General features: G+C 49.0%; 2 protein-coding genes across 4 annotated transcripts in view; one reads left to right on the plus strand and one right to left on the minus strand.

Annotated features, from left to right (window-relative positions):
* Nucleotides 1-24,518: 24,518 nt before the first annotated feature.
* On the plus strand, nt 24,519-72,168 carry LOC140403931 (complement C1q tumor necrosis factor-related protein 1-like). 3 transcript variants are annotated; one of them, XM_072492195.1, is made up of 3 exons: nt 24,519-24,623; nt 58,610-58,877; nt 70,882-72,168. In XM_072492195.1, exons 2-3 carry the CDS (start codon nt 58,616-58,618, stop codon nt 71,427-71,429), a joined length of 810 nt encoding a protein of 269 aa, XP_072348296.1. In that variant the 5' UTR covers nt 24,519-24,623; nt 58,610-58,615; the 3' UTR covers nt 71,430-72,168. The 3 variants fall into 3 exon arrangements, with proteins under 3 accessions (XP_072348296.1, XP_072348295.1, XP_072348297.1); XM_072492194.1 differs by lacking the exon at nt 24,519-24,623 and adding an exon at nt 39,860-40,590; XM_072492196.1 differs by lacking the exon at nt 24,519-24,623 and adding an exon at nt 57,402-57,536.
* A 26,110-nt stretch (nt 72,169-98,278) lies between these two features.
* LOC140403932 (somatostatin receptor type 5-like) overlaps nt 98,279-143,598 on the minus strand; it is a 99,942-nt gene continuing 54,622 nt past the window's right edge. The window contains exon 2 of the mRNA XM_072492198.1: nt 98,279-99,850. Coding sequence (XP_072348299.1) covers nt 98,625-99,812 — 1,188 coding nt within the window. The 5' untranslated portion in view covers nt 99,813-99,850 and the 3' untranslated portion in view covers nt 98,279-98,624. The remainder of the gene's footprint in view (nt 99,851-143,598) is intronic.

Raw genomic sequence — 143,598 nt, forward strand, 5'->3', positions numbered from 1 at the left:
ACGTGCTTCGAGGTCCAGCTGTTCAAGGGGCTCGTCTGCATGCAAACCTCCAGCAAAAGCAAATCCTCCCCCCCTCCCTTTCCCCACCTGCCCCCAGGTTTCTCCAGGGATTGCTCAGGATGCGGAGAACTCAGCTTGGACGGCACGGCCGCACAGTGGTTAGCACAGCTGCTTCACACCATCTCGCTAAATTGCCCCTTGGCTTCCTAAAAGGGTTAAGTGGGGGTTACGGGGATAGGGTAGAGACGTGGGCTTGAGTAGGGTGCTCTTTGTAAGGGGCCGGTGCAGACTCGATGGGCCGAATGGCCTCCTTCTGCACTGTAAATTCTCTAAAAGAAACACGGGCCGCCCAAAGGTGCAGGGCGGCTGGCGGAGGGAGCTTGTGACGATGCAAGGCCAAGTTCCCCCCCCTCTCACCGCTCAACCACCCCCCCCCCCCCACAACATCCCCTCTTCCCCCCTCCCCCCGCCGCCCTCGCTTTTCATTGAGCGCTTTTCCAAATGCAGTACTCCAACAAACTAAAAAGAAAACTCCACTCAAACCGCAAGAAGGACAGCTGTCTGCCAACTCAAAACATTTGTAACCCGAGTGAAATAGTGCAAAAGGCTGACATCTGGTAGACATTTGAGAGCTGGAATTCGCTCGCGTTTCGTACTTGCTTCAGTATTTTCCAGTGACAAATGTAACTCTTCTGTGCAAATGCCTCTGCAGCGTAACAGCTTCACAGACCAAGGTGGTCGAAGACAGGGGATAGTGCTGCTCAGAACAAAGAACAAACAAAGAACAAAGAAAAGTACAGCACAGGAACAGGCCCTTCGGCCCTCCAAGCCTGTGCCGACCAGGCTGCCCGACTAAACTACAATCTTCTACACTTCCTGGGTCCGTATCCCTCTATTCCCATCCTATTCATGTATTTGTCAAGATGCCCCTTAAATGTCACTATTGTCCCTGCTTCCACCACCTCCTCCGGGAGCGAGTTCCAGGCACCTACTACCCTCTGCGTAAAAAACTTGCCTCGTACATCCACTCTAAACCTTGCCCCTCTCACCTTAAACCTATGCCCCCTAGTAATTGACTCCTCTACCCTGGGGAAAAGCCACTGACTATCCACTCTGTCTATGCCCCTCATAATTTTGTATACCTTTATCAGGTCTCCCCTCAACCTCCTTCGTTCCAGTGAGAACAAACCGAGTTTATTCAACCGCTCCTCATAGCTAATGCCCTCCATACCAGGCAACATTCTGGTAAATCTCTTCTGCACCCTCTCTAAAGCCTCCACATCCTTCTGGTAGTGTGGCGACCAGAATTGAACACTACACTCCAAGTGTGGCCTAACTAAGATTCTATACAGCTGCAACATGACTTGCCAATTCTTATACTCAATGCCCCGGCCAATGAAGGCAAGCATGCCGTATGCCTTCTTGACTACCTTCTCCACCTGTGTTGCCCCTTTCAGTGACCTGTGGACCTGTACTCCTAGATCTCTTTGACTTTCAATACTCTTGAGGGTTCTACCATTCACTGTATATTCCCTACCTGCATTAGACAAATTTAATATTTAATGCTCATTTAACCCCCTTTTAACAACAACAAGCTACATTTATCTGACGCCTTTGAGACAAAACAGCATCCGAGAACTCTTTACTGGAGCACAAAGAAGCCAACATTGACGCGGAGCCACATGAGGAGATATTAGGCCAGTTGGCCAAGAGGTCAAAGAGGTAGATTTTTGGAGGGCCTCAGAGGAGGAAAGTGTTGTAAGAGTTGTTTGAAATAAGCGGTCTGGAGGCTCGTGTTGTTAAACATTAAGGAGGGATTCGTCCCCTCCCAACAAAGGATGTGTTGGGGGGGGAGGGGGTCAGAGCGATTCCCGCTGTGGAGCGGGTTTATACGCGAGATCATGCGCTCCTCGCCTCATCACCTGTGCACGCACGGGATCCGTGTCCACTCTTGCGTGGGGTGGGTAGGCAGTCGGGCTGGATTTAAAAGGCAGCCGGCCAAGGCCTTGTCCAAAGGGATCAGCAGGGTAAGGCCGCAACCCCGTGGCTCCCTACTTCAGCGGCCGATGGGCGGCACGGGGGGCAAGGCGGTTAGCACAGCGCCAGGGACCCGGGTTTGATTCCGACCTCGAGTGACTTTCTGTATGGAGTTTGCACGTTCTCCCAGTGTCTGTGTGGGTTTCGTCCGGGTGCTCCGGTTTCCTCCCACAGTCCAAAGATGTGCGGGTTAGGTGGATTGGCCACGCTAAATTGTCCCTTCGTGTCCAAAAAGGTTAGGTGGGTGGAGGGGGAGATGCCTGAGCTCCAGTCCACCACATAGTTTGAACAGCAGGCTGCTGAGCTGGCAGGGGAGGGCCCTGACCGTGCCTGTGCCTCCCCCCACCCCCCCCCACCCCCAACCCTCCTCCAAGCATCTAGTGAGGAAGCAGGCATATTTCAGATTGATGGGCCCAAGTTTGAGGCAACTTAGGCAACCACTCATTCCCTCCCCTCACCATTGTGGGTGGCAGCAGGAAGAGGGTGACTCCACCTGAACTCAGTCCCAGCCCACAGGAGACCTCGGAGGAGGAGGAGAATGACACCTCACCTGTACGGCCATGGCAGCGTTAACTGACACCCTCCACCTGCCCAGAGACACACTCCTCGGTGGGTCACAGATCTGGTTTAGGCTCAGGCTCACACTCTGGTTGTCGCCGCACAGACCACTTGTCGCAGGAGGAAGCAGTGACAGCCAGGAGACTGGCTCCTCCGATTTTGAGGCTATGTCCGGAGAATACGTCTGGTTCTACGATGGAAAAAGTGCTGATCCTCCGACCGGTGAGGGGCTGGAAACCGCGCCACGTAAAACGCACGGCCTTCATGAAATAAACGGCCGGAGAATTGCCGGGTCCGTGGCCGCACTTGCGTATGTCGATGACCTGCAGCGGTCACTACATACAACGCGGCACCGGCCGCACGCAGACTCGACCTGCCAGACGGTTCCCCCCTGGACACCCCCCCCCCCCTCCACCCCCGGGCCACCCCCCACCAGTCCCCCCCAGCCCTCGTCGAAGCCTCCCTGGCCAGCGGAATGGCTCCCCCCCCCCAAATTGTGGCGGTGCTGAACCCAGACCGCTGCCACCACGCCGGATTGCTGTAAACTGAGAGCACACGTGTCCCGCGCCGTCGGGAACTCGGCCCATCGGGGGCGGAGCATCGGGGGCGGGCCTTCAGGTAACGTCCTGAGGCATGTCCCAACGGTGTGCAGTGTGCTCCTCGATGATGCCGTTTTGGAGGGGCGCGGAGCATCCGAAAAGAAGCACCGCCCCCGATTCAGTCGTAAAAATTATGAAATCGCCGTCGGGGAGCAGAGACTACCGCCCAAGGTCTCTGGCACTCAGAGGAACCATAGAAAAAAAACATCCGGAGTCACCATCCCATGTCACACATACAGCCTCCGGAGATTTACACAGTTTCCAGGCGCTTGGCAGGCCACAGCTGGATGGCCTCAGCCAATGGTTTCTCACCATTGTGCCTTCAGGGCCTGCTCCAAGGTTTAGAGCATCCCTCAGCACGTCGCCCTGGACCTTGGAATGTGCCGGGGTACAACACTCGATCGTCGACAGGCAGACTAGCAGGTGTCGGGCAGGCCAAATTAGCATCTTTCACCGAGTTGATGGTCTTCTCATCGTTGACGTTCACCTCAGTACGCGTCCCTCAGAATGACTCCTGGGACACCGATCCCTACATCCAGGACCTGCTCTGGATTAATCTGGACAAAAACAATTCATCTCTTTTCCGGACCTGCTTTGCAAAAGGCACATTCCCAGGAGCTGATGTCCTGTCCCCCGCTGCAACCACCTCAAGGCGCGATGAGCCAAGGGGGTGAGACTCCGGGCATGCAGGAAGGATCCGACCTGGACGGCCCTTCTCACCACCAGCCTGGCAACTTATCGGTGCTTGTTTGGAAGTTCTGGCGATGAGGCATTCCGCTAAGTGACATTGACAGTCTGCTCAGGGAACCATCGAAGAGAATCCACCATCTCCGTTTCCACCAGGACCTCAAGGATGTTACGTGCATGCCACGGCCCGATAGATGTGTAGTCAAAGGTACTTTCTTGCATAAAGTTCTCCATGAGGGTCAGGTGGTACAGCCTAGTCCAGCCGAATGGCCAGCCCCATCCTTCGCACCCTCAGGGACAGGCCGGAGGTTAGCATCCGGAGTCGGTACTTAAAGAGAAACCCCAGGCGGACGAGTCCAGAACACGAGGGCAAAAACTTAAAATCGGAGCCCTGTCAAGGAAGTACTTCCTCACACAAGGGTTAGTGGAAATTGAGACATCTCTTCCATTACTCGCCGGCTGGTTCAACGATAAAGCCAGCTAAAAATGCTAAGGCACGGCCTGGTGGTTGAGGCTCCCTGGTTTTATGCACACAAGGCCCAAGGGCCCATTTCGAGAAGGCTTCAGGCCTCTGCCTCTGGGCCCCCGATGGTGGGGCACCTCCCACTTCTGGGACCACAAGGGGGCGGGAGTCGACCATCTGCCACGTGACTTGGGCCAAACTGTTAGGAAGCTGGACTGAAATGGAAAGGCTGTCTGTGCGGAGTCTGCACGTTCTCCCCGTGTCTGCGTGGGTTTCCTCCGGGAGCTCCGGTTTCCTCCCACAGTTCAGAGATGTGCAGGTTAGGTGGATTGGCCGTGCTAAATTGCCCTCAGTGTCCAAAAGGGTTATGTAGGGTAACTGAGTTACGGGGATAGGGTGGAGGTGTGGGCTTAAGTAGGGTGCTCTTTCCAAGGGCCGGTGCAGACTCCATGGGCCGAATGGCCTCCTTCTGCACTGTAAAATCTATGATTCTATGATAAAGAATTGGATGAGAAAGAAACTGGTAGGGATTTAGCTGCACTGAGGGCGTGTGGGAAGCAGATTAGCCTAATAGCAGGGCGAAACACATACTCTGTTAAGCAAAATGGAGAGGAGCAGCCTAGCAACCGAGAGCGCAGCCACACCGGGGTTGCAAAGCAAAGCTCTCTCGGAAAAAGCAAGGTATTGTGCAGAAAAGAAAGCACACAAAGTCTTTCTGGGTCAGTCCTCACTATTTCTATTTCTAAAGGAAGGGTCCCCAAAACAAAGCTACAGGTCCGGTGTGGTAATTATTTGCTGAATTTGAGCTCATAGTGTTAAAACCCATGGGATGTTGTTTTGGGGAATGTATATTCTTGGAGTTTAGGAAAGTAGATAGATTTAGATGGGTGGGGGGGGGGGGGGGTTACTAATTTAAGTATGCTATCTGGCTCACCATTATTGTCGTCAATTTGAAATGTTACTTTACTGTTACCTTTCTTTTTGTGAGTTTTAAAGTTTTTAAGAATAAATTTAGAGTACCCAATTCATTTTTTCCAATTTAGGGGCAATTTAGCGTGGGGCCAATTCACCTACCCCTGCACATCTTTGGTTTGTGGGGACGGACCCACGCAAACACTGGGACAATGTGCAAACTCCACACGGACAGTGACCCGGAGCTGGGATCGAACCTGGGACCTCAGCGCCGTGAGGCAGCAGTGCTAACCACAGCGCCACCGTGCTGCCCCTGTGTGTTTTAAAGTTTAATAAATGTTTTTGTTATTTGAATAATTTGCAACAAGACTGATCCCTTTCCTCACCGGGTGTCATCCCTTTTTTTTCCCAAATCGGCAAAAATAATTTGTTAAGGACCAGCATTCCGAGTTTCCATCCCGGGATTTGGGATGCCTTCGGAGAAGGCGCGCCGGCTTTGGCAGTGAAAGACGCCAACGTAGAGCTGTTGATTCAGCAACAGTCGGTTGGAATGTGAGTTTATATAACTCCTCAAGTAGTTCTCTCTGAGGAGCTAAATTCTGCAGTCCCGCACTTGCATCTGGGGATAACATCAGCCAGGAACGAATTGGCTCCCCTATTGAGGAATCCAGCTGTACAAACCTGTGTTAGTTTCATTATAGACATGTCAAATGACAAGATAAGCCATACATTATTCTTGAGGTATACAGAGCGTTGTTAAATAGTCAAATGCGGCAGTCAATCTTCACACTGTGGCACTCACATGAACGAGATGAATGGACCATAGGTAGCTCATGTACTTAATGCCATGGCTCATTGATGCCGTTCCCTCCTTCTGGATCAGAGGGCCCCGCCTTCAGGTTTCGCCCTCTAGTTCAAATAGACTCATCCAGGCCCACTCTGAGGGAGTGCTGCACTACTGAAGGGAATGCACAAATTTGAGCTCATCCAAAAGTTTGCCCTCCGCACCCGAACACATCAAGTCCCATTCACCCATCACCCCCAGACTCACTGCGCGAGCGGAACGGTAGCACAGCGGTTAGCACATTTGCTTCACAGCGCCAGGGTTCCAGGTTCGATTCTCGACTTGGGTGACTGTGCGGAGTCTGCACGTTCTCCCCGTGTCTGCGTGGGTTCCCTCCGGGTGCTCCGGTTTCCTCCCACAAGTCCCGAAAGACGTGCTTGTTAGGTGAATTGGACATTCTGAATTCTCCCTCCGTGTACCCGAACAGGCGCTGGAATGTGGCGACTAGGGGATTTTCACAGTAACTTCATTGCAGTATTAATGTAAGCCTGCTTGTGACAATAAAAAAGATTATTATTATTAATGGCCGATGTTTTCTCTTTATTCTTTAATGGGGTATGCACCTTGTTGGCTGGGCTAGCATTTGTTGCCCATCTCTAATTGCCCTTGAACTGTGCGGCTTGGGGGACTGTTTCAGAGGGCAGTTAAAGGTCAACCTGATTGCTGTGGGCCCGTAAGGTTGCCAACGTGATTACGTGTATTCCTGGAGATTCCATCACATGATTTACTTCAGCCATTAGTCGGCCAACAAATCCATCCTTGTGACTCGAGGCCTTCCTATGAAAATTGGAAAACAAAATGACTCATTACCCAATTGGATGTTGCTTGACTGTCTACCAATTGGCCTTCTTTTGGCCCTATTTTCAATATTTTTATAAATGGTCAAGGGAAATGTTAATTTATTTAAAAAAAAAAAAATTTGGAGTACCCAATCATTTTTTTTCCAACTAAGGGGCAATTTAGCATCCCCAATCTGCCCATCTTTAGGTTGTGGGGATGAAACCCACGCAGACACGAGGAGAATGTGCAAACTCTACACGGACAGCGACCCGGGGCCGGGATCGAACCTGGGTCCTCAGCGCCGTGAGGCAGCAGCGCTAACCACTGCCCCACCGTGCCGCCCGGATTTCTTTTTGAAAATGCTACTTTTTAATGTCCCGATGGATTTTTATCCAGCGTTGTGCACACAAAAGTGTCCTGGAGATTGATCTTCAATTCCTGGAGGTTCCAGGCCATCGTGTAGGTCGGACCAGGTAAGGACTGCCGATTGGGGCGGGTTTAGCACAGAGATAAATCACTGGCTTTGAAAGCAGACCAAGGCAGGCCAGCAGCACGGTTCAATTCCCGTACCAGCCTCCCCGAACAGGTGCCGGAATGTGGCGACTAGTGGCTTTTCACAGTAACTTCATTTGAAGCCTACTTGTGACAATAAGCGATTTTCATTTCATTTCATTTTCTTCCCTAAAGGACATTAGTGAACCAGATGGGTTTTTCCAACAATCAAATAATAATCTCATGATCACCATTACTGAGACTAACTTTTCAATTTGGAAATGATAATGATAATGGCTTATTGTCACAAGTAGGCTTCAATGAAGTTACGGGGAAAAGCCCCTAGTCGCCACATTCCGGCGCCTGTTCGGGGAGGCTGGTACGGGATGGTGGGATTCGAACCCATGTCCCCAGAGAATTCACCTGGATCCACTGGTCCAGTCATATGACCACTACGCCATCATTACCCCTCATCTTGTCGGCTCTCGTCTGTCAACATCCCCATTTTTAAATGTTCATCCTTGTTTCCAGATCCCTCCATGGTTTCGTTCCTCCCTATATCTCTAACTTGCTCAGCCCAACAACTATTCCAGTTCTCGGTGACCTGAAATCCGGGCTTCTTACGCATTCCCAGTTTTAATCACTGGCGGCTATGCTTGTTTGTACTGGGATTTCAAAGAGTGAAGGATGACTTGATTGAAGTGTATAAGATCCTGGACGGAAATAACAGCAAAATACTGCAGAGGCTGGAAATCTGAAATAAAATCAGGGAGTGCTGGAAAAACTCAGCAGGTCTGGCAGCGCCTATGGAGAGAGAGAGAGAGAGAGACGTAGAGTTAATGTTTCAAGTCTGCATAACCCATCTACAGAACCCCAATTTCCTGAACGGCCTCAACAAGGTAGGTGTCAAAAGGTTGTTTCCTCTTATGGGTTAGTTTAGAACTAAGGGGCATTGTTTTAAAATTAGGGGCCGCCTTTTTAGTGAGGTGATATGTCTGTGAATAAGATTGCGTGCAGTTAGTAATGCGACCTCCAACCAGCTGGTGGCGTCAGGCCTTGGTCACGTGATGTGGCAGACTCAGCAGTTGGTAGTAAGCCGTACACAAGGACAGTCGCACATCGGGGAGTTCCAGAGCAACCTAGTCTGTATAGCATTCTGCATGTTATCCTTCCATGTGTTAACTAATAAATCATCATTCTCAGTAAGTCATCAGCAGTTGTGTGTGAATCATTGCAAAGACAAGACAACAGAACACAACATTTACGATGGAGACGGGGGGGGAATTTTTTAACCTCAGAGGGCTGTGCGACTTTGGAGCTCTTTACCTCAGACGTTCTCCGAAACGGGGGCTGGAAACGTCGAATGGCTTTCAACAGACTTTGGCCGGGATTTTCCTGGCACCCCCGCCCACCCCACTGCCGGGGAGCCCACCACGGGGGCTGCCTTCAGCAGGACAGGAATAGGAATATCCCGCTGCCAGGAAGGGCCGAAGACCCCTGCCCTCTGACCCTGTGAGATTTATATCGCAATCGATATAACACACCTGCTGTATGTTTTTAAGTATGTGCCATGGGGCACTCCTCTCCCCCCCTTCCCCACCTGGGTGCGCTTATTTTGCAGCACCGTGTCTTACAAATGCACGGAGGTGGAAAAGGTGGTTACCACAGCAACGCTCGCTAGGCATGTCTCTCGTTCACCTCTTTGCCAATTTTGCAGACGTTTTTTTAAAATTTTTTTTTTAAAGCTCCAATTAAGGGGCAATTTACGTTGACCAATCCACCCACCCTACACATCTTTTTGAGTTGTGGGGGTGAGACCCACACAGACACGGGGAGAATATGCAAATTCGACACGGACAGTGACCCGGGGCCTTGGATCGTACCCGGGTCCTCGGCGCCATGAGGCAGCAATGCCAGCCACCGTACCGCCCGTGAAAGTTTTACCGAGCTTAGAACAAAGGGAGGAAATAGAGTCTTCAGAGTTAATATCAGAGCATTAATAGCAGCCATTTCAATATTTGGATCCTCGATTAGGTTCCTCTCACTCAGTCCCAGGTATCCACTATTTCATGTATATTGACATCTTTATTATCCAGTCAGGCGTGGATAATGGGTGGCCGCCAGTTAAAGGAGAGTTAACAGTCTGTGTGGAGTTTGCACTTTCTACCCGTGTGTGCGTGGGTTTCCTCCGGGTGCTCCGGATTCCTCCCACAATCCAAAGATGTGCAGGTTAGGTGGATTGGCCGTGATAAATTGCCCCTTAATGTCCAATAGGTTAGATTGGGTTACGGGGATAGGGTGGAGGAGTGGGCTCAAGTAGGGTGCTCTTTCCAAGGGCCGGGGCAGGCTCAATGGGCCGAATGGCCTCCTTCGGCGCTGTAAATTCTATGAAATACTCAGTTACGAAAGAACAGTATTCCTTTTACTACACGTAGCCCCAAAAAGGGGCGAGCTTGGAGGATCACGTGACTGGATGTGGCCCAATCGCGCAGGTGCGTGCTAACCCCAGCCAATGGCGTGTTTGCGCGGGACCCTGGGAGCAGTGGCCTGGGCAGTGCAGACCCGTGAGCCAAAGAGACTAGGCCCACCCTGTGTGTTCAGATCTTGTGTAATTATCAACCTTTGCCTGTCATTAATAAACTCCTTTATTACTATTGGCAACCTCCAGAGAGTTTCTCGAGCCACTACACTAATCTTCAACAGTACATTCAAACACATACAATAAACTAATACATTATTCAGGTAGGGGTTCCGGATTACTTTGTTTCTAGTTGGTGAAGTGAGAATTCCTCTTCAGGGAAGATCAAAAATTCCTGTTATGAGAGCGCTCCGGGTTGGTCGAGTGCCGGATAGCTCCAAGTTTGTTGTATTGACCATCCAAACCAATCCCTAAAAATTTAATTCCTGGGATGTGGGCGTCACTGGCAAGGCCAGAGTTTATTGCCCATCCCTAATTGCCCTTGAAAAGGTGCTGCTGAGCCGCCTCATCGAATACAACCGAGGGAGTTGTGAGGCCATGTCCGAGGGGCAGTTAAAGAGTTAACCACATCGCTGTGGGTCTGGAGTCACATGTAGGCCAGACCGGGGTATGGACGGCCAATTTCCTTCCCTCAAGGGGATTTAGCGAGCACAGGCGGGTCCGAGGCAAATGGATAAGGGGAAGCTAGTTTTATTGCAAAGTAATATGGACAATTCTCTTCAGATCCCAGCTGAGGTGTCGGTTCCAAGTCTGGTTGACTTGTGCAGCAAAGTCTATTGCTCTGTCCATGGGCTCCTCCTCAGCAGGTGAGGCTCACGGGGAGACTAATTTCTCCAACCCTGTAGGTCTCATGCGGGTTATAACAGCGAATAGTGAATCAGATGGGCTTTTTAAACTACAACCCAGTAGTCCTCACGGTCACCATTACTAGGACGAGCTTTTCATTCCAGGCTTAGTTAATTAACTAAATTCAAATTCCCCAGATGCGAGGGTGGGATTTGAACTCTTGCCTCTGGATCATTAGTCCCCAAACTCTGGATTGTTAGCCCAGTAACTCTGCTACCGTACCACCTTGGTTAGATTTTAGCCTGCGATATCACTTCCTTGTATCCATTGTTTGATGTATATAAACCGTCTGAAACCCTTGACGTGATTCCAATTCATAATGGCCCCCAAGGTTTCCTAAATATAAACCACTTGATTCTCAGAGTCAGGCTCCAGCTCTTCCTGCTAACTATATTTAAACCAGCCAAACCCCTCAGTTAGATTGTATTTTGAAGTGATTCCCTGAGGTCCATTACTCCAGATATAATACTTCCGACTTCCTTTAGGTTACAGGTTTGTGATCGCTCCCAGATACTGTCTCTCCCTCACACTGGTGTGAATTCATCTTTCGATTCGCTCTTTTGTGGGATTTGATCCAGCCAATTCATTACCCATCCCTAATTTTCCTTGAGAGGTGGGCTTTCTTGCACTACTGCGATCCATCTGGTGTAAGTACACACACACACACGCGTGCACAGGAACACGCGTGTGCACAGGAACAGTGACGGAATGATGATATATTCCCGAGTCAGGATGTGGTGTGGCTTGGAGGGGAACTCGCAAGTGGTGGCAATCCCATGTTTTTCATAGAATCCCTACACTGCAGAAGGAGGCCATTTGGCCCATCGAGTCTGCAACGACCCTCTGAAAGAACACTCTACCTAGGTCTACACCCACCGCCCACCCTACCTTATCCCTGCAACCTAACCTGCACACTCCTGGACACTAAGGGAGAACTTAGCATGGCCAATCTTCCCAACCTGCACATCTTGGACTGTGGGAGGAAACCGGAACACCCAGAGGAAACCCTCGCAGACACAGGGAGAATGTGTAAACTCCACCCAGAATCGAACCTGGGTCACTCACACTGTGAAATGATCATAGAATCCCTATAGTGCAGAAGGAGGCCCATAGAGTCTTTTTTTTAAAATAAACATTGAGGTATTTTTTGGTATTATAACAACAACACAATAAACAATGTACATGAAACTACATAGTGCAAAAGCCGTCTCCCTCCCTTACAGGTCCCACCTTTATTAACCCCCTACTCTAAGCTAAACTAACCCCCCACCTCCCCACCCCTTCTGCTGACGATTAATTTTCCGCGAAGAAGTCGACAAACAGTTGCCATCTCCGGGCGAACCCGAACAGTGACCCTCTCAAGGCGAACTTGATTTTCTCCAAACAGAGAAAGCTAGCCATGTCCGATAGCCAGGTCTCCCACATCGGGGGCTTTGAGTCCCTCCAACCCAATAGTATCCGTCTTCGGGCTACCGGGGAAGCAAAGGCCAGAACGTCTGCCTCTTTCTCCTCCTGGATTCCTGGGTCTTCCTACACCCCGGAAATCGCCACCTCTGGACTCATCGCCACCCTGGTTTTTAACACCGTGGACATGACATCTATAAACCCCTGTACATCTTTGGACACGAAGGGGCAATTTAGCACGGCCAATCCACTTAACCAGCACATCTTTGGGCGAAAGCGGAGCACCCGGAGGAAACCCACGCAGACACGGGGAGAACATGTAAACTCCACACAGTCACCCAAGGTTGGAATTAAACCCATGTCCCTGGTGCTGTGAGGCAGCAGTGCTAACCACCGTGCCACCCTTGTCCTTTTAGGTGGTCAGGGTTGTGGGCTTCGAAGATGCTGTCGAAAGAGCCATGCAGTGCATCTTGTCGATGGTACACACGGCTGCCGCTGTGCGTGGTGGTGGAGGAATTAAATGTTTAAGGTGGTGGATGGGGTCCCAACCAAGTGGGCCTGCTTTGTCCTGGATAGTGTTGAGCTTCTTGAGTGTTGTTGGAGCTGTACTCATCCAGGCAAGTGGGGAGTATTCCATCACACTCCTGACTTGTGCCTTGTAGACGGTGGACAAGGTTTGGGAAGTCATAGAACAATACAGCGCAGTACAGGCCCTTCGGCCCACGATGTTGCACCGAAACAAAAGCCATCTAACCTACACTATGCCATTATCTAAGTCAGGAGGAGAGTTACTCACGGCAGGATTCCCAGCCTCTGCTCCTCGCTTATACTCTTGGCGAGGTGATGTGAAACAGAAGAGACCAGCAATTGAACAGATCAACCACCTCCATCCTTGGGTGGCACAGCGCCAAGGACCCAGGTTCGATCCCGGCTCTGGGTCACTGTCCGTGTGGAGTTTCCACATTCTCCCCGTGTCTGCGTGGATCTCACCCCCACAACCCAAAGATGGGTAGGCTAGGCTAAATTGCTCCTCAATTGGGAAAAAAAAAAAGAATTGGGTACTTTAATTTTTTTTTTTAAACCACCGCCTTCCTTTGCATCACCCTCTCCTCGGAGTTGTGTTGAAAGATATTAAATTCCAAGGTAGAATTAAGCATGGTGAGGACGAAACTGGACACCCTGAAAACAGCATTGGCAATGGGTGATGAATCCACTCCCATCAACTGTCCCACCTCAGCCAAACACCATATTCACTGACACGTTTCTCACTCATACAGTTGGCACAGTGGTTAGCAATGCTGCCTCAACAACATCAGGCAATTCTGCCCTTGGGCGACTGTATGTGTCTGCGTGGGTTTCCTCGGGTGCTCCGGTTTCCTCCCATTGTCCATAGATGTGCAGGTTAGGTGAGTTGGCCATGCTAAATTGCCCCTTAGCGTCCAAAGATTGGGTGGGGTTACAGGGATAGTGCGGGGGATTGGGCCTAGGGATGCTGTTCAGAGGGTCAGCATGGGCCAAATGGTCTCCTTCTGCACTGCAGAGATTCTGGGCAATGTGGTGCACATGTGGAGGCAACAGGTGCTAATTAAAGGGGTCCCTGCATGCCCTAATCGCTATGGTGGAGATGGCACTGGCTATCATTGGGACCATCATTGCTAGGGTCACGACCTGCAGTGGAGCTGATACCATTGGAGCAATGACTGCGTCCGCAAATCCCTCTTCCCCTTCTCCCCACACTCTCCACCGATTTACTCGTTGCAGATTACGGAGGTAGGCACCTTGCCTTCCTGCCCACCACGCACCACGACCTTATCCTTGTGCCTTTCTACTCTCGGATATTCAAGGGGTGGAACTTGACCAATCAGTGGGAAAAGCAGCGAGAGGAGAGCGATGAGGAAGACGCAGGTCCGCTGATATCACGGTTGCAGCCACCAGCTCGGACACGGGCACCGAGCGTACCTCAGAGGAGCACTCCGAGGCAAATGAAACACGGGTATGGGTGGGCTCTGGGCAGGACAGAGGACATTAAGGACAGCATGGGTGCGAGCTCACTTGAGGTTGAGCGACACACGGCGCAAAGAGCTCAGATGCGGGCTTCAAAAGGAGCAGCCATTGTGTGGTGTTCTTTATGTTGCTAAATTCAGGATGGTTGGCGTAGTGCTCACAAAGACCACAAAATAGCTTGAATTTGAACAAAGTTTATAAATTTATTAACACTACTAATTTGGAATTGACACGTACTCCGAAAGAATACACAGTTGGTTAGTAACATATAAACTACACTCATCTGCAAATAATCTCTGTACTATTATAATCTATGATCTGCTCTTACTCACACCATCTTTACTTCTGTCTGTTTCTAGCTAACTCCTGCACTACTCTCTCCCCACAAGGCTTAGCATCAATGCCTTATATACTTGTAACTGTAGCTCCCTCTAGTGGCTATTCTAGACATTTCATTAATCCTTGCAATTCTTACATTGATGATAATACTGTGGTGAACCACTGTAATGGGAGATGTAAGGTAGGTCCTGCACTCAGGTTCGCCGGTAGCTCCTGCCGGCTGGCTCCGCCCACGGAGAACTGTATAAATATGCATGACCTCCAGTGCCCTGCCATTTCGCCAGCTGCAGCAGGATGCCACGCATCTGACTGTAATAAAGCCACAGTTGTACCCAACTTTAGTCTTTGTGCAATTGATCGTGCATCAATTTATTACAGTCAGATTTTCCACAGAATGAATATCCGAATTAAGGCCGATCGCCTGCAGCTGAATCCGCACTCGCCCGACGCCAGGAAATACTTTACTCACTGGCTAGCATGTTTTGAGGCCTACATCAATGCGGCGGACCCCGCGCCAACGGAGGCTCAGAAGATAAACGTCCTGTACTCCAGACTGAGCTCCAGCGTGTTCCCGTTGATCCAAGACGCCACGAATTACACAAAAGCAATGGAACTCCATAAGGAACACTACGCGCAGAAGGCGAACACCCTCTTCGCCAGGCATGTACTCGCCACCCGCTCGCAACTACCTGGTGAGTCCATCGAAGACTTCTGGCGGGTCCGGGACTGTGACTGCCAGGCCGTCACGGCCGCCGAACACGCGAATCTCCTCATGCGCGATGCCTTCGTGACGGGGATTGCATCAGACCGCATCTGAAAACGATAACTGGAAGGGGCCACGCTCGAACTGGCGGAGGCGAAACCTTGGCGCTCTCCATGACGGTCGCATCCCGTAACGTACAATCGGACCTCTCCCGCCGTGCTGCCCACCCTTCTACCCCTTCCAACCCCTCCTGGACCCCGCCGACGACCTCCTCAGCCGGAGCACCGAAAGCCTCGTTCATGGTGCAGGACCTACCTTACATCTCCCATTACAGTGGTTCACAGTTCAAGATACGGTAAGGCGCTGCTCCCTCGCGGTCCACCCTGCCAATCTAAGGATCTCCCTCGCCTCCGAATCCCACTCCGACCCGATCCGAGGCTTTTGTACAGTCACCCTCACGGTCCAGGGCGTAGAATTTAGCAACTTCCGCCTCTATGTCCTTCCTAATCTCTGCGCGGCACTCCTGTTGGGCCTGGACTTCCAGTGCAAACTCCAGAGCCTCACCCTCAAATTCGGCGGGCCCTTACCCCCCCTTACCGCTCGATGCCCCCTCCCTTTTTGCCAAACTAACTGCAGATTGCAAGCCCGTTGCCACTAGGAGTAGACGGTACAGCACCCAGGACAAGACCTTCATCAGGTCCGAAGTCCAGCGGCTGCTTAAGGAGGGTATTACCGAGGCTAGCAACAGCCCCTGGACAGCCCAAGTGGTAGTGGTCAAAACTGGGGAGAAACACAGGATGGCCGTGGATTACAGCCAGACCATCAATCGGTACACTCAGCTCGACGCGTACCCCCTCCCACGCATATCTGATATGGTCAATCAGATTGCGCAGTACCGGGTCTTCTCAACAATTGACCTGAAATCCGCCTACCACCAGCTCCCCATCCGGAAGTCGGACCGGCCATACACTGCCTTCGAGGTGGTCGCCTCTACCACTTCCTTAGGGTCCCTTCCGGTGTCACAAATGGGGTCTCGGTCTTCCAAGGAGAGATGGACCGAATGGTCGACCAGTACGGTTTGCGGGCCTTTCCGTACTTAGATAATCTCACCATCTGCGGCCATGACCAGCAGGACCACAATGCCAACTTCGATAAATTCTTCCGCACTGCCACTCTTCTCAACCTGACCTACAACAAAGATCGTGTTCAGCACGACCCGGTTAGCCATTCTCGGCTATATAGTCCAAAATGGATAGCTCGGGCCTGAACCCGACCGCATGCGTCCTCTCATGGAACTTCCCCTCCCCCACTGCCCTAAGGCCCTCAAATGCTGCCTGGGGTTCTTTTCCTACTACGCTCAATGGGTCCCAAACTATACGGACAAGGCCCGCCCACTCAATCAGTCCACCCAATTTCCCCTCACGGCCGAGGCACAACACGCTTTTGCCCGCACCGGAGCAGGCATCGCCAAGGCCGGGATGCGCGCAGTGGATGAGTCGCTGCCTTTCCAAGTAGAAAGCGACGCTTCAGACGTCGCCCTTGCCGCCACTCTAAACCAGGCAGGCAGACCCGTGGCATTCTTTTCCCGCAACCTTCATGCCTCTGAAATTCAACACTCATCCATCGAAAAGGAGGCCCAAACTATCGTTGAAGCTGTGCAGCATTGGAGGCAATACTAGGCCGGTAAGAGATTCTCTCCTTACGGACCAACAGTCGGTAGCCTTCATGTTCAATAACACACAGCGGGGCAAGATCAAAAATGATAAAATTTGCGGTGGAGAATCAAGTTCTCCACCTATAATTACGAGATCTTGTATCGCCCCAGTAAACTCAACGAGCCCCCAGACGCCCTCTCCCAAGGTACATATGCCAGCGCACAAGTGGACCTACTCCGGGCCCTACACGACAGCCTTTGTCACCCGGGGGTCACTCGATTGTACCATCTGGTCAAAACTCGCAATCTGCCCTACTCCATTTAGGAAGTAAGGACAGTCACCAGGGACTGCCAGGTCTGTGCGGAGTGCAAGCCGCACTTCTACCGGCCAGACCATGCGCGCCTGGTGAAGGCTTCCCGCCCCTTTGAACGCCTCAGCGTGGATTACAAAGGGCCCCTCCCCTCCCCCGACCATAACACGTACATTCTCAATGTGGTTGATGAGTACTCCAGATTCCCCTTCGCCATCCCATGCCCCGCTATGACGTCTGCCACCATCATCAAGGCCCTCAGCACCATTTTCGCTCTGTTCGGTTTCCCCGCCTACATCCACAGTGACAGGGAATCCTCATTCATGAGCGATGATCTGCGTCAGTTCCTGCTCAGCAAGGGTATAGCCTCCAGCAGGACGACCAGCTACAACCCCTGGGGAAACGGGCAAGTAGAACGGGAGAATGGGACGGTTTGGAGGGCCGTCCAGCTGGCCCTACGGTTCAGGAACCTCCCAGCCTCTGGCTGGCAGGAGGTCCTCCCTGACGCTCTACACTCCATCCAGTCACTATTGTGCACCGCCACTAATAATAGACCCCATGAACATGTTTTTACCTTCCCCAGGAAGTCGACATTGAGCATGTCGCTCCCGACTTGGCTCGCTACTCCAGGACCAGTCCTTCTCCGTAGGCACATCCGACCCCACAAGGCGGACCCCTTAGTGGACAGGGTTCACCTGCTCCACGCCAACCCTCAATATGCCTACGTTGAGTTCCCCGACGGCCGCCATGATACTGTTTCACTCAGGGACCTGGCACCATAAGGTGCCACCCCAATACACCCCCCCACTAATGCGTCCCCCCCCCCCACCTCCCGCGTCCCCCCCCCACCTCCCACAGTGCCGCCAATATTGACCCCACTAGACCACCCCCGCCCCCTCCCCTTTCCAGCACAAGAGGACGAAGAGGCTTCGGCACGCTTCCGGAGTTCCCCGATGACTGGCCAGCATGAGCACTGCCACCACCGCCATCGGTGCCACCTCCACCACCGCCAGCACCGACTTCGCCGACACCGTTACGCCGCTCGCAACGAAGCACCAAAGCACCGGACCGGCTGAACCTTTGACGGACTCCGGACCGTCAACATGGACTTTTCTTTCCCTACCACTGTACATAATTGCACTAATTGTATATAGTTTCACGTCACCCCCGCCGGACTCATTCTTAACAGGGGGTGAATGTGGTGAACCACTGTAATAGGAGATGTAAGGTAGGACCTGCACTACAGGTTCGCCGGTAGCTCCTGCCGGCTGGCTCCGCCCAGGGAGAACTGTATAAATATGCATGACCTCCAGTGCCCTGCCATTTCACCAGCTGCAGCAGGAGGCCTCGCATCTGACTGTAATAAAGCCACAGTTGTACCCAACTTTAGTCTTTGTGCAATTGATCGTGCATCAAATACCACAGCCCCCAGCCGAACTCCAATGAGCAGGCACGATGAGATGCTTGATGCGATGGGAAATCCTGCGGTCAGTATCAGAGAGGGGTTCCGCAGAAACATGGCACAGGACTTGGCACAGAACCCGGAGCCGGCTGTCTGCCACATTGCTGCCCCAGGCGAATCGACGCAAGTACACAATTCTCCCCCGACGATTTTGTGTCCAAAGTAACATTGGAAGGCGGGTCAATTTGCCGTCAATTAGATGACTGAATTCTCTGGTTTTGATCACGAGCTCTCTGTGAAGGATGGTTAATTTTGAATACGGCGACAAAGGAACATCGGATTTAGGAGTAGGAATAGGGCGTTCAACCTTTCGAGCCTGCACCATCGTTCAGTGACACCTGGCAGTGGTCTCAACTCCAGTTCCCTGCCTGCTCCCCGCTCTACTCCCCCCCCACCCCCACCGCCGCCAAGACAGAGGTAACGTTTTCAAGATGGAGATAAATTGAGCTCTGGGAACGACAAAGGCTATGGATATGGGGGGACAGGATGGATGATCAGCCATGATCGTATTGAATGATGCAGCAGTGTCAAGGGCTGAATGGCCTCTCCCTGCTCCTATTTTCTATGTTTCCATGGCCCTCTAAGCATTTAGCTTAACCAGTAACTTTCCATGTGGAACGTCATCATAATGCTTTTTGGAAGATCAAGATGAGGTGGATCACGGGGTCAGTAGCTTGACTCGTCCTGTTTGAATTGCAAAGGACAATGGGCAATGTCTTTTCGAGATACTGCCCAGTCTCAGCATGAGGGCTGGTGCCAGCAAAATGTCAACATCATCCCAGCTGGCTAGCCAAACACTGTGTCTCAGATGTACCGTTGAGATTGTGTACAACAAAATAGGGAGGATGGGAAGTGTCCTCCACAGGGAGCACCCTGTGGTACAGTTCATGGGGCTATTTTAGGGGTGGGTTTCGTGGAGTAACAAAGTCCTTGAGTTTAGATATCCAGTTTTCTTCTTGGGTGCACTAATAGTGCGAGGTTAAATTTCTTCACTCAAGAGGGTGGAGGGGGGGGGGGGGTGTTGGCGGTGCAGCAAGGTGGCGCAGTGGTTTGTGTCATGTGAGAGTACCTTTAAGACACGGATTTTAAGCAATGTACCTTTAAGAAAACAGTGATGTCAGAGAGTGGGTGGGGCTGAGCTCAGGTCAGCCATTTTGCAGTTGGAAAAAGCAGTTTGTATGTGTCTGTGTGTGTCCAGAGTACTGCAGGGAGAAAGCAAGGTGCTGGAGCTGAAGTCAACCAAGCTAATATATCTCTGCCATTCTACAGAAAAAATATATATCCTTTAACCTGATGTGATACTGTTCAAAGGTGTTAAGTCTCTTGGAAGTTTGAAGGAACATTTTAAGGAATTATTTACTGTTGCAATATTTTCTGAGTTATCTTTGAAGTAAGGGGTGTTAAGAGATCCAATGTTTATTTAAGATGTTAAGTTGAGTTCATGGAATAAACAGTGTTTTGTGTTTAAAAACCCATGTGTCCATAATTGTAATTCCACACCTAGGGAGAAAGCCTGTGCTCGAAAAAGCAAACAATCCATTAAAGGGAGAGGTAGGTTGAACTCCATGATACATTTTGGGGTTCTGAAAACACCTCACCCATAACATGGGTAATGATATAGCTGGATCGCAGGTGGGAGTGATGCCTACTGTGGTTGATAAGCCAGTGGAGAATCAGTCAACTGAAGTGCTGAAGGACGAATATCCTGGGATTTTTCCGGATTGTGTAGTAACAAGGTCGCAAAGTCACAGGTTAAGACAAGAGGGGAAATCAAAGAGTGAAGATGAAGTTGAAGTGCAATTATCAGAAACGATTTTTGATCAGATGGTTGAAAAAGAACAAGAACAGGTGGAGGATGAGGCGGATATTTTTAGTTCAGGAAAATTGGCGGAGTTACAACGGAAAGATGTAGAAATAAAACAGATATATCAGAAAGAATTTGCGGAAGAGGAATATGAGTGTATACCAGAGTGGTATTACCGTAAAAATGATGTCTTGATGAGAAAATGGAGACCTGTACATATGCAGGTGGATGAAAAGTGGGCAGAGGTTCATCAAGTAATATTGCCGGTAGGGTATAGAAAGGAGGTGTTGCGAGTTGCACATGAGGTACTAGTGGGGGGTCATTTGGGAATAAGGAAAACTCAAGCTAAAATCCAGAAACATTTTTATTGGCCTGGACTACGTAAAGATGTAGTTACATTTTGTCAATCGTGTCACACATGTCAAATGATAGGGAAACCTCAAGCAGTGATAAAGCCAGCACCTTTAATACCAATTCCAGCATTTGAGGAACCTTTTACAAGGGTCCTAATCGATTGGGTAGGACCGCTTCCTAAAACAAAAAGTGGGAATCAATATCTTTTGACTGTAATGGATGTGTCTACTAGGTTTCCAGAGGCCATTCCAGTACATAATATTACAGCTAAAAGGATTGTGGAGGAGTTACTTAAATTCTTTACTAGATATGGACTACCCACAGAAATTCAATCGGATCAAGGAACAAATTTTACTTCAAAGTTATTCAAAGAAGTTATGGGTAGCTGAGGAATAAAATAATTTAAATCAACTGCGTACCATCCAGAATCGCAGGGAGCGTTAGAGAGGTGACATCAGACATTAAAGACAATGTTGAGGGCGTATTGTCAAGATTATCCAGAGGATTGGGATAAAGGAATCGTATTGTTTGCAATTAGGGATGCACCGAATGAGTCTACCAAATTTAGTCCTTTTGAACTAATTTTTGGTCATGAAGTAAGAGGACCAATTAAATTGATGAAGGAAAAATTGGTGGGTGAGAAATCGGAAATTACACTATTGGATTATGTGTCAAATTTTAGGGAATGATTAAATAGAGCAGGTGAATTGGTTAGACAACATTTGAAAGTTGCACAAAATGTGATGAAACGGGTAGCGGACAAGAAGTTTGTAGTTTTGCCAGTGGAGATAAAGTTTTAGTGTTGTTACCAGTGGTAGGGGAGTCTTTAAAAGCTAGGTTTTGTGGACCGTATCAGATTGAAAGGAAATTAAGTGAGGTGAATTATGTGGTAAAAACACCAGATAGAAGGAAGACTCACCGAGTGTGTCATGTGAATATGCTGAAAAGGTACTTTGAAAGGGAAGGAGAGAAAAAGGAGGTTTTAATGATTATAACTCAATGTGACAAACCAAATCCAGATGACTGTGAATTTGACATACCTCAAATTAAATTGGAAAATGAGGATGTTCTTAAAAATTGGGATGAATTGTTAAGTTACGTTCCAGTGGAAAAACAAACTGACCTGAAAGAGTTATTGATATCACATGGGCAAGTTTGTAGAGATAAATTGAGAAGTACTAAAATGGCTACACATGATGTAGACGTGGGAAATGCTGTTCCTATCAAACAACATCCCCATAGACTTAATCCTTTAAAATTGGCACAGGTTAACAGAGAGATTGAGAGTATGCTGAAGAATGGCATAATTGAAGTGGGTTGCAGCCAATGGAGCTCACCTATAGTGATGGTACCTAAACCAGATGGTACCCAATGGTTGTGTGTGGATTATAGAAAGGTGAATGCAGTTACAAGAACGGACTCTTATCCTATCCCACCACTGAAGGATTGCATGGAGAAAGTGGGACAATCTGCTTTTATTTCCAACTTCCAGACATGGAAAGAACATTTAAAACATCGTATGGCGTTCTTCAATCGACTTCAGAAGGCGGGTTTGGTGATGAACCTAGCCGAAAGTGAATTTGGAGAAGCCCGAATCACTTTCCTTGCAGAGTTTCCATTATCCTAAAGACGAAGGGAAATAATGTGATCTCCTAGCATGAATGAATTTGACCAAACAGTTGTGCAAAAGTTTTGTGGCGTGATTACTCCACTGATGGAATTGCCGAAGAAACGTAAAAAAATTAAATGGATAGTGGATTTTGAACAGGCATTTGACTGCCTGAAAGCTGTGATCACCAATGTTCCTGTATTGGAGAATTGCAAGGAGCTCTGTGGTCAGATTGAACTAAAGTATCTGATTCTAAAGAGAAATACCGAGGAGTAGAGGAAGGATGGATCGTGCAGAGACTTTGTTCAAAGCGACTGTCAATCGAGAAGGATTTGGTTGGAGGAAGAAGAGCAAAGAAAAATGGACTATATTATTACATCTGTTTGCGTGTGTTTTTTTTTTAAAAAAAATTATTTTTACTACGTACATTTCTTAGTGGATGGTGCAAACGTGTAAAACGAAACCATCTTGAAGTTGATGGTTTTTTTTTCTTTGGGGGGGGGGGGAGGAGGTGTTATGTGAGAGTACCTTTAAGACATGGATGTTTAAGCAATGTACCTTTAAGAAAACGGTGATGTCAGAGAGTGGGTGGGGCTGAGCTCAGGTCAGCCATTTTGCAGTTGAGTTTTGCAGTTGGAAAAAGCAGTTTGTGTGTGTCCGTGTGTAACCAGAGAGCTGCAGGAAGAAAACAAGGTGCTGGAGCTGAAGTCAACCAAGCTAATATATCTCTGCCATTTTACAGAAAATATATATATCCTTTAACCTGATGTGATACTGTTTAAAGGTGTTAAGTCTCTTGGAAGGTTGAAGGAACATTTTAAGGCATTATTTACTGTTGCAATATTTTCTGAGTTATCTTTGAAGTAAGGGGTGTTAAGAGATCCAATGTTTATTTAAGATGTTAAGTTGAGTTCATGGAATAAACAGTGTTTTGTGTTTAAAAACCCACGTCTCCATAATTGAAATACCACGCCTAGGGAACAAGCCGTGTGCTAGGATGGCAACAAATCCATTAAAGGGAGAGGTAGGTTGAACTCCATGATACATTTTGGGGTTTTGAAAACGCCTCGCCCATAACATTAGTGATTTTAGTTTTGATGGGCAGCATGGTCGGCACAGGCTTGGAGGGCCGAAGTGCCTGTTCCAGTGCTGTACTTTTCTTTGTTCTTTGTTCTTTATTAGCACTGCTGCCTCACGGCAGTGAGGTCCCAGGTTCGATCCCGGTTCTGGGTCACTGTCAGTGGAATTTGCACAGTCTCCCCGTGTTTGCGTGGGTTTCACCCCCGCAACCCAAAGATGTGCAGGGTAGGTGGATCGACCGCGCTAAATTGTCCCTTATTTGGAAAAATGAATTGGGTACTCTAAATGCGTTTTTTTTTTTAAAAGGGAGGGTGGTGAACCTGTGGAACTCTCTCCCACAGAAGGTTGTGGAGGCCAAGTCACTGAATATATCTACGAAGGAAATAGGTGGATTTTTAGGCTTGAATGGTGTCCGGGGGGGGGGGTATGGGATTGAGATCGAGGGTCAGACATGATCACATTAAATGACGGTGCAAGGCTTGAAGGGTCAAATGGTCTACTTCTGCTCCTAGTTTCTGCGTTTCGATGTTTCCAGGCCTTATATTCTCCTGTTGATTGAACGTTGTGCCTTCGGCTATGTAGGCACGAAGCTTTGGAAATCCGTCGCTTAACTATCCAGCCTCCCCACCCTATCGCCTTCTTTAAGATACTCGTCAAACCTCTTTGACCAATTTGGTTACCTGCACTTGGGTGGCTTGGCAGCAAATTTTGACAATGCTGCTGTGAAATCCGTGGGGACGCCTCACAACACGAAAGGCGCTATCTAAATGAAAATTGTTGTTCTGATTCGAATTATTAGTAAGGGGATCAGGGGTTATGGGGAGAAGGCAGGAAACTGGGGATGAGAAGCATATCAGCCATGATTGAGCTGACTCGATGGGCCGAATGGCTGAATTCTGCTCCTCTGTCTTATGGTCGTAACATGTTGAGCATTGGAATAACACCCAACCTCTTTTCCCTAGGTACAGACTAACTTAACCATCTGTAGTAATTAAGCAGCAACGATTAGTTGCTCCCGCCCTCCAGGAGTTAATGACTGATTGGCTGGAGACAAATTGTTACCATATTATTTAAGCAGCCTGCGTTCTCTCCTCTCCGTGTACTCAACAGAGTGCTCCTAATGATCGTAGTTTCCTTCCTCTTATGTGATTAAAACCACATGTGGCTACACGTATGCTAAAGCTGCCTTACTGCATCAAAAGGTAAGAACCTGCGTTTCTTTGTTTCAATCATCTGCTTCTTTTCGGTGTTCGGAGAGGTTCTGAATGATGAAGCCCTACAGCGAACGTTTCGCTGGCTCTTGGCGTCTTCCATCTGCTGACATTGGAGAATGGGAGCATCAGAAACAGAACTTTCTACCGAGTTTCTCCAGCTCAGTGCTTCTCCAACAACAGACCACAAATACTTTAACCGCTTAACTGCTGCCGATTACTACCGTCCCTGACCAGGCCCCAACAGTTGCTAGGATACCGGACAGAAACCCCAATACTTTATTTAATTTGTAAAACCATGAGGAAAGGATACTTCGCTCCACGCACAAAAGATGATATGGTGTATTAAAACAAACTTTCTTACTAGCACAGTATTACTAACTTTAACATCTATACAATCACCAGTTAAACAATGACAACAAAACACTCATTCCCAACTGCTTATCTTTTATCTACACTCAAGCAAAACTCATCTCGGGTCACAATTCATTTTTAAATGCAACCCAGGAATACTTGCTGTGAAGAGATGTCTTGGATAAACCGCTTTGAGGGAAAGAGAGTTACTTCAGGAATCAGCTTGCAGATTCTTGCCTGCGTCAAGCTACTGTTTAACCTGCCGGCCGGCAGCAGGATTGTCCGTTCCCGCCACCTTCCAATGGGATTTCCCATTGTGGCCACCCCACGCCACCGGGAAACCCGCGGTGTGGGTGCACTGCCGACACAACGGAGAACCCCGCCGGCGGAGAATCCAGCCCACTGTTTATTAAATCAGATTTTATGGGATGATGTTTGGGAAGGAGAATGAGTGAAAGTTGGCAATAGTAAAAAAGCAATAAGGAGTGATTCCATCTGCCAAAGTTCGCCTTGGCCGCTTTGCATAGCATCATCAATAGGGTTTCAAATGACCTGAATTCATAACCAAGATATACACAGATGCCTTTCCGACCCCAGTACATGTGACAACTCGAGAATGTCCACTGTACTGGCTTCCCACTTACTGGTCAGTAACAGATGGACATGATTTTAAAATGGACATTAGTGGGTGTTGTTCAGAGCTCAGCTGCAGGTGAATCATCTCAGAAAGTTACATTTAAGAATTACTCAATGTTTTTTTAAATAATGTTTCGCAGTGTGTGCGCGTCTGTGGCAAGGCCTGCATTTATTGTCCATCTCTAATTGCCCTTGAAAATGTCCTAGAATTTCCATACTTTCCAAGAAAGTGGTCCCAGTTGTTGTATATTTTATATCTCGGACCCAGGCGGAAATGACACTAGTGCGCAAGAACTTAATGTACACAGTTTTATACAATGCTTTGAAATGTCAATTCAATGCTTCAGTTCAGACTTCTAGTAGCTTCTGCATTGTCTATTTACTTTTCTCTGAGTCAGCACCCAAGCTTCACCACTCAAGCACAGTGAGCATCAATAGTAAACAGACTCGCATGATCAATTGCAGAACAATTGAATGGAACAGTACACTAGTTAGAAGAAAATTAGGAAATGGGGATACAAATGGATGAGGGATGTTGGCTGGGTGTTGTATTTTCTCTCCAAGATGTTTTAGGGCATCTATACCATTGGTTTCCATGTCATGAGGTATATATTTTTGAAAACGCGACGCTATTTTAAAATGGCGTCATGCCTGGAGGTTGAACCCATTCCCTGTTGCTCTCTCAGTAGCAGTAAAATCACTTTTCTCCCTCCTGGAGAAGGCATTCTGCTATCGAATGTCCAAACTTCATTGTTGCTTGGGCGTCTCTGTGTTGTAAACTATCTGTGTGGAATTGGGAAGGGCAACATCAGTTCCATGTGCGGGGTGCTCCGCATCCCTGCACAGGAGGATAATCGAACTGCAATCATTGTCGTCATGGAGGAAAATGTGGCGGCTGGTTCGGGCAGAGAAAGATCCCACAAACAGTAATGCGATGAATATCCAGATAATGTATTGTGACGGTGCTGGCTGAGGGACGGGTGTCAGCCAGAGAATCATTAAACACTAAAGGCAAAATACCTCGATCCTGAAAATCTGAAATAGAAACAGAAAATGCTGGAAAAACCCAGCATGTCTGGCAGCGTCGGTGCATAGAGAAACAGAGTTAACGTTTCGAGTCCATATGAGTCTTCTACTGAACCGTTAAAAACATCCTTGCCTGGAGATCAATTACAGCCCAATTGGTTTGGCCAATGCGTCCTAAGGTTAACCTCTTCTCCGAAAGACAGCAGCTCCTCAATACCGCATTTTTAACCTAAAAATACGTGTTCAAGTCCCAGAACGGGTCTTGAACACGCAAACTTCCACCTCCGCAGAAAAAGAAATGTACACCACTGTACGCAAATATTTTTCCAAAATTTATTTCTGGGACATGGGCGTCATTGGTTGGGCCTGCATCTATGGCCCATCCCTAATTGCTCCTGAACTGAGTGGCTCGCTCAGCCATTTCAGAGGGGCATGTAAGAGTCAACCATATTGCTGTGGGTCTGGAGTCACATGTAGGCCAGACCAGGTAAGGACAGCAGATTTCCCTCTCTAAAGGGCATTAGTGAACCAGCTGGGTTTTTTCGTCATCATTTGACTTCTAATTCCAGGGTTTTATAATCAAATTGGCTTTTCACTACCTGCTGTTGTGGGATTCGAACTCACACAGAATTACCCTGGGTCTTTGGATTACTAATCCAGTGACAGTACCATTATGCCACTGCCTCAGCCTAAGCTTTCTAAATTTTTCCAATTAAGGGGCAATTTGGTGTGGCCAATCCACCTACCCTGCACAATTTTTGGGTAGTGGGTGTGAGACCCACGCAGCCATGGGGAGAATGTGCAAACGCCACACGGACAGTGACCTGGGGCAAGAATCGAACCTGGGTCCTCAGCACCGTGAGGCAGCAGTGCTAACCACTGCCCGACCGTGCCACCCTGACCTGTATACTCATAAAATGGTGATATTCGCAACGTAGGTCAGGTTTATTTGAATCTCGCAGACGGTAGGCCTGAGAATGGGGAGGTAGCAACCATTAAGCTTTAAGTTACTTGTGAAATGAAAATCGCTTATTGTCACAAGTAGGCTTCAAATGAAGTTACTGTGAAAAGCCCCTAGTCGCCACAATCCGGCGCCTGTTCGGGGTGGCTGATGCGGGAATTGAACCGGGCTGCTGGCCTGCCTTGGTCTGCTTTCAAAGCCAGCGATTTAGCCCTGTGCTAAACCTTGTGGCGGAATGTTCTAGCCACCCCACCCCAGCGACATGTTTTCCGGCAACGGAGACAGCCAGCTATTGGCCAACAGCGGGATCTTCTTGTCCTGTCATGTCTATGGGGGTTTTGCATGGCTCACACACCCTCCGCTGCCGGGGAATGTTCCCCGAGGGCGGGGCAGGTAGGAGATGTTTCCATCAACGGACCTCAAGAACTTGCCAACAGAAATGGCTGGAAAATCCCACCTTGTATGTCCCCTGGGCGAGGTGGGAAACACGGAAACATCTCCAATCTTCCAGGCCCTGTCCTGAACTGGGTAAAAGCTGTGCTCTCGCTCTCCAAGGCCCCGGTTAGACCACACCTGGGTTTACTGAGAGCAATTCTGGGCAGCACACCTCAGGAGGGATAAACACACCTTGCAGTGTAGATTTACCGGAATGACACCTGGACTCCATGGATTTAACCATGAGGAGATATTAAACAAACTGGGATTGTATTCACTGAAACACAGGTTAAGGAGGTAATTTGATTGAATTTTACAAGATATTAAGGGCAAGTGTTAGGATAGAAGCTATTTCCATAGGTTGAAGACACTAGGACAGTGATGGGCAGCCGAGGCTGGTGATTGGCCGCATGAGGGTCCCTCGTTCACCCCAGGGGGCCGTAAGATATGCTTAATCATTCATATATCAATAGAACTGTCATCAACTTCAAATGGTAAAAACAAAAGAAATGTTACACAGTTAACGTTGCGAGCAATCAGCACGCTCCTCGCCTCACTCGCCCTCGCTTTACGTGCGAATCACTTCAGTTATACTGATCGGAAAAAAACTACGCAAACGGAAATCAGCGGAATGTGGCGACCCCGCGCGTGGGCAACGGTCAATGAAATATCTCGGAGGCCGCACTCTGAACCCAGATGGGCTGCATGTGGCCCCTGGGCCGTAGGTGTGCCCACCACTGGTCTAGGAAATGAGAGCATGGCCTAAAGATTAGAGCCACGTCTGCCAGGAGTGACATTACAGGGAACACTTCTTCAGGTGAAGGGTGATTGGATGGGATTGGATTGGATTTGTTTATTGTCACGTGTACCGAGGTACAGTGAAAAGCATTTTTCTGCGAGCAGCTCAACAGATCATTAAGTACATGAGAAGAAAAGGGAATAAAAGAAAATACATAATAGGGCAACACAACATATACAATGTAACATATACAATGATATACACACATAAGCACTGGCATCGGATGAAGCATCCAGGGTGTAGTGTTAATGAAGTCAGTCCATAAGAGGGTAATTTAGGAGTCTGGTAACAGTGGGGAAGAAGCTGTTTTTGAGTCTGTTCGTGCATGTTCTCAGACTTCTGTATCTCCTGCCCAATGGCAATTGATGCAAAATTCTTCGTCAATTTTAACACTGAGATTGATAGATTTTTGTTAATCAAACAGAGGAGTATGGGTTGGAGGCAGGTAGATGGAGATTAGTTGCGATCTCATTGAAGGGCAGGACAGGTTCAAGGGCCTCCTTAGGTTCTCACGTAAATCCCAGGGGAGGCAGGAGCCAGTTACACCTTTGTCCTTAGGTTGCACCTTTGTGAATGGCCACTTTGTTGCCTTCTTTTGCATCGTTGCGTAATCTAGGGAGTGTGAAAAAAGAATGTACAATGCCTGCCATGTTCGATCTATGTCCAATTGACTGGGGTGGGAGAATGGGCGGATAGCAGTGGCAATAGCAGTAGCAATGGAGTGGCTGGGGACAGCGTGGCCGACTGGTCTAAGGCGCTGGATTAAAGCTTTCGCTCTGTGGGTTCGAATCCCACCGGTGCCAGAGGTGGTTTGAGTTTTGGGGACAGGGATCTAGGTTCAATTCCAATCTCGAGTGACTGTCTGTGTGGAGTTTGCATGTCCGCACCCCCCCACCACCACCCCCAACCACCCGCACCCCCCCCCCCAACCACCCCCCCCCCCCAACCCCCCCCCCCCCCCCAACCCCCCCTCCCCCCCCCCAACCACCCCTCCCCCCCCCAACCACCACCCCTTGTCTGCGTGGGTTTCCTCCGGGTGCTCCGGTTTCCTCCCACAGACCAAGGATGTGCAGGTTAGGTGGATTAGGTGATAGGTTGACACTTGGTGCCCAGGATGTAGGGGTTAGGTGGGGTTACGGGGATAGGGCAGTGGATTTGGCCTAGGTAAGGGGTTCTTTCGGAGGGTTGGCGCAGACTCAATGGGGCAAATGGCCTCCTTCTGCGCTGTAGAGATTGTATGGGGGCGATTCTGTGAGCCCCGCGCCGGGACGGAGAATCGCCACGACGCCCCGACGTCGGTGGACGATCTCTGAGGTGTGGAGAATCGGCGCCATTTGCGCTGGCACGGTGACGGCCTCTTGAATCGGCGGGGCCGCCGATTCTCCGGCTCGGATGGGCCGAGCGACCGTGCCAATACGACGACGGCATTCACCCCTGGTCGCTGCCGGCGGGAACTCTGCGCGAACGCTCGGGGGACAGCCAGTTGCGGGGGAGGGTGGGGGAGGGGGGCCCCTTCACCAGGGGGGGGCCTCCGATGGGGTCTAGCCCGCGATCGGGGCCCACCGATCGGCGGGCCGGCCTCTCCCCCCTCCCCTCCCGGGCCTACTTTCTGGCACAGCCGGCCCCTGAACACCGACACCGTGTTGAGTCGGGGCCGGCGCGCTAAAGAAGCGCCCCGCGCATGCACAGGTTGGCGCGCCTTTGGCGCCGCGATAGGAGGTTGGAGCGGCATGAACCGCTCCAGCGCTGTGCTGGCCCCCTGTGGGGGCCAGAATCGGTCGTACCCGGGCCCGGTTCGCGCCGTCCTGAATCGCGACGGCGTTCAAGACGGCGCAAACACTTGGGCTCCATATTGGAGAATCGCCCCCTAGGGCTGAGGCACATACAAAATTCCAGAATACCCATCCCACTCCAGGTGGGGCACCATTGCCCGGGGCCAATATTTATGAAGTCGCAGAGCTGTTCGTCGGTTTCTTCTTTGCTGCCAAAGTTATTGGGTTATCCAGTGCTTTTTATATCTTCCTACTGTACACACATGTGCTTGATTTTCTGCCCATTGACTGTGAATTTAGCTGACTACTTTCTAACACGCTTTCCCTTTGTTAATCCCCACAATGAAACTTTGAAACTCATGCTTCTTGACAGATAGCTGGTGTAGCGGTGGACGCTTTCACTTTGGGTGAATACAGCATCTGACTTGTGAGCAGGATTAAATAAATAACTGGGCGAAGTTGAGAGGTTGCACATGGATGCTCGTGGCTATCCCGTGGGTAGCTGCAACTTAATCCAGAAACATATAATATTGCTTGTGTTTGTAGCGCCTCTCCCCATCATCTCAAATTGTAAATCCTCATCCTATGTTTGATCCTTACCCTCCCTCCCTATCGCTGTAACCTCCTCCAGACCCACAACCCTCTATGCTCCTCCAATTCTCGCCTCCTACGCATTCCCAGTTTCCTGCACCAGTGACTGCACTAGTGACTGTGCCTTCTGCCATCACAGCCCTAATGGAATTCTTTCCCGAAGCCTCTCGGAATTTTCGCCTCCTCCTCCCAAAGAGGTAAAGCCTACCCCTGTGACTAAGCCATTGCGTCAAATATTCTGATGTCCCTCCTTTTGCTTGATGTCAATTGGTTTGCCTTTCAGATAGAATTATAGAACGATTATAATATAGAAAGAGACCATTCAACCAATTGTGTCCATGCTGGGCCCTTGCAAGCAACTCAGTTCCCCAATGTCCCTATCGCCCTGTAAATCTTTACTGAAGCACAATGGCAGCAGTGTACACAGTCGACAAGATGCACGGCAGAAACTCACCAAGCTTCCTTAGGCAGCGCCTTCCAAACCCACGACCACTCCCATCTAGAAGGACAGAAGCGACGGCAGAAATATGGGAATGTTCCGCTCCGATGGTAACTAGAAAGCAAGTCCGGGCTTCTTTAACTCCAGGTTTATTGCGTTCAATAACCACTTCTCCAACACAAATTAGTGCCACCTGCATCCCCTTTATATATCGGTGCAGTCTATTAAACAATAAGTGCCATTTATTAGACAATTAAAACACCAGTTCCAACTTAAGTGCTCGGGAACACTAACTCTTTCCTAACAGGGAACACCACCACCTGGAAATTCCCTTTCAAGTCATCCTGATTTGGAAATATATCGGCCTTCACTGTCACTGGGTCAAAATCCTGGAACTCCCTCCCTAACAGCACAATGAAACTTTGAAACTCATGCTTCTTGACAGATAGCTGGTGTAGCGGTGGACGCTTTCACTTTGGGTGAATACAGCATCTGACTTGTGAGCAGACCACATGGACTGCAGCCGTTTGAGAAGGCAGCTCACCACAAACCTTTCAATGGGCAATTCGAGATGGGTGATGAACGCTGGCCTCGCCCTTGATGCCCACTTCCCGCAAACAAATTGAAAATAATGCTCCTGGAAAGGGCCTTGGAATGTCTTACCATAGAATCCCTACAGTGCAAAGGGAGGTCATTTAGCCCATTGAGTCAGCACCGTCCTTTGGAAAGAAAACAGGCCCCATCACGGTAAGCCAACCAACCTTTTGACACTAAGGGGCAATTTTAGCATGGCCAATCCACCTAACCTGCACATCTTTGGACTGTGGGAGGAAACCGGAGCACCCGGGGGAAACTGAACAGACTCCGCACAGATTCTGCACAGTCACCCAAGGCTGGAATCGAACCCGGTCCCTGGTGCTGTGAGGCAGCAATGCTAACCACTGTGCCGCACAATTTTGGGCGGCACAATTTTGAGGCACAATTTTGGGCAGCACGGTAGCACAATGGTTAGCACAGTCGCTTCACAGCTCCAGGGTCCCGGGTTCAGTTCCGGCTTGGGTCGCTGCCTGTGTGGAGTCTGCACCGTTCTCCCCGTGTCGCGTGGGTTTCCTCCGGGTGCTCCGGTTTCCTCCCACAGTCCAAAGATGTGCAGGTTAGGTGGATTGGCCATGCTAAAATTGCCCTTAGGTTAGGTGGGGTTACTGGGTTACGGGGATGGGGTGGAGGTGTGGGCTTAAGTGGGTGCTCTTTCCAAGAGCCGGTGCAGACTCGATGGGCTCTTTCTACACTGCAAATTCTATGAATGTAAATGCAAGTGACAAGTGTTGTTGCATGTTAGTTCATCAAAATAAATAAAAACACTTCACATGATTCATTATTTGCTGAAGTACGGTAGTTATTGCTGTTGAATCGGAAAAAGTGGCAGTGATTCAACATTAGTAACAGGAACAGCAGTGCTTTGAACATATTACCGGCAGAGGGATGAATGTTGGCCGAGATATCGGGAACACTCCCTGCTCCTCCTTACATAGTAGTGTCATAACTGAAGGCTTTAATAGACTAGAACTGTTCCCCAGCAGCTTCGGTACAGAATGAGGGCTGCTGGGACGGCACCAGTTCTTATACCCCGCCTGTCAGGGCGGAGCTACATACAAAACAGCCAATGGTAAACTCCTAGGTTTAACCAATGGTCTTCAGCCTCTCGAGCACTGCAATACCTGATAATACCACATATAGTGTAAGAGATTTTTATTGTCAGACATAGTTGTGACCCTGTTTTAATATCTCATATCAGGAATTACATTTCTCACAATGATGTACTCCCAGACTGAGACTGCGACCGACCAATAAACACTTTCCATTGAAAGTATCCTCCATGGGTTATGCATACTGATTAGAAACAGAGTTAAGACACAACAACGCAATAAGAAGTGCATGAATAACAACAGTTTGCATTTATATAGCATCTTTCTAAAACATCCCAAGGTGCTCGCCAGGAGTGTTCGCAAACCAAAATTCAACATCCAGTCATATGGGCGATATTACTGAAAACCTGGTCAAAGAGGTGGGCTTTATGGAGCGATTTAGAAGATTCAGCTTGGTATGGCAACTGCTCAGCCTTGGACTGCAAGAAACTGCAGAGTGTGGTGAACTCAGCCCAACGCATCACATAAGCTTGCCACCTCCCATTGATTCTGTCTACACCTCCCGCTGCCTCGGGAAGGCAGACAGCATTGTCAGAGACCCCTCCCACCCAGGCTTTACCCTCTTCCAGACCCTTCCATCAGGCAGAAAGTACAGAAGTCTGAAGACCTGCACATCCAGACATAGGATCAGCTTTTTCCCCACAGCTACTAGACTCCTCAACGACTCTCCCTTGGACTGATCTGTTCCCTGTCAGACATTATTCACGTCTGCCATTGGTGGAGGGAAGGTTGTGGGAAATGTGCGAAGGGGCCAGACTTGAAGGAGTGCAGAGAGGGTCGTAAGACGTTATTGAGGTAATGTGGAACATCCGTTGAATATAGCGTTGACCTGGATATAATAGAGCAACAGCATTGACATGGTGATTGTGTAACATCATTCACTTCTCTCAATGGGATTAATGGATGTCAATATGCTATCCACCTAACCTGCACACCATTAGACTGTGGGAGGGAACCGGAGCACCCTGAGGAAACTCACGCAGACACGGGGAGAACGTGCAGACTCCGCACAGACTGTCACCCGAGGTCGAAATCAAACCCGGGTCCCTGCCGCTGTGAGGTAGCAGTGCTGACCTAAGCAAATTACCCCCTTTTGTCTCTGTGGGTCCTGAACCTTCGTTATCGTGGACTGGGCATCGCTGGTGAGGGCACTGCCCAGTGCAACACCCAGCCATGGAGAACGGACCCAGCACCCAGCTATAATTTCCCATTTGAACTGATTCAGGTGAGAGAGTGGCTGTTGATACTCCAAGGCAGGAATCCAGTTCCTGATCACTATCCAGTAATTAATAACATATATTGCAGGAGTAGTAATATAACATGTTGTGTTATATTACTATTACTTGAAGTAATATATGTTACTCATTTGTTAATGCCGAGAATTTTTAATACTTTTACTAGCTATCAAATTAAACAAGATAGAATTAGATTAAACTATGAATATTATACTTGCACTCTGAGCTAACCCTACATTTCTGTTCTCTAGTCACAACACACCCGAGGAGAGCGGGAAAACAGATTGAGCTTGTATTTATACCCCCTGTTAGTGTTGCCCTCTAGTGATCATCTGACTGTACTGACTACACATTAATCCTTTATGTATATACAGAGACAGAGATCACTGCAAAGTGCATATTTACTTGGCCTACATGTGATTCCAGATACACAGCAATGTGGCTTACTCTTAAATGCCCTATGATATGTTTTTTAAATTCATTTCTGCACTGTAAATTCTATGATTTCTATGATTTTTTTACGGGATGTGGGTTTCGCTGGTTAGGCCAGCATTCATTGCCCTAGTTGCCCTTTAGAAGGTGGTGGTGAGCCGCCGTCTTGAGCCGCTGTGGTCCATGTGGTGTAGGTACACCCACAGTGCTGTTAGGGAGGGAGTTCCTGGATTTTGACCCAGCGACAGTGAAGGAACGGCTGACATATTTCCAAGTCGCGGGCGGAGGCGGTGGTGGTGGTTGGGGGGGGGGGGGGGGGTGGTGGGGAGCGACTTGGACCCTGCAAGCCCTTCAGTCCCAGGGCGATTAGGGATGGGCAATCAATGCTGGCCCACATCCCACGAAAGAACTGGGGAAAATCTGGAGGGGTCCACCCCTCGCTATGATCCACAGCGGGGAAACTTGCAAAAGAATTCCGACAGCCAAGGAGTCTGATGCAACATGAATTGAAATGAAATTAAAATGGAAATGGCTTATTGTCACAAGTAGGCTTCAAATGAAGTTACTGTGAAAAGCCCCTAGTCGCCACATTCCGGCGCCTGTTCGGGGAGGCTGATGTGGGAATTGAACCGTGCTGCTGGCCTGCCTTGGTCTGCTATCAAAGCCAGTGATTTATCGCAGCCTGTTATGCCCTGGCACAGAAAGAGAGACGCCGACATTGGCAGTCCAAATGAATATGTGGTGCTGGAGCAGCTGTGGAGTGCTCTGCCCTAAAGGTGAAGCTGATGTGCCTTCGGGTTTCTCCATTCCTGACTCAATGGTGGTGGTCGGTCGCCTTGTACAGCCTGCGAAAGTCTCCAAGTGGCCAATCGAAGCTGGAGGCATTAAGGGGTGGCTGAGTCGAAGCGCGCGGACTGCTCTTTGTTCTGTTCTCCAGCGTGGCCCTTGTTCGAAAGCCAGGCCAGCTTTTTACACTCAATTTGTACATATCCTGTTACAGCTCCAAGTGTTAAGAAAATGCAAGTGCAGCATTTTCCAGTCGCGGAAAAATCATTTTGTCAACTCCCTTCTCATTTTAAAGCTGTGTTGACACTCTGCCTGGCTACAGTCGCAGGTTTTTTTAAAAAATGCATCGTAATCCTTCTTTATTAAAGATGTCATTTTGAAACTGTTTAAAGCGGGGAGTCTCGCTGACTTTCTGCCCAGAGCCACAACGTTGAACAATAACCTTTGGGGGAGAGGGGGGGTGGGTTAAGATGTGTCAGGCTCCTTCTGTGCGAGGAGCCTCAGCGGGTAGCACGGTGGGGCTTCGAGAGATTTTCAACTCCCGGGACTGATTTCTATCTTTCAAACCCCGAGCCCTGCTCGAATTCATCACTGCCTGCTTGGTGGGTGGGATTTGGGAAGCACAGCGCCACTATTGAATGAGAATAGCCCCCAGGAAGAGAGTGAGGAGTGACAGGGAGGTAGAGTTTATTTGCAATTTCGGCGAGTGAGGGTGGGGTGAATGAAATGAAAATCGCCTATCGTCACAAGTAGGCTTCAAATGAAGTTACTGTGAAAAGCCCCTAGTCGCCACATTCCGGCGCCTGTTCGGGGAGGCTGGTACGGGAATTGAACCGTGCTGCTGGCCTGCCTTGGTCTGCTTTAAAATCCAGCTAGTTAGCCCAGTGTGCTAAACCAGCCCCTAAACCGGTGGGGGGGGGGGGGGGGAGGGGATTGGCGGGGCGCGGGGGAGCGGCGAGTGGTGGTGGCGTAGAGGACAGTTTCCTTCTGGGGCCCAGAGGAGATCTACAGTATTGCTTTGGCTGTAAGGTACAGGAAGGTGCTATATAAACGCAAGTCCTTCCTTCTTTGACTGTGTCAGGGCATGCCCTCCCCCCGCCCCCCCCCCCCCCCTCCCCCATCCCCCACCGCCTGCAGAATCTAAGACTCCCATTAAACATGGAAAATTTAATTGGTACCCAATAGCTAATAGCCATTTGCACCCTGGGGGTTACCATTGGCCAGAAACTGAACTGGACTGACCCATATAAATACTGTGGCTGCAAGTCAGGTCAGAGGTTAGGAATCTTACGAGTAACTCACGTCCTGACCCCCCAAAGCCTGCCCGCCATCCACAAGGCACAAGTCAGGAGTGCGATGGAATACTCCCCACTTGCCTGGGATGAGCGCAGCTCCAACAACACTCAAGAAGCTCGACACCATCCAGGACAAAGCAGCCCCGCTTGACTGGCACCCCATCCCCCACCTTAAACATTCACTCCCTTGCCAGGGCAGCGACAGCTGTGTGACCATCTATGAGATGCATTTCAGCAACTCACCAAGGCGCCTTAGACACCAACTTTCAAACCCATGACCACTACCCTCTAGAAGGACAAGGGCAAGAAGCAGACACATGGGAACACCACCGTCCCCCTCTTTCTTTGCAAAATATACACTTTATTCTTAAAATACCTGAAAGAACTGACAGACATTCCAAAATGGCCGTCACGCAAAGTGCAATAATATTCAAGTTCTCCACGTACATGCTGAGGTGCTTCAATACAGTCAAGGAGACATTACCCAGAATTTCAAAATGGCCGTTCTAAATGGTACAATGGTATTTAAGTTGTCCACATGGATCAAGTTGCCTCCTGAGGTGCTTCAATACAATTGGGATACATGTAATATTCACTGTACACATTCAATGGCAGTCACACAGGCCAAAGTGGGCCCTGTACAATTCCTCTCCCCTCAGCTCACTTTGGCCGAAAGGTCTTCGACAGGGACCTTCCCGTCTCTGCGGCAACTTCCCCATTCAACAGGATCCACCATCTCTTCTTCATGAAGGGCCTCTAGGACATTACGTACAGACCACTGCCGAATGGACTTGTGAATTTTTCTGCGAGGGACAGGTGGTGGTGCACGGTCCAACTACTTGTGATGTTCCGCGGCAGCGTGGCCAGACCCATCCTTCACAACACCGGGATAGAACAGTAGGAACTCAGTACATAGTGACACTCAGTGTACTGAGGATCTACGCACAGCTTGATGCAGCCACAATGGTGGCCATCAGGATTAGAGTGATTTGGGGCACGCCTTTTCCCCCCTTTATCGAGAGGTATGCCCCTTCGAACGCAGTCCATTCTCAACCACCAGATGAAGAGGAAAAGAGTGATTGTCACAGAACAGGAGTGTGGAATGGGCCAGGCCTGCGCCACGTACAGCAACATTGAGACTGCCTCGCACCTGATGATCAGGTTCTTACCTGCAAAGAGAGAGATCGTCGCTCCCACATAACCAGATTTTGGTTCATTACACCTATTTGCTTCTTCCAGTTTCTAACGCATCCTGGTACCTCCGAATCATAGCCCCAGCACCTTCAGGCCGCCAGACCTGATGGTGAAGAGGACAAATGACCAGTCAGACCAGTTTGCAAAGAACATGGCCACCACCTCGAAGTTCCCCTCCAAGCTACTCCCCACCCTGACTTGGAACTTTGTCGGCCGTTCCTTCACTGTCGCTGGGTCAAAATCCTGGAACCCCTTTCCCTAACAGCACTATGGGTGTACCTACACCTATCTTTTCAGGATTGTGTGTGTGCCTACGCCACACGGATTGCAGCGGCTCAAGAAGGCCGCTCACCACCATCTTCTCAGGGGCAATTAGGGATGGACGATAAATACTGGTGTGGGCAGCGACGCCCACAACTCATGAGCAACTAAAAAACATCACTCCTTGGGCGATGCTGGGTTACTGGGTACAGAGTCTGGTGATAAGCTCAAGACATCATCTCTCACTCAAAGTGCAGAGCCTGCGCGTTGACCACTGTGCTGTTGAGATTCCGAAAGATTATCATCAATCAACTTTGCCGAAAGTAATTTTTTGAGCTCGTCAGCCCGAACTCTCTAATTACAGAGTTCAAAAAGGCTGTGGGTTTGAGATTCAGACTTGAGGTGCAGTGCCGTACTTAGGGAATGCTGCACTGTCAGAGTCACCATTTCTTTTTGGATGAGATGATAGGCTGAGGCCCCAACCTGTCCTCGCATGGTGTCATTTGATGTTGTGCAAGGGAGTTCTGCTCAATGTCCTTCAACTGAAACAGTCGAACTGGCCACGTCCATGTGGGAAAACCAGTTGAGTTATTTGTCTACGACGCAACAGTGACTAGAATCGCAGATCCCCTAAAGTACAGAAGGAGGCCATTCGGCCTATCGAGTCTGCACCGGCCCTCCGAAAGAGCACCAAACTCGGGCCCAATCCCCGCAACCCCAACTAACCTTTGGACACTAAGGGCAATTTTTAAGCAACGGCCAATCCACCCGATCCTGCACATCTTTGGACTGTGGGAGGAAACTGGAGCACCCGGAGGAAACCCACGCAGACACGGGGAGGACGTGCTAACTCCACACGGACAGTCACCCAAGCCGGGAATCGAACCCGGTCCCTTGGCACCATGAGGCAACAGCGCTAACAAAGAACAAAGAAAAGTACAGCTCCGAAACAGACCTTTCGGCCCTCCAAGCCTGCGCCAATCATGCTGCCCGTCTAAACTAAAATCTTCTACACTTCCGGGCTCCCTATCCCTCTATACCCATTCAGGGTGCCCCCCGACTACCATCAGAAGTTGTCTGCGAAGTGCTTTGAGGCTCCTTGAGAAGTTACACCAATGAAAATTCTTCAGTTTTACTTCCATTTCATTTTGCGGCCTAAAACCTCAGGGGAGTTGATTGCTGGATTCAGCCTTCGTAGGACTATTGTTGTATCGTTTCCGAGCTCCATTTCCCCTCCTCCACACATACACACACACCCACACACACGTACAGCTGGTTCACATCTTGTTGGAATAAAATGCAGCTGGAATAAGTTTACTTTGAGCTTGAAGATTTTATCATTTTCTCTCTCCAAACAGACTCGTAATGTGGCCCGTAAAGAGCGAACTCTGTTATTCCCTACTCCCCACCCCCCTCAGGTCAAAGAAAGCCACTTAGCCAAAAAAAATATAAAACCAATTAGACTGAACAAGCTCACTATTTTCAGCTGAGTCTATGGGTTTTCTCTCTCTCTCTCTCTCTCTCTGTCTCTGCATAGTTAACCAGAGCGGATTCCATTGCTTGCAAAAGACACTTCCAGTGGAGGGACCCTGGGATAGAGGGGTGAGGGATAGAGCCAGAAGGGACAGAAAGAGGGAGGGAGACACAGACAGAAAGAAAACGAGAGAGAGAGAGAGAGAAATAGAGAGAGAGAAAGACAGAGAGGAAGAGAGGGAGTGAAGAAAAGGCATCCAAATATCTCAACGTAGATAGGGATCTGGAACCAGCTGGCAAGTTGCAGGATAGCAAATGGTTGCAAATTCATGAAGTGTTCCTTTGTCTTGCAACTATCTTCGGACCGAATATAACAACTTGAGGGACTGAGGAGAAAGAGCCAAGCAAAAGAATAAAGCGTTTTTTGTTTTTCAAAAAAAAAAAACCATCAGGAGCTTGAAAAGAAAAAAAGAGAGAAATAATCCCATTTTTTTGAAAAATTTGATTTATTTTTTTCCCCCGCTCGTGTTTGAAGGGGGACTAAGTTTGAAGAGCGTCGGCCGGTGAGTGTGTTCGTTTACTTGTCTATCTCGTGTTGTCTGCTCAGCAGCTGATCTGCGCGTCATGTCTTGCCCACACGACCGACCTTCCACTTTGGCCGGGGGGGCGGGGGGGGGGGGGGCTTGGTGCTCCTCCGGTCGGCTGAGGGGGGTGGGGGGAAGGGGCTGGGCGGTCTTCAGAGGCCACCGGGGAGGTGTGGGCGTCGGGGTGAAGAGGGAGGAAAACGCGGCGGAACTTGGCGTAGGTAACCCGCAGTAAAACAGTGATCCCCCTGTCGCAGTTACTTCCTGCAGGAGCTGCAACCGGTGGTGCACCGATGGATGAGAGTTTTTGACTGAATGTTTCCCAATCGTGGGCCAGCATAGGCTTTAAGTTCCCAATCGGCGCATCAGGACTTCACACGGGTAGAAGAGCATCTATCCTCACACAATTTCGGAATCTGTCGTTATCTTGCACCCACACGATACTTACGGAGTGGGAACGATTGTATTCACTGTGTCCCTTGCGGAATACGAGCTACCCGCTAAGGGGGCAGGGGAAGGTCAATTAATATTGCATATAAGGTTGGCTAGTTCGGGACCTGGTTGGGTAACTTAAACCTTGAAAATAAACCTTTGTTTCTTTTGTTACAATTCGGTGTGGACTCCCCATGTCTTCGTAAAATAATCTTTCTTTTATTCCTACGTGAGGGGGCAGCAGGGTGGCGCAGTGGTTAGCTCTGTTGCCTCATGGCACCGAGGAGCCGTAGGGTGTTCTTTCCAAGGGTCGGTGCAGACTCGATAGGCCGGGTGGCCTCCTTCTGCACTGTAGGGATTCAAAGACTTATGAGCTTTAGTGTCACAAGTAGGCTTACAGTAACACTGCAATTAAGTTACTCTGAAAAGCCCCTAGTCGCCACATTCCGGCGCCTGTTCGGGTACACAGAGGGAGAATTCAGAATGTCCAATTCACCTCACAATCACATCTTTTGGGACTTGTGGGAGGAAACCGGAGCACCCGGAGGAAACCCACGCAGACACAGGAGGAACGTTAGACTCCGCACAGGCAGTGGCCCAAGCCGGGAATCGAACCCGGGATCCTGGCGCTGTGAAGCAACAGTGCCAACCACTGTGCTACTGTGCCGCCCATTTGCAGCCCGTAGCCAGATACGCGTAAGCTATCAGGCCTGGTCAAATATTCCTGTGACTCCATTACCACGGTAATGGTAAAATCAGAAAGCAAAGTGGGTAACAGGCCGATCTTCCCCTCCCTAAATCCCCTCCACACTCTTCCCTCCATGACAGCAAGTTTCCAGAGTGTTGGGTGAAGATAATGGGGGGAAAGCAATCACCCTGGGTGTCTGTGACTTTCAAGCTTGGCGCCCATTTCCCAGGGCATCCTGGGCAAAAGGTGCGAACATTGGCAGTAGTGTGAACAGTACCAGCCTCCCCGAACAGGCGCCAGAATGTGGCGACTAAGGGCTTTTCACAGTAACTTCATTTGAAGCCAACTTGTGACAATAAGCGATTTTCATCTCAACACAAGATTTAGGAGCAAGGCTGGACCATTCAGCCCATTCAATCTGCTCCACTATTCAGTATGATCATGGCTGACCTTGAGCTTCAACTCCATTTCCTGCCTGCTCTCCGAATGCCTTAATTCACTCGGAGACCAAAGATTTGTCTATCCCAGCCTAGGCAGGTTTACCTGGGCAGTACTGGCGAAATATTAGGACAAGACCCCAGGACTAATTCTGGGTCGTATTCAGCCCAGACTCTTCTGGTGAGTGTAGTGTTTGAGAGCCCTCACATTGTTCCACTAATTGATCACTGTGATTGATCAGCACTTGTTGAACAACCCTGAGTGCGCTATTAACTACGCTATCAACCCATTTAAGGGAAATAGTTGAGCTCAAATCATCCACACGCTGTTTGCAAACAATAACCGTGGGCTGGATTCTCCCTCCCCGAGGCTGGTGTGAACGGAGAATCCGCGGGAGGTTCACAACAGGATAATCGGTGCAAGCCCCTCACTGATTCCGGTACCGGTGAAGGACTAGTGCTGCGTGAAACACCCACGGATCATGCTGGAGAATCGGCGGTTCCCGGGCCGCGCACGTGCAGGGCTGACGACCTGCACCGGTCGCGACGGAAAACATGGCGCCGGCCTTGCTCCGACCCCAACCCGCCAACCCCGACCCCGATCCCACAGCCCACTCTCTGGCCACCTACCCCCCCCCCCCCCCCCCATCACTCCCCCACAGCCCTAGCAGAAGCCCTCCCCTCCCCCCGTCCAACAGCATGGATCCCAGACAAGTATGGTGGCGCTGGACACTGTCCGCAGCCGGCACGCCAGACCCGCCAACGGCACTGCAATGGTGCGTGCCGCGCGTCCCGATGAGGCCGGTTTGGAGGGGGCGGAGCATGGCGGACCGGCGTCAAACCGTCACCTGACCCGATTCTGGCGTTGGAATCCATTCTCCGCCCGATCGCCGTTCCCAATTTCGGCGTCAGGCTACTGAGAATTTGTTCAAACTTTGTGGCTTCAATGAATTGCCCAGGAGCTTGGTGAACCGATAGTTCTGCATTCTTTTCTCCGTAACAACACCTCAGCCAATCGGAGTTGACTTCCCGATCAATCAGCACTTTTTCTCCTCTCGTAATAGTTAAGATCATTTGTCATTCTTGTGTTTTGTCCTGATGAGTGACAGATAAAAAGCTTCAGCAACATTTTTCTCTTTTGAGTAACATCCAACTCTATTAGTATTGCAGCTTAATTCATAGTAGTTCAAAGGATCCCAACAGTGCAGAAAGAGGCCATTCGGCCCATCAAGTCTGCATCGACACTCTGCGGCGAGCACTCGACCCAGGCCCACTCCCCTGCCCTATCCCTGTAACCCGTAACCCCACCTAACATCCACATGTTTGGACACTAAGGGGCAATTTATCATGGCCAATCCAGCTAACCTGAGCATCTTTGGACTGTGGGAGGAAACCGGAGCACCCGGAGGAATCCCACGCAGACCCGGGGAGAACGTGCAGACTCCGCACAGACACTTGCTCAAGGCTGGAATTGAACCCGGGTCCCTGGCGCTGTGAGGCAGCAGAGCTAACCCCTGCGCCGGCACGCCACCCAGGATAGAGGTTGAGCTATGGATTTTCAATCGTCCAACAATTCTTTCACTTTGCATTAAAAAATCCTGAGGCATTTCACCGGCGGATTATCAAAAGATGGATGCTGATCTGAACGAGAATATATCAGGAAGAGCGAACCTCCAAAGATTAATCGAGAAGAAAGTTTTTAGGAGGATTAAAAGGAGGACGGAGGGGAATTAAAGTGGACCCAAGTGATTCAATGCACAGTCACCAATAATACGGTGAAAGGGAGGAGAGGAACTCACAAGGTGCCAGAATCAGAGAGCAACAGAGAATGGAGGAGGTCATGTAGGTTTGTAGGAAGTTTCAGAGATCGGGAGCGGGTGACAAGATGACAGGATTCAGACACAAGGAGCAGAAGGTTAAATTGGCGACACTGGACAGCCAGGGGTCAAAGGGTGGCACGGTAGCGCAGTGGTTAGCACTGTTGCTTCACAGCGCCAGGGCCCCAGGTTCGATTCCCCACTGGGTCACTGTCTGTGCGGAGTCTGCACGTTCTCCCCGTGTCTGCGTGGGTTTCCTCCGGGTGCTCCGGTTTCCTCCCACAAGTCCCGAAAGACGTGCTTGGTAGGTGAATTGCCCATTCTGAATTCTCCCTCTGTGTACCCGAACAAGCGTCGGAATGTGGGGACCAGGAGATTTTCACAGTAACTTCATTGCAGTGCTAATGTAAGCCTACTTGTGACAATAAAGATTATTATTACTAAAGTCGACCAACGGGAGCGGGGGTGGGGGTTGGGGGGGTGAGGGCGGTGAACAATACTTTGCGCCAAATTTCGGACAATTTGAAGGTGAAGGAGAGTGGGAAACCGGCCAGGGAACCATTTGAGTGTCCAACTGACAAAGTACTTTAGAATATCCCAATGATGCCGTGAGGCGCTACATAATGCAATTTCCGTTTTGCTTTCGACAAAACTTTGGGGGGGAAATAACTCTGTGGCCAGATTCAATCACAAGTAATCTGTTGAGCGAGATAATGTTTGGATGCAAAGAATGTTGTCTGCACCAATGCCCTGCAGGAATTCTTTCCAATCTCTCAGTATCTTCCTGTTTATGAGTTCTTTGTTCCTTTGATCTCCACACGTAGATGGAAGTGATTTTGGGCGGACAATTAAGTTGGATGAAGGGAGGCAGGTTTGCTTTGAGTGCTTCCAGCTAATGATGTGAGGGAATTTAGTGTCTCGGACAAGAGTGGCCTAGGCTTCAGACAAAGGAAGGTTCAGACTTGGAGATAGGTTTAACACATTTATTGAACAGTTAACAATTCTCCTACTTGAGTTTGACTCTCCTGCTGATCTTGCTATAGTAACTCAATCTAACTAACCAGTCTGCTCTAATCCATGCGGTGGGTGTGATGCTTCCTGATCTGCCCCTGTCTCTCTGAGTGTCGCCTATGGAAAGAGAAAGAGCATGTGTGCCCTGTCCTTTTATATGGGTAGCCCCCTTGTGGTAGTGTCACCTCTGGGTGTGTCTTGACTGCCCATTGGTCGTGTCCTATCTTACTGACCTATTGGTTGAATGTCTGTGAGTCATGATGTCTCTGGTGCTCCCTCTAGTGTTTACCTAGTTGCAGTGTACCTACATTAACCCCTTGTGTATTTACAGTGATGCAAATCACCACAAACTCCATGTTAGTGGGGGCTGAGGTCAGGCGATCTTTGGTGTTTGGGGGGAGCCAGAGCTACTGGAGGGTAAGGACCCCGATGTCGTGGCCTATGCCTCTCTGATTGCCCGGTGACGTATCCTGGCGAATTGGAGGTCGGAAACGGTGCCATGGGGTGGCCGCATGGCAGGGGACTTGTACTACTTTCTCCGGCTGGAGAAGGTTAAGTTTGCATTGAGGGGGTCAGGGTTTTGAGGTGCTGTTGAGGCCGATCATGACCTTATTTGAGGAGCTGTTCAGTGTGGGGAGGTGGGGGGGGGGGGGGGGGGGGGGGGAATTAAAAGGGGAAAAACTGTACAAACTGTTGACTATGTTTTGATGGATGGTGTATTCTGTTAATACTGTGTGTGTTTGGAAAACAATGGGCGGGACTCCGTCGGTTGACTCCAGAATCGGGAAACGCAATTGGGTGGAGAATTGGTGTCGACGCCAAAATCGTGGCGGGCACCGGTTTCACGCCAAATCGCAATTCCCCGGTGCCTCGACAGTGGCGTCGGTGCGTTCCACTCCACATGGACAGTAAACGCCGTTGGCATATCAATAGCGGGCCCGACACAGCATTCTCCTGGGCCTCCGTGATTCTCCGCCTCCACTTGGGCGAATTCCCGGCGGCGCTGTTTACTTGTGCTTTTAGAAATCGTATCACTGACACCGGGGCTGCTGAGGGAGGGGGGGGGGGGCACGGAAAGTGTCCAGCATCACCATAGTTTGCTGACAGTCGTGCCGCTGGTCGGGGGAGGAGGGGTTCTGCCAGGGCCGGGGGGAGTAGCGGGGCCAAGAGGTGGGCTGTGGGGTCGGGGTGGACGGGTATGGAACACCATTGCCGCGGACGGCAAGGCAGCCATGCAGCTGCGCACACTGCTAACAGCCCACGGTGAACTTAGGGCCATGGGTCATATGGGTGTGTGTGTCCCCTCCCCACCCCCCCCAGGGCAACCCCCCCCACCCCCGAGGTTCTTCTGGCCCCAGCCGACCAATCAGCGGGATGGGCGCCCTCCAGCGCAACCAGTGCCATCTTGTTGGCTGGGATGAGCATTCGTGGGGAGTGTAATGTGTATGTGCGGCTGCAGCTTGTCAGCCTCCCGAGTGTCAATCGCGAACCCTGCACCGTTTCTCATTGGAATCGATTGTGTTCCGCGTGGCGCCGGTGCTAGCCCCTCCACAGTCGCTGAGTCGCTCCTCGGGGGGCCATTTTGTTTGGCTACCCCGATCTTCCCCCCCCCTCTTATTTTCGACCCAACCCCAAACCCGGGGTGCCAGGCTGGCACTGCCAAGGTGCTTGGGTGCCAGAAGGAGTGTTGCCCTGTCCCTGACCACCCAGGGGTCTCTAATACCCTGCGAGACCCCCCCCCACCCCCACCCTGGTGCCATGTTTGTGGAAGCCAGTACTAAACGGCGCCCTGGCAAGGTCTCCCAGGAGCAGCCATTAGGTCCCAGGCACTGGGAGAATCCCGTGGACACATATGTAAATGAGCCCATACCTCATTTAAAGATACAGATTTGGATCATGCCGAGTGAGGGAGTGACCCAGATAACGACTGTCATGTTATGTACTCTGGGATAACACAGGCTGCAACTGGATGCAGCTTGAACCAAAAGATACTCCAGACCTTGAAGTTAGTTCAATCTGATTTATTGAACCAGTAGCACAGTTAGCACAGTTCTCTGTGAGTTCGACTCTCTGCTAACCTAAGTGTGGTTACTCTGTCTGACTGAACCAGACTAGCTCTTAGCCATGTGCTGGAGGTGTGATACTGTACACACACCCTGACTCACTCTGTAGATGTTCATCAGTGGAAAGAGGCGGAGTGTGAGTGCCCCGTGCCTTTTATAGTGCGATAATACCCCTGAGTGTCCTGCCTGCTCATTGGTCATGTCCTGTTCTCTGTGTTCATTAGCTGCCTGTCTGTGCCTATCTGTATATCATTATCTGCATGTCTGCATATCATGACAACGGCGTCTCACGTGGTTTCGTTAAACCTCACAAGGCATTGCTGACACCAAGTTGCTAAATCCCGCCCTGTGACTCTATCCCTGGGCCTTTACACTCTGGAATTTCCTCCCTGAACCTCTTCACTTCTAGACCATGGGCAGGATTCTCCGCTGGCGGGATTCTCTCATTTGCCGGCAGCCCGGGGGTTTCCCGACAGCGTGGGGCTGCCCCACAATGGGAAACCCCATTGACCGGCCGGCGTCACGGAGAATCCCGCCGGCGGGTCGAGGCAGAAAGATGTGCGGTGGGGCGGAGAAACCAGCCCCATGATTTCCTCCGTCAAGAAACACCCCTTAAAATATACCTCTTTGACCAACCTTGTGACCCTCTGACCGATTAACTTCTTATCAGTATGAACACGTTGTAAATTGTTATATTTCTTTGAATGGGGGGAAATCTTTAAAAGGAATGTAGGATGTTATCATATGCCTTTACGAGATATCAGTATGACATTGCTAATAATAATCTTTATTATTGTCACAAGTAGGCTTACATTAACACTGCAATGAAGTTACTGAGAAAAGCCCCTAGTCACCATATTCCGGTGCCTGTTCGGGTACACAGAGGGAGAATTCAGAATGTCCAATTCACCTAAGAAGCACATTTTTCGGGACTTGTGGGAGGATACCGGAGCACGCGGAGGAAACCCTCGCAGACACGGGGAGAACGTACAGACTCCGCACAGACAGTGACCCAAGCCGGGAATCGAGCCCAGGACCCTGGCGCTGTGAAGCAACGGTGCTAACCACTCTGCTACCCTGCCACCCGTGCTAGAAAGGAAGCGTGTCCTGCAATCCAGTTTTAGTTTCACTTTTGCTTGCAACAGAGCAGACACAGACAGCTCTACTGATGAACTGTTTTCAAGCTTTCTGTCCATGTACACCTGCTCGCATAAATTAGTACTGAAGCCACAGCGCGATTTCATCTCTTATGAGTGATTAATGCCTTTAGATTTTAATCACAGGTGGCACAGTGATCAGCACTGCCTCACTGCTCCAGGGTCCCAGGTTCGATTCCCGACTTGGGTGACTGTCTGTGCGGAGTCTGCACGTTCTCCCCGTGTCTGCGTGGGTTTCCTCCGGGTGCTCCGGTCCTCCAACAGTCCAAAGATGTGCAGGTTAGGTGGATTGGCCGCACTAAATTGCTTATTCGTGTCCAAACAACGTTTTGTGGACAGACCAGGGTAGGGTTAGGTAGAAGCAAGTTACTGTGGATGCTGGAATCAGAAACAGAAGAAAAAAATCTGGAAAATCTCAGCAGGTCTGGCAGCATCTGTAGGGGAGAGAAAAGAGCTAACGGTTCGAGTCCGGTGACCCTTTGTAAAAGCTAACAGACAGAGAAAGTGGAAAATATTTATACTGTGGAGTGAGAATGAAAGATGAGTCATAGCCACAGAAACCCAGGGAAACTGGGTGCTAATGGCCACAGAAACCAAGGGGAAAGAGTGCTAATGGCAGTCCCCAGGGAGAACAAAAGGTGTGAAAGGCCAAACAGCAGAGAAACTAACATATAGAGAAACAGATAGTTGACAGTAACTTTGTAATTTAGGAAACAGATAGTTGACAGTAACTTTGTAATTTAGGAAACAGATAGTCGACAGTAACTTTGTAATTTAGGAAACAGATAGTTGACAGTAACTTTGTAATTTAGGAAACAGATAGTTGACAGTAACTTTGTAATTTAAAAAAAAAAAAGTATTTATAAAAAAAAAAAAGACAAATTTTAATTTTAATTAATTGACGCAATGTCAGTTAGAGGGGTGCTGTGCTCTGACTGTGAGATGTGGCAGGTCCGGGAGGCTTCCAGCGTCCCGGATGGCTTCATCTGCAGAAAGTGCACCCAACTGCAGCTCCTCACAGACCGCATGGTTCGGTTGGAGCAGCAATTGGATGCACTTAGGAGCATGCAGGTGGCGGAAAGCGTCATAGATCGCAGTTATGTAAGTGTGGTCACACCCAAGGTGCAGGCAGAGAAATGGGTGACCACCAGAAAGGGCAGGCAGTCAGTGCAGGAATCCCCTGTGGTTGTCCCCCTCTCGAACAGATATACCCCTTTGGATACTGTCGGGGGGGATAGCCTATCAGGGGAAAACAGCAGCAGCCAGAGCAGTGGCACCACGGCTGGCTCTGATGTTCAGAAGGGAGGGTCAAAGCGCAGAAGAGTAATAGTGATAGGGGACTCTATAGTCAGGGGCACAGATAGGCGCTTCTGTGGACGTGAAAGAGACTCCAGGATGGTATGTTGCCTCCCTGGTGCCAGGGTCCAGGATGTCTCCGAACGGGTAGAGGGAATCCTGAAGGGGGAGGGCAAACAGGCAGAGGTCGTTGTACATATTGGTACTAACGACATAGGCAGGAAGGGGCATGAGGTCCTGCAGCAGGAGTTCAGGGAGCTAGGCAGAAAGTTAAAAGACAGGACCTCGAGGGTTGTAATCTCGGGATTACTCCCTGTGCCACGTGCCAGTGAGGCTAGAAATAGGAAGATAGAGCAGACAAACACGTGGCTAAACAGCTGGTGTAGGAGGGAGGGTTTCTGTTATCTGGACCACTGGGAGCTCTTCCGGGGCAGGTGTGACCTGTATAAGATGGACGGGTTGCATCTAAACCGGAGAGGCATAAATATCCTGGCCGCGAGATTTGCTAGTGTCACACGGGAGGGTTTAAACTAGTATGGCAGGGGGGTGGGCACGGGAGCAATAGGTCAGAAGGTGAGAGCGTTGAGGGAGAACTAGGGAATAGGGACAGTGTGGCTCTGAGGCAGAGCAGACGGGGAGAAGTTGCTGAACACAGCGGGTTTGGTGGCCTGAAGTGCATATGTTTTAATGCAAGGAGCATTACGGGTAAGGCAGATGAACTTAGAGTTTGGATTACTACTTGGAACTATGATGTTGTTGCCATTACAGAGACCTGGTTGAGGGAAGGGCAGGATTGGCAGCTAAACGTTCCAGGATTTAGATGTTTCAGGCGGGATAGAGGGGGATGTAAAATGGGAGGCGGAGTTGCGTTACTTGTTCAGGAGAGTATCACAGCTGTACAGCGAGAGGACACCTCAGAGGGCAGTGAGGCTATATGGGTAGAGATCAGGAACAAGAAGGGTGCAGTCACAATGTTGGGGGTATACTACAGGCCTCCCAACAGCCAGCGGGAGATAGAGGAGCAGATAGGTAGACAGATTTTGGAAAAGAGTAAAAACAACAGGGTTGTGGTGATGGGAGACTTCAACTTCCCCAATATTGACTGGGACTCACTTAGTGCCAGGGGCTTAGACGGGGCAGAGTTTGTAAGGAGCATCCAGGAGGGCTTCTTAAAACAATATGTAAACAGTCCAACTAGGGAAGGGGCGGTACTGGACCTGGTATTGGGGAATGAGCCCGGCCAGGTGGTAGATGTTTCAGTAGGGGAGCATTTCGGTAACAGTGACCACAATTCAGTAAGTTTTAAAGTACTGGTGGACAAGGATAAGAGTGGTCCGAGGATGAATGTGCTAAATTGGGGGAAGGCTAATTATAACAATATTAGGCGGGACCTGAAGAACATAGATTGGGGGCGGATGTTTGAGGGCAAATCAACATCTGACATGTGGGAGGCTTTCAAGTGTCAGTTGAAAGGAATACAGGACAGGCATGTTCCTGTGAGGAAGAAAGATAAATACGGCAATTTTCGGGAACCTTGGATGACGAATGATATTGTAGGCCTCGTCAAAAAGAAAAAGGAGGCATTTGTCAGGGCTAAAAGGCTGGGAACAGACGAAGCCTGTGTGGCATATAAGGAAAGTAGGAAGGAACTTCAGCAAGGAGTCAGGAGGGCTAGAAGGGGTCATGAAAAGTCATTGGCAAATAGGGTTAAGGAAAATCCCAAGGCTTTTTACACTTACATAAAAAGCAAGAGGGTAGCCAGGGAAAGGGTTGGCCCACTGAAGGATAGGCAAGGGAATCTATGTGTGGAGCCAGAGGAAATGGGCGAGGTACTAAATGAATACTTTGCATCAGTATTCACCAAAGAGAAGGAATTGGTAGATGTTGAGTCTGGAGAAGGGGGTGTAGATAGCCTGGGTCACATTGTGATCCAAAAAGACGAGGTGTTGGGTGTCTTAAAAAATATTAAGGTAGATAAGTCCCCAGGGCCGGATGGGATCTACCCCAGAATACTGAAGGAGGCTGGAGAGGAAATTGCTGAGGCCTTGACAGAAATCTTTGGATCCTCGCTGTCTTCAGGGGATGTCCCGGAGGACTGGAGAATAGCCAATGTTGTTCCTCTGTTTAAGAAGGGTGGCAGGGATAATCCCGGGAACTACAGGCCGGTGAGCCTTACTTCAGTGGTAGGGAAATTACTGGAGAGAATTCTTCGAGACAGGATCTACTCCCATTTGGAAGCAAATGGACGTATTAGTGAGAGGCAGCACGGTTTTGTGAAGGGGAGGTCGTGTCTCACTAACTTGATAGAGTTTTTCGAGGAGGTCACTAAGATGATTGATGCAGGTAGGGCAGTAGATGTTGTCTATATGGACTTCAGTAAGGCCTTTGACAAGGTCCCTCATGGTAGACTAGTACAAAAGGTGAAGTCACACGGGATCAGGGGTGAACTGGCAAGGTGGATACAGAACTGGCTAGGCCATAGAAGGCAGAGGGTAGCAATGGAGGGATGCTTTTCTAATTGGAGAGCTGTGACCAGTGATGTTCCACAGGGATCAGTGCTGGGACCTTTGCTCTTTGTAGTATATATAAATGATTTGGAGGAAAATGTAACTGGTCTGATTAGTAAGTTTGCAGACGACACAAAGGTTGGTGGAATTGCGGATAGCGATGAGGACTGTCTGAGGATACAGCAGGATTTAGATTGTCTGGAGACTTGGGCGGAGAGATGGCAGATGGAGTTTAACCTGGACAAATGTGAGGTAATGCATTTTGGAAGGGCTAATGCAGGTAGGGAATATACGGTGAATGGTAGAACCCTCAAGAGTATTGAAAGTCAAAGAGATCTAGGAGTACAGGTCCACAGATCACTGAAAGGGGCTACACAGGTGGAGAAGGTAGTCAAGAAGGCATACGGCATGCTTGCCTTCATTGGCCGGGGCATTGAGTATAAGAATTGGCAAGTCATGTTGCAGCTGTATAGAACCTTAGTTAGGCCACACTTGGAGTATAGTGTTCAATTCTGGTCGCCACACTACCAGAAGGATGTGGAGGCTTTAGAGAGGGTGCAGAAGAGATTTACCAGAATGTTGCCTGGTATGGAGGGCATAAGCTATGAGGAGCGATTGAATAAACTCGGTTTGTTCTCACTGGAACGAAGGAGGTTGAGGGGCGACCTGATAGAGGTATACAAAATTATGAGGGGCATAGACAGAGTGGATAGTCAGAGGCTTTTCCCCAGGGTAGAGGGGTCAATTACTAGGGGGCATAGGTTTAAGGTGAGAGGGGCAAAGTTTAGAGTAGATGTACGAGGCAAGTTTTTTACGCAGAGGGTAGTGGGTGCCTGGAACTCACTACCGGAGGAGGTAGTGGAGGCAGGGACGATAGGGACATTTAAGGGGCATCTTGACAAATATATGAATAGGATGGGAATAGAAGGATACGGACCCAGGAAGTGTAGAAGATTGTAGTTTAGTCGGGCAGTATGGTCGGCACGGGCTTGGAGGGCCGAAGGGCCTGTTCCTGTGCTGTACATTTCTTTGTTCTTTGTTCTAACATCAGAGGATGAACTATGACAGATCTAGATGTGGGGCAGGGGAAGGGGGAAGCAAAGGGGAGAAAGGGTAAGGAAAGGTGGATAAGTTGGGGGGGGGGGAGGTTTAAATATATATTAAGAAAGACAAGAAAGAAAGAAATGGTAAAAGACAGTTAAAATGAAATGGGATGAAAACAAATGGGTCGAGCTGATCATCTGAAGTTGTTGAATTCGATGTTGAGACTGGAAGGCTGTAGCGTGCCTAACCGGAAGATGAGATGTTGTTCCTCCAGTTTGCGTTGAGCATTGCAGCAGGCCAAGGACAGACATGTGGGCATGGGAGCAGGGTCTTGTGTTAAAATGGCAAGCAACGGGAAGGTCAGGGTCCTGAATGCGTACAGACCGGAGATGCTCAGCAAAGCGATCACCCAGTCTGCGTTTGGTCTCTCCGATTATAGAGGAGACCACATTGGGAGCAGCGAATGCAGTAGATCAAATTGACAGAGGTGCAAGTGAAACGCTGCTTAACCTGGAATGAGTGTTTTGGGCCTGGGATGTTAAGCATGGTAAAGGGGCAGGTGTTACACCTTCTGCGATTGCATGGGAAGGTGTCATGGGTGATGGGAGAGGTACTGGGTATGGTGGAGTAGTGGACTAGATTGTCTCGGAGGGAACGGTCTCTGCGGAATGCTGACAGAGGGAGTGAAGGGAAGATGTGTTTGGTGGTGGCATCACGCTGGAGTTGGTGAAAATGGCGGAGGATTATGCTTTGGAGGCTGGTGGGGTGAAATGTGAGAACGAGGAGGACTCTATCCTTGTTCAGGGAGGAAGGGGAGTGGGCGAGGGTATTGGCGCAGGAGATGGATAGGTAGGGTGCTCTTTCGGAGGTGCAGTATTAATGGGCCGAATGGCCTCCTTCTGTAGGGATTTTATGATTACAACACACACGACAGGTGTCGTATTTTGCTTTATAACACTCCTGTGAAGGGTCTTGGGAGTTTTATTACATTAGAGGCACCATAAAAGTATGGATTGTTGTTTGCTACGTTAATGATTCCAGGGTTTTCCAAGTGATCTTTGATATCCCCGTGCTGAATATAGGGAGGGGAAAATATCAGCATGGTGAGGGTGTATTGAAGGACAACTCCATCTCCTGATATTTGCCTTTATTTATTTACCAGTCAAACAGATACATCATTTGCCGATATCAGTGGCAGACAACCTATGGCCTCACGGCCACGCGTGGCCCACCTGCGTCCTGAGTGCGGCCCACGAGACAATTTGTTGACCGTTGCCCACACACAGGGTCGCCACATTCCGCTGATTTACGTCAGCGTAGTTTTTCTTCCTACTATGAAACATTCGGCGTGTATTAAATGTATTTAATCATAGTCATGGTTAGTGAACAAGTCCCGATTTTCATCTTGAAGCCCACTGAGGGCTTTTGTTTAATGCTTGTGTTTCCATAATAGTTAATAATGTTGTCGGAACCTAACGAATTGGGGTTAATCATTCTCAAGCTCAAAGGAAATGCTTGCATTTATATAGCGCCTTTCGTAGCCTTGAGGCATCACAAAAGCACTTCACGTCCAATGAAATACTTTCCAGATTGCAGTCCCTGCGTGCTGTGGGAAATGTGGTTTGTGCACAGCAAGCTCCCACAAATGTGATCGCGGCCGGATAATTTGTGTTGTGGGGTAGGCCGAGGGATACACACTGGCCCAGGTCCCTGGGGAGGACTTCCCCAACCAAAATGGGATATTTACGCCACCTTGGCAAGCAGACAGGGCCTGTGTTTAAGTAACCTTCCCAAAGATTGCACCCCCAACAGTAATGCACTGCTGTATTCACCAGGAACTTGCATTCACATCTCTACAGGAGGATTTGAACGCCCACAGTCTGCTGACTGAGAGACTAGTGTGCCATCCAGAGAGCCAGAGCTGGCACAGTAAAACGCTGCAATCCACTGGAAGTATCTTGAGATGAATAGTGCGTGCATTTCAGTGCCACCGCGACACCAGGAATGGAGGCCGTATCTCCAAATAACTGGCGGATGATGTCAAACAGCATGTTTGACCACAACAGGCAGCGCACTGACTAGACTGAACCATCCCAGCTCCCAAAACCCAGAACGTAACGGGCGCGATCCTCCGGCATGCTGCATCGGAAAAGCAGCTCGCCACGGCACAGCATGGCCGTTGAAAGCCGGGAAGCCCGCTCCCGGGATCTACCCGGCTCGCAAAGCCTTGCGAAATTCAATAATAATAATAATCGCTTATTGTCACAAGTAGGCTTCAATGAAGTTACTGTGAAAAGCCCCTAGTCGCCACATTCCGGCGCCTGTTTGGGGAGGCCGGTACGGGAATTGAACCATGCTGCTGACATTGTTCTGCATTACAAGCCAGCTGTTTAGCCCACTGTGCTAAACCAGCCCCTAACCTAACCCACTGTGCTAAACCGGCCCAACGCAATCGCGCGAGACGTTGCGATGTGAATCCCATCCCGCTTTTTAGCAAATCTGCATATTGAAGTGAGGCAGTAATCCTCACTCTGAGGATTTGGGATTGACCCCTTCATTCGGAGACCTCGGGCGAATGCCGTTTGATACCCGTCCCCACAAACGGGGACCAGACGGAGTGGCACTAATGGGGTTTTGCTCGGGGATCGGAGGTCCACCTATATATATTGTGTTCGGGCTTGGGGGAACATCCAGGATTATTCCGGGGGTCTCGGAGATCGGGACACCATTTAAAAATGGCATCCCGATCTCTCGCTACAATAGGGAGTTCCAGCGAGCGGATCTCCCCGCTGTACAAAAAACGGGGCTATGTGCGGCCTCATTCGCATGTTCCCCATTCAGGCCCTTTATTCAATGCGAGATTGGGGGGCTTTGTTGACATTTAGGAGAATCTCACCCAACATCTTGGTTCTGCGTTTGCACAGCATTTACTGAATAATCATGACTGTGGTAAGATTTACACCAACGACCAGGATTATCAGTCGGGCTCACAATATAGCTGACTTACACTTGCTGGAAGCTAAATACATTCATACACAAGGAGCTGTCCTCAGCAGGCAAGAAGAACACATCAGGGCATTGTGACAAGTTCAAATCAAACAAAAACATGGGGCACAATAGACCCCTCGTGCATTCTTCATGGCAGTACCTCAACCAATCAGAGTCCACTTGCCAGCGAATCATCACCCTTTCCTCTTGCAGTATGAATTGCGGCTCCCTTTGAAATTTGACGTTCTTGCATCTGATGAGTGCAAGATGAAAAGTTTTGACAGCGTGTCTCTTTTTCAGCAATATTTTGCGATGGGAGGTTGGAGGCTTAAATGCAGTCAGGTCCAAGCTGTTCCATTCTTGAGTGTACCTGTCCCTTTAAGAAAAATTAATGATGAGCGGAGGCGTGTATCATTCCAGTACTCGGTGGTCTGTTGTGGAAACTGTAGATTTGATCCCGAGCAGTCACACGCTTGGTATGTTTCTAATCACTGGTGGTCTCAGCTATTCACATGACGCCACCACAAAGCAATAAATCCCATGTCAACATCTTTCTTGACTAGTTCTTGTGTTAATGACTAGTGCTTGTGGTAATTGCCAGCTCACTGAACGGGTGCGGTTGAAAGGAAAGATTGTTTAATTTGGCAGTAAGGCCGGTGATCTTGGCAACGCGTATCCCGCTTGACGTGACACAGATGCACCATAATCTTTAGTAGTAATAATGCATCTGATGTCACATAGGAACATGGGAACTAGGAGCAGAAGTGGGCCATTCAGCCCTTTGAGCCTGCTCCGCCATTCAATCAGATCGTGACTGATCTCTTCCTGGTCTCAAATCCACCTCCCCACCTGTTCCCCGTATCCCTGAGGCCAAATCAGATAATATATATCTCTCCTTCTTGAAACTATTTAATGATTCAGATTCCGCTGCACTATGGGGACAACGAGTTCCACAAATTCACCACCCTCTGCGAGAAGTAGTTCCTCCTCATCTCAGTTCTAAATCTACCGCCTCTCAACCTATATCCGTGACCTCTCGTTCTAGATTGCCCCACAAGGGGGAGCATCTGGTCTACGTTGACTTTATCAATCCCTTTTAGCTTTTCATACACCTCGATCAGATCCTCTCTCATCCTTCTAAACTCCAGCGAGTATAAGCCCGAAGCGTTTAATCTCTCCTCGTGCGTCAACCCTTTCATCCCCGGAATCAATCTCGAGTGAACGGTTTTCCTTTAGTGTCCAGTGGTTCTCAAACGCTATTGCCAATTTTCATGTTCGGCTCTTTTGTTTCAGCGAGTAAGACGACAGCCGGGATTTTCACCCCCACCCGGTTTGCCGGCAGCGGAGGCAGCCCGCTATTGGCTGACGGTGGAATTGCCCGTTCCCCGCTGATGGCAATGGCATTGTCCATGGCGCGCTGACCGCACCGCTGGAGAACCCGCTGCGGAGGCCAGATCGGAAAATCCCGGCCTACCTGGCCTCACGGTATTTTAATAATCCACTAGTTCAGGCTCCTGGGGTCAGGGGTTTGAATCCCACCCTGGTACCAGGTGGAATTCAAATTTGACTAACAAGTCTGAAACATAAAGCCGTCTTTCGTAATGGTGACCATGGCAACTATCGACGGCTGTTGTTAAAAGCCCATCTGGTTCTTTTCTGGGAAGGAAATCTGCCGTCCTTACCCCGGTCTGGCCTAAATGTGACTCCAGACCCACAGCAACGTGCTTGACTCTTTACTGGCCCTCAGTTCAAGGGGGTAAGGAGGGGCAGTAAAGAGTCAACTGTGTTGCTGTGGATCTGGAGTCACATGTAGGCCAGGCAGGGGTAAGGATGGCAGGTTTCTTTCCCTGAAGTGAATCAGTTCTTACAACAAGGACGAACAGGGACGGCAACAAATGCTGGCCTTGCCAGCAATGCTCGCATCCCATGAAAACAATACAACTGGTAGGGGGATGGTTTTGGCTTCAATGCACCGAACTCAGTTGGAATCATGGAATCCCTACAGTGCAGAAGGAGGCCATTTGGTCCATCGAGTCAGCACCGACCCTCTGAAAGAGCACCCTGCTCAGGCCCACTTCCCTTGCCTATCCCCGTAACCCTCACCTAACCTGTACATCTCTGGACTCTAAGGGGCAATTATAGCATGTCCAATCCACGGCACGGTAGCACAGTGGTTAGCACTGTTGCTTCACAGCGCCAGGGTCCCGGGCTTGATTCCCGGCTTGGGTCACTGTCTGTGCGGAGTCTGCACGTTCTCCCCGTATCTGCGTGGGTTTCCTCCGGGTGCTCCGGTTTCCTCCCACGAGTCCCGAATCACGTGCTGTCAGGTGATTCGGACATTCTGAATTCTCCTCTGTGTACCCGGACAGGCGCCGGAGTGTGGCGACCAGGGGCTTTTCACAGTAATTTCATTGCAGTGTTAATGTAAGCCTACTTGTGACAATAATTAAGATGATGTCATATTACCTAGACGTGAAAGGATTGTACTCAAACTGCTTACGTCACTCAGAGCCGCGATTGTTTTTACAACAGGCCGCATCTCTCTTTGTCTTTTACAGTTAGTAATGGTGACTAGAAGACTTCTGGGGCATGTCCTTCTTTTCATTTGTCTGACACCCGCAACTGGAGCCCCTTCCAGCGAGCCGACTGAAGAGGAGACAACAACACCAACTCAGGACAAATGCATCCGGTGCTGTAATCCGCACGAGTATCCCACACAACCCACCGCCGCATCCACTCCGGCACCAGGCCCGCAACCGGGCGGTTACTACCCGCCATACCCCATGCCACAAATCCACCCTCAAATCAACATCACCATTCTCAAAGGTAAAGAGACAACTTTGGCTGATCGCTGTGCGCATTGGTGCCAATTTTCAGATCTCCGCTGCGTTACCTATGGCTGAAAGAAAATTGCTTTTGATTTTTGGTGTTTGCTCAAACATCCTCACTGAAATATATATTATACATGACGCAGTGGGAAACGTCCCTGTCTCTGAGCCAGAAGCTCTGGGTTCGAGTACCACTCCAGGGTTTGATCAACAAGGAAGGTGCGTTCATTAAGGGGCAGCATGGCAGCCTCACAGCGCCAGGGACATGGGTTCGATTCCGGCCTCGGGTGACTGTCTGTGTGGAGTTTGCACTTTCTCCCCCGTGTCTGCGTGGGTTTCCTCCGGGTGCTCCGGTTTCCTCCCACAGTCCAAAGATGTGCAGGTTAGGTATTTGGCTGTGCTAAATTGACCCTTATTGCCCAAAAGGTTAGGTGGGGTTATGGGGATAGGGTGAGGGGTGGGCCTAGGTAGGGTTGCTCTTTCGGAGGGTCGGTCGGTAGGGTGCTCTTTCGGAGGGTCGGTGCAGACTCGATGGGCTGAATGGCCTCCTTCTGCGCTGTAGGGATTCTATGGTTCTTTGGTTTTGTGGCGAAGACAGGTTGAGTGTCAGCCTGCAAATGGGAGATGGTGGCATTGTGGTAATTTCACTGGACTGATAATCCAGAGGTCCTAATGCTCTGGGGGGCATGGGTTCAAATCCCACTAGAGCACCTCGTGGAATTTCAATTTTGTTAGTTAATTGGAAATGTAAAGATGGTGATTGTGAAAGTGCGATTGTTGTACATAACCATTTGGTTCACTAATTGGCCCTCCCTTTTAGGGATGAAATCTGCCGTCCTTACCTGGTCTGGCCTACATGTGACTCCAGACCCACAGCAATGTGGCTGACTCAGTTCAAGAGCAATTAGGAATGGAATGGACAGTGCCAATGAGACCCACATCCCATTAAAGAATAAAGGAAAAACAAAATCCTTTCCACTCATGCCAATGCCCGGCATTGAGAGCAGGAAATTTCCTGGGCGTCCATGTGATGGAGAGTGTTGTGTTATTATAAAGACACAAGGCACCGGTCACTCATAAGGGATTAGGTAAACACATGGTGGATTCATTTATTAAGACGTGATACATGAGAACAGTTAATTATGGGTGTAAAACCTGAGGGTATCAGAGCTGTGCACATGTGCTCTGCTCAAAGAAAAATTCAAACTAAGACTGGATCACAATGCTACACTTCCGTTCTAGTGATGGTATGCTACTATCCCCTGGAGGCATATTGCAACATCCCCCTTTCTTTTTATTACAACAGAAAGAAAGTTGCATCCTCTACCACCCCTATCCATACCTCCATTCTGCAGCATGCATGTAAACATGCACGTGGCCACAGCTGCTTAAACTCCCTGAGTGAACGGTAATAAATCATTAGCAAAATATTACACGTGGAATCATAGAACAGTACAGCAGAGAAGGGGGCCTTTCAGCCCATCGAGCATACAATGGCCCTTTGGAAGAGCAATTCAGTTAGTCTCACTCCCCCTGTTCTTACTCCATGTTGCTGAAATGTTTGCTGCTCATTTTGCGGATTGGGATAATTCACTATGGCCGGGATTTTCTGACCCCCTTCTCCCTCCCCCCCACCACGATGTGTTTTGCGGCAGGGGAGCCATTTTTTTGCGGAGTCCATTCAACATTAGCCACTGGCAGGATCTTCCGCTCCCTCCAATTTCTACGCCGTTTTGTGTGGCTCACCCCTTCCACCACTGGGGAAACCCGCCGCGGGGAAGGGGTGGGGTCACCTTTGGCGGGGACAGAAGGTCCCGCAGACAGGCAGGGCTGGAAATCCGGCCTAATGCCTGTTAAATTCAGACTTTTGGCTACGTTTCTATTGGGGATTTTCCAACATGATTTGAATTGGATTCACCCCTGTGCCATTGATGGGTTAGACCTGTCGGACTTGGCTCAGTAACAATCATATCATAATGGAACTGTGTTGCTGGGATCACTAAAATTCAGGAGCGCTCTCCCTTTGAGTCAGATTATGGGTTTTTAAATCTTACTCCAGAGGCTTCAGCTCTCAAAGTTTAGTCTGATACTCCAGCGCAGCTACCCTTACCCAGTTAGGGCAGCACGGTAGCATTGTGGTTAGCACAATTGCTTCACCGCTCCAGGGTCCCAGGTTCGATTCCCGGCTTGGGTCACTGCCTGTGCGGAGTCTGCACATCCTCCCCGTGTGTGCGTGGGTTTCCTCCGGGTGCTCCGGTTTCCTTCCACAGTCCAAAGATGTGCAGGTTAGGTGGATTGGCCGCGCTAAATTGCCCCTTAGTGTCGAAAATTGCCCTTAGTGTTGGGTGGGGTTATTGGGTTATGGGGATAGGGTGGAGGTGTGGACCTTGGGTAGGGTGCTCTTTCCAAGAGCCGGTGCAGACTCGATGGGCCGAATGGCCTCCTTCTGCACTGTAAATTCTATGATCTAGAAAATGCTGCATTGTTGAGGCATGCTGGGCAGGATGCTCCATCAGATGGATTCGGGAAACGTGATTGGGCGGCCCGAATCGGTTTTGATCCTGAAATCATGGCAGGCGCTGGTTTCACGCCAAATCACAATTCTCCGGTTCCTGGACAGCTGCATCAATGCGTTCCACTCCGCATGTACAGTAAACGCCCTTGGAATATCATTAGCGACCCCCACCGGTATTCTCCAGGACCTCCACGATTCTCCGCCTCCACCGGGGCGAATTCCCGATGGCGAGGTTCGCTTGTGCTTTTTAAAAATCGTGAAGCCGGGCTCCATGGCTGCTGAGAGGCGGGTACGGGAAGTGTCCAACATCGCCATAGTTTGCTGACAGTCATGCCACTGGGGGGGCGTCTGCCAGGGCCGGGGGATGTAGCGGGGGCTGGCCAGGAGGTGGGCTGTGGGGTCCGGATGGACGGGCACGGAACACCATTGTCGCAGCTGGCAAGGCAGCGCACACCGCTAACAGCCCACTGCGAACTTAGGGCCACGGGTCATATGGGTGTCCCCCCACGACCTCCCCCTCTCCCCCCCCCCCCCCCCCCCCCCCCCGGTGCCCTCTAGCCCCAGCCGACCCATCAGCGGGACGGGCGCCCTCCAGCACCACCTTGTTGGCTGGGATGAGTGTGTGGGGAGTGTAATGTGTACATGCGGCTGTAGCTTCTCAGCCTCCCGAGTGTCAATCACGACCCGGCAAATCCCGCACCGTCTCTCATTGGAATCGATTATGGTCCACGCGGCGCCGGTGCGAGCCCCTGAATGGTAGCTGAATCGGTCCAGGTGCAACGCTGGTTTTGCTGTTGAGGAAGTCCACAAATCCTGCCCCCACATCAACGCTTAGCCTCAGGAACGGAGAATCCCGCTGGCTGTCTTTCCGATGTGACATTAAGCTGAGGCCCTGAGGTGGATGTAACTTTAAACGACCCCATGCGGTGCTATTTGAAAAAAAAAGCAGGGAAATTCTCCCTGCCCAATATATATCCCAAAACCCACATCAACTAAACAAATGACCTGCTGACGATCAACTTACATGTAGCGGGCAGTTCAGCTGTGGCGTTCCACACAACGTAACAGTAACGATACTTGGAAAGGTATTTGGTTTGTTGTGCAATGCTTTGGGAGATTCTGGGGACATGACCGATGCTGGCCCCAGTTGCCATGGACGTAAATGAGGAGATCCCGCGAGAGACCGAAAACAAGATTCGCGCTGGCCGGATCTTGCGACACGATCGTCACCGCCACCCCACCCCCTCCCAATGACGTAATGGGGGGTCCCGGTTATCCCTTTTAAAATGGCGCCCTATCTACAGGAGATTGAAATCGCCGTCAAAGTGTTGGGAAATGTGGCGGGAGGAGCCGGTTGTGCACGCTGGCCGGCTGCTCACCGCTTTCCTCGCTGGAGGCAGGGCGGGGATTCACCGCTGGCGGAAGCGGAAGATCAGGCCGGCGGAAACGGCCTTTGTAAAGGCCGGCCCGTAATGTAGCCATCTTCTCTTTTCTTTCAATCAACTAAATCCAACCAACCTGCGGCGCTGGGAGTACATCCAGCATCGGAATTCTGGGAACCCGACCGTGAGCGTCCAGGCAACACAGTCCTAGTGTCAATAATTCTCTCCGAGAGCTTATGTAGGTTCCGAAGGGGCTGTTCTGAGCACCGGGGCGGGGGGGGGGGGGGGGGGGGGGTGATTTGTTATGTTCTCGGTGTAACATAAGCAGCTTCTTTGTGGTGCACTTGACAAAGGAAGGTTCAGACGTGGAGATAACTTCAACACGTTTATTAAACTATTTACACTTCTATTACTCGGGTTCGACACTACTGCTAATCCTACTATAGCTACCCAGACTGACTAACCAGTTGCTGCAATCCACGTGGTGGGAGTGATATTGAATAAACTCTGTGTCTGTCCTCACTGACTGTCTCCACTGGAAAGAGGCAGATCATGTGTGTGGTGTCCTTTATATATGGGTTGGTGTAATGCCCCCACTGTGGTCGTGCCACCTCCTTGTGTATCGTGAATGTCTATTGGTCGTGTCCTGTCTATCTGATCTATTGGTTAAGTGTGTGTGTGTGATGTTTCTGGTGCTCCCTCTAGTGTCTAGCTAGCCTACATGCATTTACATTGATGCACATCACCACAGGGAGGTTAGGGTTAGGGTTGGGGGGGGGGGTAAAATCCTAAATCAGATCAACCCAAACCTGCTTCCCCCTGCAGCAAAGCATCCGCCTGGATTAAACTGAACATGAGTTTAGGTTTTATGGTGCAGATTCTCCCTCTTCCTGTGTAACCATAGATAGGAAAACAGAATGGGGTGGGACTTCATGCTGGGAACAGGGCCCACCAATTTTTCTTCCTTTATTTTAAATAAAGGTAATTGAGTGTAAGAAACATCGGCAAGGATCTCAAGATGAAAATGGCTTGCGAAGGGTTTTCCTTTGGTCTGGATGCGCAATCCTCCATCTTGCAGGTCTCTAGGGGCTGGTTTAGCACACAGGGCTAAATCGCTGGCTTTGAAAGCAGACCAAGGCAGGCCCGCAGCACGGGTTCAATTCCCGTACCAGCCTCCCCGAACAGGCGCCGGAATGTGGCGACTAGGGGCTTTTCACAGTGGCGTCATTTGAAGCCCACTTGTGACAATAAGCGATTTTCATTTTATTTTCATTTCCTCAGCGATTCCTTTTTGCTCCTAAAGGTCTTTACGTTGCCCCCCCCAAGATTCCATGTTGCACATCCGTCAATCACAAATTCTGGGACTATATTGTCATGCACGTGTATACATGTATATGCAAAATGCCACCTCACTTCACTACTGCCTGCGTAGCAAACTAACAATGTATCATTCCATCACCCAAATGACGAGATTTCAAAAGGCCATGATACAAACTGCGCTATCCGTTTCAAATAGTGCAATTATTCCAGACATCTTGGCAGCATGGTAACATAGTGGTTAGCACAGTGGCTTCACAGCGCCAAGGTCCCAGGTTCGATTCCCTGCTGGGTCACTGTCTGTGCGGAGTCTGCACGATCTCCCCATGTCTGCGTGGGTTTCCTCCGGGCGCTCCGGCTTCCTCCCACAGTCCAAAAACGTGCAGGTTAGGTGGATTGGCCATGATAAATTGCCCTTAGTGTCCAAAAAAGGTTAGGAGGGGTTATTGGGTTACGGGGATAGGGTGGAAGTGAGGGCTTAAGTGGGTCGGTGCAGACTTGATGGGTCGAATGGCCTCCTTCTGCACTGTATGGTCTATCTGGGATTTTTAAAAAATTAATTCATGGATGTGGGCATCTCTGGCAGGGTCAGCATTTGTTGCCCATCCCTAATTGCGCTTGAACTGAGTGACTTGCTCGGCCATTTCAGAGAGCAGTTAAGAGTCAACCACATTGCTCTGTGTTTGTAGTCACATGTCGGCCAGACCGGGTAAGGACGGCAGATTCCCACCCCTAAAGGACGTGAGTGAGCCAGATGCGTTTTTACAACAATGGTCATTCGACTTGTGATTCCCGATTTTTACTGGCTTCAACCTTCACCACCGGCCTTGGTGGGATTCGAACTCGGGTCACCCAGAATGTTATCCTGGGTCTCGGGAATACTAGTCATAGAATCCCTACAGTGCAGAATGAGGCCAATCGGCCCATTGAGCCTGCACTGAGCCTCCCGAAAGAGCACCCCACCCAGGCCCACTCCCTGCCCGTAACCCCACGCATTGATCATGACCAATCCACCTAACCTGCACATCGTTGGACACTAAGGGGCAATTCAGCGTGGCCAATCCACCTAACCTGCACAACTTTGGGAGGAAAGCGGAGCACCCGGAGGAAACCCACGCAGACACGGGGTTAAGGTGCAAACTCTACACAGACAGTGACCTAAGGCCTGAATCGAACCTGGGTCCCTGGTGCTGTGAGGCAGCAGTGCTAACCACTGAGTTACCGTGCTGCCCCTAAGGGGCTCATCATGGACCTGGGACCTTTCGCAAGCTCCTGAACATAAATACCCAAAGCAAGAGTCATACTCTACGCCATGAGCCAGTGACAATACCACTTCCGTCCCCGATTTAAAACAACAGGTACGCAGTCAGGACCAATGAACATATATGGAGTGATATTCTGTTACTTTTCCTCTCAGTGGGGTAGGTATTCAGCGAGGTAGCTGCAAGAAAAACTAGAGACGTGGATCACTGGACCTGAAAACCAGGAAGTTACCCACAGTTTTGAACGGTGCTGCCAAATTTGAAAATATATATTCCCCAGTATCCGTGGAAATGAAAATAAGATTTTGTTGGATATTGCCACCTTGGCGGACCTGCCTCCAAACCCTTGTTCTCAGGAGTTTGAACAAATGAAAGAGAGGCCTTCTCATAGCGAGCACGGCCTGTTAGAATAGGCTTCATCTAGGCCAAAGGCTTCCTCTCCTTCTGTGGGTGTCCTTTGGCCACCTGCTGGCCAGCCGCTGTAACAACACTCGGGGATTTTCACCACAGTGGTCTTTGATCCACTTCTTTCAGGATGGTGAACGTTGTAGTGTTAACAAAGAACAGCAAGCAGCGTTTAACAAACAAAGCTAGTTTATTACACTACCCTGAATAAGATTCGAACAAATTATTAAGGAATTAGTTAAGTAAAGATTACACTACACATCTACAATAAACTATGCTATCAGTTAAACTATCTCACACCTACTCTGTCTCTCTCCCACTCTCTCCGAACTCAAGGAGGCATGTGATGTGATATTGATATGGTTGCTCTATAGCATCATCTAGTAACTAGAGTAGTAACATTACATTAACCCTTTACGTTCCTTACAACATCCACATATTGTATTTTTAAATAAATTTAGAGTACCCAATTTTTTTTCCCAATAAAGTGGCAATTTAGCGTGGTCAATCCACCTACCCTGCACATCTTTGTGTTGTGTGGGTGAGACCCACGCAGACATGGGGAGAATTTGCATACTCCGCACGGATAGTGAGCCGGGGCCGGGATCGAGCCTGGGACCTCGGCATCGTGAGGCAGCAGTGCTAACGACTGCACCCAATAGCCACAAATTGTGACAGCCCCGACCACACCTAAATGGAAAAAGATCTAACAAAATGAGTTTGAAAGATGCTATGAAGCGAGACTTGCATTTGTGCGACGCCTATCACAAGTTCGGGCTGTCGGAAAGAGCCTCCGAGCCAAAGAAGTACGTGGCCACTGTCGGAGTGTTGGAAACGCAGCGACTGTTTTTTACACAGCAAGGGGCAGCGCGGTAGCATTGTGGATAGCACAATTGCTTCACAGCTCCAGGGGCCCAGGTTCGATTCCGGCTTGGGTCGCTGTCTGTGCGGAGTCTGCACGTCCTCCCCGTGTGTGCGCGGGTTTCCTCCGGGTGCTCCGGTTTCCTCCCACAGTCCAAAGATGTGTATGTTAGGTGGATTGGCCACGATAAATTGCCCTTAGTGTCCAAAATTGTCCTTAGTGTTGGGTGGGTTAAGGGGATAGGGTGGAGGTGTTGACCTTGGGTAGGGTGCTCTTTCCAAGAGCCGGTGCAGACTCGATGGGCCGAATGGCCTCCTTCTGCACTGTAAATTCTAAGATCCCACACACAGCCACGTGGTGCCGGCTGGATAACGCAAGTTTTTTCAAACTTCTTAGTTAATGTCGTCTTTAGGGGACACTATCAGCCAAGACACCTGGGAAAATGCCTTCTGCTCCTTTTCGAATAGTACTGTGTGGTCTTCTACCAAGCCCCCCTCCACCCCCGCCTGCGAGGCCAAAAAGCAGGCCCTTATTTTAGCGCCTTGTCTGAAAGACGGATAATTATTTTTATGAGAATTTTTGACAGGGTGGGATTTGAAAATATTAAATTGCCAATGTCGAGCTATAAATTACAGTGGGTTATGGGGCTATAACTCACTGTGCGCATGGAGCCTTACACAGGGTAACAGTTTTGAAAGGTCAGTAGGTTTTACTGAAATGCACAGCGTAACTCAGTTAAGCATCGACCTGTTGTAAATTAGAAGCTGACAATGAAAGTCTCCATGAGGCATCAGAGAATGATGGAATTAGATAGATATTGCCGTGCAGTGCAGACTGTCACCCGAGGTGATTTATGTAACTAGTATTCAGAAAGAGGTTTGAGCTGAAGAGAGGTGTGCTCACATTGGAAACGATTCGGACAAGGTTCACTCGTCTGATTTCGGTGCTGGAGGGGTTGTCTTGAGTGGCACAGTGGTTAGCACAGCTGCCTCACAGCGTCAGTGTCCCGGTTTCCATTCCGGCCTCGGGTGACTGTGCGGAGACTGCACGTTCTCCCCCGTGTGTGTGAACTCCTCCGGGTTCTCCGGTTTCCTCCCGCAGTCCAAGGATGTGCGGGTTAGGCGGGGTTGCGGGGTGGGGTGTGGGGGAGTGGCCTAGGTAGAGTGCTCTTTCAGAGGGTCGGTGCAGACTCGATGGGCCGAATGGCCTCCTTCTGCACCTGTAGGGATTCTATTATTATCATAGAACTTACAGTGCAGAAGGAGGCCATTCGGCCCATCTAGTCTGCACCAGCTCTTGGAAAGAGCACCCTACCCAAGGTCAACACCTCCACCCTATCCCCATACCACAGTAACCCCACCCAACACTAAGGGCAATTTTGGACGCTAAGGGCAATTTATCCTGGCCAATCCACCTAAGCTGCACATCTTTGGACTGTGGGAGGAAACCGGAGCACCCGAAGGAAACCCACGCAGACACTGGGAGGATGTGCAGACTCCGCACAGGCAGTGACCCAAGCCGGGAATCGAACCTGGGACCCTGGAGCTGTGAAGCAATTGTGCTATCCACAATGCTACCGTGCTGCCCTATTCTATGGTCTTATGAGGAACTGTTGAGGCGGTTTGGCCTACACTCATTGGAGTCTAGAAGAAAGGGAGGGGTTCTTATTGAAAGATAAAATAGTCTGAAGGGGTGTAGCAAAGTTGGTGCTGGTTAGCCCTGCTGCCTCACAGCGCCGAAGTCCCAGGTTCGATCCCGGCTCTGGGTCACTGTTCGTGTGGAGTTTGCACATTCTCCCTGTGTCTGCGTGGGTTTCACCCCCACAACCCAAAGATGTGCAGGTTAGGTGGATTGGCCACGCTAAATTGCCCCTTAATTGGAAAAACAATGAATTGGGTACTCTAAATGTAAACAAAAAGTGTTCAACCAGGAGCTGTCTCCATGCTTGCATGTACCCACGTCTCTGTCCAGCTCTATGGATGGACCTCCAGATGCATGTTCTCTTATCTCACAGTGTGATAAGCCTTCAGCATCCACTCCAAAGCTAAAGTATCTTTCCGGGGCAGAGCTGAATGCAGCACTCTAAAAGAGTCCGAACCCGAGCTTTGTGTGCAGTATTTTGAAAACTGCATTCTTTCATTGGATCTGGGTGTCCCTTGAAAGCCGGAGTCAATTGTTGCCCATCCCTAATTGCCCTTGAACTGAATGGCTTGCGAGGCCATTTCAAAGGGGCAGTTAAGAGTCAATCACATTGCTATGGATCTGGAGTCACATGTAGGCCAGACCGGGGTAAGGACGGCAGATTTCCTTCCCTAAAGGGACATCAGTGAACTAGATGGGTTTTTACAAGTCGATGATAGTTTCATGGTCATCGTTACTGAGACTGGTTTTGAATTCCAGATTTAACTTGGCTCCTTTGCATTCAGCATCTCTCAGACAAGCGCCACGAGCCTTTCAAATCACATTCTTGCTCCGAAGCATTGGATCGTAGAATTGTAAAACCATCACAGCAAAACAAAAGGAGGCCACTCACCCCATCTGGTCCTTGCTGGCTCTCAACAGGAGCAATTCAGCTGCTCCCATTTCCCAGCACTGTCCCTGTAACCATGCAGATCTTTTGGGTAGATCTTTACGGCCGCAACACCCCCATGAGGGCGGAAGTCCCACTTGGCCCTCATTAGAATCATAGAATCACAGCATTTACAGTGCAGAAGGAGGCCATTCAGCCCACCGAGTCTGCAACAACCCTTGGAAAGAGCCCCCTACCCAAGCCCACACCTCCACCCCTATCCCGTAACCCAGTAACCCCACCCAACACTAAGGGCAATTTTGGACACTAAGGGCAATTTAGCATGGCCAATCCACCTAAACTGCACATCAATGGACTGTGGGCGGAAACCGGAGCACCCGGAGGAAACCCACGCACACAGGGAGAACGTGCAGACTCCGCACAGACAGTGACCCAAGCCAGGAATTGAACCTGGGAAGCTGTGAAGCAATTGTGCTAACCACTATGCTACCGTGCTCCCCATTAGTATACATCGGGCTACTTTATGGTCGCAGGTCAGCATGGAGCATGTTGGCTGCATTCTGACGTAGTTTCTGGGTGAATGAGATGAGGGCACCATCCCCCCCTCCTCTCCAAACCCCTCCCTCATTATTCACCCCCTTGCCTCTAGTTACAAAGCCTCGGATTCTTGATACCTTTTTAACCACTTTCTCAACTTGCCCTGGCACCTTCAACCATCTATAGACATAGAGTCCCTCGTATCCTAGTCCCTGCAACCCCTTTTACAATCGTACCCTTAAGTTTAAATTACCTCCCTTCCTTCATCCTACCCAAATGTATTATCCTTTCAGTTGCTTCAGCTTTGTCTCTTTGATTGGTCCGTGTTTTGTTATGCCCTTGTTACCCAACTCTTCCACAATCCCACATGCAATGGGGATTCAGTCTGAACTTGGTTACGCTTCCCGGGGAATGGCTGAATCTATTGTGATCGTCTCGCTTAATGGTGGATGAACCAAAACTGCTTCTTGAAGATCGGCCATGATTTTATTAATCGGCGGAGCAGGCTCGGAGGCCGGAATGATCTACTCCAGCTCCTATTTCTTAGGTTCGTTTGTTCTGAGGTTGCACGGACCCTTGTCATGCATTTACTCTTCGACTCTAACCCTCCTCATCGCTGCCCCCAACTCCAATGGATTGTGGGTTTGATATATTGTCACGTGCACCGAGGTACAGTGAAAAGTATTGTTCTGCGTGCAGTCCAGGCAGATCATCCCATACGTGAAAAACATAGGACATACGATAGATACACAATGTCAATACACAGGCATCAGGTGAAGCACACGGACTGTATTACTACTCAGTAGAGAAGATGTGTGAAGAGATCAGGCCAGTCCATAAGAGGGTCATACAGGAGTCTGATAACCGCAGGGAAGAAGTTGTTTTGGAATCTGTTAGTGCGTATTCTCAGACCTTTGTATCTCCTGCCCAATGGAAGATGTTGTAAGAGAGGATAACCTGGGTGGGAGGGGTCTTTGATTATGCTGTCCGCTTTCCCCAGGCAGCGGGAGGTGTAGATGGAGTCAATGGATGGGAGGCGGGTTTGCGTGATGGACTGAGCTGTGTTCACGACTCTCTCTAGTTTCTTAACGGTCTTGGGCCAAGCAGTTGCCATACCAGGCTGTGACGCAGCCAATGTGCTTGGAAATGTAAGTTATAAAGCGGACATTTGACTATCCTCTGTTTCTTTCAGGGGACAAAGGTGAAAGGGGCGACCGAGGGCCACATGGGAAACTTGGCAAGGAAGGCCCAGTGGGATTACAAGGCGCAACGGGATCGAAAGGAGATCGTGGGCAAGCGGGCATCCCCGGAGACTCCTACAAGCAGCATTATTCCGCCTTCTCAGTGGGCCGCAAGAAAGGACTGCACAGCAGCGACTACTACCAAACGCTGATCTTTGACACCACCTTTGTGAACCTCTACGGTCACTTCAACATGTTCAAGGGCAAGTTCTACTGCTACATCCCAGGGATTTACTACTTCAACCTCAACATCCACACGTGGAACTTTAAGGAGACCTACCTCCACATCATGAAGAACGACCAAGACATGGTCATCTGCTACGCACAGCCCAGCGATCGCAGCATCATGCAAAGCCAGAGCATCATGCTGGAGCTACAAGAGAACGACGAAGTTTGGGTTCGCCTTTACAAGCGTGAGCGGGAGAACGCCGTCTATAGTGACGACGTTGACATATACGTCACCTTCAATGGTTATTTGATAAAACCCGACTTGGACTGAACCACCCCCTTAATATCTTTTACTCTCCCTCCTCCACCCCCCCCCCCCCGCCCCCCCCCCCCCCCCCCCCCCCCACTCTCCCTCTCTATGCGGCGAAATGTCATCTGTCGCGGGGGGAGGGAACCATTAAGTTATAAACGGGACTGTTTCCTCAGCTTCCGCAAAAGAAAGTCTTCACTTCACTCACCTAGAATCACCCATGTTGAGCTTTTTATTTAAAGAAAAGCCTCATTCCTGTCAATACCTCTTCAAAACAAAGATGAAAAAGAAAGACCAAAATTAAAGTCCTGCGTCTCCCTTTTATAATAATGGATTGTGCACAAAAAATCCATTGCGTTAACATTTAATGTCTCCAATGGCAACCCAGATGGGGAACCAAGATCAAATGTAGTTTTCAACGAAACAGGGTAAGTTCAAGGAACTGAGTGTGCAGACATGATTCATCCCCACCCCCCTCCCCCCACTTTTCTTAAATATCAATATTCTCCTCCGTTTCCATAAAAAAAAGATGAATCTCATTTCTATAGCACCATTCACGGCCTTGGCAAGTGCTAAAGTGCTTTACAGCCACTGCTGATCTAATTTTACGGAGATGTAGCGATGTAGGAACCATGGCGACCAATCTGAGCAACAAACCCCCGCCAACGACACCGCGACGGTGACTAGATAGTGGGCGGGGCTTTCCGGCCCCGCGGGCCCACCCCCGAGACCGGAAATCCCCCCACCCCACCGCCCCATCCCCTCCCCCCCCCCCCCCCTCCCCACCCCGCAGCTCAACGAAGCTGCCGACGTTCCGCCAAGTTATCCATCCCGGCGCCGCCGATTCCCGCGGCGGGCGAAATCGGATAATTTACCCAAACATCTCGTTGGGTGTTGGCTGAGGGGGTAATCAGTTGTGACGTGGGGTGGGGTGGTGCGTTGGGGGGGGTGGGCTGGTGCGTTGGGGGGGGGGGGTGGGGCGGTGCGTTGGGGAGGGGGGTGAGGGAGGGGGGAGGGGGAGGGAGGGGGGGAGAGAACGCTTTGAAATAATGCCATGGGATCTTTCAAATTCACCTGAGAAGTTTAACCTCTTGCCCGGAACTTTCCGGCGCGGCCGACGGCCCTCCCTCCTCTCCCCCGCCGCGCGTTACACGGCGGCGAGGGGTACATCCGATGGGAACCCCCCCTGTTGAAACCGTCAGGACCAGGACCCGCCAATTTCGGATGAGATGCCAGAAGTAGACCTTTGGTCGTCTCTCTCAGCTGGGTCTCATGGCACTGTTCCAAGAAGGGGAAATCTCCTGGCCAACGATTCAGCTCCTCAGCGTGATCGCTGAAACCGCGTGGCTAGTCGTTGCCCGTTTGTGGGATCTGGCTGTGCGCGGATTGGCTGCTGAGTTTCGACAATGGCTGCACTTCCAAAATGCTAAATTGGCTGGCCAGTGCTCTGGTGAGGGGCTACATGCATTCCAAGGTGCTATATAAATGAACGTTTTTTGTTGTTGTTGTGCTGGGCTGTAATTAGGGCCTTGGGTAATGGGGACACCATCGACGTCGACCGGCTTCACCCAATATCCCGTCGTCGTCATTTGCAGAACATGGGTGGACACTGGCGAGAATGGATTGCCCATCCCTAATTGCTCGAGAGGGGGCAAGGGCGCATTTAGAATCATGGAATCCCCACAGTGCAGAAGGAGGCCATTCAGCCTATCAAATCTGCCCCGACCCTTCAAAAGAAACTCCGCCCAGGCCCACACCACCACCCGATCCCCATAACCCGGCAACCCTACCGAACCTTTTTGGGCAATTTAAGAGTGAACCACATTACTGTGGGTCATGACGTCAGTCAGAGGCTGGCAGATTTCCTTCCTTCCCTAAAGGACGTATGTGAACCAGGTGGGTTTTTCTCTCAACGACAATTTCATTATTGGACTTTGAATTCCAGGGGCTTATGGAAATGTTTCCTGCCCTCCCATGCGCCAATCTCAACACGGTGGGCCAACATCTCGGGCGAGGGATCGCTCAAGGCCTGTTAGCAACAAGACACTCCCTTGATGACAGGCAACATGACTTTGAAACCCAGCTCACTCATTTGATCTTGCTGTCAAATGTCTTATTCACAGAGTTTTGCCCCTTATAAAAGGAGAAAAAGACTCTATTTTACCACATTTATAACATTCCTCAAATAATCTGCCATCTCTTTATCAACCTAACTAACATATACTTTGGAGATATATTGCTACGCTGAAGTGTACAGTTCTTGGTATATTTTCATGTATCTCGGAGCAATGCAGAGATGACACTAGTTTAGAAGTGCTTTGCCGTACTTTACAATATCCCTGCGGTCACAAATGTCTGCACTCATGCTTACAGCTCAGCTTATCGTAGCTTCTGCAGTATCTGTTTACTTTACTCTGAGTCCACGCCCAGACTCAATCAATCAAGCACAGTGAGCATAGATCAGATACCAGGCTCAAAACAGAACAATTGAATACTATGCAGGTGTGACGTGTTCATTCCAATAGCTGTTAAGCATTGTCATAACATTAGTCAGAATGTGATTTGTTAGATAACACTATTGCTTCTGATGCTTTCCATAAGTGATTAATGTAGTGTTTTTTCACATATGTTGAGAGCACCTGGAATTCCCTTTCCAAGCCTCTCCACCTCTCTCTCTCCTCCTTTAAGACACTCCTTAAAACCTACCTCTTTGACAAAGCTTTTAGCCACATGTCGTCTCGTGGCTCGGTGCTAAATGTTGTTCAAGCATTCTCATGTGAAGCAACTAGGAACGCTTTACAATATTAAAGGTGCTACATAAATGCATGCCGCTGTTGTTGACTCAGATCGGGAAAACCTGCTCCACGGGCCCGTCGACTGGTCAGAGTCTGCAACTGCAGCGTGATGGTTCACATAAAGAAGTCTGAGTGGGAAATGTTGAGGTAAAAATTGGAAAAGACAGATGTTTTTGATCCTAGATTTTTTTTTTTAAAACGTGCGATGAATAATCACGACTGCGGAAAGTAAACTTAATGTGCGTGAAGCGCATGCCCTGCGCAAGATTTTTAATAATATATAAATGTGTTCAATGATAGTGAGAGCAGAGAGAATTTTAGAAGAGATTTGTTTGCAGTTTCATGTGTAAAACAATGCCGCAAATGTAGAAACAATTCACAACACATTGCATTAAGGTTAAAAAAACAGCGACCCTCTGGATCCATTAAGCAATTAGCACATTCCGCACAGTGTTGCTTGCAAGCAAAGGCTAACTGGCTGGGGAAAAGCAGCAGGGTGACTTCAAGGGAATGTGGTGGGGTCACAGAGATAGGCCCGTTAGACAGTAGCTGGATTGGATAATTAGTAGGCCAGGTCAAAGGTGTAATGGGACCTCTGTTTGGCTAGTGGCAGAGAATTTGTCAATGGGCTCAGCTTCATGTCAGCATGAAGGTGTGTTATAATCCGTCTGCACATTTGCTGGGGGCCTTCCTTGGCAACTTCTATTTTGCAGTTCTGAATTAATTAATGTCGGCCCTGTAATGAATAACCAATCCGATACGGCACAAAATAGCCTGCTGTCCTTAGATAACACTTAGAATCGTAGAATTTACAGTACAGAAGGAGGCCATTTGGCCCATCGAGTCCGCACCGGCCCTTGGAGTCTGCACCCTACCTAATCCCCCCCCCCTTCCCCCAGTAACCCCATCCAACCTTTTGGACACGAAGGGGCAATTTATCACGGCCAATCCACCTAACCTGCACATCTATGGACTGTGGGAGGAAACCGGAGCACCCGGAGGAAACCCACGCAGACGCGGGGAGAACGTGCAGACTCCGCTCGGACAGTCGCCCGAGGTCGGAATCGAACCCGGGTCCCTGGCGCTGTGAGGCAGCAGTGCTAGCCACTGTGCCGCTGCGCCACCAGACACATTGATCTAATCGGAGAGCCCAGACCTGAGCTTCCAACGCACCCCCCAGCCCCTCACTCCACCATTGGCAGCTGTGCCATTGGCTCTCCAGCCCCAGTCCTCTGGAACTCCACCCCTAACCCTTTCTGCCTCACTCTCTCTCTCTCTGTGCTTCTCTCCCTCTCTCTCTCTCTCTCCCTCTCTACCTCACTCTTTCTCGCTCCATTTCTCCCCCTCTATCTCCCCTCCTGAAGACACTGCTTAAAACCTACCTCTTTGACCAAGGTTTTGGTCATGTGTGCTAATGTCTCGTTCTTGGGCTCAGTGTTAATTATTGTCTGATTAGGCCCCTGTGAAGTGCCTATTTTACTGCATTAAAGGTGCTATATAAATGCAAGTTGTTCTTGCTTTCTTTCAGCCAATCAAAAAATGCGTAATTGACACTTCGGGCAGAATCCCATGAACGCTCTCGCCAACTTCCTGGTGGTTACCATTGACCATAAACCAAACTGTATCAGCCTTCCTGTGGCTACAGCGCCAGGCCGGAGGCCGGGAATCCTGTGGCGAGTAACTCGACCCCTGGTTTCCATATTTAAGAAAGGTCATCACTGCACTGGAGGCGGAACAGCGAAGGTTCACTAGGGTGGACCCTGGGATGAGGGGGTTGTCCTGTCGTGGGAGGCTGAGTAAACTGGGCCTACGTTCCCGGTGCTTTGAAGAATGGGAGGTGTGGTACCCTCAATAACGACGCTTAGAGTGTGAACGGTAAAGAAGGCTTTAATAGACTAAGACCTATGCTAGAGCCGAGATGCGTGCTAACTGCTGCACAGCCCACTAGGCAGCCCCTTATATATGGCTCACGGATGGGCGGAGCCAGAGGCGGAGTCCCCAGGGTTCCAAGCCTGGTCTTAAAGGGGACATCACCTTACATGATGACAAGGCAGTAACCGTTCATCACAGGAGGCGATCTCATTGACACGCACACGATGCTGAGGAGGCCTGACAGGGTGGGTCGCTGAGAGATTGCTGGGTCCGACAATCTAAACACACTGGGTGGGGGGAAGGGGGGGTGCACAGTCTCGGGATAAGGGGGCTGACCATTTAGGGCCAAGATGAGGAGACATTACTTCACGAGGTTTGTGAATCTTTGGAATTCTCCACCCCAGGGAGTTGTGAATGATTCATCGTTCAGTATTTTAAAGTTGGGACTGACAGATATTTTTTTTAATCCGTTCTTGGGATGTGGGTGTCGCCGGCTGGCCCAGCATTTGTTGCCCATCCCTAATTGCCCTTGAACCGAGTGGCTCGCTGGGCCATTTTGGTAGGGGGCAGTTAAAGGTCAACCGTATCGCTGTGTGGGGCCTGGAGTCACATGTAGGCCAGACCTGGTAAGGGCGGCAGATTTCCTTCCCTGAAGGCCTTAGTGAACCAGATGGGTTTTAACGACAATCGACAATGGCTTCATGGTCATCGTTAGACTTTTAATTCCAGATTTTTATTGAATTCAAATTTCACCACCTGCCCTGGTGGGATTTGAACCCAGGGCCCCAGAGCATCACCCTGGGTCTCTGGATTGCGAGTCCAGTGGCACTAACACTACTCCACCCTGTCCCCACCATCTCAGGGAATCATGGGATATGGTTGGCAAGCAGGAAAGTGGAGTTGAGGCCCAAGAACAGGTACAAAGGGCTGTGAAGTTTACTCCTGCTTGTACTTCTTGTGTTCCCCAAAGCCTGCCCACCATCTACAAGGCACAAGTCAGCGAGGTGATGGAACACTCCCCACTTGCCTGGGTGAACGCAGCTTCCTAAAACACTCAAGAAGCTTGCCACCACTGAGGACAACGCAACCCCCGCTCGATCCCCACCCCTTCCATCAACTTAAACATTCACACCCTCCACAACCGATACAAAGAGGCAGCCGAGTGTACCATCTGTGTGATGCATCGCAGCGACTCAAATTTACAGTGCCTTCCAAACCCTTGACCTCTACCACCAGAACGGACAAGGGTGGAAAATCTATTTGGACACCACCACCAGCAATTCCCGCGTCCGAGGCTACGCACACCATCCTGGCATGGAACCATACCGCTACCGTTCTTTCGCTGTCGCACCCCCTCTCTTACAGCGGTTCAAGAGAGCAGCTTACCACCTACCATCTTCTCAAGGCCAATGAGAGATGCTGGCCTAGGCAGCCATGCACCCCCACCCCTCCCCCACCCCGCGAAAATATTTAAAGAAGATGCAAAATGTTTCACAAAGTTGCATTACCCTCTTCCACCAGTAGATGCAGCACCTCCACTGGTAGAAGAGTATAACTGCAGTGTGACATGTTTACATAGGCTGTTTCTATTACAAATGCAAACATGGCAATTTATGGTATCAATATAAAAGCAGCAATAGGACAGATATTAAAATAGGGACTGAATATATTGCACGACCCTCCAGGTTGAGGACAGTTGTATGTTTAGGATGTTGCTGGTTGTTTTTGTGCGAGTGACAGTCAGGAGGACTGAAGGAGAAGTTGCAGCTGTTCCTCTCCATCTCTCTCTCACACACACGCACACACACTCCCTTTCTCTCCTGTTTTGGTTGGGGTTGAGTAGCTGTCACTAGGACAGGGACCCTCACTGTTTGCCAGGCTTGAACATGAGCCGAGAGCAGTCAAAGAGACAGGCTGTAGAAACGTGCAGAGCTTAACAAATCTTCTCTCACTTCTAAAAACATCTCTATATAAATGTAAACATACACAGCTAAACCTGCATTGCATTTCTCCCCCTGTCGGTGTCACACAGGCATACACAGATATACACACACAGATATACACACACAGATATACACACAGACACAGATACATACACAGATACACACACACAATTATACACACACAGAAATACACACGATATATACACACAGATATACACACACAGATATACACACACAGATATACACACAGACACAGATACATACACAGATACACACACACAATTATACACACACAGAAATACACACAGATATACACACACAGATATACACACACAGATACACACACAGATATACACACACAGATATACACACAGACACAGATACATACACAGATACACACACACAATTATACACACAGAAATACACACACAGATATACACACACAGATATACACACAGATATACACACACAGATATACACACACACAGATTATACACAGATATACACACACAGATATACACACAGATATACACACACAGATATACACACACAGATATACATACACACACAGTTATACACACACAGAAATACACACACACAGATACATACACACATACACAGATATACACGATATACACGCATACACAGATATACACACACCGACATAACACACAGATATACACACACACACAGATATACACACGATATACACACACAGATATACACACACACAGAAATGCACACACAGATATACACACAGATATACACACACACACACACAGATATACACACACACACACACAGATATACACACGATATATACACACAGATATACACACACAGATATACACACACAGATATACACACACACACAGATATACACACAATATATACACACAGATATATACACACACACACAGATATATACACACACAATTATACACACACAGAAATACACACTCACACAGATACACAGATATACACATCAGCAACTACACACACAAATACACACAGACACAGATAGACACACAAACAGCCACACACTGACACACACATACAGGCACACACAGACATTCACAGATATACACACCAGAGACCACACACACACACACACACGCAAACACATAGATATACACACAAACAACCACACAGACACACACAGGTAAACCCACCAGCAACCACACACATACACACACACAGATATACACACCAGCAACCACACACATACACATATACACATGAACAAACACACAAAGATACACACACAAACAAACACACGCGAACACACACACACAGACCCACATTCACAGACAGACACACACGCACACACACACATACACTCACATAGAAAGAACTGGCTTGTTCCAAGAACCCATTGTATTTTGTTTGTTTAAATAATGGATAGGCGAAGTGTTGGGGCCACAATGGGCGAGAGCGTGATCAATCAAAATCATGAAAGAAGAACTCGCAAACTGAGGGACGTTGCTGTATTGGGAAGGTGTCTTTGAGTGGTAGTCACAAGGCAGGGTGTATGCTTCTTTATAATAGAAGCTGGGGGCAGAACAAAAAACATTCTTGACAAAGAAACACCCCACAAAAGGTTAACCTGTCTCCCCTCTTCACAGACTGAAGCATCTGCTAGTGTAATTCAGATAACTTCTCCTCTTTGTTGCAGATTCCAGTAATTGGAGAATATTCTCCCTCTCCGTTAATCCCCAAAGGATTTTCCTGTCAGCCGCTGTTATATCCAAGAGCTCACCGACATGTGATACCTAAACAATCGCTGCCAGGAGCACATTCTAATCTTTCTCTTGTGTTACGGGGCTCATTCTGAGCACCTCACCCAAACAGAGACTACCTCCGACAAGGCAGATCAATCATCGACCATTTAATTTCTTCCTGTAATGATAAGTTGAACAGAACACTGAGAGGTGGTAAACCACAATATTGGTGATCAACCAGGTTCACATAAAGCTTGGCCAGGCGTCACAAAGAATGCACAGCGCAGAACAGGCCCGAGCAGCCTGGGCCTTTGTATGCTCTGGACAAGCCCCCTCGCCTCCCCCCCAAAAAAATATTTAAACCCATGGGCGTAACCTTCTCCTGCTTTTTCCCGCATGGACCCAACTTCTCCTTAACTGGTTTCCTCAGCCACTCACTGGGTGGCTGCGAGCCCCTGGGGGAGGCCTCTCTCTGAGTAAAGACTTCCCATCCAAGGATGGCAGGGTGGTTAGCACTGCTACCTCACAACGGCCGGGTCCCGGGTTCCATTCCATCCTGTGCGGAGCTCCTTGCAGACTCCCGGAGGAGATGGGAAGAATGCCTCTTTCAAAGGCACTCAGTGACTGATTGAGGGACCCGATATCTACCCAATTGCTACCCCAGCCATCCCCCCCCCCCAATCCCGCAGCCTCATGCCCCCCCTTCCCTCTCACTCCCTTCGGCCTAAGATCCAGTGACGATCCACTGGTTACCAGCAACAGCCACTGCCTCCCAGTTGGCACTGACATTCGTTCAATAGAGCTGCCCGTCTCAGTTGGCTGAAAGCTTTTGACGGGTCTGAAGTCCGCCTTGAGGGTCCTTGACATTGGGTGAAGGCCCACCCCTGGCCTGTCAAGTGCCCGAGTTGAAAAGGATGCAATGAATGTATTTTATAGGCCGCAGAGTTTTCTCAGAAATGGCACTACTTTCTCTGTGTGTAATAGGTTTTATTCACTGCTTTAAAATGTCTGCTCCATGCTAATAGCTCTAGCTTCCAGCATCTTCTGTAGTTTCTTTGCTCCCCCCTCTCCGTCCACACCCAGGCTTAACAAATTGTAGCGCACAAAGACTCCGTGAGACGAATAGAGTGAAGTCAATGAGGCTTTATTAAGCGTGTCTGTTCCCCCCGCAGCTCGATAGTAAACTGGCCTGCGGGGGAAGACTCCGGCTTCTTATACTCCGCCTTCAGGACGGAGCTAGAGGTCAACGGCCAACCAGGACCCGGGATCTGTCAGCCAATGACATTAGGGCTTCCAGTCCCACATGACCCCCAATACATACTACCACACAAATGAACCACAGTGAGCATCAATAGTAAACGGCCTCACGTAACCACAGAACAAATACGAACAACAGTGGGCTTTCACTTGAAAAAAGCAATGCGTGTCTCCAACCAGCCGTGTCTCCTGCCACGTCCATAAGGTTCTGCCCCTCATGCACACGTCGACATTAGATGAGATTGTTTGCTAGGGTCAGGTTACAACCACCATCCATGGGCCCAGCATGCAAAAGGATGGAGGTGGTCAATGGCCTAGTTTCTAGCTTATGCCGTGGCGACTCGTAAGCACCAGTTCCCGGCCCCTGACTGCCTCTGTCACTCTTAGCTTTGACTGTTTGCTTCTATTTTTAATGTAATAATATTTCAATCCTTGGCCCACTGCAGAGAAATCTACTGCCCTCTAGTGATAACTTGCATTGCAGTCTGATCCCTCCCTCCCTTTGTATTCTCCCCCTCACCATTTTTCTCCTCACCACCCTTTCCATCCCTTCCCTACCTCTTCATCTCGCCCTCTTCTTCCCTCCCTGCTCTCTCTTCATCTCCCTCCATCTCTCACTTTCCCTGCTTCCACCCTTTCCTCTTTCCCACTTCTTTTCTCTCCCTTCATCACTTATATCCCCCTCTCTCTGTCTCTCACACACTCGCTTGGCCCCCTTTTCTCTCTCTCTCTTACTCTCTCTCTATCCCTTTAGCTCTCCTCCTTTCTCACACTCCCTCCGTCCCTCTTCCAGTCCTTATCTCTGCCCCCTCTCTCTCTCATGACCCCTACTTCCCCCCCTTTTTTTTGTCTTCCTCCCTCTCTATCCCTTTATTTACCTCCCTCCCTCTCCCAACTTTCCTCTCCTTCTTCCTCTCTCTCTCCCCCCCCCCTCCCTCAATCACTTCTCTCCCTCCATTCTTCTCCCTCTCCGCATCGTCCTCTCTTTCCCTCTCACTTCATCCCTCTCTCATTTTTCTCTCTAACTTTCCTTCTCTCTGGCCTTCCCTTTCGTTCACTGTTCCTGTTATAATCCCAATGAGACCCACAGGGACGACCCGGTTAAACCCCCCCCCCCCCCCCCCCCCCATGAGCCTTGTCTCTCTTTCTCTCTGCCTCACTCCCTCACGCTTTCTCTCGCTCCCGGAATTCAGTTCTGCCACTCCCCTCAGGAGATTGCCAGGCAGACAATGGAGTCAGGCCGTCTCTTCACTACAAGCTGAGCCCTCTCAGGTAAATCAAAGCAATGTAACTGAGATTATATCGGGCTTCAGTGGATTGGTTTTTCCCTGAGAACTGGGAGATAGGATCGGACTCCCAATGAGATGGAATTGATTTCTTGAACATAGAACATAGAACATACAGTGCAGAAGGAAGCCATTCGGCCCATTGAGTCTGCACTGACCCACTTTAAGCCCTCACTTCCACCCAAACCCCCACCCCCGTAACCCAATAACCCCTCCTAACCTTTTTGGACACTTAAGGGCAATTTAGCGTGTCCAATCTCACCCTAACCCTAACCTGCACGTCTTTGGACTGTGGGAGGAAACCGGAGCACCCGGAGGAAACCCACGCAGGCACGGGGAGAACGTGCAGACTCCGTACAGACAGTGACCCAGTGGGGAATCGAACCTGGGACCCTGGCGCTGTGAAGCCACAGTGGTAACCACTGTGCCACCGTGCTGCCCATTGCTACTGTGCTGCCCATCTAGGAGCTTGCTACAGAGACTTTGACGTCAGTGACTCTAGGACTGAGGTAGCTCAGCTAGCTCAATATAATCGACCTAGATTTAGTCAGGGGGGCCTCTTCACTGTAACAGATCCAAAGCTTCAAAGAAAATGAATCAAATGAAATCAAAATGCCTTTTTCGAGGCCACTGAAGCACTCCAGATCCCCACGGCGCCCACCAGTCACGGAAGGCCTGAAGTGTGCCAGTAGACACCACATGCTCCCACCCCAGGGACATTCAGTTCTGAAAGTAGCCAGGGAAGTCTCTCCTTATAAGTGCTCTTGTTACTTAATTAAACAATGGCCTTCCCATGTATATCTTAATGGTAGAATAACCATAACATTGACAAAGGTTGCCCTCAGCTCCTGGTTGCATGACATTTTAATACTCCGCCTCGCTTCCACAATTTTCTTTTCCGCCCCCCCCCCTCCCCGTTGATGCCCGCCCTCCCCAGCTCCACATGGGGTAAGGTCCTATGCTGTTCCAATTAAACTTAACGGAATCTTGAGTAACAGCACCATATCCTTCGATTAAGCATCTTATAACCTTACAGACTCTACCTCAAGCTCTTCAATTTGGACGAGAGGCGGGGGCGCTGCTTCACTCCAGCAATACGGGCAGGCTCACGGACAGTGTGTTTCCAGCATCATCCGCGATCAAACTGAAGGCCGTCCTTGCTCACTGCGCCGACAAATCCCACTTCACTCTCTTCCCTCAGCGCCAGGCAGGTGCCCATCAGCAAGGGCACAGAGAAGGAGATGGGTCTCGGAGACCATGCCCTGCACTGCTCATGGGTATCTGAATGAGCAAGTGTTAGGGGGTGGGGGTGGAAGGGGGGGGGAGCTCAGACGCTTAGTGGGTGTGAGATGTATCGGCAGATGCCCATCAGCAGTTTAATCTGAGTCATTCTTCATGTGTGAGTCCGGACGATTGGGCTATTCAACCAGTAGGGATGGCACGGTGGTTAGTGCTGCTGCCTCACAGCGCCAGGGACCTGGGTTCGATTCCCGGCTTGGGTCACTGTCTACGTGGAATTTGTACTTTCTCCCCGTGTCGCCGTGGGTTTCTTCCGGGTGCTCCGGTTTCCTCCCACAGTCCAAAAGGTGTGCGGGTTAGGTGGATTGGACACGCTAAATTGCCCCTTAATATCCAAAGATGTGCAGGTTAGGAGTGGTTGCAGGGTTAGGGTGGGGGAGTGAGTCGAGGTAGCGTGCTCGTTCGGAGGGTCGATGTAGACTCGAGGGCCGAATGGCCTCCTTCTGCACTGTCGGGATTCTATAGAAGCATCACAGTAAAGGGAAAGTCTGGCCTCAACCAATGGTTGTCCACAAACACACTCAAACACATACACACTCACACACAGACACACACACAATTACACACTCACACACACTCACACACACAATCACACACACTCACATTCACACAGAGACACTCACACACACACCTACAGATACACACAGACTCACACTCACACACACACTCACACACACACAAACGCTCACACACCCACACAATCACACACACACAAAGACACACACACACACAAACGCTCACACACCCACACAATCACACACACACAAAGACACACACACACACACACACACACTCACAACTCACACACACACACATCAGATATACTTTCTGGTTGTAGACTGTATTGATACTAAATGATGATGGGAAACAATTAGCTGATATCTCCCCTCCCTAACTAACCCACCCACCCACCAAAAGCCCAACAGGGCCTCACTTGAGCAGATCATCTGTGTCAAAGTTGTGCTGACTCAGCGGAGGATGGGATCTTGCTGTTCTGTCCCACTTAGCTCCAGATTGGGAAAGCGATGAGTAACAGTGCCAGCCGGTGCGGGGGAGCAACTTTACATAGCAGGAAGAAAAGTGGCTTTTCTGTTTGCTTGAGGGTTAACGCAGCAAGCCTCTGATAATAAACACACATTACTGCCTGCCCAGCTACAGTGACAAGCTCAGAGGGGATTGGGAGGGGGAAATTGTCTAGCTTTAGCTCAAACCTGGACAGATAACATTAATAAATCTGAAACCCCACACATTGAGATCATGAAACCAAAATCAAATACAGGTTTAATATGTCATAAAGCCGCATTAACCATATCGCCAGATATTAATACCGGCTTTGCTCTTGTAAGCGTAGCCGGGATTACAGGTCAGATTCAATGTGCCCGACAGAAATTGATTTAATAGCGCTTGCCGCACATTTTTGCTTTTCCCGTGCTGTAGATTAAGACGGGTGTTCCTTCGCTGTTAGAGGGTCAGTTTATTCAGCTGTTGCGAATTATCGCTGGGTGATATTAGCCTGGTGAGGAGGTGAACTGCTTAAGTAACGTTTGTCAGAGCAGTTTGTTTAGCTATGCAGCGAGCCCTCCCATTCCTTTCTCCCTTCCCTGCTTAATCCATCTTCCGCCTTCAATAGCAACACGTCCCGACATCTCAGCCCCACTCCATCTGGCAGTGGGTTTCAACAGTGGCAACACCCTCAGAAATCCCACCTGGACTCTCCGTTGGATTTACCGATGAGGACAATATTCCCTGTCAATTTGTTCGTGGGACATGGGCGTCGCTGGTCGGGCCCACCATTCGTTGCCCATCTCTAATTGCCCCTCGAGAAGGTGGTGGTGAGTCGCCACCTTGAACCTCTGCGGTCCCTGTGGTGTAGGTACACCCACTGTGCTGCTAACATCTCCCAGTGTTATGGGCCAGGGTTTAGAGTGTCCCAAAGTGTTTCATGGAGTTCACCTGACCCACAACTTTTAATAGATTGTGGTATGGGGAGCACACGGCCCACTCTACAGGTGTGGTACAGCAGAAATGGACGAGTATTTTTTTAAGCAAAACAATGTTTATTCTATGAACTCAAGTTAACCTTTTTAAAACAAACAGTGAACAGCTTAGCAACCATAAATTCAAATACAACCCCCAAAGAATACAACACTAAGTAATCTTTTAAGGTTTCCTTTCAACATCCATAAGACTTAAAACACCTTTTACCAGAAGCACATCAGGTTAAAGTCACTACTGTTATTAGTTTTAAATCACCAGGATTGATTTACAGTCTTTAGATTACAGAGAGAGATTCATACACCTTCTGGCTGTGACTGCAGCTATCCAGCTCTGAAAACGAAACTAGAACACACCCTGCAGCAAACAGCCTAAAACGAAAGTGAAAAGCTGACAGACAGCCCAGCTCCACCCCCTCTCTGACATCACTGCAATAATAAACACCCACTTCTTAAAGGTACTCTCACTACAGATATTTATATACACACCCATTTATAAACATCCATTTCTTAAAGATACTCTCACATGACACCAGAATGGAAAAAACAGCAAAAACAAGGATTTGGGAATCCCTATCTGAACTGGTGTTGTATATCTTAAAATGGATCCCAGTAAAAACTGGGAAATAACAATGCTGACGGCACGCTGGCGCTGTGGTTAGCACTGCTGCCTCACAGCGCCAGGGGCCCAGGTTTGATTCCGGCCTTGGATCACTGTCTGTGTAGAGTTTGCACGTTCTCCCCGTGCCTGCATGGGTTTCCTCCGGGTGCTCCGGTTTCCACCCACAGTCCAAAGATGAGAGGGTTAGCAGAATTGGCCAAGTCTAAATGGCCACATAGTGTCCAAAGATGTGCAGGTTGGGTGGGGTAATGGGGATCGGGAGGGGGACTGGCCTAGGTAGGGTGCTTTTTCAGAGGGTTGGAGCAGACTCGATGGGTCGAATAGTTTACTTCTGCACTGTAGGGTGTCTATGGTCCAAACTATTTTTTTCCCTGTTGGGAGGGAATCCAGGAGTTGGACACGGCGATAGCGAAGGAACGGACATTATAATTCCAAGTCAGGATGGTGTGCGTGGCTTGGGGGGAGCTTGTGGGTGTGTTCCCACGTGTCTGCTGGCCTTATGCTGACAAATTCAGGAATGCAGGGTCCCTTTATCGAGTAATAGATACCAAGGGAGTTTGGCACCTCCAACTTTCATGTCAACGCTCGCTTGTTTGCAAAAGGAACCTGAAAAGGCAAAACTTAAAGAACTTATCGAGGCAAAAATCGGCATTGCATACAGTTCTAAATACAGTAGCCCTCTCTGGTTTAAAAAAATGAAGAACCAAATGGAGAGATAGGATCAGAATCACACTGAGATTGTGGAAATTCTGAGTTCTGTCGCTCGCAATGGCAAAACAGAGCCCAGCGGTACAACGGAGTGTCCCACCCAGCCTACACCAAATAGGCCCCTTGTGGGTATCAACCTAGCTTGGACAAAATGGCTGCCTTGTTTGTCTCCGTAGCAACCATGACTGCATGTCCAAAGTAATTAGTTTAGCGTGCCATTTTTCTGAGAAGCATAAGACCTAAGCATAGGCCCTTTATTCCTTCTTTATCCGCGTTTGCTTGCCTCCTCCTTCTGAAGGTATCATCGTCACACATTTCCCTCCCGTTTGGCCGGACCATGAGGTTCTACTTATCGAGGCGGACTGGGATCCCTTCCTTTGGGAAAGGGAAGGCCTGATGGAGGACTACAAAACGATAAAAGGGTTGGAAAGAGATTTTCCCACTGGCGAACCCAAAATTCGGACCACGGATAAAAGATAGTCACTGATTAATCCAAGAACGAATTCCTGGCTAAAGCTCTTTCCAAAATCATAGAATTATAGAATCCTTACAGTGCAGAAGGAGGCCATTCGACCCATCCAGTCTGCACCGACCCTCCGAGAGAGCACCCTACCCAGGCCCACTCTCCTGTCCACCCTACCCTATCTCCATAACCCCGTAACCTACCCTGCACATCTTTGGGCACTGTGGTAGTATGGATTAGGGGTCATGTGGGACTGTGAAGCCGTGATGTCATTGGCTGACAGATCCCGGGTCCTGGTTGGCTGTTGATCTCTAGCTCCGCCCTGAAGGCGCAGTATAAGAACCAGGAATTCTCCCCGCAGCTCCAGTCTGTTGCTGAACTGCGGGGAACGAGTCACGCTTAATAAAGCCTCATCGACTTCACCTCTATTCGTCTCTCGGGAGTCTTTGTGCGCTACAATTTATTAAGCGTGCTTAAAGGACTATGGAGCTCAGGATCGTCCCGGAATGCCTGAGGATCAGCCCCCACGCAGTGAACTCAGCAGCAGTTTTTAAACACTGGCAGACTTGTTTCGAAGCCTACCTCCGAACGGCCCCCGGCCGGGTCACAGAAGACCAGAAACTACAGGTCCTGCACTCGAGGGTAAGCCCGGAAATTTACCCTCTCATAGAAGATGCAGAGCATTTCCAGACGGCGTTCGCAGCACTAAAGAGCATCTACGTTCGCCCAGTGAACCAGATCTACGCACGCTACCAACTCGCAACGAGACGGCTAAGTCCCGGAGAATCGCTAGACGAATTCTACGCCGCGCTGCTAATTTTGGGACGGGCCTGCAGCTGCCCGCCGGTAAACGCGATTGAACACACGGACATGTTAATTCGCGATGCGTTTGTGGCTGGTATGAACTCTCCCCAAATCCGCCAAAGACTTTTAGAAAAAGAGTCGCTAGGACTCTCAGAGGCACGGGCCCTTGCAGCCTCACTAGATGTGGCCACGCGAAACGCCCGCGCCTACGGCCCCGACCGCGCGGCAGCCCCTTGGGCGCCGTGGACCCCCGTCGCGACAAACCCCCCCCCCCCCCCACAGGCTTGCGCGGTTCAGACGCCAAGTCGTCCCGGGGGAGCCCGCTGCTATTTTTGCGGCCAGGCGAAACACCCCCGGCAGCGTTGCCCGGCCCGCGCAGCAATTTGCAAGAGCTGCGGGAAAAAGGGCCATTTCGCGGCTGTGTGCCGGTCCCGGGGGGTCGCCGCTGTCCCCGGAGAAGAAGGAGTCCTGCGCGTTCCAAACGCTCCCCAACCCCCCCAGCGCCCCATGTGCGACCCGCAGGCGCCGCCATTTTGGGTCCCGGCCACCACGAGGGGAGGAGGGGCGCCGCCATCTTGTGACCCCCCAGTCATGTGCGATGCATGGGGGCGGCCATTTTGTTCACCCCGCCGCCATCTTGGACGGCAACAATGGACCCCAGCATCGACGGCTCCACGGGGTTCAAGGAAGACGCTGAAGCACTACGACCACGTCTGGCCTCAATGACGCTGGACCAAGCACGGCCCCGGACGCTCCAGACGACGACAGCAACGGTGCTGATCAACGGACACGAGACACCATGCCTGGTCGACTCCGGGAGCACAGAAAGCTTCATCCACCCCGACACGGTAAGACGCTGTTTTTTGACCATCCGTCCCAGTGCGCAAAAGATTTCCCTAGCTGCAGGATCCCACTCCGTACAGATCAAAGGTTTCTGCATAGTGACCCTAACGGTGCAAGGGAGGGAGTTTAAAAACTACAGGCTCTACGTCCTTCCCCAACTCTGCGCGCCCACATTACTGGGATTAGACTTCCAGTGCAATCTGCAGAGCCTAACTTTCCAATTCGGCGGCCCAATACCCCCACTCACTATCTGCGGCCTCGCAACCCTCAAGGTTGAGCCCCCATCCTTGTTTGCAAACCTCACCCCGGATTGCAAACCCGTCGCCACTAGGAGCAGACGGTACAGCGCCCAGGACCGGACATTTATTCGGTCCGAAGTCCAGTGGCTACTGAAGGAAGGCATAATCCAGGCCAGCAATAGTTCCTGGAGAGCACAGGTGGTAGTAGTAAAGACAGGGGAGAAGCAAAGGATGGTCATAGACTATAGCCAGACCATCAACAGGTATACACAGCTAGATGCGTACCCTCTCCCCCGCATATCCGACATGGTCAATCGGATTGCCCAATATAAGGTCTTCTCCACCGTGGACCTCAAGTCCGCCTACCATCAGCTCCCCATCCGCCCAAGTGACCGCAAGTACACAGCCTTCGAGGCAGACGGGCGATTATACCACTTCCTAAGGGTCCCATTTGGCGTCACAAATGGGGTCTCGGTCTTCCAACGGGAGATGGACCGAATGGTTGATCAACACGGGTTGCAGGCCACGTTCCCGTATCTCGACAACGTAACCATCTGCGGCCACGATCAGCAGGACCACGACGCCAATCTCCAAAAATTCCTCCAGACCGCTAAAGCCTTGAACCTCACATACAACGAGGACAAGTGCGTTTTTAGCACAAACCGGCTAGCCATCTTGGGATATGTAGTGCGCAATGGGATAATAGGCCCCGACCCCGAACATATGCGCCCCCTCATGGAATTTCCCCTCCCTCACTGCTCAAAAGCCCTAAAACGCTGCCTGGGGTTCTTTTCATATTACGCCCAGTGGGTCCCCCAGTACGCAGACAAGGCCCGCCCCCTAATGCAGACCACGACCTTCCCTCTGTCGACAGAGGCTTGCCAGGCCTTCAGCCGCATCAAAGCGGATATTGCAAAGGCCACGATGCGTGCCATCGACGAGTCCCTCCCCTTCCAGGTCGAGAGCGACGCCTCCGATGTAGCTCTAGCGGCCACCCTTAACCAAGCGGGCAGACCCGTGGCCTTTTTCTCCCGAACCCTCCACGCCTCAGAAATCCGCCACTCCTCAATGGAAAAGGAAGCCCAAGCCATAGTGGAAGCTGTGCAACATTGGAGGCATTACCTGGCCAGCAGGAGATTCACTCTCCTCACTGACCAACGGTCGGTAGCTTTCATGTTCGATAATGCACAGCGGGGCAAAATTAAAAATGACAAGATCTTAAGGTGGAGGATCGAGCTCTCCACCTTCAACTATGAGATCTTGTACCGTCCCGGAAAGCTGAACGAGCCGTCCGATGCCCTATCCCGATGTGCCAACGCACAAATTAACCGTCTCCAAACCCTCCACGAGGACCTCTGCCACCCGGGGGTCATTCGGTTCTACCATTTTATAAAGTCCCGCAACCTCCCCTACTCCGTGGAGGAGGTCCGTACAGTCACAAGGAACTGCCACATCTGCGCAGAGTGCAAACCGCATTTTTTCAGGCCGGATAGTGCGCACCTGATCAAGGCTTCCCGTCCCTTTGAACGCCTCAGTCTGGATTTCAAAGGGCCTCTCCCCTCCACCGACCGCAACACATACTTCCTGAACGTGGTGGACGAGTACTCCCGTTTCCCCTTCGCCATCCCCTGCCCTGACATGACAGCGGCCACAGTCATTAAAGCCCTTAGCACCATATTCACACTGTTCGGTTGCCCCGCATACGTCCATAGCGACAGGGGGTCCTCCTTCATGAGTGACGAGCTGCGCCAGTTCCTGCTCAGCAAGGGTATAGCCTCGAGCAGGACGACCAGCTACAACCCCCGGGGGAACGGGCAAGTACAGAGGGAGAACGGCACGGTCTGGAAGACCGTCCTACTGGCCCTACGGTCCAGGGATCTCCCAGTTTCACGGTGGCAGGAGGTCTCCACTCCATCCGGTCGCTACTGTGTACCACCACTAACCAAACGCCTCATGAGCGCCTCCTTGTCTTCCCCAGGAAGTCCTCCTCTGGAACGTCGCTGCTGACCTGGCTGGCGGCCCCAGGACCCATCTTGCTCCGGAAACATGTGCGGGTGCACAAGTCGGACCCGTTGGTCGAGAGGGTTCACCTCCTCCACGCGAACCCGCAGTACGCCTACGTGGAGTACCCCGCCGGCCGACAGGACACGGCCTCCCTGAGAGATCTGGCGCCCGCCGGCAACACACACACCCCCTCGACACCAATCACCCCCTCCCTGCCACCGGCGCACCCCGCGACAGCCCCCTTCCCGGGAGGATCGGTCCTCCTCCCAGGTCCGACCAGAAGTGAAGCTGAAGCAGAAACCGTAAAGCTCCCGGAGGCGACAACACTGGAACAAGCACCACCACCACCGGGGCTGAGGCGATCGACAAGGACGACCAGACCGCCCGCCCGACTCGTGGCATCGGTGTAACACTAGAATGTTGTGGACTTTAACGAGAATGTTTTTTTTCCTTTTCCCTCTTACGAATACTGTAAATTGTTCAAAACAAAAAAACTCTGTACATAGCCCAGTGTAGGGCACTGTAATGACATGCAAAAGTTTTTTTCCTCCCAGGACCAGCCTTGTAAACCCCTACCACCATGCGAAGCACCACCCCGCCGGGTTCATTTTAACAAGGGGTGAATGTGGTAGTATGCATTAGGGGTCATGTGGGACTGTGAAGCCGTGATGTCATTGGCTGACAGATCCCGGGTCCTGGTTGGCTGTTGATCTCTAGCTCCGCCCTGAAGGCGGAGTATAAGAACCAGGAATTCTCCCCGCAGCTCCAGTCTGTTGCTGAACTGCGGGGAACGAGTCACGCTTAATAAAGCCTCATCGACTTCACCTCTATTCGTCTCTCGGGCGTCTTTGTGCGCTACAGGCACTGAGGGGCAATTTGGCACGGCCAATCCACCTAACCTGCATATCTTTGGACGCTAAGGGACAAGTTAGCAGGGCCAATCCACCTAGCCTGCATATCTTTGGACTGTGAGAGGAAACCGGAGCACCCGGAAGAAACTCACGCAGACAGGGGGCGAATGTACAAGCTCCACACAGACAGTCACCCAACTGAATCAAACCTGGGTCCCTGGCGCTGTGAGGCAGCAGAGCTGACCACTGTGTTGCCGTGCTTAGAGTATGGAATCACCGCCTGAATAAGTACCGGAGCGAACTGCGCAGATGTACCCCTAGTGCGGTGGGAGCGGGAAGGAATTATATTGTTAGGATGCAACGAAGAAGGGTGGGAAGAGGTGTGTGTTGAACATACGTACCAGCATAAACCAGTTGGGCCAAACGGCCTGTTTCTATTGTGCTTTAAGCTCCGTGTAATTCTACATAATTCCCAGATGTCAATGCTGAAGATGAAATATAACAAGATACGAATTGGAGAGTCTAACAATTAACTCCAACCAGAATTAGGCTTTATGTCCTCGCTAATTCACCCGAACCCCATTCTAAATGTCAAAAGCATTAAATGAAAAACCTCATTAGCCGAGACCGCCGCTGAACAAGGTTGTCGCCCATTTGCATCTTATCAAACTCTCGTTGTTAATTGAAGTTGCTCCGAAAATGATACGTGTGCCAGCTGTTGCTTAGCAACCGTACTAGTCAGCATTTTGAGAGACAGTACAGATGGAGGTTTTGGGTGATGCGTGTCAGAGTGAAGATCCTAAGTTAAGGAGTCATTTTGTTTTGCTGCACGGAATGAGGCTCTTCGGCCCATCGTGTTTGCTCAAGCACCTATCCACTCTAATCCCATTTCCCAGCTCTAGGTCCGTAGCCGTGTACGCGACGGCGTTTCAAGTGCGCGTCTAAATGCTGCTGAAATGTTGCGGGGGTTCCCATCGCCCCCACCGCCCTGTCAGGCAGCGAGTTCCAGCTTCCCACCGCCCTCGGGGTGAAAAAAGATGTTCCTCAAATCCCCACTAAATCTCCTGCCTTAGATCCGTGCCAGAAACAGAAAATGCTGGACAATCTCAGCAGGTCTGACAGCCTCTGTGGAGAGAGGAGGGAGCTGACGTTTCGAGTCTGGACGACTCTCTGTCGAAACTGCGTTGACAAAGAGTCATCCAGACTCGAAATATCAGCTCGCTTCCCTTTCCACAGAGGCTGCCAGACCTGCTGAGATTGTCCAGCATTTTCTGTTTTCGTTTCAGATTCCAGCATCCTCTTAAACCTGTGCCCCCTGGTTAAGGACCCCTCCGCTAATGGGCAAGGTGCCTATCTGCCCTATCTGTATCCCTCTTAAATTTGTACACGTCAACCAGGTCAATGTTATTGAATCGTGATGAAAGGAAAGTGGATGGTTTAATACGGACACGGGGGAGGGGAGGGATTCTCTGACCCCCCCCCCGCTGGGTCGGAGAACCACCGGGGAGGGCGGCGTGAATCCCACCCCTGCCGGCTGCCGAATTCTCCGGTGCCAGAGATTTGGCGGGGGCGGGAATCGCGCCGCGCCAGTCGGCGGCCTACCCCCAGCCCGCGATGGGCCGAGTGGCCGCCCGTTTTCGGCCGGTCCCGCCGGCGTATATTACACCAGGTACTTACCAGCGGGACCTGGCTGCGCGGGCGGCCTCCGGGGTCCTCGGAGGGGCGCGGGGGTATCTGGCCCCAGGAGGAGCCCCCAAGGTGGCCTGGCACACGATTGGGGCCCACCGATCCGCGGGCGGGCTTGTGCCGTGGGGGCACTCTATTCTTCTGCGTCGGCTGCTGTGGTCCTCCGCGATGGCCGACGCGGAGATGAACACCCCCTGCGCATGCGCTGGGATGACGCCAGCACACGCTGGCGCTCCCGCACTTGCACCAATTCGTGCCGGCTGGCAGAGGCCCTTTGGCGCTGGCTGGCGTGGCGCCAAGCCCCTTCCCCGCCGGCCGACGTGCGGCAACCACTCCGGCGCCGGCCTAGCCCCGGAAGGCGTGGAGGATTCCGCACCTTTCCGCACCAATGGGCAGGCCACCCCCAGGCCCGATCCCTAGCACAGGAATAATGCCAGCCTGGTACTTTGGCACAGCCCACCTGGCACTGCCCCTGCCAGAGCCACCTGAGTAATATCAGGCTTGCCACGCTGCAATATCATGGTGCCACCCTGCCCAGAGAGCAACCACCTGGGGGCCTCCGATGCCCTGGCGGAGCATCCCCAAGGGCCCTCCCCAAGTGACGTTTCGTCTGAGCAGCGGGTTCCCCAAGCGTGGGGAGCAGCGCTGAACGACGCTCACCTGAAGTCTCCGAGGGGAAGGGGTTTGATGCCAGGGACTCAGTAGATCAGGCGAGCTGTACGTTAAAGTGAGACCAGCTGTTTCACTCTAATTTGCAGATTTTCCAAATACTTGACCCTGCCCACAATGGGCGGGGTTCTGATCGCGACAACTCATGAGATCCCGTTAGATCGTTCGAGGCGTGGTGAGCCGGGTAGGTCCCGGAAGCGGGATCTGCCGGCACCTACTCGCCGCAACGGCGCCAGGGCACGGTGCGGCCTGTCGATCGCCATCAATATTTCCAAAATTCCAACTTTAAAGCACATGGAGACAGCGTGAGAGGCTAAGCACAGAGGTCTTTTCGAAGACGTCAACCACAGTTGGGGGGGGGGAGCCATGCCGCAGGCCGGGGGGGGGGGGTGGAAGCCATGACACTGGCCGGGGGGGGGGGCTTCAGACTGGCTGAGGGACTGGTGGGGAGGTGGTCTGGGGGTGACGAGGGGGGTTACATGGGGACGCTATCTGGCAGGTCGGGTGCGTGCGCGGCAGACGCCATGCTGTACAGTACGGCCGCTGCTGGTCGTCGCCCTGCGCGTGCGCAGCCATGGCCCCGCCCATTTTTGCTGCGGGAACCGGTAGTTTCAACTGGAGCCGCTGCTAGCCCCTCAGCGATCCCGGAATCAGTGAGGGTTCGGCGCCGATTGTGACGTCGTAAACCACCACTGTTCCCACGCCGGTGTTGTCATTCAGCCGCAAAATCCTGCCCAGTGTGTCTGTAGACGGAGCTGAATAGGCATCAGGAAGAGTGGGTCAGATCTGGAATAGGGTAATCAAACTCTTCGGGTCTGTTCTGCTATCAGATCATGATTGATCTGTACCGTACCCGCACCGACCATCCTTTGATTCGCGTCCCTTAATAGACTTGCTTAAGAAAAGTCTATCAATCTCGGGCCGGGATTTTCCAGTCCTCTTCCCCCACCCTAACCATGGTAGGTTATCCAGAGGCGGAGCATGATCGCCATTGGCCGCCAGCGGGGTCCTCCTGACGAAGTCAACGGCCATTTGGTTTGCTCGCCAGCCAACGCTGCTGGGGCACCCGGGGGGGTGGGGGGGGGGGGGGAGGCTGGCCAGATCTGCCCTGAAGATTTTAATCGACTGAGCACACGCGTCCTGTAGTGTAGTCACTGTTGAACTGTAGGAAACTTGGCAGCCCATTTATGCACAGCAAGATCCCACAAACAACAATCACCATTTTTGCTGGATGTTGAACATATTGGCCTCGACAACAGGGATAACTGGTGCCTGCAGCGCAGGGAGCTGCAGTGGGCTGGACTGGTACTGCACACAGTCCCCGGAGCCTGTGTCCCGGGATTCCAGGGACAGGTAGGTTTTGGGGGCCTCAGGGTGGGGAGAGTAATGAAGGGTTGGGGGTTGGGGGGGGGGGGGGGAGAGGGGGGATCAATAATTGATCACTAAAGGGGCTCAATTGGGGCAAGGGCAGACAGCCTGTCCAAGGCCTCACCTGCCCCAGTATTAACTTGCTGAGGTTGGGGGGGGGGGGGGGGGGACCCAGCAAATGAAGGCAAAGTTTTTCCCTCTGTACGTACATCTTTCCCCGCCCCCTCCCCAACCTCCTGAGCAATACTGCAATGGACTGGGAGGGACGCTTTATTGGTGATGGGGAACAGTTCCTATGGTTCCCTGCATTGAACATTCAAATACCCCGAAATATACTTCAAGGCTTCCCCATCAGAAATTATGTCAGATGTTCAATACATACCCAACCAACATGAATATTGTTGAAAAGAAGGACATGTTGCCAAAGTTTTTCATCTTGCACTCATCAGAACAAACACAGGAACGCCAGATTTCAAACAATCACAACACTTTACATTGCAGAAAAGGGTGCTGATTGGTTGGCAGGTCAGCTACGACAACGAGAAGCTGAAAAGGAGCCGCCCAATGTGGCCCCCCACATATACCAGTCTCCCCCTCCTGCCTGGAGTGGCGTACAAGGTTCGAGCTATTGCGGCCTTGACCGTCTCAGGCTGCGCTCTCGATGCCTTGGGTTGAGGCAACATTCATGGCACCATAGCTCAATGATAATGCACTGTGGTAGAATGTCGGCACGACATGCACAGTTCCTCAAAGCGTCACAACGGCACAGTGTTAGCACTGCTGCCCCACAGAGCCAGGGACCCGGATTCGATCCTGGCCTCGAGTGACTGCCCGTGTGGAGTTTGCACCTTCTAACCCGTGTCTGTGTGGGTTTCCCTCCGGGTGCTCCGGTTTCCCCCGCACAGTCCAAAGATGTGCCGGTTAAGTGAATTGGCCACGGTCAATGTGTGGGGTTGCGGGGATCAGCCGGGAATGGATCCAGGTAGAGTGCTCTCTTGGAGGGTCGGTGCAGACTCGATGGGCCGAATGTCCTCCTTATGCGCTGTAGAGATTCTATGAATGCAGTTGAGGTGTGAGAATTCTCTGGAAACCCTCTGTGTGTGTAATTCACCCTACCCTTCTCTCTTCCCGTCCTCCTATCCTCTTTGCTACCCTCCTCACCATCCAGCCCCTGGGATGAGGGGCTCCCAAGAGGAGAAATTATGCATCCAAATTCTTTGGAGTTTAGAGTGAGGGGTAATCTCACCGAAAGATAGATAATTCATAGAGGGCTTGACGGGGTTGATTCCGAGAGATTGCTTTTCTCTGGCTCCAGAGTCGGGAACACTCAACAACCCCTTAGTCTAAGGATAAGGAGTCAGCCATTTTGCACTGGTGTGAGAAGAAATTTCATTCCCCAAGAGAGTTGTCAATCTTTAGGCTTCTCTGACCGAGTTCGGACGCTCATAAACCAATGAGTATTTTCAAGTCCGAGAGGGGATTAACCAGAATGGCGGCAACGATGAAGAAATTTAGCCGCAGGGTTAGGCTGGAGATGCTGGGGTCATTTTGCTCCTTGGAGAGGTTTGATGGGACTCTCCCCAAAGAAAAGCAGTTCCCATGATTTCAGGCTCGAGAGGGGACACAGGTGTGAAGCTGTGGAGGGCTTGAGAAATGGGGGGGACGGGACGGGACGATGGGAGAGTGGATTGCTCGACAGAAAGCAGGCATGGAATAGAAGGGGCGGATAGCCTCCTCCTCTGCCACTCTGTCGCCATGACGCTTTAGAATCGGGCTCCAGAGGAAAAGGAAGGAAGGCCTCCCCCTACCACGTTGCCCAATGCTCCTTGGGGCTCCTGGTTTTCGTTTAGCCTTCCCCCAAAACTCCTCAACCGCGGAAGGAAGCCTTCCGTGTTTACATATTCACCACACGTGGGATAGCAAGAAGCCCTCGCTGAAAGGGTTGACAGAACGAATCCTCGAGCTGATACATGACACACAATGACCTGGTCGCTTGAAAAGTTTAATCCACCGAGAGAAAAAGGGTAACCACGGCAATAACCGTTATGAAACCAGTTGGCATGCATATATTATCCAGCAGAGGGGTACAGATATCCCCACAATGCGGTACAAATACTGTGATACAATACGGGCACTTGATTCAGGCCTAACGCACATAGGGTTGCAGACATCACTGGGTTGCGGAGCTCGTGAAATGTATTTTTCAACCCAAACGAGCTGGGGATATCTCGATTCGCCTGCCTTTCTCGTACTCGTGTGTCCCGATGTCTTAATGTGCCGACCCCCTTGGCTGACTGTCCCCTCCCCTCCCTCCGATTTGGCCCCATTCCCTCCTGAAGGCTCGGACCCGACCTTCAGGTCGACGCACTCGCCTCTGACCAACGGGTCCGTCACTGTGGAATTGACCCCCCCCCCACCCTCCCACTCCCCCCCCCCCTCCCGCTGGGACAACTATTACGGGGTTGGGTGAACAATAGCCCCGTGACCCGGCTGTCCAGCTGCTTGATGCCCACATGGCTGGGACGCAAGATCTTGGGGCTCCTTGGCATCAAACCCTGATTGACCTTTGGCCCCGCCTTCCCCAACTGAGGGGCACTGAGGTCAAATGTCACCACCTTGGAATGAAGCATGGACCAGAGTACGAACAAAGGAACTTTCCCCCAGTAAATCCCATGAACTCAATACTAGGCAGTACAGTTCCCATCGTGTCAAATGGCCTAGAAGGTTTGATAAATTCAGATTTATTCAGCTACAGAAAAGCAATATGGGCAGTCACAATATTTCACAAAGGTTTACAAGTCGCTGATCTCCAGTGTCCCGTTTTGGGTTGAGTTTGGTAAGATTTCATTGGGTATCTTCTGCTCCGGGCTGCCAGCCAGCAGGTTCTCTTGCGCCTGGGCATTCTGGGCAATGTTGTTGATGTGCCGCATCTCCATGTAGGTGCTGGCCGTCCCTCTGCTGCCCGGATTCTTGTCGTCCACCTTCCTGGTGGTCCGGCACAGGACCTTGCGGAAGCCTTGCTTGAAGTTGTCCGAGAGGAAGCCGTAGATGATGGGGTTGGCGCAGCTGTTGGCGTACGACAGCACCACCACGAAGAAGTAGAGGCCCACCAAGGCGGGCTCCGAGGGCATGGTGGACACAAGGTTGACTATGTTCATGACGTAGAAAGGGAGCCAGCAGAAGACGAAGGCGGCCACCACGATGACCACCATCCAGGTCACCCGCCGCTCCGATTTCTTCCTCTTGGTGGAATTGGCCCTCACCTTCTTGCCTGAGGACTTCACCTTGATCACAATGAGAAGGTAGCAGAGACAAATGACCAGCAGGGGGGCAAAGAAGCCCAGGGTGGCCGTATAAATGATGAATGCCGTGGACCAGATGATAATGGGCTCGGGCCAATTGATGTTGCAGGTGTGCATGCCGGCCTTTACATCCGAGAAGATGACAACCGGAAGGACCACCACGAAGGAGATAGCCCAGACCATGGCGTTGATGATCTTAGCCACGTGGGGTTTGCGCCACCTGATGGACTTCCCAGGGTGCACCACGGCAATGTATCGGTCGATGCTCATCACGGTGAGGCAGAAGATGCTGGTGAACTGGTTGATCCCATCCACCGTCATGACCAATCGGCACATTAGCGAGCCGAAAGGCCAGTAGGACAAGGCGTGCTGGATGGCCAGGAAGGGCAGGCCCAGCATGAAGAGCTCGTCAGCTATGGCGAGGTTCAAAATGTAGAGGTTGGTGACTGACTCCATTTTGGCGTAGTGGAGGATGACGTGAATGATGAGAGTGTTCCCACTCAGTCCGATGACACACACGGTGAAATAAATGGCGGGAATCAGCACGGCGCGCCCGCTGCGCATGCTTTCCGCCTCCAAGGTGCTGTTACCGGATATGTTTTCAATGGAAAGTGTTGGGACGCTGTAAAATCTGGAACTTGCCGAAGGTGTCGCGAGGTAGGATAAAGGCTTCTCCATTGCTTCCAGAACGTGTTGCCTCCAGCTGCAATGCACTCCTGAAAAAACAAAGCCAAATTCATGTTAGCAAAGGATTAACACATGAACAAAAATCATTCATGTCGACTATGCTCCCCCCAGGTTAACACTCTAGGTTTATTCATGGTAAACATGTTAATCTATATTTATCCCTGTTGACCATGTTAATCCATACTTCTCCATAATCCATGTTGTTTCCATGTCAGTTCAAGCCTATTTGTTACCTTCTGTTACCACTGACTGTAACAGCAACAAAAATTGTTTTTCCTTTTTTCTTTCATGGGATGAAAAAAAAACTGAGATGAGGCGGAATGTCTTCAGCCCGAGGGTGGTGAATCTGTGGAACTCTTTGCCGCAGAAGGCTGTGGAGACCAAATCACTGAGTGTCTTTAAGACAGAGATAGATAGGTTCCTGGATTAATAAGGGGATCAGGGGTTATGGGGAGAACATAGAACATTGGACATACAGTGCAGAAGGAGGCCATTCGGTCCATCGAGTCGACACCGACCCACTTAAGCCCTCACTTCCACCCCATTCCCGTAACCCAATAATCCCTCCTAACCTTTTGGGTCACTGAGGGCAATTTATCACGGCCAATCCACCGAACCTGCACACCTTTGGACTGTGGGAGGAAACCGGAGCACCCGGAGGAAACCCACGCAGGCACGTGGAGAACGTGTAGACTCCGCACAGACAGTGACCCAGCGGGGAATCGAACCTGGAACCCTGGCGCTGTGAAGCCACAGTGCTGTCCACTTGTGCTACCGTGCTGCCCGAAGGCAGGAGAATGGGGATGAGAAAAATATCAGCCATGATCGAATGGCGGAGCAGACTTGATGGGCCGAATGGCCTAATTCTGCTCCTATGTCTTATGGATGTGGGTATCGCCAGCATGTCCAGCATTTCTTGCCCATCTCGAGTTGCCCTTGATCTGAGGGTTTCGTTAGGCCATCGCAGAGGGGCAGTGAAGAGGCAACAACATTGCTGTGGGTCTGGAGTCAGATGTTGGCCAGACCAGGTAAGGACGGCAGATTTCCTTCCCGAAAGGACACCTGAGAACCAGTTGGGCCTTTACGGAAGGGAAGGATCTAGAAGCTGGTAGTGGGGCGGGCCTTGTTCTAGAAGACAGAAACCCGGGCTAAGAGGAACAACAACTGGATATTAATGAGATGTGGATACTGGGATGGATGGGTGGAAAGGGGAAAATCAGGAACCGGCACATCAGGGGGGTCAGAGAAGATTGTTGGTCCGAGCTGTTTGTTCCCTCTTCGTAGACTGTCAGAATTCTGCCTTCCTCAACCTTGAATAACTAAGGCCCTCTCTGTGTCAGTGCTGTATTAGGGTGCTCTCACTGTGAGTGCTGTATTAGGGTGCTCTCACTGTGAGTGCTGCATTACGGTGCCCTCACTGCAAGTGCTGTATTAGAGTGCTCTCTTTGTGAGTGCTGTATTAGAGTGCTCTCACTGTGAGTTCTGTATTAGATTGCTCTCACTGTGAGTGCTGTATTAGAGTTGCTCTGTGTGAGTGCTGTATTAGAGTGCTTTCACTGTGAGTGCTGTATTAGAGTGCTCTCACTGTCAATGCTGTATTAGGGTGCTCTCACTGTGAGTGCTGTATTACGGTGCCCTCACTGCAAGTGCTGAATTAGAGTGCTCTCTTTGTGAGTGCTGTATTAGAGTGCTCTCACTATGAGTTCTGTATTAGATTGTCTCACTGTGAGTGCTGTATTAGAGTCACTCTGTGTGAGTGCTGCATTAAGTGCTTTCACTGTGAGTGCTGTATTAGAGTGCTCTCACTGTCAGTGCTGTATTAGGGTGCTCTCACTGTGAGTGCTGTATTACAGTGCCCTCACTGCAAGTACTGTGTTAGAGTGCTCTCTTTGTGAGTGCTAGATTAGAGGGCTCTCACTATGAGTTCTGTATTAGATTGCTCTCACTGTGAGTGCTGTATAAGAGTCACTCTGTGTGAGTGCTGTATTAGAATGCTTTCACTGTGAGTGCTGTATTAGAGTGCTTTCTGTGGGAGTGCTGTATTAGAGTGCTCTCACTGTGAGTGCTGTATTATAGTGCTCTCACTGTGAGTGCTGTATTTGAGTGCTCTCTATGTGAGTGCTGTATTAGAGTGCTGTCTGTGTGAGTGCTGTATTAGGGTGCTATCTGTGTGAGTGCTGTATTAGAGTGCTCTCACTGTGAGTGCTGTATTAGAATGCTCTTTGTGTGAGTGCTGTAGTACAGTGCGCTCCCTGAGAGTGCTGTATAATGTGCTTTCACTGTGAGTGCTGTATTGGAGTGCTCTCACTGTGAGTGCTGTATTAGAGTGGTCACATTGTGAGTGCTGTATTAGGGTGCTTTCTGTGAGTGCTGTTTTAGAGTACTCTCACTGTGAGTGCTCTTTTAGAGTGCTTTGTGTGTAAGTGCTGCAATAGAGAGCACTCTGTGTGGCTGCTGTATTAGAGTGCTCTCACTGTGAGTGCTCTTTTAGAGTGCTCTCATTGTGAGTGCTGTAATAGAGTTCTTTATGTGTGAGTGCTACAATAGAGAGCTCTCTGTGTGGGTGCTGTATTAGAGTGCTCTCACTGTGAGCGCTGTATTAGAGTACTCTCACTGTGAGTGCTGTATTAGATTGCTTTATGTGTGAGTTCTGCATTAGAGTGCTCTCTGTGTGAGTGCTGTATACGAGTGCTCTCATTGTGAGTGCTGTATTAGAGTACACTTACTGTGATTGCTGTTTTAACGTGCTCTCACTGTGAGTGCAGTATTAGTGTGATCTCTGTGTGAGTGCTGTATTAGAGTGCTCTCACTGTCAGTGCTGTATTAGAGTGCTCTCACTGTGAGTGCGGCATTAGAGTGCTCTCACTGTGAGTGTTCTTTTAGAGTGCTCTCACAGTGAGTGCAGTATTAGAGTGCTTTATGTGTGAGTGCTGCATTCAAGTTCTCTCTGTGTGAGTGCTGTATTAGAGTGCTCTTCACTGTGAGTGCAGTCTCAGAGTTCTCTCTGTGCGAGTGCTGTATTAGAATGCTCTCACTGTGAGTGCTATATTACGGTGCCCTCACTGCAAGTGCTGTATTAGAGTGCTCTCTTTGTAAGTGCTGTATTAGAGTGCTCACACTATGAGTTCTGTATTAGATTGCTCTCACTCTGAGTGCTGTACTAGAGTCCTCTCTGTGTCAGTGCTGTATTAGAGTGCTCTCACTGTGAGTGCTGTATTATAGTGCTCTCACTGTGAGTGCTGTATTTGAGTGCTCTCTTTGTGAGTGCTGTATTAGAGAGCTTACTGGATGAGCTCTGTATTAGGGTGCTCTCTGTGTGAGTACTGTATTAGCGTGCTCTCACTGTGAGTGCTGTATTATAGTGCTCTCACTATGAGTGCTGTATTTGAGTGTTCTTTATGTGGGTGCTGTATTAGAGTGCTCACTGGGTGAGTTCTGTATTCGGGTGCTCTCTGTGTGAGTGCTGTATTAGAGTGCTCCCACTGTGAGTACTGTATTAGAGTGTTCTCACTATGAGTGCTGTATTAGGGTGCTCTTCGTGTGAGTGCTGTATTAGGGTGCTCTCTAATGGGACTGCTGTATTATAGTGCTGTCTGTGTGAGTGCTGTATTAGGGTGCGCTCTGTGTGAGTGCTGTATTAGATTGCTCTCACTGTGAGTGCTGTATTAGAGTGCTCTCACTGTGTGTGCTGTATTAGTGTGCTCTCTGTGTGAGTGCTGTTTTAGGGTCCATTCTGTGTGAGTGCTGTATTAGAGTGCTCTCATTGTGAGAACTGTATTAGGGTGCTCTCTGTGTGAGTGCTGTATTAAAGGTCTCTCACTGTGAGTGCTGTATTAGAGTGCTCTCACTGTAAGTGCAGTATTAGAATGTTCTCTGTGTGCGTGCTTATTAGAGTGCTCTCACAGTGAGTGCTGTATTAGAGTGCTCGCTATGTAAGTGCTGTATTAGAGTGCTCTGTGGTTGAGTGTTGTATTAGGGTGCTGTCTGTGTGAGTGCTGTAATAGAGCGCTCTCCCTGTAAGTGCTGTATTAGAGTTCTCCCACTGCAAGTACGGTAGTAGAGTGCTCTCTGTGTGAGTGCTGTAATAGGGTGCTCTCACAATGAGTGCTGTATTCAGGTGCTCTCATTGTGAGCGCTGTATAAGGGTGCTCTCACTGTGAGTACTGTATTAGTGTGCTCTCACTATGAGTGCTGTATTAGGGTGCTCTTCGTGTGAGTGCTGTATTAGGGTGCTCTCTAATGGGACTGCTGTATTATAGTGCTGTCTGTGTGAGTGCTGTATTAAGGTGCTCTCTGTGTGAGTGCTGTATTAGAGTGCTCTCACTGTGAGAACTATATTAGGGTGCTCTCTGTGTGAGTGCTGTATTAGATTTCTCTCACTGTGACTGCTGTATCAGTGTGCTGACACTGTGAGTGCTGTATTAGGGTGCTCTCTGTGTGAGTGCTGTGTTAGAGTTCTCTCACTGTAAGTGCAGTATTAGAGTGTTCTCTGTGTGCGTGCTTATTAGAGTGCTCTCACAGTGAGTGCTGTATTAGAGTGCTCTCACTGTGAGTGCTGTATTAGACTGCACTCACTGTGAGTGCGGTATCAGAGTTCTCTCTGTGTGAGTGTTGTATTACGGTGCTCTCACTGTGAGTGCTGTATTAGAGTGCACTCACTGTGAGTGCGCCATCAGAGTGCTCTCTGTGTGAGTGGTGTATTACGGTGCTCTCACTGTGAGTGCAGTATTAGGGTGCTCACACTGTGAGTGCTGTATTGGGGTGCTCTATGAGTGAGTGCTGTATTAGGGTGCTCTCACTATGAGTGCTGTATGAGGGTGTTCTCTGTGTGAGTGCTGTATTAGGGTGCTATCTAATGGGAGTGCTGTATTAAACTGCTGACTGTAAGAGTGCTTTATTACGGTGCTCTCTGTGTGAGTGCTGTATTAGTGTGCCCTCACTCTGAGTGCTGTATTAGAGTGGTCTCATTGTGAGTGCTGTATTAGAGTGCTCTCTGTGTGAGTGATGTATTAGGTTGCTCTCTGTGTGAGTGCTGTATTAGAGTGCTCTCACTGTGAGAACTGTATTAGAGTGATCTCACTGTAAGTGTTGTATCAGAGTGCTGACACTGTGAGTGCTCTTTTAGAGTGTTCTCACTGAGAGTGCAGTATTAGAGTGCTTTATGTGTGAGTGCTGCATTAGAGTTCTCTCTATGTGAGTGCTGTATTAGAGTTCTCTCACTGTGAGTGCTGTATTAGAGTGTGCACTGTGTGCGTGCTTATTAGAGTGCTCTCACACTGAGTGCTGTATTAGAGTGCTCTCATTTTGAGTGCTGTATTAGAGTGCACTCACTGTCAGTGCAGTATCAGAGTGCTCTCTGTGTGAGTGATGTATTACGGTGCTCTCATTGTGAGTGCTGTATTAGGGTGCACTCTGTGCAAGTGTTGTATCAGAGTGCTCTCACTGTGAGTGCTGTATTAGGGTGCTCTATGAGTGAGTGCTGTATTAGGGTGCTCTCACTATGTGTGCTGTTTTAGGGTGTTCTCTGTGTGAGTGCTGTATTAGGGTGCTCTCTAATGGGAGTGCTGTATTAAACTGCTGTCTGTACGAGTGCTGTATTTGGGTGCTCTCTGTATGAGTGCTGTATTAGCGTGCCCTCACTCTGAGTGCTGTATTAGAGTGCTCTCACTGTGAGTGCTGTATTAGAGTGCTCTCTGTGTGAGTGATGTATTAGGTTGCTCTTTGTGTGAGTGCTGTATTAGTGTGCTCTCACAATGAGTGCTGTATTAGGGTGCTCTCTATGTGAGTGCTGTATTAGAGAGCTCTCACTGTGAGTGCAGAATTAGTGTGCTCTCTGTGTGAGTGCTGTATTAGAGTGCTCTCACTGTGATTATTGTATGAGGATGGTCTCACTGTGAGTGCTGTATTACGGTGCTCTCACTGTGAGTGCTGTATTACAGTGCTCTCACTGTAAGTGCTGTGTTAGAGTGCTCTCACAATGAGTTCTACATTAGATTGCTCTCACTGTGAGTGCTGTATTAGAGTCCTCTCTGTGTGAGTGCTGTATTAAAGAGCTCTCACTGTGAGTGCTGTATTAGAGTGCTCACACTGTGAGTTCAGTATTAGAGTGCTCTCACTGTGAGTGCTGTATTAGAGTGCCCTCACTGTGAGTGCTGTATTAGAGTGCTCTCTGTGTGAGTGCTGTATTAGGTTGCTCTCTGTGTGAGTGCTGTATTAGAGTGCTCTCACTGTGAGAACTGTATTAGAGTGATCTCACTGTAAGTGTTGTATCAGAGTGCTGACACTGTGAGTGCTCTTTTAGAGTGTTCTCACTGAGAGTGCAGTATTAGAGTGCTTTATGTGTGAGTGCTGCATTAGAGTTCTCTCTATGTGAGTGCTGTATTAGAGTTCTCTCACTGTGAGTGCTGTATTAGAGTGTGCACTGTGTGCATGCTTATTAGAGTGCTCTCACACTGAGTGCTGTATTAGAGTGCTCTCATTTTGAGTGCTGTATTAGAGTGCACTCACTGTCAGTGCAGTATCAGAGTGCTCTCTGTGTGAGTGATGTATTACGGTGCTCTCATTGTGAGTGCTGTATTAGGGTGCACTCTGTGCAAGTGTTGTATCAGAGTGCTCTCACTGTGAGTGCTGTATTAGGGTGCTCTATGAGTAAGTGCTGTATTAGGGTGCTCTCACTATGTGTGCTGTTTTAGGGTGTTCTCTGTGTGAGTGCTGTATTAGGGTGCTCTCTAATGGGAGTGCTGTATTAAACTGCTGTCTGTACGAGTGCTGTATTTGGGTGCTCTCTGTATGAGTGCTGTATTAGCGTGCCCTCACTCTGAGTGCTGTATGAGAGTGCTCTCACTGTGAGTGCTGTATTAGAGTGCTCTCTGTGTGAGTGATGTATTAGGATGCTCTCTGTGTGAGTGCTGTATTAGTGTGCTCTCACAATGAGTGCTGTATTAGAGTGCTCTCACTGTGAGTTCTGTATTAGATTGCTCTCACTGTGAGTGCTGTATTAGAGTTGCTCTGTGTGAGTGCTGTATTAGAGTGCTTTCACTGTGAGTGCTGTATTAGAGTGCTCTCACTGTCAATGCTGTATTAGGGTGCTCTCACTGTGAGTGCTGTATTACGGTGCCCTCACTGCAAGTGCTGAATTAGAGTGCTCTCTTTGTGAGTGCTGTATTAGAGTGCTCTCACTATGAGTTCTGTATTAGATTGTCTCACTGTGAGTGCTGTATTAGAGTCACTCTGTGTGAGTGCTGCATTAAGTGCTTTCACTGTGAGTGCTGTATTAGAGTGCTCTCACTGTCAGTGCTGTATTAGGGTGCTCTCACTGTGAGTGCTGTATTACAGTGCCCTCACTGCAAGTACTGTGTTAGAGTGCTCTCTTTGTGAGTGCTAGATTAGAGGGCTCTCACTATGAGTTCTGTATTAGATTGCTCTCACTGTGAGTGCTGTATAAGAGTCACTCTGTGTGAGTGCTGTATTAGAATGCTTTCACTGTGAGTGCTGTATTAGAGTGCTTTCTGTGGGAGTGCTGTATTAGAGTGCTCTCACTGTGAGTGCTGTATTATAGTGCTCTCACTGTGAGTGCTGTATTTGAGTGCTCTCTATGTGAGTGCTGTATTAGAGTGCTGTCTGTGTGAGTGCTGTATTAGGGTGCTATCTGTGTGAGTGCTGTATTAGAGTGCTCTCACTGTGAGTGCTGTATTAGAATGCTCTTTGTGTGAGTGCTGTAGTACAGTGCACTCCCTGAGAGTGCTGTATAATGTGCTTTCACTGTGAGTGCTGTATTGGAGTGCTCTCACTGTGAGTGCTGTATTAGAGTGGTCACATTGTGAGTGCTGTATTAGGGTGCTTTCTGTGAGTGCTGTTTTAGAGTACTCTCACTGTGAGTGCTCTTTTAGAGTGCTTTGTGTGTAAGTGCTGCAATAGAGAGCACTCTGTGTGGCTGCTGTATTAGAGTGCTCTCACTGTGAGTGCTCTTTTAGAGTGCTCTCATTGTGAGTGCTGTAATAGAGTTCTTTATGTGTGAGTGCTACAATAGAGAGCTCTCTGTGTGGGTGCTGTATTAGAGTGCTCTCACTGTGAGCGCTGTATTAGAGTACTCTCACTGTGAGTGCTGTATTAGATTGCTTTATGTGTGAGTTCTGCATTAGAGTGCTCTCTGTGTGAGCGCTGTATACGAGTGCTCTCATTGTGAGTGCTGTATTAGAGTACACTTACTGTGATTGCTGTTTTAACGTGCTCTCACTGTGAGTGCTGTATTAGTGTGATCTCTGTGTGAGTGCTGTATTAGAGTGCTCTCACTGTCAGTGCTGTATTAGAGTGCTCTCACTGTGAGTGCGGCATTAGAGTGCTCTCACTGTGAGTGTTCTTTTAGAGTGCTCTCACAGTGAGTGCAGTATTAGAGTGCTTTATGTGTGAGTGCTGCATTCAAGTTCTCTCTGTGTGAGTGCTGTATTAGAGTGCTCTTCACTGTGAGTGCAGTCTCAGAGTTCTCTCTGTGCGAGTGCTGTATTAGAATGCTCTCACTGTGAGTGCTATATTACGGTGCCCTCACTGCAAGTGCTGTATTAGAGTGCTCTCTTTGTAAGTGCTGTATTAGAGTGCTCACACTATGAGTTCTGTATTAGATTGCTCTCACTCTGAGTGCTGTACTAGAGTCCTCTCTGTGTCAGTGCTGTATTAGAGTGCTCTCACTGTGAGTGCTGTATTATAGTGCTCTCACTGTGAGTGCTGTATTTGAGTGCTCTCTTTGTGAGTGCTGTATTAGAGAGCTTACTGGATGAGCTCTGTATTAGGGTGCTCTCTGTGTGAGTACTGTATTAGCGTGCTCTCACTGTGAGTGCTGTATTATAGTGCTCTCACTATGAGTGCTGTATTTGAGTGTTCTTTATGTGGGTGCTGTATTAGAGTGCTCACTGGGTGAGTTCTGTATTCGGGTGCTCTCTGTGTGAGTGCTGTATTAGAGTGCTCCCACTGTGAGTACTGTATTAGAGTGTTCTCACTATGAGTGCTGTATTAGGGTGCTCTTCGTGTGAGTGCTGTATTAGGGTGCTCTCTAATGGGACTGCTGTATTATAGTGCTGTCTGTGTGAGTGCTGTATTAGGGTGCGCTCTGTGTGAGTGCTGTATTAGATTGCTCTCACTGTGAGTGCTGTATTAGAGTGCTCTCACTGTGTGTGCTGTATTAGTGTGCTCTCTGTGTGAGTGCTGTTTTAGGGTCCATTCTGTGTGAGTGCTGTATTAGAGTGCTCTCATTGTGAGAACTGTATTAGGGTGCTCTCTGTGTGAGTGCTGTATTAAAGGTCTCTCACTGTGAGTGCTGTATTAGAGTGCTCTCACTGTAAGTGCAGTATTAGAATGTTCTCTGTGTGCGTGCTTATTAGAGTGCTCTCACAGTGAGTGCTGTATTAGAGTGCTCGCTATGTGAGTGCTGTATTAGAGTGCTCTGTGGTTGAGTGTTGTATTAGGGTGCTGTCTGTGTGAGTGCTGTAATAGAGCGCTCTCCCTGTAAGTGCTGTATTAGAGTTCTCCCACTGCAAGTACGGTAGTAGAGTGCTCTCTGTGTGAGTGCTGTAATAGGGTGCTCTCACAATGAGTGCTGTATTCAGGTGCTCTCATTGTGAGCGCTGTATAAGGGTGCTCTCACTGTGAGTACTGTATTAGTGTGCTCTCACTATGAGTGCTGTATTAGGGTGCTCTTCGTGTGAGTGCTGTATTAGGGTGCTCTCTAATGGGACTGCTGTATTATAGTGCTGTCTGTGTGAGTGCTGTATTAAGGTGCTCTCTGTGTGAGTGCTGTATTAGAGTGCTCTCACTGTGAGAACTATATTAGGGTGCTCTCTGTGTGAGTGCTGTATTAGATTTCTCTCACTGTGACTGCTGTATCAGTGTGCTGACACTGTGCGTGCTGTATTAGGGTGCTCTCTGTGTGAGTGCTGTGTTAGAGTTCTCTCACTGTAAGTGCAGTATTAGAGTGTTCTCTGTGTGCGTGCTTATTAGAGTGCTCTCACAGTGAGTGCTGTATTAGAGTGCTCTCACTGTGAGTGCTGTATTAGACTGCACTCACTGTGAGTGCGGTATCAGAGTTCTCTCTGTGTGAGTGTTGTATTACGGTGCTCTCACTGTGAGTGCTGTATTAGAGTGCACTCACTGTGAGTGCGCCATCAGAGTGCTCTCTGTGTGAGTGGTGTATTACGGTGCTCTCACTGTGAGTGCAGTATTAGGGTGCTCACACTGTGAGTGCTGTATTGGGGTGCTCTATGAGTGAGTGCTGTATTAGGGTGCTCTCACTATGAGTGCTGTATGAGGGTGTTCTCTGTGTGAGTGCTGTATTAGGGTGCTATCTAATGGGAGTGCTGTATTAAACTGCTGACTGTAAGAGTGCTTTATTACGGTGCTCTCTGTGTGAGTGCTGTATTAGTGTGCCCTCACTCTGAGTGCTGTATTAGAGTGGTCTCATTGTGAGTGCTGTATTAGAGTGCTCTCTGTGTGAGTGATGTATTAGGTTGCTCTCTGTGTGAGTGCTGTATTAGAGTGCTCTCACTGTGAGAACTGTATTAGAGTGATCTCACTGTAAGTGTTGTATCAGAGTGCTGACACTGTGAGTGCTCTTTTAGAGTGTTCTCACTGAGAGTGCAGTATTAGAGTGCTTTATGTGTGAGTGCTGCATTAGAGTTCTCTCTATGTGAGTGCTGTATTAGAGTTCTCTCACTGTGAGTGCTGTATTAGAGTGTGCACTGTGTGCGTGCTTATTAGAGTGCTCTCACACTGAGTGCTGTATTAGAGTGCTCTCATTTTGAGTGCTGTATTAGAGTGCACTCACTGTCAGTGCAGTATCAGAGTGCTCTCTGTGTGAGTGATGTATTACGGTGCTCTCATTGTGAGTGCTGTATTAGGGTGCACTCTGTGCAAGTGTTGTATCAGAGTGCTCTCACTGTGAGTGCTGTATTAGGGTGCTCTATGAGTGAGTGCTGTATTAGGGTGCTCTCACTATGTGTGCTGTTTTAGGGTGTTCTCTGTGTGAGTGCTGTATTAGGGTGCTCTCTAATGGGAGTGCTGTATTAAACTGCTGTCTGTACGAGTGCTGTATTTGGGTGCTCTCTGTATGAGTGCTGTATTAGCGTGCCCTCACTCTGAGTGCTGTATTAGAGTGCTCTCACTGTGAGTGCTGTATTAGAGTGCTCTCTGTGTGAGTGATGTATTAGGTTGCTCTCTGTGTGAGTGCTGTATTAGTGTGCTCTCACAATGAGTGCTGTATTAGGGTGCTCTCTATGTGAGTGCTGTATTAGAGAGCTCTCACTGTGAGTGCAGAATTAGTGTGCTCTCTGTGTGAGTGCTGTATTAGAGTGCTCTCACTGTGATTATTGTATGAGGATGGTCTCACTGTGAGTGCTGTATTACGGTGCTCTCACTGTGAGTGCTGTATTACAGTGCTCTCACTGTAAGTGCTGTGTTAGAGTGCTCTCACAATGAGTTCTACATTAGATTGCTCTCACTGTGAGTGCTGTATTAGAGTCCTCTCTGTGTGAGTGCTGTATTAAAGAGCTCTCACTGTGAGTGCTGTATTAGAGTGCTCACACTGTGAGTTCAGTATTAGAGTGCTCTCACTGTGAGTGCTGTATTAGAGTGCCCTCACTGTGAGTGCTGTATTAGAGTGCTCTCTGTGTGAGTGCTGTATTAGGTTGCTCTCTGTGTGAGTGCTGTATTAGAGTGCTCTCACTGTGAGAACTGTATTAGAGTGATCTCACTGTAAGTGTTGTATCAGAGTGCTGACACTGTGAGTGCTCTTTTAGAGTGTTCTCACTGAGAGTGCAGTATTAGAGTGCTTTATGTGTGAGTGCTGCATTAGAGTTCTCTCTATGTGAGTGCTGTATTAGAGTTCTCTCACTGTGAGTGCTGTATTAGAGTGTGCACTGTGTGCATGCTTATTAGAGTGCTCTCACACTGAGTGCTGTATTAGAGTGCTCTCACTTTGAGTGCTGTATTAGAGTGCACTCACTGTCAGTGCAGTATCAGAGTGCTCTCGGTGTGAGTGATGTATTACGGTGCTCTCATTGTGAGTGCTGTATTAGGGTGCACTCTGTGCAAGTGTTGTATCAGAGTGCTCTCACTGTGAGTGCTGTATTAGGGTGCTCTATGAGTGAGTGCTGTATTAGGGTGCTCTCACTATGTGTGCTGTTTTAGGGTGTTCTCTGTGTGAGTGCTGTATTAGGGTGCTCTCTAATGGGAGTGCTGTATTAAACTGCTGTCTGTACGAGTGCTGTATTTGGGTGCTCTCTGTATGAGTGCTGTATTAGCGTGCCCTCACTCTGAGTGCTGTATTAGAGTGCTCTCACTGTGAGTGTTGTATTAGAGTGCTCTCTGTGTGAGTGATGTATTAGGATGCTCTCTGTGTGAGTGCTGTATTAGTGTGCTCTCACAATGAGTGCTGTATTAGGGTGCTCTCTATGTGAGTGCTGTATTAGAGAGCTCTCACTGTGAGTGCAGAATTAGTGTGCTCTCTGTGTGAGTGCTGTATTAGAGTGCTCTCACTGTGATTATTGTATGAGGATGGTCTCACTGTGAGTGCTGTATTACGGTGCTCTCACTGTGAGTGCTGTATTACAGTGCTCTCACTGTAAGTGCTGTGTTAGAGTGCTCTCACAATGAGTTCTACATTAGATTGCTCTCACTGTGAGTGCTGTCTTAGAGTGCTCACACTGTGAGTTCAGTATTAGAGTGCTCTCACTGTGAGTGCTGTATTAGAGTGCCCTCACTGTGAGTGCTGTATTAGAGTGCTCTCTGTGTGAGTGCTGTATTAGGGTGCTCTCTGTGTGAGTGCTGTTATAGAGTACTCTCACTGTGAGTGCTGTATTACGGTGTTCCCTGTGTGAGTGCTGTATTAGAGTGCTCTCACTGTCAGTGCAGAATTAAATTTCTCTCACAGTGAGTGCTGTATTAGAGTACTTTATGTGTGAGTCCTGCATTAGAGTTCTCTCTGTGTGAGTCTTGCATTAGAGTGCTCTCCCTGTGAGTGCAGTATTAGAGTGCTCTCTCTGTGAGTGCTGTATTAGAATGCTCTCACTGTGAGTGCTGTATTAGGATGGTATCACTGTGATGCTGAATAACGGTGCTCTCACTGTGAGTGGTGTATTACGGTGCTCTCACTGTAAGTGCTGTGTTAGAGTGCTCTCAGAATGAGTTCTATATTAGATTCCTCTCACTGTGAGTGCTGAATAAGAGTCCTCTCTGTGTGAGTGCTGTATTAGAGTGCCCTCACTGTGAGTGCTGTATTAGTGTGCTCTCACTGTGTGTGCTGTATTAGAGTGTTCTCTATGTGAGTGCTGTATTAGAGTGCTCTGTGGTTGAGTGTTGTATTAGGGTGCTCTCTGTTTGAGTGCTGTATTAGAGTGCTCTCCCTGTAAGTGATGTATCAGAGTGCTCCCACTGCAAGTTAGGTATTAGAGTGCTCTCTGTGTGAGTGCTGTATTAGGGTGCTCTCACAATGAGTACTGTATTAGGGTGCTCTCTGTGTGAGTGCTGCATTCGGGTGCTCTCATTGTGAGCGCTGTCTCAGGGTGCTCTCATTGTGAGTACCGTATTAGAGTGCTCACACTGTGGGTGCTGTATTAGAGTGCTCACTGCGTGAGTGCTGTATTCGGGTGCTCACAGTGTGAGTGCTGCATTAGGGAGCTGTATGTGTGAGTGGTGTATTAGTGTGCTCTCACTATGAGTGCTGTATTAGGGTGCTCTTCGTGTGAGTGCTGTATTAGGGTGCTCTCTAATGGGACTGCTGTATTATAGTGCTGTCTGTGTGAGTGCTGTATAAGGGTGCTCTCTGTGTGAGTGCTGTATTAGAGTGCTCTCTGTGTGAGTGCTGTATTAGGGTGCTGTCTGTGTGAGTGCTGTATTAGAGTGCTCACATTGTGAGAACTGTATTAGGGTGCTCTCTGTGTGAGTGCTATATTAGAGTTCTTTCACTGTTAGTGCTGTATCAGAGTGCTGACACTGTGAGTGCTGTATTAGGGTGCTCTCTGTGTGAGTACAGTATTAGAATTCTCTCACTGTGAGTGCTGTATTCGAGTGCTCACACTGTGAGTGCTGTATTAGGGAGCTCACTGTGTGAGTGCTATATTAGAGTGCTCTCACTGTGAGTGCAGTATTAGAATGCTCTCACTGTGAGTGCTGTATTAGGATGGTATCACTGTGATGCTGAATTACAGTGCACTCACTGTGAGTGGTGTATTATGGTGCTCTCACTGTAAGTGCTGTGTTAGAGTGCTCTCAGAATGAGTTCTATATTAGATTGCTCTCACTGTGAGTGCTGTATAAGAGTCCTCTCTGTGTGAGTGCTGTATTAGAGTGCTCTCACTGTGAGTGCTGTATTAGTGTGCTCTCACTGTGTGTGCTGTATTAGAGTGCTCTCTATGTGAGTGCTGTATTAGAGTGCTCTGTGGTTGAGTGTTGTATTAGGGTGCTCTCTGTGTGAGTGCTGTATTAGAGTGCTCTCCCTGTAAGTGGTGTATTAGAGTGCTCTCACTGCGAGTGCGGTATTAGAGTGCTCTCTGTGTTTGTGCTGTATTGGGGTGCTCTCATTGTGAGCGCTGTATAAGGGTGCTCTCATTGTGAGTACTGTATTAGAGTGCTCACACTGTGGGTGCTGTATTAGAGTGCTCACTGCGTGAGTGCTGTATTAGGGTGCTCACACTGTGAGTGCTGTATTAGGGAGCTGTATGTATGTGCTGTATTGGTGTGTTCTCACTATGAGTGCTGTATTAGGGTGCTCTTCGTGTGAGTGCTGTATTAGGGTGCTCTCTAATGGGACTGCTGTATTATAGTGCTGTCTGTGTGAGTGCTTTATTATGGTGCTCTCTGTGTGAGTGCTGTATTAGAGTGCTCTCACTGTGAGTGCTGTATTAGAGTGCTCTCACTGTGAGTGCTGTATTAAGCTGCTCTCTGTGTGAGTGCTGTATTACAGCTGTTGAGTTCGGGAGTGAGAGCTGGGACCTTAGAATCAGCGCGGGAATTTTGAAAAGCGCGGGGGCTGCGAGACAGAGGGGACCATTTAAAAGGTTGCTGTCTGTGGTGAGGTGAGTACAGATTAACTTACTTGCCTTGCAGGTCAGCTGTTGAGTTCGGGAGTGAGAGCTGGGACCTTAGAATCAGCGCGGGAATTTTGAAAAGCGCGGGGGCTGCGAGACAGAGGGGACCATTTAAAAGGTTGCTGTCTGTGGTGAGGTGAGTACAGATTAACTTGCTTGCCTTGCAGGTCAGCTGTTGAGTTCGGGAGTGAGAGCTGGGACCTTAGAATCAGCGCGGGAATTTTGAAAAGCGCGGGGGCTGCGAGACAGAGGGGACCATTTAAAAGGTTGCTGTCTGTGGTGAGGTGAGTACAGATTAACTTACTTGCCTTGCAGGTCAGCTGTTGAGTTCGGGAGTGAGAGCTGGGACCTTAGAATCAGCGCGGGAATTTTGAAAAAGCGCAGATTAACAACTTGCTTACCTTGCAGGCCAAGTCGATTTCAGCAGGAGCGGAGCAGGTTAGTCCATTTCTGCGGGGGCAGTGCGGAAGTGATTTCTGGGAGGTAAGTTTCTCCTTTAAATAAATTTTTTTTAAAAATTCTAGTGTTTAAGGTGGGAACAGGAAGTCGACCCGCGGACGTCTGGGAAGACCCTCACCAATAAATTCTGGTGGAGAGGAAACCCGAGACACTACACGTGTAGTGTCTCCCACCCGCCCTCCTCCTCTAACCTAATAATAAAACCCTTTGGTGTGAGGTAAGTACCATATTTTATTATTGTTATTAATAATTTTTATTCTTTATTTTTATTTTTTTTATATATAAAATTTTTTTTTTAATTTAGTTGTTAGCCAGATCTTGGTAGAAAGTTAGAGGAATGGCAGGGAAGGGAGTGCAATGTTCCTCCTGCAGGATGTTTGAGGTGAGGGATGCCGTTAGTGTCCCTGCTGATTTTACCTGCAGGAAGTGCTGCCATCTCCAGCTCCTCCAAGACCGAGTTAGGGAACTGGAGCTGGAGTTGGAAGAACTTCGGATCATTCGGGAGGCAGAGGGGGTCATAGATAGCAGCTTCAGGGAATTAGTTACACCAAAGATTGGAGATAGATGGGTAACTGTAAGAGGGACGGGGAAAAAACAGTCAGTGCAGGGATCCCCTGCGGTCGTTCCCCTGAGAAACAAGTATACCGCTTTGGATACTTGTGGGGGGGACGACTTACCAGGGGTAAGCCATGGGGTACAGACCTCTGGCACAGAGTCTGTCCCTGTTGCTCAGAAGGGAAGGGGGGAGAGGAGCTGAGCATTAGTAATTGGGGACTCTATAGTCAGGGGCACAGATAGGAGATTTTGTGGGAGCGTCAGAGACTCACGTTTGGTATGTTGCCTCCCAGGTGCAAGGGTACGTGATGTCTCGGATCGTGTTTTCCGGGTCCTTAAGGGGGAGGGGGAGCAGCCCCAAGTCGTGGTCCACATTGGCACTAACGACATAGGTAGGAAAGGGGATAAGGATGTCAGGCAGGCTTTCAGGGAGCTAGGATGGAAGCTCAGAACTAGAACAAACAGAGTTGTTATCTCTGGGTTGTTGCCCGTGCCACGTGATAGTGAGATGAGGAATAGGGAGAGAGAGCAATTAAACACGTGGCTACAGGGATGGTGCAGGCGGGAGGGATTCAGATTTCTGGATAACTGGGGCGCTTTCTGGGGAAGGTGGGACCTCTACAGACAGGATGGTCTACATCTGAACCTGCGGGCACAAATATCCTGGGGGGGAGATTTGTTAGTGCTCTTTGGGGGGGTTTAAACTAATGCAGCAGGGGCATGGGAACCTGGATTGTAGTTTTAGGGTAAGGGAGAATGAGAGTATAGAGGTCAGGAGCTCAGATTTGACGTCGGAGGAGGGGGCCAGTGTTCAGGTAGGTGGTTTGAAGTGTGTCTACTTCAATGCCAGGAGTATACGAAATAAGGTAGGGGAACTGGCAGCATGGGTTGGTACCTGGGACTTCGATGTTGTGGCCATTTCGGAGACGTGGATAGAGCAGGGACAGGAATGGATGTTGCAGGTTCCGGGGTTTAGGTGTTTTAGTAAGCTCAGGGAAGGAGGCAAAAGAGGGGGAGGTGTGGCGCTGCTAGTCAAGAGCAGTATTACGGTGGCGGAGAGGATGCTAGATGGGGACTCATCTTCCGAGGTAGTATGGGCTGAGGTTAGAAACAGGAAAGGAGAGGTCACCCTGTTGGGAGTTTTCTATAGGCCTCCAAATAGTTCTAGGGATGTAGAGGAAAGGATGGCGAAGATGATCCTGGATATGAGCGAAAGTAACAGGGTAGTTATTATGGGAGACTTTAACTTTCCAAATATTGACTGGAAAAGATATAGTTCGAGTACATTAGATGGGTCGTTTTTTGTTCAGTGTGTGCAGGAGGGTTTCCTGACACAGTTTGTTGACAGGCCAACAAGAGGTGAGGCCACATTGGATTTGGTTTTGGGTAATGAACCAGGCCAGGTGTTGGATTTGGAGGTAGGTGAGCACTTTGGGGACAGTGACCACAATTCGGTGACGTTTACGTTAAGGATGGAAAGGGATAAGTATACACCGCAGGGCAAGAGTTATAGCTGGGGGAAGGGAAATTATGATGCCATTAGACGTGACTTGGGGGGGATAAGGTGGAGAAGTAGGCTGCAAGTTTTGGACACACTGGATAAGTGGAGCTTGTTCAAGGATCAGCTATTGCGTGTTCTTGATAAGTATGTACCGGTCAGGCAGGGAGGAAGGTGCCGAGCGAGGGAACCGTGGTTTACCAAAGAAGTGGAATCTCTTGTTAAGAGGAAGAAGGAGGCCTATGTGAAGATGAGGTGTGAAGTTTCAGTTGGGGCGATGGATAGTTACAAGGTAGCGAGGAAGGATCTAAAGAGAGAGCTAAGACGAGCAAGGAGGGGACATGAGAAGTATTTGGCAGGAAGGATCAAGGAAAACCCAAAAGCTTTCTATAGGTATGTCAGGAATAAGCGAATGACTAGGGACAGAGTAGGACCAGTCAAGGACAGGGATGGGAAGTTGTGTGTAGAGTCTGAAGAGATAGGCGAGATACTAAATGAATATTTTTCGTCAGTATTCACTCAGGAAAAAGATAATGTTGTGGAGGAGAATGCTGAGCTCCAGGTAAATAGATTAAATGGCATTGAGGTAAGTAGGGAAGAGGTGTTGGCAATTCTGGACAGGCTGAAAATAGATAAGTCCCCGGGGCCTGATGGGATTTATCCTAGGATTCTCTGGGAGGCCAGGGAAGAGATTGCTGGACCATTGGCTTTGATTTTTATGTCATCATTGGATACAGGAATAGTGCCAGAGGACTGGAGGACAGCAAATGTGGTCCCTTTGTTCAAAAAGGGGAGCAGAGACAACCCCGGCAACTATAGACCGGTGAGCCTCACGTCTGTAGTGGGTAAAGTCTTGGAGGGCATTATAAGAGACAAGATTTATAATCATCTAGATAGGAATAATATGATCAGGGATAGTCAGCATGGCTTTGTGAAGGGTAGGTCATGCCTCACAAACCTTATCGAGTTCTTTGAGAAGGTGACTGAACAGGTAGACGAGGGTAGAGCAGTTGATGTGGTGTATATGGATTTCAGCAAAGCGTTTGATAAGGTTCCCCACGGTAGGCTATTGCAGAAAATACGGAGGCTGGGGATTGAGGGTGATTTAGAGATGTGGATCAGAAATTGGCTAGCTGAAAGAAGACAGAGGGTGGTGGTTGATGGGAAATGTTCAGAATGGAGTTCTGTCACAAGTGGAGTACCACAAGGATCTGTTCTGGGGCCGTTGCTGTTTGTCATTTTTATCAATGACCTAGAGGAAGGCGCAGAAGGGTGGGTGAGTAAATTTGCAGACGATACTAAAGTCGGTGGTGTTGTCGATAGTGAGGAAGGAAGTAGCAGGTTACAGAGGGATATAGATAAGCTGCAGTGCTGGGCTGAGAGGTGGCAAATGGAGTTTAATGTAGAGAAGTGTGAGGTGATTCACTTTGGAAGGAAAAACAGGAATGTGGAATATGTGGCTAATGGAAAAGTTCTTGAAAGTGTGGATGAGCAGAGGGATCTAGGTGTCCATGTACATAGATCCCTGAAAGTTGCCACCCAGGTTGATAGGGTGGTGAAGAAGGCCTATGGAGTGTTGGCCTTTATTGGTAGAGGGATTGAGTTCCGGAGTCAGGAGGTCATGTTGCAGCTGTACAGAACTCTGGTACGGCCGCATTTGGAGTATTGCGTACAGTTCTGGTCACCGCATTATAGGAAGGACGTGGAGGCTTTGGAGCGGGTGCAGAGGAGATTTACCAGGATGTTGCCTGGTATGGAGGGAAAATCTTATGAGGAAAGGCTGATGGACTTGAGGTTGTTTTCGTTAGAGAGAAGAAGGTTAAGAGGAGACTTAATAGAGGCATACAAAATGATCAGAGGGTTAGATAGGGTGGACAGTGAGAGCCTTCTCCCGCGGATGGAAATGGCTAGCACGAGGGGACATAGCCTTAAACTGAGGGGTAATAGATATAGGACAGAGGTCAGGGGTAGGTTCTTTACGCAAAGAGTAGTGAGGCCGTGGAATGCCCTACCTGCTACAGTAGTGAACTCGCCAACATTAAGGGCATTTAAAAGTTTATTGGATAAACATATGGATGATAATGGTATAGTGTAGGTTAGATGGCTTTTGTTTCGGTGCAACATCGTGGGCCGAAGGACCTGTACTGCGCTGTATTGTTCTATGTTCTATGTTCTATGTTCTAGAGTGCTCTCACTGTGAGCACTGTATTAGGGTGCTCTCTGTGTGAGTGCTGTATTAGAGTTCTCTCACTGTTAGTGCTGTATCAGAGTGCTGACACTGTGAGTGCTGTATTAGGGAGCTCTCTGTGTGAGTGCTGTATTAGAGTTCTCTCACTGTGAGTGCTGTATTAGAGTGCTCACACTGTGAGTGCTGTATTAGGGAGCTCTCTGTGTGAGTGCTGTATTAGAGTGCTCTCACTGTCAGTGCTGTATTAGAGTTCTCACACTGTGAGTGCTGTATTACAGTGCTCTCACTCTGAGTGCTCTTTTAGTACGCACTCACTGTGAGTGCAGTATTAGAGTGCTTTATGTGTGAGTGCTGCATTAGAGTTCTCTCTATGTGAGTGCTGTATTAGAGTGCTCTCAATGTGAGTGCAGAATTAGTGTGCTCTCTGTGTGAGTGCTGTATTAGAGTGCTCTCACTGTGAGTATTGTATTAGGATGGTCTCACTGTGAGTGCTGTATTACAGTGCTGTCACTGTAAGTGTTGTATTAGAATGCTCTTTTTATGAGTGCAGTAGTACAGTGCGCTCCCTGTGAGTGCTGTATAATGTGCTTTCACTGTGAGTGCTGTATTGGAGTGCTCTCACTGTGAGTGCTGTATTAGAATGCTCTCACTGTGAGTGCTGTATTAGGATGGTATCACTGTGATGCTGAATTACAGTGCTCTCACTGTGAGTGGTGTATTACGGTGCTCTCACTGTAAGTGCTGTGTTAGAGTGCTCTCAGAATGAGTTCTATATTAGATTGCTCTCACTGTGAGTGCTGTATAAGAGTCCTCTCTGTGTGAGTGCTGTATTAGAGTGCTCTCACTGTGAGTGCTGTATTAGTGTGCTCTCACTGTGTGTGCTGTATTAGAGTGCTCTCTATGTGAGTGCTGTATTAGAGTGCTCTGTGGTTGAGTGTTGTATTAGGGTGCTCTCTGTGTGAGTGCTGTATTAGAGTGCTCTCCCTGTAAGTGGTGTATTAGAGTGCTCTCACTGCGAGTGCGGTATTAGAGTGCTCTCTGTGTTTGTGCTGTATTGGGGTGCTCTCATTGTGAGCGCTGTATAAGGGTGCTCTCATTGTGAGTACTGTATTAGAGTGCTCACACTGTGGGTGCTGTATTAGAGTGCTCACTGCGTGAGTGCTGTATTAGGGTGCTCACATTGTGAGTGCTGTATTAGGGAGCTGTATGTATGTGCTGTATTGGTGTGTTCTCACTATGAGTGCTGTATTAGGGTGCTCTTCGTGTGAGTGCTGTATTAGGGTGCTCTCTAATGGGACTGCTGTATTATAGTGCTGTCTGTGTGAGTGCTTTATTATGGTGCTCTCTGTGTGAGTGCTGTATTACAGTGCTGTCACTGTAAGTGTTGTATTAGAATGCTCTTTTTATGAGTGCAGTAGTACAGTGCGCTCCCTGTGAGTGCTGTATAATGTGCTTTCACTGTGAGTGCTGTATTGGAGTGCTCTCACTGTGAGTGCTGTATTAGAATGCTCTCACTGTGAGTGCTGTATTAGGATGGTATTACTGTGATGCTGAATTACAGTGCTCTCACTGTGAGTGGTGTATTACGGTGCTCTCACTGTAAGTGCTGTGTTAGAGTGCTCTCAGAATGAGTTCTATATTAGATTGCTCTCACTGTGAGTGCTGTATAAGAGTCCTCTCTGTGTGAGTGCTGTATTAGAGTGCTCTCACTGTGAGTGCTGTATTAGTGTGCTCTCACTGTGTGTGCTGTATTAGAGTGCTCTCTATGTGAGTGCTGTATTAGAGTGCTCTGTGGTTGAGTGTTGTATTAGGGTGCTCTCTGTGTGAGTGCTGTATTAGAGTGCTCTCCCTGTAAGTGGTGTATTAGAGTGCTCTCACTGCGAGTGCGGTATTAGAGTGCTCTCTGTGTTTGTGCTGTATTGGGGTGCTCTCATTGTGAGCGCTGTATAAGGGTGCTCTCATTGTGAGTACTGTATTAGAGTGCTCACACTGTGGGTGCTGTATTAGAATGCTCACTGCGTGAGTGCTGTATTAGGGTGCTCACACTGTGAGTGCTGTATTAGGGAGCTGTATGTATGTGCTGTATTGGTGTGTTCTCACTATGAGTGCTGTATTAGGGTGCTCTTCGTGTGAGTGCTGCATTAGGGTGCTCTCTAATGGGACTGCTGTATTATAGTGCTGTCTGTGTGAGTGCTTTATTATGGTGCTCTCTGTGTGAGTGCTGTATTAGAGTGCTCTCACTGTGAGTGCTGTATTAGAGTGCTCTCACTGTGAGTGCTGTATTAAGCTGCTCTCTGTGTGAGTGCTGTATTAGAGTGCTCTCACTGTGAGCACTGTATTAGGGTGCTCTCTGTGTGAGTGCTGTATTAGAGTTCTCTCACTGTTAGTGCTGTATCAGAGTGCTGACACTGTGAGTGCTGTATTAGGGAGCTCTCTGTGTGAGTGCTGTATTAGAGTTCTCTCACTGTGAGTGCTGTATTAGAGTGCTCACACTGTGAGTGCTGTATTAGGGAGCTCTCTGTGTGAGTGCTGTATTTGAGTGCTCTCACTGTCAGTGCTGTATTAGAGTTCTCACACTGTGAGTGCTGTATTACAGTGCTCTCACTCTGAGTGCTCTTTTAGAGCGCACTCACTGTGAGTGCAGTATTAGAGTGCTTTATGTGTGAGTGCTGCATTAGAGTTCTCTCTATGTGAGTGCTGTATTAGAGTGCTCTCAATGTGAGTGCAGAATTAGTGTGCTCTCTGTGTGAGTGCTGTATTAGAGTGCTCTCACTGTGAGTATTGTATTAGGATGGTCTCACTGTGAGTGCTGTATTACAGTGCTGTCACTGTAAGTGTTGTATTAGAATGCTCTTTTTATGAGTGCAGTAGTACAGTGCGCTCCCTGTGAGTGCTGTATAATGTGCTTTCACTGTGAGTGCTGTATTGGAGTGCTCTCACTGTGAGTGCTGTATTAGAGTGCTCACATTGTGAGTGCTGTATTAGGGAGCTCTCTGTGAGTGCTGTTTTAGAGTACTCTCACTGTGAGTGCTCTTTTAGAGTGCTCTCACTGTGAGTGCACTTTTAGAGTGCTCTCACTGTGAGTGCTGTATTAGAGTTCTTTATGTGTGAGTGCCTCATTAGAGTGCTCTCACTGTGAGTGCTGTATTAGAGTGCTCTCACTGTGAGTGCTGTATTAAGCTGGTCTCTGTGTGAGTGCTGTATTAGAGTGCTCTCACTGTGAGCACTGTATTAGGGTGCTCTCTGTGTGAGTGCTGTATTAGAGTTCTCTCACTGTTAGTGCTGTATCAGAGTGCTGACACTGTGAGTGCTGTATTAGGGAGCTCTCTGTGTGAGTGCTGTATTAGAGTTCTCTCACTGTGAGTGCTGTATTAGAGTGCTCACACTGTGAGTGCTGTATTAGGGAGCTCTCTGTGTGAGTGCTGTATTAGAGTGCTCTCACTGTCAGTGCTGTATTAGAGTTCTCACACTGTGAGTGCTGTATTACAGTGCTCTCACTCTGAGTGCTCTTTTAGTACGCACTCACTGTGAGTGCAGTATTAGAGTGCTTTATGTGTGAGTGCTGCATTAGAGTTCTCTCTATGTGAGTGCTGTATTAGAGTGCTCTCAATGTGAGTGCAGAATTAGTGTGCTCTCTGTGTGAGTGCTGTATTAGAGTGCTCTCACTGTGAGTATTGTATTAGGATGGTCTCACTGTGAGTGCTGTATTACAGTGCTGTCACTGTAAGTGTTGTATTAGAATGCTCTTTTTATGAGTGCAGTAGTACAGTGCGCTCCCTGTGAGTGCTGTATAATGTGCTTTCACTGTGAGTGCTGTATTGGAGTGCTCTCACTGTGAGTGCTGTATTAGAATGCTCTCACTGTGAGTGCTGTATTAGGATGGTATCACTGTGATGCTGAATTACAGTGCTCTCACTGTGAGTGGTGTATTACGGTGCTCTCACTGTAAGTGGTGTGTTAGATTGCTCTCAGAATGAGTTCTATATTAGATTGCTCTCACTGTGAGTGCTGTATAAGAGTCCTCTCTGTGTGAGTGCTGTATTAGAGTGCTCTCACTGTGAGTGCTGTATTAGTGTGCTCTCACTGTGTGTGCTGTATTAGAGTGCTCTCCATGTGAGTGCTGTATTAGAGTGCTCTGTGGTTGAGTGTTGTATTAGGGTGCTCTCTGTGTGAGTGCTGTATTAGAGTGCTCTCCCTGTAAGTGGTGTATTAGAGTGCTCTCACTGCGAGTGCGGTATTAGAGTGCTCTCTGTGTTTGTGCTGTATTGGGGTGCTCTCATTGTGAGCGCTGTATAAGGGTGCTCTCATTGTGAGTACTGTATTAGAGTGCTCACACTGTGGGTGCTGTATTAGAGTGCTCACTGCGTGAGTGCTGTATTAGGGTGCTCACATTGTGAGTGCTGTATTAGGGAGCTGTATGTATGTGCTGTATTGGTGTGTTCTCACTATGAGTGCTGTATTAGGGTGCTCTTCGTGTGAGTGCTGTATTAGGGTGCTCTCTAATGGGACTGCTGTATTATAGTGCTGTCTGTGTGAGTGCTTTATTATGGTGCTCTCTGTGTGAGTGCTGTATTAGAGTGCTCTCACTGTGAGTGCTGTATTAGAGTGCTCTCACTGTAAGTGCTGTATTAAGCTGCTCTCTGTGTGAGTGCTGTATTAGAGTGCTCTCGCTGTGAGCACTGTATTAGGGTGCTATCTGTGTGAGTGCTGTATTAGAGTTCTCTCACTGTTAGTGCTGTATCAGAGTGCTGACACTGTGAGTGCTGTATTAGAGAGCTCTCTGTGTGAGTGCTGTATTAGAGTTCTCTCACTGTGAGTGCTGTATTAGAGTGCTCACACTGTGAGTGCTGTATTAGGGAGCTCTCTGTGTGAGTGCTGTATTAGAGTGCTCTCACTGTCAGTGCTGTATTAGAGTTCTCACACTGTGAGTGCTGTATTACAGTGCTCTCACTCTGAGTGCTCTTTTAGAGCGCACTCACTGTGAGTGCAGTATTAGAGTGCTTTATGTGTGAGTGCTGCATTAGAGTTCTCTCTATGTGAGTGCTGTATTAGAGTGCTCTCAATGTGAGTGCAGAATTAGTGTGCTCTCTGTGTGAGTGCTGTATTAGAGTGCTCTCACTGTGAGTATTGTATTAGGATGGTCTCACTGTGAGTGCTGTATTACAGTGCTGTCACTGTAAGTGTTGTATTAGAATGCTCTTTTTATGAGTGCAGTAGTACAGTGCGCTCCCTGTGAGTGCTGTATAATGTGCTTTCACTGTGAGTGCTGTATTGGAGTGCTCTCACTGTGAGTGCTGTATTAGAGTGCTCACATTGTGAGTTCTGTATTAGGGTGCTCTCTGTGAGTGCTGTTTTAGAGTACTCTCACTGTGAGTGCTCTTTTAGAGTGCTCTCACTGTGAGTGCACTTTTAGAGTGCTCTCACTGTGAGTGCTGTATTAGAGTTCTTTATGTGTGAGTGCCTCAATAGAGAGCTCTCTGTGTGGGTGCTGTATTAGAGTGCTCTCACTGTGAGTGCTGTATTACAGTACTCTCACTGTGAGTGCTGTATTAGAGTGCTTTATGTGTGAGTGCTGCATTAGAGTGCTCTCTGTGTTAGTGCTGTATACGAGTGCTCTCATTGTGAGTGCTGTATTAGAGTCCACTTACTGTGGTTTCTGTATTTACGTGCTCTCACTGTGAGTGCTATATTAGTCTGATCTCTGTGTGAGTGCTGTATTAGAGTGTTCCCACTGTCAGTGCTGTATTAGAGTGCTCTCACTGTGAGTGCGGCATTAGAGTGCTCTCACTGTGAGTGCTCTTTTAGAGTGCTCTCACAGTGAGTGCAGTATTAGAGTGCTTTATAAGTGAGTGCTGCATTCATGTTCTCCCTGTTTGAGTCCTGTATTAGAGTGCTCTCACTGTGAGTGCTATATTAAGGTGCCCTCACTGCAAGTGCTGAATTAGCGTGCTCTCTTTGTAAGTGCTGTATTAGAGTGCTGTATTAGAGTGCTCTCACTATGAGTTCTGTATTGGTTGCTCTCACTCTGAGTGCTGTATTAGAATCCTCTCTGTGTCAGTGCTGTATTAGAGTGCTCTCACTGTGAGTGCTGTATTATAGTGCTCTCACTGTGAGTGCTGTATTTGAGTGCTCTCAATGTGAGTGCTGTATTAGATTGCTCACTGGGTGAGTTCTGTATTAGGGTGCCCTCGGTGTGAGGCTGTATTAGAGTACTCACACTGTGAGTGCTGTATTAGAGTGCTCACATTGTGAGTGCTGTATTAGGGTGCTCTCTGTGAGTGCTGATTTAGAGTGCTCTCACTGTGAGTGCTGTATTAGAGTGCTTTATGTGTGAGTGCTGCAATAGAGAGCTCTCTGTGTGGCTGCTGTATTAGAGTGCTCTCACCGTGAGTGCTCTTTTAGAGTGCTCTCATTGTGAGAGCTGTAATAGAGTTCTTTATGTTTGAGTGCTACAATAGAGAGCTCTCTGTGTGAGTGCTGTATACGAGTGCTCTCATTGTGAGTGCTGTATTAGAGTACACTTACTGTGATTGCTGTTTTAACGTGCTCTCACTGTGAGTGCTGTATTAGTGTGATCTCTGTGTGAGTGCTGTATTAGAGTGCTCTCACTGTCAGTGCTGTATTAGAGTGATCTCACTGTGAGTGCGGCATTAGAGTGCTCTCACTGTGAATGCTCTTTTAGAGTGCTCTCACAGTGAGTGCAGTATTAGAGTGCTTTATGTGCGAGTGCTGCATTCAAGTTCTCTCTGTGTGAGTGTTGTATTAGAGTGCTTTTCACTGTGAGTGCAGTCTTAGAGTTCTCTCTGTGCGAGTGCTGTATTAGAGTGCTCTCACTGTGAGTGCTATATGACGGTGCCCTCACTGCAAGTGCTGTATTGGAGTGCTCTCACTGTGAGTGCTGTATTAGAGTAGTCACTTTGTGAGTGCTGTATTAGGGTGCTTTCTGTGAGTGCTGTTTTAGAGTACTCTCACTATGAGTGCTCTTTTAGAGTGCTTTGTGTGTAAGTGCCGCAATAGAGAGCACTCTGTGTGGCTGCTGTATTAGAGTGCTCTCACTGTGAGTGCTCTTTTAGAGTGCTCTCATTGTGAGTGCTGTAATAGAGTTCTTTAAGTTTGAATGCTACAATAGAGAGCTCTCTGTGTGGGTGCTGTATTAGAGTTCTCTCACTGTGAGTGCGGCATTAGAGTGCTCTCACTGTGAGTGCTCTTTTAGAGTGCTCTCACAGTGAGTGCAGTATTAGAGTGCTGTATGTGTGAGTGCTGCATTCAAGTTCTCTCTGTGTGAGTGCTGTATTAGAGTGCTCTTCACTGTGAGTGCAGTCTCAGAGTTCTCTCTGTGCGAGTGCTGTATTAGAGTGCTCTCACTGTGAGTGCTATATTACGGTGCCCTCACTGCAAGTGCTGTAGTAGAGTGCTCTCTTTGTAAGTGCTGTATTAGAGTGCTCACACTATGAGTTCTGTATTACATTGCTCTCACTCTGAGTGCTGTATTAGAGTCCTCTCTGTGTCAGTGCTGTATTTGAGTGCTCTCACTGTGAGTGCTGTATTATAGTACTCTCACTGTGAGTGCTGTATTTGAGTGCTCTCTTTGTGAGTGCTGTATTAGAGAGCTTACTGGATGAGCTCTGTATTAGGGTGCTCTCTGTGTGAGTGCTGTATTAGCGTGCTCTCACTGTGAGTGCTGTATTATAGTGCTCTCACTATGAGTGCTGTATTTGAGTGTTCTTTATGTGAGTGCTGTATTAGAGTGCTCACTGGGTGAGTTCTGTATTCGGGTGCTCTCTGTGTGAGTGCTGTATTAGAGTGCTCTCACTGTGAGTGCTGTATTAGAGTACTCTCACTGTGAGTGCTGTATTAGAGTGCTTTATGTGTGAGTGCTGCATAAGAGTGCTCTCTGTGTGAGTGCTGTATACGAGTGCTCTCATTGTGAGTGCTGTATTAGAGTACACTTATTGTGATTGCTGTTTTAACGTGCTCTCACTGTGAGTGCTGTATTCGTGTGATCTCTGTGTGAGTGCTGTATTAGAGTGCTCTCACTGTCAGTGCTGTATTAGAGTGCTCTCACTGTGAGTGCGGCATTAGAGTGCTCTCACTGTGAATGCTCTTTTTGAGTGCTCTCACAGTGAGTGCAGTATTAGAGTGCTTTATGTGCGAGTGCTGCATTCACGTTCTCTCTGTGTGAGTGTTGTATTAGAGTGCTCTTCACTGTGAGTGCAGTCTTAGAGTTCTCTCTGTGCGAGTGCTGTATTAGAGTGCTCTCACTGTGAGTGCTATATTACGGTGCCCTCACTGCAAGTGCTGTATTGGAGTGCTCTCACTGTGAGTGCTGTATTAGAGTGGTCACTTTGTGAGTGCTGTATTAGGGTGCTTTCTGTGAGTGCTGTTTTAGAGTACTCTCACTGTGAGTGCTCTTTTAGAGTGCTTTGTGTGTAAGTGCTGCAATAGAGAGCACTCTGTGTGGCTGCTGTATTAGAGTGCTCTCACTGTGAGTGCTCTTTTAGAGTGCTCTCATTGTGAGTGTTGTAATAGAGTTTTTCATGTGTGAGTGCTACAATAGAGAGCTCTCTGTGTGGGTGCTGTATTAGAGTGCTCTCACTGTGAGCGCTGTATTAGAGTACTCTCACTGTGAGTGCTGTATTAGAGTGCTTTATGTGTGAGTGCTGCATTAGAGTGCTCTCTGTGTGAGTGCTGTATACGAGTGCTCTCATTGTGAGTGCTGTATTAGAGTACACTTACTGTGATTGCTGTTTTAACGTGCTCTCACTGTGAGTGCTGCATTAATGTGATCTCTGTGTGAGTGCTGTATTAGAGTGCTCTCACTGTCAGTGCTGTATTAGAGTGCTCTCACTGTGAGTGCGGCATTAGAGTGCTCTCACTGTGAGTGCTCTTTTAGAGTGCTCTCACAGTGAGTGCAGTATTAGAGTGCTGTATGTGTGAGTGCTGCATTCAAGTTCTCTCTGTGTGAGTGCTGTATTAGAGTGCTCTTCACTGTGAGTGCAGTCTCAGAGTTCTCTCTGTGCGAGTGCTGTATTAGAGTGCTCTCACTGTGAGTGCTATATTACGGTGCCCTCACTGCAAGTGCTGTATTAGAGTGCTCTCTTTGTAAGTGCTGTATTAGAGTGCTCACACTATGAGTTCTGTATTAGATTGCTCTCACTCTGAGTGCTGTATTAGAGTCCTCTCTGTGTCAGTGCTGTATTAGAGTGCTCTCACTGTGAGTGCTGTATTATAGTGCTCTCACTGTGAGTGCTGTATTTGAGTGCTCTCTTTGTGAGTGCTGTATTAGAGAGCTTACTGGATGAGCTCTGTATTAGGGTGCTCTCTGTGTGAGTGCTGTATTAGCGTGCTCTCACTGTGAGTGCTGTATTATAGTGCTCTCACTATGAGTGCTGTATTTGAGTGTTCTTTATGTGAGTGCTGTATTAGAGTGCTCATTGGGGGAGTTCTGTATTCGGGTGCTCTCTGTGTGAGTGCTGTATTAGAGTGCTCCCACTGTGAGTACTGTATTAGAGTGTTCTCACTATGAGTGCTGTACTAGGGTGCTCTTCGTGTGAGTGCTGTATTAGGGTGCTCTTTAATGGGACTGCTGTATTATAGTGCTGTCTGTGTGAGTGCTGTATTAGGGTGCGCTCTGTGTGAGTGCTGTATTAGATTGCTCTCACTGTGAGTGCTGTATTAGAGTGCTCTCACTGTGTGTGCTGTATTAGTGTGCTCTCTGTGTGAGTGCTGTTTTAGGGTCCAATCTGTGTGAGTGCTGTATTAGAGTGCTCTCATTGTGGGAACTGTATTAGGGTGCTCTCTGTGTGAGTGCTGTATTAGAGTTCTCTCACTGTGAGTGCTGTATTAGAGTGCTCGCACTGTAAGTACAGTATTAGAATGTTCTCTGTGTGCGTGCTTATTAGAGTGCACTCACAGTGAGTGCTGTATTAGAGTGCTCGCTATGTGAGTGCTGTATTAGAGTGCTCGGTGGTTGAGTGTTGTATTAGGGTGCTCTCTGTGTGAGTGCTGTAATAGAGCGCTCTCCCTGTAAGTGCTGTATTAGAGTTCTCCCACTGCAAGTACGGTAGTAGAGTGCTCTCTGTGTGAGTGCTGTAATAGGGTGCTCTCACAATGAGTGCTCTATTCAGGTGCTCTCATTGTGAGCGCTGTATAAGGGTGCTCTCACTGTGAGTACTGTATTAGTGTGCTCTCACTATGAGTGCTGTATTAGGGTGCTCTTCGTGTGAGTGCTGTATTAGGGTGCTCTCCAATGGGACTGCTGTATTATAGTGCTGTCTGTGTGAGTGCTGTATTAAGGTGCTCTCTGTGTGAGTGCTGTATTAGATTTCTCTCACTGTGACTGCTGTATCAGTGTGCTGACACCGTGAGTGCTGTATTAGGGTGCTCTCTGTGTGAGTGCTGTGTTAGAGTTCTCTCACTGTAAGTGCAGTATTAGAGTGTTCTCTGTGTGCGTGCTTATTAGAGTGCTCTCACAGTGAGTGCTGTATTCGAGTGCTCTCACTGTGAGTGCTGTTTTAGAGTGCACTCACTGTGAGTGCGGTATCAGAGTTCTCTCGGTGTGAGTGGTGTATTACGGTGCTCTCACTGTGAGTGCTGTATTAGAGTGCACTCACTGTGAGTGCGATATCAGAGTGCTCTCTGTGTGAGTGGTGTATTACGGTGCTCTCACTGTGAGTGCAGTATTAGGGTGCTCACACTGTGAGTGCTGTATTGGGGTGCTCTATGAGTGAGTGCTGTATTAGGGTGCTCTCACTATGAGCACTGTATGAGGGTGTTCTCTGTGTGAGTGCTGTATTAGGGTGCTCTCTAATGGGAGTGCTGTATTAAACTGCTGACTGTAAGAGTGTTTTATTACGGTACTCTCTGTATGAGTGCTGTATTAGTGTGCCCTCACTCTGAGTGCTGTATTAGAGTGCTCTCATTGTGAGTGCTGTATTAGAGTGCTCTCTGTGTGAGTGATGTATTAGGTTGCTCTCTGTGTGAGTGCTGTATTAGAGTGCTCTCACTGTGAGAACTGTATTAGAGTGATCTCACTGTAAGTGTTGTATCAGTGTGCTGACACTGTGAGTGCTCTTTTAGAGTGTTCTCACTGAGAGTGCAGTATTAGAGTGCTTTATGTGTGAGTGCTGCATTAGAGTTCTCTCTATGTGAGTGCTGCATTAGAGTTCTCTCACTGTGAGTGCTGTATTAGAGTGTGCACTGTGTGCGTGCTTATTAGAGTGCTCTCACACTGAGTGCTGTATTAGAGTGCTCTCATTGTGAGTGCTGTATTAGAGTGCACTCACTGTCAGTGCAGTATCAGAGTGCTCTCTGTGTGAGTGATGTATTACGGTGCTCTCATTGTGAGTGCTGTATTAGGGTGCACTCTGTGCAAGTGTTGTATCAGAGTGCTCTCACTGTGAGTGCTGTATTAGGGTGCTCTATGAGTGAGTGCTGTATTAGGGTGCTCTCACTATGTGTGCTGTTTTGGGTGTTGTCTGTGTGAGTGCTGTATTAGGGTGCTCTCTAATGGGAGTGCTGTATTAAACTGCTGTCTGTACGAGTGCTGTATTAGAGTCCTCTCTGTGTGAGTGCTGTATTAAAGAGCTCTCACTGTGAGTGCTGTATTAGAGTGCTCACACTGTGAGTTCAGTATTAGAGTGCTCTCACTGTGAGTGCTGTATTAGAGTGCCCTCACTGTGAGTGCTGTATTAGAGTGCTCTCTGTGTGAGTGCTGTATTAGGTTGCTCTCTGTGTGAGTGCTGTATTAGAGTGCTCTCACTGTGAGAACTGTATTAGAGTGATCTCACTGTAAGTGTTGTATCAGAGTGCTGACACTGTGAGTGCTCTTTTAGAGTGTTCTCACTGAGAGTGCAGTATTAGAGTGCTTTATGTGTGAGTGCTGCATTAGAGTTCTCTCGATGTGAGTGCTGTATTAGAGTTCTCTCACTGTGAGTGCTGTATTAGAGTGTGCACTGTGTGCATGCTTATTAGAGTGCTCTCACACTGAGTGCTGTATTAGAGTGCTCTCATTTTGAGTGCTGTATTAGAGTGCACTCACTGTCAGTGCAGTGTCAGAGTGCTCTCTGTGTGAGTGATGTATTACGGTGCTCTCATTGTGAGTGCTGTATTAGGGTGCACTCTGTGCAAGTGTTGTATCAGAGTGCTCTCACTGTGAGTGCTGTATTAGGGTGCTCTATGAGTGAGTGCTGTATTAGGGTGCTCTCACTATGTGTGCTGTTTTAGGGTGTTCTCTGTGTGAGTGCTGTATTAGGGTGCTCTCTAATGGGAGTGCTGTATTAAACTGCTGTCTGTATGAGTGCTGTATTTGGGTGCTCTCTGTATGAGTGCTGTATTAGCGTGCCCTCACTCTGAGTGCTGTGTTAGAGTGCTCTCACAATGAGTTCTACATTAGATTGCTCTCACTGTGAGTGCTGTATTAGAGTCCTCTCTGTGTGAGTGCTGTGTTAAAGAGCTCTCACTGTCAGTGCTGTATTAGAGTGCTCACACTGTGAGTTCAGTATTAGAGTGCTCTCACTGTGAGTGCTGTATCAGAGTGCTGACACTGTGAGTGCTCTTTTAGATTGTTCTCACTGTGAGTGCAGTATTAGAGTGCTTTATGTGTGAGTGCTGCATTAGAGTTCTCTCTATGTGAGTGCTGTATTAGAGTTCTCTCACTGTGAGTGCTGTATTAGAGTGCTCTCTGTGTGAGTGCTGTATTAGGGTGCTCTCTGTGTGACTGCTGTTATAGAGTACTCTCACTATGAGTGCTGTATTACGGTGTTCCCTGTGTGAGTGCTGTATTAGAGTGCTCTCACTGTCAGTGCAGAATTAAATTTCTCTCACAGTGAGTGCTGTATTAGAGTACTTTATGTGTGAGTCCTGCATTTGAGTTCTCTCTGTGTGAGTCTTGCATTAGAGTGCTCTCCCTGTGAGTGCTGTATTAGAGTGCTCTCTGTGTGAGTGCTGTATTAGAATGCTCTCACTGTGAGTGCTGTATTAGGATGGTATCACTGTGATGCTGAATTACGGTGCTCTCACTGTGAGTGGTGTATTACGGTGCTCTCACTGTAAGTGCTGTGTTAGAGTGCTCTCAGAATGAGTTCTATATTAGATTCCTCTCACTGTGAGTGCTGAATAAGAGTCCTCTCTGTGTGAGTGCTGTATTAGAGTGCCCTCACTGTGAGTGCTGTATTAGAGTGCTCTCACTGTGTGTGCTGTATTAGACTGTTCTCTATGTGAGTGCTGTATTGGAGTAATCTCCCTGTAAGTGCTGTATCAGAGTGCTCCCACTGTGAGTGAGGTATTAGAGTGCTTTCTGTGTGAGTGCTGTATTAGGGTGCTCTCACAATGAGTACTGCATTAGGGTGCTCTCTGTGTGAGTGCTGTCTTCGGGTGCTCTCATTGTGAGCGCTGTATAAGGGTGCTCTCATTGTGAGTACTGTATTAGAGTGCTCACACTGTGGGTGCTGTATTAGAGTGCTCACTGCGTGAGTGCTGTATTAGGGAGCTCTCTGTGTGAGTGCTGTCTTAGAGTGCTCTCACTGTCAGTGCTGTATTAGAGTTCTCTCACTGTGAGTGCTGTATTACAGTGCACTCACTCTGAGTGCTCTTTTAGAGTGCACTCACTGTGAGTGCAGTATTAGAGTGCTTTATGTGTGAGTGCTGCATTAGAGTTCTCTCTATGTGAGTGCTGTATTAGAGTGCTCTCACTGTGAGTGCAGAATTAGTGTGCTCTCTGTGTGAGTGCTGTATTAGAGTGCTCTCACTGTGAGTATTGTATTAGGATGGTCTCACAATGACTACTGTATTAGGGTGCTCTCTGTGTGAGTGCTGTATTCGGGTGCTCTCATTGTGAGCGCTGTATAAGGGTGCTCTCATTGTGAGTACTGTATTGGAGTGCTCACACTGTGGGTGCTGTATTAGAGTGCTCACTGCGTGAGTGCTGTATTAGGGTGCTCACACTGTGAGTGCTGCATTAGGGAGCTGTATGTGTGAGTGATGAATTAGTGTGCTCTCACTATGAGTGCTGTATTAGGGTGCTTTTCGTGTGAGTTCTGTATTAGGGTGCTCTCTAATGGGACTGCTGTATTATAGTGCTGTCTGTGTGAGTGCTGTATTAGGGTGCTCTCTGTGTGAGTGCTGCATTAGATTTCTCTCACTGTGAGTGCTGTATTAGAGTGCTCACAATGTGAGTGCTGTATTAGGGAGCTCTCTGTGTGAGTGCTGTATTAGAGTGCTCTCACTATGAGTGCAGTATTAGAATGCTCTCACTGTGAGTGCTGTATTAGGATGGTATCACTGTGATGCTGAATTACGGTGCTCTCACTGTGAGTGGTGTATTACGGGGCTCTCACTGTAAGTGCTGTGTTAGAGTGCTCTCAGTATGAGTTCCATATTAGATTTCTCTCACTGTTCGTGCTGTATAAGCGTCCTCTCTGTGTGAGTGCTGTATTAGAGTGCTCTCACTGTGTGTGCTGTATTAGAGTGCTCTCTATGTGAGTGCTGTATTGGAGTAATCTCCCTGTAAGTGCTGTATCAGAGTGCTCCCACTGTGAGTGAGGTATTAGAGTGCTTTCTGTGTGAGTGCTGTATTAGGGTGCTCTCACAATGAGTACTGCATTAGGGTGCTCTCTGTGTGAGTGCTGTCTTCGGGTGCTCTCATTGTGAGCGCTGTATAAGGGTGCTCTCATTGTGAGTACTGTATTAGAGTGCTCACACTGTGGGTGCTGTATTAGAGTGCTCACTGCGTGAGTGCTGTATTAGGGAGCTCTCTGTGTGAGTGCTGTATTAGAGTGCTCTCACTGTCAGTGCTGTATTAGAGTTCTCTCACTGTGAGTGCTGTATTACAGTGCTCTCACTCTGAGTGCTCTTTTAGAGTGCACTCACTGTGAGTGCAGTATTAGAGTGCTTTATGTGTGAGTGCTGCATTAGAGTTCTCTCTATGTGAGTGCTGTATTAGTGTGCTCTCTGTGTGAGTGCAGAATTAGTGTGCTCTCTGTGTGAGTGCTGTATTAGAGTGCTCTCACTGTGAGTATTGTATTAGGATGGTCTCACAATGACTACTGTATTAGGGTGCTCTCTGTGTGAGTGCTATATTCGGGTGCTCTCATTGTGAGCGCTGTATAAGGGTGCTCTCATTGTGAGTACTGTATTGGAGTGCTCACACTGTGGGTGCTGTATTAGAGTGCTCACTGCGTGAGTGCTGTATTAGGGTGCTCACACTGTGAGTGCTGCATTAGGGAGCTGTATGTGTGAGTGGTGAATTAGTGTGCTCTCACTATGAGTGCTGTATTAGGGTGCTTTTCGTGTGAGTTCTGTATTAGGGTGCACTCTAATGGGACTGCTGTATTATAGTGCTGTCTGTGTGAGTGCTGTATTAGGGTGCTCTCTGTGTGAGTGCTGTATTACAGTGCTCTCACTGTGAGTGCTGTATTAGGGTGCTCTCAATGTGAGTGCTGTATTAGAGTGCTCTCTGTGTGAGTGCTGCATTAGATTTCTCTCACTGTGAGTGCTGTATTAGAGTGCTCACACTGTGAGTGCTGTATTAGGGAGCTCTCTGTGTGAGTGCTGTATTAGAGTGCTCTCAGTATGAGTGCAGTATTAGAATGCTCTCACTGTGAGTGCTGTATTAGGATGGTATCACTGTGATGCTGAATTACGGTGCTCTCACTGTGAGTGGTGTATTACGGGGCTCTCACTGTAAGTGCTGTGTTAGAGTGCTCTCAGTATGAGTTCCAATTAGATTCCTCTCACTGTGAGTGCTGTATAAGAGTCCTCTCTGTGTGAGTGCTGTATTAGAGTGCTCTCACAGTGAGTGCTGTATTAGAGTGCTCTCACTGTGTGTGCTGTATTAGAGTGTGCACTGTGTGCATGCTTATTAGAGTGCTCTCACACTGAGTGCTGTATTAGAGTGCTCTCATTTTGAGTGCTGTATTAGAGTGCACTCACTGTCAGTGCAGTGTCAGAGTGCTCTCTGTGTGAGTGATGTATTACGGTGCTCTCATTGTGAGTGCTGTATTAGGGTGCACTCTGTGCAAGTGTTGTATCAGAGTGCTCTCACTGTGAGTGCTGTATTAGGGTGCTCTATGAGTGAGTGCTGTATTAGGGTGCTCTCACTATGTGTGCTGTTTTAGGGTGTTCTCTGTGTGAGTGCTGTATTAGGGTGCTCTCTAATGGGAGTGCTGTATTAAACTGCTGTCTGTATGAGTGCTGTATTTGGGTGCTCTCTGTATGAGTGCTGTATTAGCGTGCCCTCACTCTGAGTGCTGTGTTAGAGTGCTCTCACAATGAGTTCTACATTAGATTGCTCTCACTGTGAGTGCTGTATTAGAGTCCTCTCTGTGTGAGTGCTGTGTTAAAGAGCTCTCACTGTGAGTGCTGTATTAGAGTGCTCACACTGTGAGTTCAGTATTAGAGTGCTCTCACTGTGAGTGCTGTATCAGAGTGCTGACACTGTGAGTGCTCTTTTAGATTGTTCTCACTGTGAGTGCAGTATTAGAGTGCTTTATGTGTGAGTGCTGCATTAGAGTTCTCTCTATGTGAGTGCTGTATTAGAGTTCTCTCACTGTGAGTGCTGTATTAGAGTGCTCTCTGTGTGAGTGCTGTATTAGGGTGCTCTCTGTGTGACTGCTGTTATAGAGTACTCTCACTATGAGTGCTGTATTACGGTGTTCCCTGTGTGAGTGCTGTATTAGAGTGCTCTCACTGTCAGTGCAGAATTAAATTTCTCTCACAGTGAGTGCTGTATTAGAGTACTTTATGTGTGAGTCCTGCATTTGAGTTCTCTCTGTGTGAGTCTTGAATTAGAGTGCTCTCCCTGTGAGTGCTGTATTAGAGTGCTCTCTGTGTGAGTGCTGTATTAGAATGCTCTCACTGTGAGTGCTGTATTAGGATGGTATCACTGTGATGCTGAATTACGGTGCTCTCACTGTGAGTGGTGTATTACGGTGCTCTCACTGTAAGTGCTGTGTTAGAGTGCTCTCAGAATGAGTTCTATATTAGATTCCTCTCACTGTGAGTGCTGAATAAGAGTCCTCTCTGTGTGAGTGCTGTATTAGAGTGCCCTCACTGTGAGTGCTGTATTAGAGTGCTCTCACTGTGTGTGCTGTATTAGACTGTTCTCTATGTGAGTGCTGTATTGGAGTAATCTCCCTGTAAGTGCTGTATCAGAGTGCTCCCACTGTGAGTGAGGTATTAGAGTGCTTTCTGTGTGAGTGCTGTATTAGGGTGCTCTCACAATGAGTACTGCATTAGGGTGCTCTCTGTGTGAGTGCTGTCTTCGGGTGCTCTCATTGTGAGCGCTGTATAAGGGTGCTCTCATTGTGAGTACTGTATTAGAGTGCTCATACTGTGGGTGCTGTATTAGAGTGCTCACTGCGTGAGTGCTGTATTAGGGAGCTCTCTGTGTGAGTGCTGTCTTAGAGTGCTCTCACTGTCAGTGCTGTATTAGAGTTCTCTCACTGTGAGTGCTGTATTACAGTGCACTCACTCTGAGTGCTCTTTTAGAGTGCACTCACTGTGAGTGCAGTATTAGAGTGCTTTATGTGTGAGTGCTGCATTAGAGTTCTCTCTATGTGAGTGCTGTATTAGAGTGCTCTCACTGTGAGTGCAGAATTAGTGTGCTCTCTGTGTGAGTGCTGTATTAGAGTGCTCTCACTGTGAGTATTGTATTAGGATGGTCTCACAATGACTACTGTATTAGGGTGCTCTCTGTGTGAGTGCTGTATTCGGGTGCTCTCATTGTGAGCGCTGTATAAGGGTGCTCTCATTGTGAGTACTGTATTGGAGTGCTCACACTGTGGGTGCTGTATTAGAGTGCTCACTGCGTGAGTGCTGTATTAGGGTGCTCACACTGTGAGTGCTGCATTAGGGAGCTGTATGTGTGAGTGGTGAATTAGTGTGCTCTCAATATGAGTGCTGTATTAGGGTGCTTTTCGTGTGAGTTCTGTATTAGGGTGCTCTCTAATGGGACTGCTGTATTATAGTGCTGTCTGTGTGAGTGCTGTATTAGGGTGCTCTCTGTGTGAGTGCTGCATTAGATTTCTCTCACTGTGAGTGCTGTATTAGAGTGCTCACAATGTGAGTGCTGTATTAGGGAGCTCTCTGTGTGAGTGCTGTATTAGAGTGCTCTCACTATGAGTGCAGTATTAGAATGCTCTCACTGTGAGTGCTGTTTTAGGATGGTATCACTGTGATGCTGAATTACGGTGCTCTCACTGTGAGTGGTGTATTACGGGGCTCTCACTGTAAGTGCTGTGTTAGAGTGCTCTCAGTATGAGTTCCATATTAGATTTCTCTCACTGTTCGTGCTGTATAAGCGTCCTCTCTGTGTGAGTGCTGTATTAGAGTGCTCTCACTGTGTGTGCTGTATTAGAGTGCTCTCTATGTGAGTGCTGTATTGGAGTAATCTCCCTGTAAGTGCTGTATCAGAGTGCTCCCACTGTGAGTGAGGTATTAGAGTGCTTTCTGTGTGAGTGCTGTATTAGGGTGCTCTCACAATGAGTACTGCATTAGGGTGCTCTCTGTGTGAGTGCTGTCTTCGGGTGCTCTCATTGTGAGCGCTGTATAAGGGTGCTCTCATTGTGAGTACTGTATTAGAGTGCTCACACTGTGGGTGCTGTATTAGAGTGCTCACTGCGTGAGTGCTGTATTAGGGAGCTCTCTGTGTGAGTGCTGTATTAGAGTGCTCTCACTGTCAGTGCTGTATTAGAGTTCTCTCACTGTGAGTGCTGTATTACAGTGCTCTCACTCTGAGTGCTCTTTTAGAGTGCACTCACTGTGAGTGCAGTATTAGAGTGCTTTATGTGTGAGTGCTGCATTAGAGTTCTCTCTATGTGAGTGCTGTATTAGTGTGCTCTCTGTGTGAGTGCAGAATTAGTGTGCTCTCTGTGTGAGTGCTGTATTAGAGTGCTCTCACTGTGAGTATTGTATTAGGATGGTCTCACAATGACTACTGTATTAGGGTGCTCTCTGTGTGAGTGCTATATTCGGGTGCTCTCATTGTGAGCGCTGTATAAGGGTGCTCTCATTGTGAGTACTGTATTGGAGTGCTCACACTGTGGGTGCTGTATTAGAGTGCTCACTGCGTGAGTGCTGTATTAGGGTGCTCACACTGTGAGTGCTGCATTAGGGAGCTGTATGTGTGAGTGGTGAATTAGTGTGCTCTCACTATGAGTGCTGTATTAGGGTGCTTTTCGTGTGAGTTCTGTATTAGGGTGCACTCTAATGGGACTGCTGTATTATAGTGCTGTCTGTGTGAGTGCTGTATTAGGGTGCTCTCTGTGTGAGTGCTGTATTACAGTGCTCTCACTGTGAGTGCTGTATTAGGGTGCTCTCAATGTGAGTGCTGTATTAGAGTGCTCTCTGTGTGAGTGCTGCATTAGATTTCTCTCACTGTGAGTGCTGTATTAGAGTGCTCACACTGTGAGTGCTGTATTAGGGAGCTCTCTGTGTGAGTGCTGTATTAGAGTGCTCTCAGTATGAGTGCAGTATTAGAATGCTCTCACTGTGAGTGCTGTATTAGGATGGTATCACTGTGATGCTGAATTACGGTGCTCTCACTGTGAGTGGTGTATTACGGGGCTCTCACTGTAAGTGCTGTGTTAGAGTGCTCTCAGTATGAGTTCCAATTAGATTCCTCTCACTGTGAGTGCTGTATAAGAGTCCTCTCTGTGTGAGTGCTGTATTAGAGTGCTCTCACAGTGAGTGCTGTATTAGAGTGCTCTCACTGTGTGTGCTGTATTAGAGTGCTCTCTATGTGAGTGCTGTATTAGAGTGCTCTGTGGTTGAGTGTTGTATTAGGGTGCTCTCTGTGTGAGTGCTGTATTAGATTAATCTCCCTGTAAGTGCTGTATCAGAGTGCTCCCACTGCAAGTGAGGTATTAGAGTTCTCTCTATGTGAGTGCTGTATTAGGGTGCTCTCTATGTGAGTGCTGTTATAGAGTACTCTCACTGTGAGTGCTGTATTACGGTGTTCTCTGTGTGAGTGCTGTATTAGAGTGCTCTCACTGTCAGTGCTGAATTAAATTTCTCTCACAGTGAGTGCTGTATTAGAGTACTTTCTGTGTGAGTGCTGCATTAGAGTTCTCTCTGTGCGAGTCTTGCATTCGAGTGCTCTCACTGTGAGTGCAGTATTAGAGTGCTCTCTGTGTGAGTGCTGTATTAGAGTCCTCTCTGTGTGAGTGCTGTATTAGAGTGCTCTCACTGTGAGTGCAGTATTAGAGTGCTCTCACTGTGTGTGCTGTATTAGAGTGCTCTGTGGTTGAGTGTTGTATTAGGGTACTCTCTGTGTGAGTGCTGTATTGGAGTAATCTCCCTGTACGTGCTGTATCAGAGTGCTCCCACTGCAAGTGAGGTATTAGAGTTCTCTCTAAGTGAGTGCTGTATTAGAGTGCTCTCACTGTGAGTGCAGAATTAGTGTGCTCTCTGTGTGAGGGCTGTATTAGAGTGCTCTCACTGTGAGTATTGTATTAGGATGGTCTCACTGTGAGTGCTGTATTATGGTGCTCTCACTGTGACTGCTGTATTACGGTGCTCTCACTGTAAGTGCTGTGTTAGCGTGCTCTCACAATGAGTTCTACACTAGATTGCTCTCACTGTGAGTGCTGTATTAGAGTCCTCTCTGTGTGAGTGCTGTATTAAAGAGCTCTCACTGTGAGTGCTGTATTAGAGTACTTTCTGTGTGAGTGCTGTATTAGAGTTCTCTCTGTGTGAGTCTTGCATTAGAGTGCTCTCACTGTGTGTGCTGTATTAGAGTGCTCTCTATGTGAGTGCTGTATTAGAGTGCTTGGTGGTTGAGTGTTGTATTAGGGTGCTCTCTGTGTGAGTGCTGTATCAGAGTAATCTCCCTGTAAGTGCTGTATCAGAGTGCTCCCACTGCAAGTGAGGTATTAGAGTGCTCTCTGTGTGAGTGCTGTATTAGGGTGCTCTCACAATGAGTACTGTATTAGGGTGCTCTCTGTGTGAGTGCTGTATTCGGGTGCTCTCATTGTGAGCGCTGTATAAGGGTGCCTTCATTGTGAGTACTGTATTTGAGTGCTCACACTGTGGGTGCTTTATTAGAGAGCTCACTGCGTGAGTGCTGTATTAGAGTGCTCTCACTGTGGGTGCTGTATTAGGGAGCTGTATGTGTGAGTGGTGTATTAGTGTGCTCTCACTGTGAGTGCTGTATTAGGGTGCTCTCACTGTGAGTGCTGTATTAGAGTGCTCTCTGTGTGAGTGCTGTATTAGGGTGCTCTCTGTGTGAGTGCTGTATTAGAGTGCTCACACTGTGAGACCTGTATTAGGGTGCGCTCTATGTGAGTGCTGTATTAGACTTCTCTCACTGTGAGTGCTGTATTACAGTCCTCTCACTCTGAGTGCTCTTTTAGAGTACACTCACTGTGAGTGCAGTATTAGAGTGCTTTATGTGTGTGTGCTGCATTAGAGTTCTCTCTATGTGAGTGCTGTATTTGAGTGCTCTCACTGTGAGTGCAGAATTAGTGTGCTCTCTGTGTGAGTGCTGTATTGGAGTGCTCTCACTGTGAGCATTGTATTAGGATGGTCTCACTGTGAGTGCTGTGTTAGAGTGCTCTCACAATGAGTTCTACATTAGATTGCTCTCACTGTGAGTGCTGTATTAGAGTCCTCTCTGTGTGAGTGCTGTATTAGAGTGCTCACACTGTGGGTTCAGTATTAGAGTGCTCTCACTGTGAGTGCTGTATTAGAGTGCCCTCACTGTGAGTGCTGCATTAGAGTGCTCTCTTTGTGAGTGCTGTATTAGGGTGCTCTCTGTGTGAGTGCTGTTATAGAGTACTCACACTGTGAGTGCTGTATTATGGTGTTCTCTGTGTGAGTGCTGTATTAGAGTGCTCTCACTGTCAGTGCTGAATTAAATTTCTCTTACAGTGAGTGCTGTATTAGAGTACTTTCTGTGTGAGTGCTGCATTAGAGTTCTCTCTGTGTGAGTCTTGCATTAGATTGCTCTCACTGTGAGTGCAGTATTAGAGTGCTCTCTGTGTGAGTGCTGCATTACACTGCTCACACTGTGAGTGCTGTATTAGGATGGTATCACTGTGATGCTGAATTACGGTGTTCTCACTGTGAGTGGTGTATTACGATGCGCTCACTGTAAGTGCTGTGTTAGAGTGTTCTCAGAATGAGTTCTAAATTAGATTCCTCTCACCGTGAGTGCTGTATAAGAGTCCCCTCTGTGTGAGTGCTGTATCAGAGTGCTCTCACTGTGAGTGCTGTATTAGAGTGCTCTCACTGTGTGTGCTGTATTAGAGTGCTCTCTATGTGAGTGCTGTATTGGAGTAATCTCCCTGTAAGTGCTGTATCAGAGTGCTCCCACTGTGAGTGAGGTATTGGAGTGCTTTCTGTGTGAGTGCTGTATTAGGGTGCTCTCACAATGAGTACTGCATTAGGGTGCTCTCTGTGTGAGTGCTGTCTTCGGGTGCTCTCATTGTGAGCGCTGTATAAGGGTGCTCTCATTGTGAGTACTGTATTAGAGTGCTCACACTGTGGGTGCTGTATTAGAGTGCTCACTACGTGAGTGCTGTATTAGGGAGCTCTCTGTGTGAGTGCTGTATTAGAGTGCTTTCTGTGTGAGTGCTGTATTAGAGTTCTCTCACTGTGAGTGCTGTATTACAGTGCTCTCACTCTGAGTGCTCTTTTAGAGTGCACTGACTGTGAGTGCAGTATTAGAGTGCTTTATGTGTGAGTGCTGCATTAGAGTTCTCTCTATGTGAGTGCTGTATTAGAGTGCTCTCACTGTGAGTGCAGAATTAGTGTGCTCTCTGTGTGAGTGCTGTATTAGAGTGCTCTCACTGTGAGTATTGTATTAGGATGGTCTCACAATGACTACTGTATTAGGGTGCTCTCTGTGTGAGTGCTGTATTCGGGTGCTCTCATTGTGAGCGCTGTATAAGGGTGCTCTCATTGTGAGTACTGTATTGGAGTGCTCACACTGTGGGTGCTGTATTAGAGTGCTCACTGCGTGAGTGCTGTATTAGGGTGCTCACACTGTGAGTGCTGCATTAGGGAGCTGTATGTGTGAGTGGTGAATTAGTGTGCTCTCACTATGAGTGCTGTATTAGGGTGCTTTTCGTGTGAGTTCTGTATTAGGGTGCTCTCTAATGGGACTGCTGTATTATAGTGCTGTCTGTGTGAGTGCTGTATTAGGGTGCTCTCTGTGTGAGTGCTGTATTACAGTGCTCTCACTGTGAGTGCTGTATTAGGGTGCTCTCAATGTGAGTGCTGTATTAGAGTGCTCTCTGTGTGAGTGCTGCATTAGATTTCTCTCACTGTGAGTGCTGTATTAGAGTGCTCACACTGTGAGTGCTGCATTAGGGAGCTCTCTGTGTGAGTGCTGTATTAGAGTGCTCTCACTCTGAGTGCAGTATTAGAATGCTCTCACTGTGAGTGCTGTATTAGGATGGTATCACTGTGATGCTGAATTACGGTGCTCTCACTGTGAGTGGTGTATTACGGGGCTCTCACTGTAAGTGCTGTGTTAGAGTGCTCTCAGTATGAGTTCTATATTAGATTCCTCTCACTGTGAGTGCTGTATAAGAGTCCTCTCTGTGTGAGTGCTGTATTAGAGTGCTCTCACAGTGAGTGCTGTATTAGAGTGCTCTCACTGTGTGTGCTGTATTAGAGTGCTCTCTATGTGAGTGCTGTATTAGAGTGCTCTGTGGTTGAGTGTTGTATTAGGGTGCTCTCTGTGTGAGTGCTGTATTAGAGTAATCTCCCTGTAAGTGCTGTATCAGAGTGCTCCCACTGCAAGAGAGGTATTAGAGTTCTCTCTATGTGAGTGCTGTATTAGAGTGCTCTCACTGTGAATGCTGTATTACCGTGCTCTCACTGTAAGTGCTGTGTTAGCGTGCTCTCACAATGAGTTCTACATTAGATTGCTCTCACTGTCAGTGCTGTATTAGAGTCCTCTCTGTGTGAGTGCTGTATTAGGGTGCTCTCTATGTGAGTGCTGTTATAGAGTACTCTCACTGTGAGTGCTGTATTACGGTGTTCTCTGTGTGAGTGCTGTAT

Source organism: Scyliorhinus torazame, chromosome 29 (genome assembly GCF_047496885.1).
Source record: "Scyliorhinus torazame isolate Kashiwa2021f chromosome 29, sScyTor2.1, whole genome shotgun sequence".
In the NCBI taxonomy this organism is placed as follows: domain Eukaryota; kingdom Metazoa; phylum Chordata; class Chondrichthyes; order Carcharhiniformes; family Scyliorhinidae; genus Scyliorhinus; species Scyliorhinus torazame.

Excerpts from the sequence above, each read along its gene's own strand:
- LOC140403931 (XM_072492195.1), top strand. The coding sequence starts at position 58,616 with ATGGTGACTAGAAGACTTCTGGGGCATGTCCTTCTTTTCATTTGTCTG. Across the intron at positions 58,878-70,881 it reads CAACATCACCATTCTCAAAG|GGGACAAAGGTGAAAGGGGC; the intron begins GTAAAGAGACAA and ends TGTTTCTTTCAG.